Below are 105,082 nucleotides of genomic sequence, written 5' to 3' on the forward strand. Positions count from 1 at the left end.
CGACCCAACTATTATACATACATTTACTTTTTAATATTTAAGCACATGTATTGAGTTAGAAAAGAATTTGCATCACTAGTCTTTGTCTTGGGCATATAAAGATGGTTTTTGTAATTTGGCATGTCTATAGGTTTTGCTCCTTTTTTATTTTGCATTGTGAAAGCATCAGAAATATCAGAGCCTAGTTATATCTCCCAGACCTGCTCATTTTGACCTTTTAATTTTCCCCCAATGAACACATTACTGATTATTTCTCATATATCTATATATAAAAATATAGTGAGTAGAAATACCTTTAAACAAAGGACAGCTTTGATATAAAATAGCGTTTTACACGGAAAGATTGTAAGGTCATTGAAGGCAAATAGCACGCTCATCCGTGGCTATGTGTATCAAGTGTCTCTACACGCGCGCGCACACACCCACACCACCCTCTGCACACCCCCGGCATTGCGATCGCTTCTCATGCCCTAAGCAAGCAGCGAGCTGTGCGGCAGAAAAAGGCCAGGGAACAATCGTGAAGCTAAGAACGGCTCTGTCTCAGTGCGAGGTGTCGTGTGTGCTTTCTCTCTGATAAATTTAGATAATGGAAAGCTTGTTTTTTAATTAAGGAAAATCGGTACCCGGCTCCTTTAAAGATCCCCTAATAGAAAAGGGGGTGGAGAGGAGTGAAGACTGGTGTCTTTTTAACCTTGCTGAAGGACGCAGCAGTATTTATTGACGTATGCAAATAACCAGGGGGAGGAGGTGGAGGAGGAGGAGGGTGCTTGGAAAAACAGGAACCAGAATCAGTTTCTCATTGCAGGGTGAGAGCTCTGAGTTCCGGTGTAAGAGAAAAGAGACGTGGCGAAATTGCTGTATATCTCTGCCCTATAAGCACATCTCTCATTTAGACTGAAGGGAAACAAGGCATCAAAAAGGGTGAAGCATCTTAAAAAATATTTTAAAGGCAATCTAGCACGATCAAAGGTTACATATTCCTAAATGGGGGAGGGGGAAGATTACGGGTTTGCCTTGCAACTTGCTGTAGCGTAGCATTAGCAATAGGACGAGATTTTTGGCTGGCAAATGATTAAAACAGCCTGGTTTGTGGAATGAATGACAATGTTAATAATCTGTCTTTGTGGTTTTTTCCCCTACTGTTTCAGCTGCGCAAACCATGCAGGATGATTTACTGATGGACAAAAGCAAAGCCCAGCCCCAGCAGCAGCGGCAGCAGCAGCAACAGCAAGATCCAAACTCAGCAGAAGCCCCCTCTACACCCATCTCGTCGGAGACACCCAAAACAGAAGACAACAATTCAGTGACTAGTATCGGCACATCGGCTCCTTCCCAAAATAGCAAGGAGAAGATGCAGATGGAGTCTCCCATTTTGCCTGGCTTGAGCTTTCACCAGCCTCAACAAGAACCTGCAGCCGGCACCTCCTTGTCTCCCTCCTTCGGCAGCACCTGGTCTACAGGGACCACAAACACAGTGGATGATAGCTTTTTCCAAGGGATTACTCCAGTCAATGGGACAATGCTTTTCCAGAATTTTCCGCACCATGTCAACCCTGTATTTGGTGGCACTTTCTCTCCTCAAATTGGCCTAGCTCAGACTCAACATCACCAACATCAGCAGCAGCAGCAGCAAGCGCAACAGCAGCAGCAGCGGAGGTCACCTGTGAGCCCTAATCAGGCACCTTTTGCCCAGAGAAATGCTGCTTACAGCCATCAGCCCATCATGACCAGCAAACCGTCTTCCTCCTCTGCCTCCTCCTCTTCGTCCTCCAGCTGGAATAACCATCAGAACGCAGCTTGGAGTACACCTTCCAACCCTTGGGGTGGGCTGCAGGCTGGTAGAGACCCTCGAAGGGCAGTTGGAGTGGGGGTCGGCGTGGGAGTGGGGGTTGGCGTACCCTCCCCACTCAATCCCATTTCACCCCTTAAAAAACCATTCTCCAGCAATGTCATTGCTCCTCCGAAGTTCCCACGGGCTGCACCGTTAACTCCTAAATCCTGGATGGAAGACAACGCATTCAGGACGGACAATGGCAACAATCTGTTGCCTTTTCAGGTAAATGACTACACGCACCTTCTGCATGGTGACAGCTATCAGAAAATTGTGGGTTTTGCTGGGGTGTATCTCTTGTCAGTGTTCTATCTGAGATGCATCTCTGTAACTCTATATTTGCATCAAATAGTCACTTTATATGAAAGAGTGGGGTTGATCCTACACAAAGATTCCAGATTCTGGCCTAAGGTTTACAGTCTTATTTTTTCTTGTAACTTATTCTTAAATGTGACAGAGCTTTCTGAGGATTATTTGGTTCTTTTGAAGGAAGGTAGTAGCTTTCCTTCATAAAAAACAGGTTTGGCAGATTATGGTCTCTTGCTGCTGCATGTTGTTATTTTTTTCATATTCTCCCATATATGAGATACAGGAGATATTAAAATTGCTGGCTTCAGTTTTTGAACTGGCATGCTAATTTTAATTAAAGATGCTTGACCTGAAATCCGGTTAATTATTTTATAACCATCGAGATAACTAATTGTCCTTATGTTGTGATGGGATTTAACAGGGAGTCTGTTTGCATTAGGTATACCTCTGAAAAACTGTATATGTCTGATATGTGCACTGTGCTGTTATATTCACAGTGGATGTTTTGAATACATCTAGAAGCAGCGTGGGTGTGTATGGAAAGAGTGGCGTATCTGTCCTTTCCAGTAAGGAAATGCCTAATACAATTGACGTGATTTAGAAATGGTAGGGAGGTATTGTATAAAATAAACCATTTTATGCTGTTCACAATATTTGCCGAGAAAAGAGACAATAGGACACGACCTTCAGAGCCATATTGCAATGGAGTCTATTTACTAGCTACATAGCTCTGAAATATTTAAAGCTGCAGTGCCCTTTACTGTTTTTTTAATCTATGACGACAAAGCAGATCAATTGCAGCTGAAAGTGGGCCACATAGAAGATTTGCAATTTTAATGCAGAATGAAACCTGTCATGGTGTGAAATCCATTTTAAGTTGAAAAAAGCAGAGCATGTATATGCACAGGGTAAAGTGAATCTCAGATTTCTTCTAGGCTAGCTTATGTAGCCTCAGAGAAATAGAAATTTTCTGTTTTGAAATATAGTGAAACCCTTCATATATGCTTTCTCTTTAGATAATCTCAACAGCATATGAACTCTTAAACATTTTTAACTTACTGGTATGGTAAGAATAACATCTAGATTGACGCTTGGTATTAGAAACAAAGTTAAAAAATGAAATCGCCCCCTGCCACCCCGTGACTTTAAGAGATTGTTGAATATATGCATTCCTGTGCACTTTCCAGTCCCATTCAAGGAGGGCACCTTATAGTCAGCCCAGAAATTTCATTTTGCTGCTTCATTCTGTTTAAAGGGAGAGTTGCTAATTTTTTATTGGCTACCCTCAGTGAAGGCGGAGTGGCTTCTGGTGAACTGCTGGTCAATGTCTCTGTAGCACTGAAGTCTGGAGAAAGCTTATGTTTTAGAGGCATTATGCCTGGTGAAGCCACTATGTTGTATGAGTTCAGTAACACTAAAGCAAATGAATATAACTCTAAGTAATTTTTTAGATGTGGGAAATGTGTTTCAGTTTACAATTATTATTTTGTTTAAATTGTCAACATATAAGAAATTACAAATGATGGTAAATTTGAATTAGTGAAAACAATAGTAAGTAGTCTTATATCTGTGGTTTGGTCAGTGAGATACATCTTTAATGAATACAGAACTTTATTATTGTGACTGAAATTGTCACAAATTGAGCTAGCAGGTATTTAGTCATCAGTAGGGGAAAAAGTAGATAAATGTTTTTAAGGAAAAGTTCCTTTGCTTTTAAAATTAAGGTTTTGAAAAGCTAAAGTATTAGCCAATATGTAAATTTGGGATTGTTCTTCTCTGTGAATCTAACTTATTTTTCTGTTCAACTGAAAGCAAATACTTAGACTACTCTGAGCATCAGCTGGAATAGCAATCTGATTTCAAAGACTCAGAAAACTTTTTTTTTTTTTCCTGTTAGGTGTTTTTTAATACAAGCTGCTGAATTTTATGTACAAGATTGTAATCTGGGTTAATGTTGATGGCTCCTATACTTAAATTGCCAAGGAAGTCTTGAAACCATACTACAGATAGGAGGCAACTGTTTAGTTACATCGACAAAAATGAAATTCTAATTCATAGAAGTTGAATACTTGTTGTCAGGGTTCTGGTTGCCTTGTTTTTTTCCCTTCCCTCCCTTCCCCCCAGCCGAAGTTGGGCAATGTGTTGACACAGTTGACACAGTGAGTTCTACTTGTCAGCACTATCAAGTAATTCTGGCAGGTTTATCCACGTACATCTGCCACCCGTTCATAACTGAGCGTTTTTGGTCTGCTTCAGAAGTGCCTTTCAGTAAAGTTGCTATCAACACATTAATGCACATTAGCAAATCCTTTTTGGTAACCTGTTCTTTTCTCGTGTTGGGATTATAAGACTTACTTGTGGTTTATATTTAATTCCATAGTAGGATATGCAACTCAAGATGTTAGAAATAAAAAGAAAAATATTAATAAGTTCACTGGCTGAATTTACATCAGTAATATTTGTGTTTTAATTCAAGTCTTTGCAGTGATCAAAAATTTAAAGCAGAAAACTCCTCTAATAAAGGCTTGTGTTCTGAGTCTGTAATTTGAAGTCAGCTGACACACTCATCTACTGATATATCTAGTTCCAGAAAAAAAATGTCAAATCTGAAAATGCTTCTCTTAAGAACATCATATAAAACAATAGATGTCTTCATCCTTGAATTTGAGTAATACATTAGTGCACCTTGTATGTCAAAACCAAATGGCATCTGTCCCAAGGAGTTGTGCTGCAGAACATACTGGAATTTAAAATATCAATTGGTGGGAATTCTGTTGGTGTCTGCCTTGTAATTGGTGTTGAAAGGCAACTAAAAATGCTTTGGGGGAGACTGTTTTTCATATAGTTAGGAAAATTGATTGCTCTGTATTAAAAAAATAAATAAATGAAGATACAAAGTTGATGGTCAAAAGGGAGAAGGAAAGAAACAAGTTGGGCTGGAATGAAATGTAACGTAGTTTGCACAAATGTCCTTTGTTGTGATTGTCATGTGACAGGCAGTAGTGTTGTACCATTATGCTAGGCGACCTTCATGTCTGGCATTTGAGGATGGCATTAACTGATTGTCCCTGAGACCTGGGCAACAGTTCAGTTCCTTTTTAGAGCAGAGTGGTGGGGCTTGAAGACAGCTATTGTCATCTCATGCTTCTGAGCTGCTCCCAGAATTCTCTCTTCCTTCACTTTTCTTAGGTAAATGGTATATTGCTTTTGGCCATATGAAGATATTGAGACACAGCTTGTGGGATTAGTGGAATTGATAGTGCCTGAAATAGACCCTTGGAAGTATGGATAAGAAATTCTCTTTACAGTGGATAGAGAAGGAATTAAATGTTTGCAGACCAGTATGCTAATTAAGGAAGTCTATCTTGTGGATTTTTAATAATAACACTACCATAACGATTTTCCAGAAATTGTTCAGGTTATGCTGTTTGCTGAAAAACGTTCTTTAGAAGCAATTAAAAATGCACAACTGCAGGCTTTAGTTTTAAAAATACATAGTGATTTGGTGCTCTGAAAATTCTGGCATATATCAAGTCATTCTTGTCAGCTTCACTGATAAATACTTCTCTAGCAGAAATAAATAAGGCAGCATTTATTATGGATAAAGATAGTTTTAACATGCTAGCGTTTTCAGGGAGACTGAGAAAGGTGGGGTTTTTTGGGGAGGGAGTGGTGTTTTGGTGTTTGGGTTTTTTTCCTCCTTGATTTCAAATCTGGACCAGGATAAAACTATAAGCTAAATTTAGAAATTCTGTAGAAATTTAATATTTCATAATTAAACAAAATGAAAATCCAAACATGCAGCAAGTATAGATTAATAAATATATGTTTGTATGAATATATATTTATAAATTTAGTCATAAATACACTAATTAGTAATACCTTAGCAGGCAAAAATTCTTTGTCATGTGTTGTACTAAACTCACTGTAGTTGTCCTTCATTTCACTCAACAAACAAGGGAATGGCCCACTGCATGATGTTTATAATTCCAGTGTGATTTTTGGTTTAATGATTAATAGAAAGCTCCTTAAGAAACTGCATTCTTTAAATATAAATATAAAAGGTCTTCATGCCTGTGATATTAGCCCATACTTGGCTTTCTCCATGCCAGTACAGATTGATAGTCAAAACAAATGATGTGGATATGCATATATGAATGGAAATATATAGGCATATACAGCAAACTAATTCAGAGTAATTTCTGTTTTCAAGTTCTAGGGAAGAGAATATTAAATACACTAGTAATTTAAGTTTTATAATGTTTGTACAAACTTCTTTACAGACAATGAATTGGCTGTAGCATATTTGTCATAGTTACGTTTCTCAACACTGTATCCTAATAGGTATCTATTAGGATATCTCATGTATCTTCTATGTATGTGTATATGTATATGCATGTTATGATATCTTTTATGTCCTCTGTATATACACACACACATGCAAGTTTCCTTGTTTTTAAGCAACCAATTAAGTTCTCAAAGTTAGTGGAGGCAAAGCAAAGGTGTGAGTTCAGTATGCAGTTGATACTCTGAACAATTGCATATATATAGGTAGGACGTCCTTAAAAGCATTGAAGTTATTTATATAGAACAATTAATAATTTTGTCTTAGAGATTTGATAAATTAATTATCTGCCTTTACTTTGAGAGGTGCAATAGAAGGGAAGGTGAAGGGCATGGCAGTTTATTTTGCTATTTTCCTTCTTGGATCATCCTGTTTTCATTGTTTTTGCCTAGAGGTTGCTGTAGTAAATGAATATAAGAGAAACCTGGAAAAGTATTTTCCTATTCCAGGTGATTTTCAAGAAGAAAATGTGGGTTTTCTGAGTTGATGATGAGTATTTCCATTTCTTCCCCTATTAGCAGTTACCGACATATAGCTGTCCTGTCATTAAAGTCACTCATGAGTGATTCCTGGCTGAAGCATACCAAAGGGAAGCTAAAAAATAGCACTGCTTAGTTTGAAGTTATATAATCATCTTAAACTTCAGATGTATACACCTGAGTTTTGCTTGAATTGAGTAGAATAAACTTTCAAAAACTTTTCAGTTAGGGTGAAGAGTAAAGCATTATATCAAAACTATCCAGTGATGACCTTTGAGAGAGGCTCTAAAGCTGTCTGGCTTTTACTTGTTTTTCCTACCTATCACTTGAGATAGTGTTACAAGTTTGAAAATACTATTCATAAATAAAAGATGCTTGTCCTAGAAATTTAATCCCACAGGAAATAAAGCCTTTTAGAAACTTCAATGTTTTTCCCAAAATAAGTATGCTGCTTTGATTTTGCTTTTATCACAGTAACATGTAATATGTTATTTAAGGAAAAAGATATGTTCCAGACCATTAGCATAATGGCAGTTAGCAGACTTTAGATAGAAAAAATCTCTCTCTTCTTTTCCCAGTTTGCCCCTAGTCAATCAATATTGAAAGCTTTTAATGTGTAATTGTTTGTTGCAACTAACTGCTGAAACTGGAGCCCCATATTCTTTAGGCATCAAAGATGATTGTTTACTTGTATCCCATGTTTTCCAAAAAACAAGGTTTTATTGTGAGAAGATATCAAAAACTGGGTAAAGAAATCCTGTATGATCTTCAAATGGGAGAAACAATAGAAGGTGGAAGTTACCACCTTCTCTCAGGACTAATGAGACTGTTGTGCCCTTTTAGCCTATTACAAGCTGAGATAAGTGCTGAGTTTTGCAAGATGCTGCCTGAAGTAGTTCTTCCTATTTCTCATCTCAGCCTATTTGTTTGGTACAGTGGGCTAGAAAAAAAATTTCAGACAGGGCAGGAAACAGAACTTTCTAATTCCTGCTTACGCAGCATTAGGTCAGCTAAATTTCCCTTTGGACTGTTTCTAGTGTTTATGTGGACTAGTCACTTCTCTCCTAAAGGGAAGCTTCCTAAATGTCCACGTGTGTTTAGAGATAATGTTTTTTCCTCTAGCCTGCAACAAGAGCAAGGAGAACACACAACATCGGAGAGATGCAGCATGCATGCTTCATAGCTTTAGGCAAATTTTCTATTCCCAATATTAGCATTTTGTGTATAAATATATGCAAAATATAGGTGTTTGTGCATCTGTAATCTGTATTTGTGTATGTATAAGCAGTCCATTTTCTCCAGAAAACAATTGTAATTAACTTTTATTAGCACTTGCTTTATAACTGCAATGACAAAGTAGTTTTTGCTGGTATTGAGATAATTCACCTCTTTTTCATACTTAAGTCAAATGTATTTTTTCAGTGGCTATGCAAGTTAAAATAGTTTTCCATTCTCTGTTTCTAACAAGTATGTCAGAGTAGTGTTACAGTTTTTAGACTATTGTCACATTTTATACATTCTGCAGTTTAATTTAGGGTGCCGTTACCATGTTTTGTTTCATTATTTCTTCTTTATTTAGTTATTTCCTGTTTCATTTTGTAGAAATTTACAGAATTGTAAAAGCATGGCTTTTAATGGATTATTAGAATACTGAACGTACTGATAATAAGCAGGTGTCTCAAAGTAGTTAGGTGGATGCACTCTTTGTATATAGAAACACATCTTAATTTGCGTAATTTTTTATATTTACTTGTAAATTTTAAATTTTAAAAAGGCAAAATGTGAAATGCCACAGACATTTTGTGCATCTTCAAACTTGGTTAACTTTTTCTGATTCTTTCTTTTTGTGTAAGTTCCCGGTAGCATTTGTAAAACACAGCTAATTGATACCTTCCTTTTCCTCATTATTATGTGGCTTTGTCTCCTTATTGCATGCTTTTCAAACTCATCTCAGAGATAAAATTGAGAATTTTTCTAAGATCTTATAGAAGCACTGTGCTTATCAGGACAGATCTTGATCTGCTTTGCTACAACAGTGTTAGGAGGATTAGTGTGATCTTCATTCTACAGGTGTAAATAGAGTTTGGAGACATTATTTTCTTCTCAATGCTCAGTCTGAGAAGACTAAGAAGGGTTGTTTTTTTCCTGAAATACTTAGCACATACAGCTTTTTGGAAGTAGAACATCCATTGACTGTCTCAAGTTTGCTGCTTCTGTGAATCTCAAATTATGTACCACAATGTGATGAAAACAAATGGTCACATGTGAAAAATTCAAGTTACATGCCAACTATTCAGGAATAAACAACTTTCCATCAGGAAAGAGAAGAGTAAAATAACTTAGTCTCCGCAATTGAGAAACCCACTTTTCCCTCAACTATGTCATTCTCTGTGCACCTTCCAAATTCTGCGAGAAACAACATAGGACTTGTATAAACAAACAGCCTTTTGATTATTCATAAATGTCACCGATTGCCACTGGGTGATGAATGGTTTTGAAACCTAGCTATAGTTTATTAATGCAAAATGATAGAATATAAATCACACAGGCAATCTTACTGCTGCATTTCCTAACTTTTTTGTGCCTATATGATTTTGCAAAATTATTAATAATTGCAGTTTTCTCTTAAATTTCTTAGAGATTTCACCACAGATTCTGTTACATGTTAAGATGACAACTTTAACATGATTACATGCTTCATCAGTGAAGTTTGAGTCTTTTGTTCACCTCTAAAGATTGATTTAGTAAATTTAATGAGAGTAATGTGTTCAAAGAACATGCTGTCAGTAGGTTTCAGTTTTGGGTGAAGAGTGATTTTGTGGGCATAGCCCCTTTTTTTGTTTCATCTAGCCTTGAACTGTTTGTCTCCACTCCTTTTGGGCTTCCCTTCCACTTCTTTCTGTTCCTGCTTTTTGATCCTTTTTTTTACTGAGGCTTCTCATTTGAGTTGGCCTTCCCTGTTCTGCTTGCTATGTCAATGTGTCAAGTTACAAGGGAAGGCCCAATAAACCCCTGTAGTCATAAGTGAATCATGTTCACTTACTCTGTGGGAATTACTCCTGTGCAAATTCAAGAGGATGATGGGGTTTAAGTAAAGAGAATAGAGTTTTCAGAAATATTAGCTAGAAGTTCTAAATCTTAGAAATTTTGAAATCTTAACCAAGTGATAACTTATTCTGAACATGCTGAACTGATTTTCTTTCCCTGTTTCAGCTTTCATAATGTGTGACTTGGGATGGATATTCACACAGATCAACAAAAAAAACACTTAAGACATAAAAGGAGAAAAGCGTTATGTCGTTGACATGGCTTATATATCTATATCTCTTCTTTTGTGTCGTAATCCTAAATGGATCTTCCAATGAAATTAATCTTTCCTACATGGAAGAATTATTGAGTCATGCTCATCTTAAAAAGATTCGCCCTAAAAAGTTATTTTTGGCAGCACTGTAAGCAATTTAAAGCTGACCTTTTAATGAGAAATGTCAGGCAGCTTTAGAAAGTGATGCTATCTATAGTGTTTTGCTTTTCTGAATTAATCTCATTTATATTTAAGAATGGGTTTTCGGAACAAAGAAAATCACCCACTGAAGCTTTCTTTGTTTTGTTCCGGGAATGGTAAAGGCTTTTTTTGTAAGATTTATTTCCTAAAGGAAATCTTTGGAATTGTTGCTAAAAATAAAACATAACAAACATTTTATTTTAAAACACTTGAATTGTAAAATAATCTTTGGTATGGCACTTTGTAATTCCTCCTTGGAAGCTGATCTTTCATTCTACTTAAAGCAGTGGAAATTTTAGGCTCCTACTACTGCTTATTAGTTATCAATAAGGGGAAAAAACAAAAGGAAGAAGTTGCTATATTGTCTTGAATGTTTATGTAATTCTTATGTGATAAGAATTAAAAAGGCCAACCCAATGTTTTTCACTTGATTTTCAACGGTAATGTTTAAAATGTCACTATACCATAAATGCTACTGCATTATCACTACTCTCCAGTTTGTTTATGCTGTATGTGTAGATAAATTGAATTTAGGAACAGGGACTAGAACCACCAAAGAATTATTTTTCTTAATTTTTGTTATTATTTTAAAATTTACATTTCTTTATATGATCATGATGAAAAAAAGCACGTTTTATGTATTTATATTTGTGTTCTAAATCCTTACTGCTGGTATGTGTGTGTTGAAGTGTGAACTGCAGAATTCTCACCTTTTACAAAGGTGCTTTTTAACATCCTAGGTGATCTCCTGGAAGTTTCTGCTATCTTAAATTTACTATGCTTATCTCTTCAATTAAAGTTAGATTTCTTCTGTCTCTTTCATTATTAACAAGGCAAATAAATAAAAATTAAAATAACTTTTTTGTTTCCATATTTATACTTTGCTGGTAAAATCAGTAATCATGATTTACTAAAACTTTCTCGCTAACATCTGACCGCGAAGTGCTATTTAATTTTAGTTACATGTTAGACAGTGTGTATAACAAACAATTCTTACCCTGGAAGCATTTTAAACAAAAACCCACATGTAATGGGTGAATAGTTTTGGAACTTGTGTCAAATATTGTGGCTGAATGTTATCCTTTATGCATATATTTTTATTTTTACCCAGGATGGCGTTCTTTTACGGAATTTCAGAATATGATTTTTATGCCCTATTTGTACAATTGCTTTTTCTACTGATACTTAAATTAGTATTTTTAAATAGTATAGTTTGTTTTACAAAGTTGCTTTATTAAAGGATGAGGGCATTTCAAGATGCTCTGTTAAATGTTAGATCATCTCAGTTTTTTCAAGCCTGTTTTCCACTGATCATCCATGACCATGATCATCCAGTCTTTTTTCTTCTATTTGTAATGTTCAATTGTTTTCTATTTCAAGCTATCCGATTAAGTATTAAAAAGGCAGTGTTAAGTTGAAAAAATCAACTGTCAAATTTAACTGTTATCCATAAGAAAGTACTTGAGCTTTAGTTCAAGTAATGCACTTTTCTCATGTTCAGTCATTTAAAAAAAAAAAAAATCATATGCAGGTATGACAAGCTCTTGAATCTTGAATGCTTGAAGCATTTTTTCTTTCTATATTACTGGTGGTGCATTGATTGAGGTCCAGTACAGCTTGTGTCTGCTCAGTTTATCAGACAGATACATAGAATGTAAAGAACAGAAAGATAAACTTTATTTAAAAGTTTTTCCTGTGTTAAGCAGCTGGAAATAAGGTAGAGAATTAACAGCGTGTGATAAACAATCATGAAATGTTATATGACCTTACAGCAGTCAACAGTTCATACTTCAGGAACCTTAAATCTAATTTATTAAACTCCCATGTACCCTGTGGTCTCACAAGAAATTGTTTTCAAGTACGACTCAGAGCTTTTTTAGGCAGATTCTTTAATGTAGTATTTTGCTTTGTGAAAGAGATTTGTTAGAGGCATTAATGAATTAACATGTAGGCAGCTTGTGTTACTACCATTTACCTCATGACCTTTACAGTAGTTGTACATTTGTAAAGGGTTAATAAATTATTAATATATTAACTGATTGTTAGGGTCCACCACATTAACAGATGGCTTATAACCAAATTGTAATACCATCTATTGATGTGCTTAGTAACCATTAAGATGTGTGATAACTCTGTCAAATGTTTATTAGATACTTTTTGGTTTTGAAAATTTCTCTGAACTACTTAAAAAGATATGATTACCATAACAGTCTGACCTAATATTTTATGTTGTTAAATACTTTTCTTGCTCATGTATTCTTTGTAGAATCATATTGTTTCTTCTTGTGTCATTTAAAAAAAAAAAAAAAGAGAAACAGTGAAATCTCTCAGAAAGCCTTAAGTAGCACCTGACAGTGCAGTAGGAGGATTAAGGCAGAACAAGGTGGAGGAAATAAAAGTCAGGGATAAGAAAAAGTATGATTTTTATGATACAAAATGAAAATGAATTTGTGATATTTTTATACATGGTAATTCAAGATGACAATGTACCCATTCTTTTTCTATGGATGGCAATTTCTGCAAATAAAATCTTTCAAACTTTAAGCTGGATTTGATATTTCAGCTTGGTGGCTCCTGCTACATTTGGCTACTAACAAATGAAACCATACCTGTGACTTGAGTGATAAAATCAACTGTAATTGACAGAAAAGTTTACAAGTAGTGTTTGATGCAAGCTTCTGCAGGCAGTCTTGCCTTGCTTGTCTAAACAGGAACACACTCTTCTGACATGGTTTTACGAAGTGGAAATAATAGATTACATATATAATATTTTATTCTTTTTAGGCAAGAGAGAAGTAACTGATACTGTGTGTGAAATTTAAAACTACTAGAAATGTAATGTCTAGTGTCTGTTTGGAGGGCTTAACTTTCTAGAGAAACCTGAAAGTTTTCTTGTTACTTCACTTACATAGTAGCCTTGTTTGAATATAAACTTTAACTGTGTTTCAAAATCTTACTCAGTCCTTGGCTCCCTTGAGGTTGTGGAGGAAGGGGTGTAATTTAAATGAACAAATAGGACGATAACAGCTTTTTTATGAATACAGGTGTGAATAGATGCAAAAAGCAACCCTACTGAAGTATCATTTTTTAGATAGCCTGCAATTTTGTTTACTTTTTTACATTTAACATTTTATACTCACAGTTTATAATTGCCCAGAAATTAACAAATAAACTGTTGTCTTCTTTCTGTGTCCTCTTCTGGTTGGTGATCTGAGTTTATAGTGAAAACTGACTCTTGAGGTCATGACCCTGTAGTTAGTGCTATTAAATATCATCCTGGTCTGCTGCAGTTCTTCACATTAGTTCATTGCTTTCTATATGTTGAGCTGATCTCCTCTGTATTAATGATATCTTGTAAATGTTATTAGCATGTTCCTACTTTAATAACCAACATTATTGATAAAATTGGTCTCAAGATTTGTTTTTATGAAACTTTAGTGGTTACTGTGTTAGTGCATTTCTCTGTTCTGCACAATCACTTCTTTCCCTTTCTGTCATTTTCATTCTTACCTCAGTTGTATAATTTACCAATTTTTCCCATTTATGTAGTTACTTTGCTTGTAGCACTGTGTAAAATTCTATATTGTAGCCCTTGTTAGATCAGCCATATCATATTATTTCAAGAACCAGCAATCATACTTCCCTGCATACTGCATCATTAATGTATGATGCTACATTATCTCTGCTTTTAATTTCTTCAAAGAGAAGACATCCCTGAATTTCAATCACGGAAACAAGAAATGGTGTTTGTCATCTGTAGTTTCATAAACTGTTCCAGTTATTGTAGTTCTTGCATATTTATTTTGCTGGTCAGATACACACAATACTGTTCTTGCTTGGACTAGCTTTAGTTGTTCCACTAACTGTGCCTTAATGTCCTTCCACTTTGATTACAGTGTTCACATGCACCTGATACTTCATTTTGAATTGGATACATGATACTGTGTTGTCTCTTACTGGCTACCTGTCTTTACTGTTTACCCTTGTTTACTTGATTTTCTTCTCTGTTACATGAAGACAGATTGCAGAGGCTACGTTATTTCTTCTGATAGGTTTTTGTTTAATTCTTTTATCAGTCTTACTTGACTCTAAGACATTTGTTGTCCAAGCTGTTCATGCTGAACTTCTTATTGTTTCCCTGAATGTGCTTAAGTGACCGAACACACTCATTCTTCTAGCAACAGTTCTTAAGGTTCCTGACAGTCTTTATTACCTGGTACAGAAAAAGGCGGTTTTGTTCCAAATAAGGTAGGCTTTTATCTCGAGACATTTTCACTGTCTTGAGCAAACTTCACCAAATTTTCCCAGTGCTAAATCAGTGTAGCTGTTATAATGTAAAAGGGTAGTGTTTTTCTTGCTCTTATGTGTATCCTTTCCAATTTCTGTGAGGAGTTAACATAAAGAAGGTTTACTTTTGGTTAATTGCCTATTCATACATGTACCTATATATCTTATATGTGAGGTTGGAATTGTAGTTCATTAAAATGAAGCAATGTATTGTGCAGCAGTACTTTGAATGCATGCCCCCTATCTGACAACACAAAAATGCTTATGGCTGCTTCTGAGAGGAAGAAATACTCATTCTGGTTATTTTTTCAGGGCTTAGTATTTAGGGACTTTGTACATGAAACAGCTATTCTTCTCTCATATTCTGTATGCCTTTAAGCCCCTTAGGTAATAAAATATGCAAGTACGCATAGTGTGATTCGGTTACTATTTTAATATATTTCTTACATTAAATATATTATTTTTGAATCTGTTATTAAAAAAATTTATTTTTGCATATGGTGGTTCAGTACTTGCAACCAGAAAGATTCCTTCTTTTTCTACAAAATTTCCTTGGTTCCTTTTAAAAGTAAAGGGCTGCATCAGCATTGAAATGAGAAAATGACTATCCTCTCTAAGAGTACATCTCCAAACCAATATGTGAAGATCTTGTCCTGTATGAAGAGATTAAATGTTTTCCCCCTTTTTTGTTGAAATGTCCATCTGGAGTTCTGGCACCTACAATTATTTTTTTTTTTCCTCAGGAGACTCTGTTTCCTGAGCACAACAGGAATGCAATAGGAGCCTGACTTGAAATATGTCAGTTAAATATTATTTTAGTCATATTGTCCATAAAGCACAGTGAGTTTGAATGACAGTATTTTGTTTGCCATAAGACTTTAACATTTCAGTGATGCTTTTTATTTTTTTAACCTCACCAATATATCCCATGTCACTGATGATCAGTAACCGTACACAAAACCACTGTTTCTGTTTCAGGTAAATCCTTGAGTCTTTTTTACTGCAGTGACCATAACGAATGAAGCTACTGGGCAATGGTGCTCAGGCATCTGTTTGACAGTTATTAGTTGTTTTCTTTTCTATCTAAAGTTTTGTCTCATTTTAATATCATGAGACAGATTGCTCCTATTGCAAATCTTTCTGAGACAATAGCTTCCTTATACAATGTATCTACTGTCTTTTGCATTATGCTCCAGACTGTGAAGAATGGTCATTCAGATCCTTTCACATGGTAGCATCCCAAATACTCTTCTCCCCTGCAGTTTTTGCATGTTTGTAGTGCTTTTGTGTAGTGATTTGAGGTTTGCATTTAACTTGTGCTGACTTAGGTGGTAAGGTCTTCTGAGGTCAATGTTAGTATTTCCTTGCTATAGGATGCAGGCATCATTCTACTGAACAGAGTGGCAGAAGCCCAAAGGTAACTTATCAGTGTTGAACTCTTGCACCGCAGGCCAATGCACCAGTTAAATGATGTCATTTTAATAGCTCAAGGGTGTAATGAATGGCCTTGTAAATTTTACTGCTGACATTTTTTTCCACTTGCTTGTTTTTGTGAATTGATAATCATCTTGGGTGTAACTATGTTAATCCTATATTTTACAAGTGTTAGAACCATTTGTTACTGGAATCAGTAACTATAATAGAAAGTGGATACATCAGCTTTTTGAGATGCATTCAGCCACAGGACTGATGAGCAGATTTTTATCTGAAGCATCATGTTGAACAAAATATGACTAAACATAAATCCAGTCGGTGAGTGTTCAGTCAGTTGTAATGTCTGCAGATCAGTCCTTTCAGTAGTGTAATGGGTGTGAGAATAATAGCTGTTTTGTAGATTCTTTTATTTTTTTTTTCATTATTGTGGGGGATTTGTTTGTGCTTTTAAACACATTGTCTAATTGTTTTGATGGCAAGAGGAAGATGTTTGAAATACTAAGTGTGTTATATTTCTGTTTGCTAGTAATATACAGTTCCCTATTGGAGCATTCAGTTAGGAGCGTTTGACTAGAAGCATTACTGTATTTGAATCTGAGGTGGAGAAATAACACTAATGATCATGTTAAGTGCTATGTTTGACTTCCAACCCCTACTCCCCTGACCCCCCCAAAGAACACAATAAGTAGGCTATAATATAGAACAAGATACATAGCTTGTATCCAGTAAGGCCATAATATGATTTGTTCCTTGCAACTTCAAAACATGAATTGCCTAAACTAGGGAAACAGTTAACGCATTCTTTCCAGACTGCCCTGTAGCTACCACCTCTATTGAAAAGGCAGGGTAAATACAATTGCTTTCCTCTCTGCAGTTTGCAAGCAAATATTGAATATTCAGGAACTTTTCAGGATATTCTGTACAAGTGATTATGATGTCAAGTCTTCTGGCTATAAAGCCCAAACATTTTAAAATTTATTTTGAGTACATATTAAGTGTATGGGAAAGGGGATCTCATCTTAACTGCGAAGTAAAATGACCTTTAGACCAAATAATATAATTTAGATTAGTTTTTGTAATTCTATACAATGCCTGGTTTACCTCTTCCTATGTTTGTGGGTTTTATCTCAATTGGAAATAAGAATTGCAAACATTTCTCTGAAAGATTTTAGTTTTCTTGTAACATTCAGAACTCTGAATTTCTAAGGGGTAAAGTTTGAATATAACCTTTACCTTTCTTTGCAGAAAAATTGCTTGAGTATGTCAGGTTGTCAAGGCTTTTGGATTCAATCTGAGTTCTTGCATGTCAGCTATAAAAGTTTTTTAACACAAGAATATCATTAACTATACTTCTGAAATGCTATTTTCAAATTATATGGAAATGTTTCCATACTCCTTATACAATGACATATTGCTTTATATTTGTATTAAACTTCTTTACTTTTCTTGGAAGCTTTTTGAACAAGCATTAGAAAATTCACCTTTTGCCCAGTGAACTTCTGAACACCTATGAAAATAAAATGGGCTACATTTGGTAGTGAGAAAAGACAGATGTATGAAAAGTCAATGTGTTTCTTCTGTGGGCATTCCAAGAGCAATAATAACATAAGAAAACATGCGCCTTTTTCTTCCAATAAAGGAACATAGTAAATCCAGCTTATTTTAATACTATTCAAAATTAACTGAAAAGATCAAAACGAATGTGGAATGGAAATAAAATTCCATTAAGACTTAGTACTAGTAGCTCTTCTATAGTGCTTTGTATCATGAGCATAGACAAATTTACCCCGTTTTCCTCTCCTATTACATTTTATGCCTTCTTTATTTTGTTTTATTTTATATTTTTATGAAATCCAATATAAGAAAAAAAATACAGAAATTTCTGGTTAATCTTGTTCCGTGCATCTGTGTTGTCAATCATGTTGTTATTGGCAGCATTCCTGCACCAAGCTGAAAAGGAAGTAACACTTGCTGTTTACAGTTTTTAGATTTATTTTTTTTTTGCAAATTGATTTACTTTACTGTGTGACCATATTCCTCAGCTTTCCTGTCTTTTTAAATAGTTTTTTTTTAAACTTTATTAAGAATGCAAGTGGAATTGCATCACAGCACAAGTGGCTAGAAGCTAAAGGCTGCTCAGTGAGTACATAGAGCTTGCTGTATGTGATCATTCATGTGCACTATCATGGCGGATTGAGTATGTCCCAAGCCAAACTTCCCTAATAGTTTTGTTTTTTTTTTTTTACAGTTGCTGGTTTTGCTGCTCTGGGTTGGGATACTGGAGCAAGAAAAACTTGTTTTCCTTGTGTTCTCAGTAATAACCCCTGCTGCAGGTGCTAGAACCGAGTGAACCCAATTTAAAACAGTGCTGGCATTTTAATGTGTGTTTATTCAAAGCTGTGCTTCCACTGACTTCAGCTTTAGTTGGCAATGCTTAGCCAACGTAGTCCTGTGCAGCCAAATCCAGGCTTATATCAGACGCAGAAGAGTGCAACACACCAGTGACCATAGTGAAAAAGTTTACATTGATAGGAACATTGTTTTAAGCCATAAGATTTTTAGCCATTCCCCAGGATTTTGTCCCTTTCTTCTGATTGAAATACTACATGTAATAGCCCAGAGTCTAGTAAATAAAAACTGCTGAGACTGTGAGCCTAACTGGAGTTTTGGTATTCTCTGGGAAAAAGTTAGTAGTACAGTGAGTAGAGACCATCAGTTGCTTGGCAGAGTTGGACTGCAGAAAGTTTGAAAATCTGGCAGTATAAAAATGTAGAATGCTGAAATAACTTACTGAAACTTAAGATATACTTTTCAGAATGTAAGAATCTTGCAAGGTTAGTCGGAAATCAGTTAACAGATGGAGTGAAATATATACACAGGGAAATGTATCCTTGGGGTGGTCTACGTATATAGGGTTTTGGTGCTTTTATACTAAAAAACACGCACATCAGGATTATCTCTCAGCTCAAGGATTGAGCACATGCACAAGTATATGATTAAGGTTTTTAAGTATAGCGAATAGCTACGCTTGGACAACATGTCAGATTCCTGACATGCTTTGTCAAGGTAAAACTTTTCACTTTCTGACTGTAGTTTAATCAATTAATGGTCAAGTGTCTCTGCTGCCATAATCCTCTGTAGAGACAGAAGAAAAAGGCTTCTTGCTCCAGAAACTGAAGCTGTTTGTTCTCCATGTCTCTTCCATGGGATATGTTGGTCATTTCCTTTTTTAGTTCACTAGTTCCCATTCTTTTGGGCTACCTGCTCAAGCTGAGTAGTGAGGGAGCCAGGCTGTTTTAAAGTCCACTTAATGCTATATTAAGTCCCCAGCTATAGATCTGATCTTTGCTTTGACATCCATAATGTTGTCATATATTACTTTCTCATTCTTTACCTTTTCCTCTTAGCAGTAAAGACATGGTTTGTGTATCTGTAGGGAGGGAAGAGAAGTAGTGCTAGGTATGCCTTGCCCTTACACGTCCATGATCTGTGGCTGAAGGGGACAGGAGAAAACACACCATGTTGCAGGGTATGACAGAAGAAAAAGGTTCTTTTTATTTCAAATGATACACATATATGTAAATTACATAGTTCAGGTAGTGCTAATCTTTGTTTCATAATTAAGATAACCTTTAATTTTAAAAATGGTTTTTTCCCTCCTGGAATTTGCTGACACACTGATTACACCTCAGCCATCTCCTGGAAGAAGCAACACAGGCATCTGTCCTAGAGCTAAATAGACCTCTTCCAGGCGCTGTTTTGTTTCATTCCTGTAGCTCGTTCATTATGTATATTGGATGGAGACTGGAGACCTCTAAAATTATTATGTTTGTGTAATTAAAGACTAGCATAATACATATTTACAAAAGTGTAAAATGTAAATTATTGTATTTTTCTCATTTTATTTTAGTGTCTTGACTCTGCAGTTAATTTTGGCAAAGTTACTGTTCTGTTTGGGTTGTTGTTTTTTTTAAAATTGACAGATTATAGACCCTGTTTGTTGTGACATTTTTAATCAGCCTAACAAGTAAGATATTTAGAGGTAGAAAATTGAGACCCAATTTCAACTGGAGGTCCATTTCTCTTTGTAATCCTTCAAGAACCTGATCCTGCATATACATTTGTAATTTTTTTCACACTTTGAGGAAGTCTGTGTCATGAATGATCTTAAAGATAACAGCCAAGGGCTGGGAATTGAAGTTCTGTGACCCATATGTTCTTTTTCTTTCTTTCAAGATGAAAGTATTGTAAGAACTGAACTACTCTGCTGTATACACTGGAAGCTAATAAGGAAAGAGCTGCTGGCTCCTCAATCCAACATGGGCAGGCTGGACTTAATCTTTTGTTAATTTAATGATTGTTGTGTAGCCAAAGGCAGTGCCTTGTTGTTGGAGATGTGGCTCTTATCCATAATGTAGTTTACCTAAGATCCTAAGTTTTAGGATCTTTGTCTTCTCTAGAAGATCCCAGCAGATTTTCCAGACTTCTTCGATTTTCAAATTGCTTTTCCAATTTTTTTGTTCTGCTTTATTGTTCTGTAGTTTATATTTTGATTTCCATTTGTGGCCTTAGTCCCAGAACTTGCAAAATTCTCATGTGCACTTAAGGAGCTTTATGAATTGTTTCTGTTGTTGGGATTATTTGGCAATAGGTTTGTAGCCTGTGGAAACAATGCAAAAGGCAAATCTGGGAGATGGAACAGTATCAGTTCATAAAACTAAGCAAACTTATTCATGCTGAGAAATAAGGAAACATCATCCTTTGTGTGTGTGTGTGTGCAGATTCACGAAGCCTCCTGGGACAAGTTGCTGAATTTAGGAAACAGTCTGCTTAGTACAAGTGAGCTACTACTGAAGTTAGTATGAAAAATTGTAACAGCCCTTTTACTTAGGAGCTAGAATGTTAGCCCTGACCTGTTTGCTTTACCACCCACACTACAAAATCTGTAGTCTGCATGCATTTTACATGCCACAATATAAATGTAAAAATCTCGTGTCTAAATTTCCTTTACTTGGTTTAGCTCACTCAAGTACTATAGTGGGAAGGGTTAAAATTGCATAGGTTTTGATAAAATTGGCCTTCCAGTGCTCAAGGGAGGTGTAATTTCATCTTGCAAATATACTACAAGTTTGTACGCCCTGTAAAAGGTTAGAAAGATCCTACATTCTAGCAAACCTACCCTGTATAGCCTTGCCTTTGATGCTGCAATAATTTTTTCTTCCCTTTTTTCACGTGTCCATGGGCACAGTTCCTTGGGAAGTTTTAGAACAAAGTAGGACCTCCCAGGGATTTGCTGCTCTAGAAGGATACTTAAAATATAACATGTATTTGTTAACAGAGGGCAATTTCATGCAGTTTGTAGTCTCTGCCCTCTTCCGAACTTGTTCCTTCCAGCCTCTAAGACTGTAATCTCAGGAATCTTTGAAGCTGGAATAGACTATCATTGTAGCAAAAGCAGCAGTCCTGCCCTTTTGCCTTCCTGCCAGTTTTGGTTTTACCAGCTGAGCTCTTCTACAGCTGTATAGTAAACCAGATCAGGGGACTGCTCTGACTCAAAAATACTTCTCTACCCCTATTCAGTATATAGGATGTGTATTGCTTTCATCTTTTTCTCTTCAGAAATATGCTATAGTTCAGTACTGTAACCTGACCTGCTAAAATACACAGCACAGATATTTAAACAGTGTTTAAAAGGAAAAAGTAGAAAAAGGGAAGTAAAATTCTTGCTTTGAGTGAATTAAATAGAATCTATTTAGTCAAGTTACTAATATACCATGAATAGAACTTTTCTTTTTAAATCCAAATTACACTTTTTATCTAGACTTGCATTTTTTTAAGTGAATATGAAGTAAACTAAACTGCTCTCCCCTATTAAATATTACCAAGCAGTGGGTTCTTTTAATGAAAATAAAGTTTTCTGTTAGGAAAAAAAATACCTCGGGGTTCTTTTGGCAGTTTTTTGTTTGTTTTGCTGTTGTTGGGGTTTTTTGTTGGTTGTTTTTTTCCCAAGATCTAGTTAAGATTTCCTAGGCATAATTTTTTTATATATATTCCATATGTAGTGACCCACTTGGATAGGTGAGCACAAGTACTCTCTTAAATACAGTATCCAAATGTTGGCATTCTAATCACCTGTAGAAGACATAAAAATTGTCAGTAATGAAAATTGAAGATCAATGAGCTTATTTGAATGTAGTGATTATTGTAGCTTCTAAGAGAAATCTAGTATTGTTTGACTGCCAAAAAATGCTCAGTAGATGAAATAAATGTGTGGAGAAAATAATACTAATCCACTTACAGAAAATACAAATTGATATGTTGGCAAAGGGAAGTTGGATCTTCAGTGTAGAGTAGGCAGACTGTAGGAACAGGAGATTTGTTTGGCAGTAGGAAGATCTGTATTTCAGAGCTTTCTTTAACAAACTTTTAATAATATATTTATTTGAATTCCAGAAAATATTAAAACTTAATTCTACAATTGAATGCATTCTCTCCTTTAGTTTTATTTAAAGACAACCTAAAAAAAAAAAAAAGATAATTCAAGAGAAGTAAAACTTGTGTTACATTTGCTATGGATACTGCTACTTTTTGTCTGAGGGTTTTAGATTTTTTCTCAAGCAAGATTATCTTGTAATAACCAGTATGTGGAAACCATTGTTCCAGGAATTTTGGGAGTATAATGCTATGAAGGTTTCAGTTTGCACAGTCGAATATTATACCGTTCTTTATTAACTGTAGTATAGTATGGTATACCAAGAAAAACTGCTGTCTTTTGCATATTTGGCTTTGCTGCTTTTTTTTTTTAAGTGATAGTGATGCGAATAAGAAAATTAATGGTTTTTAGAAACTTTCTGACTGCAGCGGGACAGTTCTGGTGCGCTGTCCCGTTGCATCCACTACTATAGATACATGGTCATGAGATTTCCTGCACTGCCCTCCACCCCCAAGATTTTTCCTGAACTTTGAAACTGTCAATTTTAATCTACTGGGGGTTTTTTGGGGGGGTTTGTGTTGGGGAGTTTTGGGGTTGGGGTATTTTTATGGGTGGGGGCTGGTGGTGGTAGTGGTGGGGTGTGTGTGTAAGGATGTGTCTCTTAAAAAAACCTAGAAAGTGAACTACAGCAAATTAAAAATGAGAGATTCAAACAATACAAATCAACCCTTGCTGAGTGCCCTAGTCTGAAAGTATTGCATATCCTATTTTGCTTTCAGTTTTGTCTTGCATCTTGTGTTTTTCCCTCAATCCTTTAAGATTCATGTTAGACATCTAAAGAATGTCTTCATATTTTCTGGAACAAATGTGCCTGCTGGCATCTTGAGCATTGCTTGCTTCTACTCTGATGTGTCAGAAGGCAGATGATGAAGCTATAAAACAAAAATCTCTGAAGTTCACACATAATTTCAGTTCTCCAAAGTAAACAGTAATATTGCTTTATTTTAAAGTTCTTATTTAAATGATAATTAAAAAAATATTGTTTGCATATATATTTTAGAAGTATTAAAAAGCCTGTCTGCATAGCTGTACTGGTGAGAGCAGCAGTTGCAAAATGAAGGGTATCAATTTAACAGTTTAGGCTTATATTCATCATTTTTTTGGTAATATAAAATAATTCTATCACGAAAAAATGTAGAGTTGGATGCTGGAGTTTTATAAAGTAAGAAATGAGCTTGTCTTAGAAAATGTTTTTTTTTTCTATAACAGTTTGTCTTTTTTCTTTTTTTTTCTTTTTTTTTTTTCTTTTTTTTTCTAGGACCGGAATAGGCCCTATGACACTTTTAACTTGCACTCTTTGGAAAATTCCTTAATGGATATGATAAGGACTGATCATGAGCCTCTGAAAGGTAAACACTACCCTCCCAGTGGCCCACCAATGAGTTTCGCTGATATAATGTGGAGGAATCATTTTACAGGTTAGGAATATTCATATGTCCATGCTTGCTTGGTGTTTAAACAAAAATCAGCTTTTCAGTATTGATATAAACTTTTTGCTAATAAATGAGTTGTCAGTTATGTAAAACTTCTTTTCCCATCTTAAGATAATAATCTCTGCTGTAGGAAGATAAGGTGAAATGTGTATACATTTACTGTAAGTGCACAACCAGATTATTTAACTGGCATTTCTGAAACTTGGTTCTGTGTATCAACAGGTTGCACAGTTGGGTCTCCTGCTGCAGTCACTCAGAAAATGTGTAGTGCAACTGGAGTCCAATTGTTATGTTCAACATGTTATTCAAGGTTAATACTGCTCTTGCTTTTGTATCATCCGCTAGTATACAGGGTTCCAAAACAACCACTCTATCACGCTAACTCTACAGTTTTTTTCAGGTTTATTTTAAAAAAATGTATTTTAATTTGGATTTCAAATTGTTAGGAGGAGCCAAGAGCTGTTAGATGTTGTTAAGTGCTCGGAAAGTTTCATTTATGCTACTCAGCTGTGTTTGTTCTACCAGATGTAGCATTGTTGATAAAACCATTTCTAATACTTAGCTGATACTGAATGGTGAGAGGTTGTGGCAGCATTTCAATGTATTAATATTCCCACTTGACCTGGACGCTCCCTTGTCTTAATCTTTCATTGGATAAGTTTAAAAATAGGTACACATTCTTGCTCACTTGCATTCTTGCTGTCTTTGAAGACTGAAGCTAATAGGAAGCTATATACAAAGGAAGTATTGGTCTAGAAATGTTTCCCAAATCTAAGGAAGTCCGGACACAATGACTTATAGAGAAGAAGCACACTTCTTGTGCTACTGTTTATATACATACTTCTCTGATGTCACAATGGCCTGGTCTGATCCCCTCCCATTTGTATAGTACATGTGGAAAAGTAGTTTTTATGGTTTTGTCCTTTTTCACCATCTTTCTGGGTACAGAGTTTTTTTTAGCAAACTGAGTTCTATATTCTCAGCTCTTTTAACCTGTGCTTTCCACTATTATATTGAAATTTGCTGTACTGTAGCTTTCATGTGTCTTTAACCATTATTCAGCTGTCTAAAATGGCATGAAGTACTGTCTCAAATCATAGTCCTCCAAAATGTGTTACCCTGAAACTTACAAAAAATAATCTGAACAAAATTTAGATTTCTGCTGAACACACATTTCATATGGCTGATATTTAAAAAACAAAACAACAAAATCCACACTGCTACTAAGTAGATATTGTATCTTATTAGAAATATTATGATGAAGCTAAAACTCCATGATTTTTTGGTATTTAATTAAATATAGAAATCTAGACTGATTTTTTTAAAGACTGAATTTCTATATGAACCTGAGTGTGGAAAAAATGAGAAAGATTGGATAACTGTATTATGCTAGAAAAAGACTTTAATGTCATATAAGTGTAATTTTGCTTGTACTTTTTATTGTCTCTTTATAACCATTTTAAGATGTTTTTTGATCAGAACATTAGCACATTAATAATAAGGGTACAAATCTTTGTTTTGTGTTGATGGGTAATTCTATCAGGAATATTTTACAGGACTCAGCTGAGTTAGTCTGTGTAAGTGCTGCAAGTGGCATATTCCACACCTGCATCTGAGTGTTATAACACTATTTAATTTTGGTGTTTTGCATGAGGGAGCAATGAAATTGTAGTTTTCAGTAAGCATCTCCATGCTTTTCAAGATAAGTGTCCTTTCCAAAACAATATTTTTATCTCTACTAGGTTATCAATTTATGTAGGAATCTGACTAGTTTAAATAGACATTTAAAAGTATTAGGAACTGTTTCATTCTGCTCAAAAAGTAAAACCAAAGAGTTGGGTATGAATTGTAACGTTTGAGTTGATCTCACTCAGTCCTGGTCACCTCTGTTGGTCTTCCTGCCTTGTCCTTAGCTCTCTTCCCAGCTTCCAGTCCAGTAACTGTTGGGGAAGTCTTGTTTATTATCTCTTTCTGTCTTTGCCCAGCTGGTGGTTTTTTCCCATTGATATAGTTAATTCCCTGTCTTTCTTTCTTTTCCTCTTCCCTCCAACTACAGGGCTTACTTTGCTAACCTCCAGCCTTGGCTTTGACCTAGAGTGCACTTTACTCCTGTTTTCACACTATGCATCATGACTGGCAATATTCATAGGAGTAGCTGTTTCAGTACATGTTCATTCTCCCTTCCAAGAAGTGTTGTTTTCCTCTGTGTTAAAAAGATCTATGTGCTTATTTTAACAGAATCCTTTTCATAAAAACCCTTTTTTTTTCTGTAAACATTGTTTCACTTCTTAAATCACTATCCTATTGCATTTTTGTAGTTGCCTTTTCAGTAAAAACTACTTTTGAGTCTTCTACTGTACCACCAACTTTTTGCTTTTCTTCTACCAAAGTTGCAGAAGGTTTTCAATTGCTGTTGTCCTCTGCACTGTCATCTTTTTTTTCTTAACCTTTTCTTCTCTTCTAAACAATCCCACTTTATTTTTGTCCTCTGTCTCTTCCACTTTAAAATAGCAGCCCATTTTATTCTCTGATCACCTTGAGAAAATAATACCTCTGTTTGGATTTCTTGTTTATTAAGTGATTGTCATATTTTCATTTATTTCCACCTTGAGGCTTTTTGAATATACTGGTTATGGACTTCAGCTTCATTTTTCGGTTCCTCATAGAACTGTGTGAATGTCTCATGTGAAATTTCAACTACACTTTCTGGAATCTTATTAACCAAATCTCAGAGCTACTTCCTCTTCATTTTACCTCCTCTGTCTTGCATAGGAAACTGGGTGTGGGTTTTTTCCCTTTAAATCTGTCTTCCCTTCCTCTGACATCTGTGACTGTCCTTAGATTTTTGTGCAGCTTTTTCTTGTGTAGATAGAAAGTAGAACAACCACAAAAGTCCTGGGTTATAAAACAAAGAAAAATAATGAGATGACTTTCAAATTACTTTTTAAATTGTTCATCTTTGGCAAATGAGCCTTGTTTTCTCCAACAATTTTAGCTAACAGTGCTTACATATCAGTTGTTTTTATATTTACTATCCAAATTTTGAAACGGAAGGGGTGTAAAGATGAGTACCAAAAGCCTCTCATTTTGAAAGCACAAAGATTTGATTCCAGAAAAAACTGTTTTGGAGCCTCCAGTGCATGTTACAAAGCCAGTGCAGCTATTCCAGGATCATTTCAGCCTGCTGCTGGCAACAAAATCTTCATCAAATGGGTATTTTTAGAAGTACTGCCTGTATGAATTAATTAGTAAAATATTGCAGGTGGTTTATCTGATGTTTGAAACTTTGCTTGGAACAAAGCCCTTCTTGGCATATGTGACACTCACATCACAGCAGACACTTGAAACTAAAATAATTATCTTGCATTTATAACAAGGGCTGAATAGTAGAATGTGGATGAGAGGGTTAACTATAAAAATTCTGATGTGCAGACCAAATTGACACGGTTGTGGGGTAGTGGAGGAGCTCAGGAGTGAGAAAGGGTGTCGTCGTCTTGTTTGTAGTAGTTGAAGCTCTGAATCTGAGGTATGATCTGACTTTATCCCGTAAGCCATGGAAATTGAGTTCATTTCAAGGTCAGCAAAGCAGGTCACTTTTTTTAAAAGGATGATCCACTTGGCCTTTAGAGAGGACATGTGATTAGATGTCTTTTTTGGTTGGATGTCTATTTCAAGTGTGGAGCAAGAGAAAGCCTGAAGGATTGTTAGTGTAGTAGAAACTGACTGATACCCAGTCTCGCAATATTGAATTACTTATATGGAATGAGTGCTAACTCAGTCTCATTGGCAGGATGGCTTGGTTCTCTCCAGCTAGGAGACCTAGGGTCACTTAGTTGTTCTTTATGGGAGCTTCTTGCTGTAAGAGAGATTTGATACCGAGCTCTGAGGGTTCTGGATTTATCTAAGTTACCAATTCATTAATCTATATTGCATTTTATCTTGAGACTAGTCTTGGGAGGTGTTCAGTCAGCTCTTACTCTGTTTCTAAAACGAATTTATTTTTTTCAGCTTTTCCTACCAGGTAGAGAGAGGTATGCTGCAATATTTTCTAAGATGTTTTTCCTGAACAGTCTTACTTATTTTCTGAGTTGTCAATAAAATATATTGTAAGCTTCTAAAACATGGGAAAGTTTTGTTTTAACAAGGAAAAGATATATTTGCAGTATTTTATAACTTCTTGTTCTTTACATACTGCTTCTACGGTGGGGCAAAACTGAGTTATCAGAGTAGCTATGGGTAGATGCTACTTATTACTGACTAAAATATATTTCCTACATCAAAGTGCCTCCTCTCTGTGGTGTAATATGTCACTGTTGCAATATGTTTATCCATGTCAAACTACTGCATTACAACACAAACAGGAGCATTCTGATCTATAAACCATATTTTGATCAGTAGTTACCAGCAGCTACCTTTGTTCTATTTTAAAATAATTAAAATATTTTAGCTGTATTAGGTCATATGCTATGCACATGTGCTACTGACAGGTCATGAAACTGAATCAAAATATAAAATTATGTAGAGAAATCACGTCCCTTTAAAATATTTTAATTTCACTTTTATATTTGATAGCTGTAATATTTGGGGTTTATTCTAAATCAGGATGGAATGTGCAAATCCCCAGCAAAAATTCTGAGGTTTTTATAAGCTATCAGTGTGGCCAGTCTTCAAGCATGAGTATTTGGAGACAGCACATGTACAAGAAAAATTTCAAGAGTAGGCTTTATTAAAATTAATTTTAATGGATATCATACTGCAGTATACATAAAGTAAGTGCTGATTATGTCATAATATTTCAATAGCATGTATGATCCCTGACTATCTATTTATTCTTCTCAGATTGAGACTTTGGATATGGATGTACAACAGCGTTTGTGGGCAAAACTTTTTATCTTGATTTTTAGTAGTTACTGACACTCATATTTGCACAATAGAAAACTGAAGTTAATGGGGTTACTACTTTTTACTTATTGTAAAGACTGTATCAGGTCACATGAAAACTAAGTAAAATTTAAGATGTCATGTTTACATTTAACTTTACTATGTTGATTCACATAGTTTCACACCAGAGTTTGAAGATTATATGCAACTTAGACAATATTGTAATACATACAGAATGACCATTACTTTCCATCTTGGTCTTCAGTTAATTTCAATGCATGCTACCAGATTCTGTTCAGCTCTAATTGTTCATAAGCTTTTTTAAGCAAACCAGTAAGTTTACTGCATGACCTGAGAAAAGTGAAGGTGAAGGGATCATACTTGTGTTTGCAGTTAGCAGCTGAACACAAAGGTTATGCAAATAGAACAGATGTTGTCATCTCAGTCCTAGAAATGGTGCCACCCAGATAGAGATATTTTTCATTACAAAAAAGTGCACTATAACAGCATATATCAAAATCTTGACACTCATCAGATACCTTTCTGTAAATGCGCGTTAAAACCGGAGTGAACAGTCAGAGGTGTCTGTGTAAAATTAGGCCACTCAAGCTAATCCTTTTAAAGGAAAGGTAGTCTCTTTCCTTTCCATTTGAAACTGCATATTTAAGAAAACTCTCTTTAATGACTATTACGTAGTCATATTTCTTAAAGTAAGTTCTTTCTTCATTGATCCTGTAGTATGATCCTATTTCCTAATTTTCTGCTGGCATCCAGCATGTCCTTGTCTTTGACCTGCTGAATCTGTTTTGGGCAGGATCGGTGGGGGTTTTTTGTTGGCTTTGCTTAATTTAAGGAGACAGACATAACATTTTCCTTCTATTTCTTTTGGGTTTGTTTTTGGAGTTTTTTCTTTTTTGTTGCACTATTGAAAGCTGGCCTCAGCGAGACCTAAAGTGTTTTTTTTTTTCCCCCTTGTTTTCTTCTTCACTTCTCTGGGTTTTTTTGGGTTTTTGTACATTTTAGCATAGATTGCTAATGGAGAAGTCAGTTTTCAAGTTGGTTTATTTTATTCCCCGCAAATTCAAGAATACCAATATTGCTTTCTCAAGTACGGTTTTAGAACTACACATAATATTTGGGTATATGTGTATGTATACTTATCTACCCCTTATAAGTAAAGCCAAATTTCTTTTTATGTTCATCAGGTCTTGCTTTTAAATACTAATATTTTGAAAATATAACTGTTTTCAACCTAAAAAGTTCTGTACTAAAATATATGCAAGACTTCTGTGTTTTATTGAAGCAATATAGTTTTCTTATGAAGAGTGCATTTTGTTGTATATGCTGTTATATTTTATAGGCTGCTATCTCTACTCATGGCATGAGTTTGTTTAGTCAGGGATAGGAAGAAGTTAGTTTTATTACTGATACTCAAAGCTGGTAATTATACACTTCTGTTCACATCGCCACAATATGTATTTGCACAGTGTATGTGTAAATACTGTAATATTTCTTCATGTTTCCCTTCTGGCAGACAATAGTACTTTTGTTCTGCTAAGTATGTCAATGCATAAAAGATACACAAGTCCCAGGCAAGTGTTTAAATTATGGGTGTGAACAAATGGCAGATAGCCTTAAAAAAAAGAAGGGGAAAGAACAAAACCCCTAACCCAAAAAGCTTCTTCAGGGGGGTTACCTTTTACTTTTATAATTTGTTATGTACAGTTAATTATTTGCAGTTCTTGCTTTTGAAATTCCTTTGGGCATCTATGTTCAATTAGTGTAGCATCAGTTTCAGGTCTGTATTTTTTGGGGAAAAGAGAATGGTCAGAGGTCTACTTAGGTAAAAATGGTTAAAATTCTTATAAAAAGCATCATGCTTTTGGCCATTTGTGAATCATGGAGCCAAGACTCAGAGTTTAGCTGAGCTATGGTGAGGGGGAAGTGTGGGGGGTGTTAGTTGGTGCTGTAAAGTAGACCCCAAAGTACATATGGGTCAAAATACTCTTATGCCTTCAGATATTTGAGGGAATACTGGTCATGCTTTAATTTTTGCACTTTTCCCTGTGTTAGCTTTGCTGTACACCACTTGCTACCTATATATCCAAATAGCTATTGCTGTTTTGTAATGCCTTTTGTTGGAACCAACTTTGAAATAATTTAATGGAAGAGATAAGATTGCTAAGGAAGTATTTCAGACCTAGTCCTATTGCCAGTTTCATTTGACCTTGCCACTTGAGTGTCTAGTCATAAAATATAATTGATATCAACGATGATCTTAAGAACTATGTGAGAGGAAGTTCTCTTTCCCAGTAAGTTCAGGACAGGTCAAAAGCAGGCCAGCTTTGGTATTGTCCAAGATATCCTATGCCAGATACCAATTGCTGAATTGGTATAAGGATTTAACAACTTAAAAAAACACCCCATGGAGTACTTAAGAAGAGAAAACGAATGCAGGAATCTCTTAAATCAAAACCAGTAGCTATAGATCTGGAACTGTTTAATCACTGGTGCTTGTTTCAGATATGGAAAAATAATGGTAATATCAGCACATACATGAAAAGATGAAATGAAAGATCAGATTTACACTTGGTTCTAAACAGATTGTGCTCATAAACTTGAATATCTGCTAAAAATCGAGGATTTTAAAGTTGATACTAAGGGTACAATTTTAGGCAAGCCTGGCACCTAGATACTATCAAAAAACTGCGATAGTGGTAAAACTGTGCCTGATGTCAAGGTTTGTTATTTCTGGAACATCATTCTTTCTCAATACTCTTTATGTAACTTGAAATTATTTATGCAATTAAAATCAGATCATCTGTGACAGATTTAATGAAGAGATTGATATGCGGGGAGGGTATGCTTAAGTCTAACATCTTCAGATTTCCAATATAATGCAGAAGAGAAACAGCACATGCTTGAGATGTACTTAAGGAACTGGGTCCTCTACCATGACAAGCATGATATGGGACATACAGCAGAGCACTTAGGCATTATCTTCAAATGCTGTTACGAGAGAAAATTTATGATTTTAATGACATAAGATTTACAAAAGAGCAGCCTGGGCTATACAAGAATCATTGAACCCTTGTTTATAGTCAGAAATGTTTAAAGAGTAAAAAGTATACAACTGGATTAATTTTTTTTAAGATTAAGAATTGAAAAGATTTATGTAAAAGAATTATTATTGTTGCATCATAACTGCAGTAATGTGTCATAAATGCACATAATTGAAAATACACTTGGTAGACAGTTATGAAACCGAGACAGGCAAACTGAAAATGGCAGATGTGCACTGAATACAAATACTGGGGATGTTGTTACTGGAAGGGTTCTTATTTATGACTTCAGTGAACTTCTGGGTGCCATAACCTTTGTGCTTTAACTTCTCTGTATTTCTGCTTATTGTGGTTAAGATTCTTGAAAAGTAGAAATTTTATTCAGAAATTTTGTTTTAAAACTAGAATTAGAAATATGTGCTTATATAGACTTCATAAAAGTCCATGAAGCATACCTGTGCTTTTCTTAAAATTGATTAGTGATAGGACAAGGGGTAATGGCTTTAAGCTGAAAGAGGGTAGAGTTAGATTGGCTATTAGGACAAAATTCTTCACTATGAAGGTAATGAAGCTGTGGCTGCCCCCTCCCTGGCAGTGTTCAAGGTTGGATGAGGCTTTGGTCAGCCTGGGCTACTGGAGGCTTTTCCTGCCCATGGCAGGTGGGATGGAACAAGATGATCTTTAAGGTTCGTTCCAACCCAAACCATTCTCTGATTCTATTATTGTTTTCCAATAGTAATTTCCATGTTTAACCTAAATATGTCCTTGAAAGTACATATTCCTGATTACATGTCATAGTTTTACATTGCATGTTTAAATGAATACATTTATAATTTCCTTCTTGTGCTTTCTTCTTGTTCCTGAAATAATTATGGCCTCTTTTTTCAATTGAATAATTTGCTTCAAATAGCACGATATTAAAATTTTGTAGCTAGTATGAAAGGCTATATAATTTTTGGTAATTAATTGTCTTATGATTGATGCATTACTGGTCTGTTTTGAATGCATTTAATACAGGTGTGTTTTGAAACTATTGCACCTCTGAAGATGCACAGAATTATCCCACACTGTTGCTTAGCTCAGTGTGAGAACATGTCCTTCTGCTTCTGCTGCTCTGTATTTTCTGCTCCTCATAAAAGATAGCTGACAAGAACTGTTTAAAAATAGCAGGCCAAGGGCAGGTGATAAAATGTCACACAAGCAGCACCTGGTCCAGTGACAGCCTGGAAGGAGGAAAAAACCCAAACCCAGATGTCACAGTTAGAATTCTATTTCTGAAGTTGGTCAAACAACAGAATTTCAGCTTCAGCAAAGGAAAAGAGTAGGGTCTATCCAAGCACTCTGCGTTCAAATGTTACTCCAGCTTTCTTTTAGCAGTTCCTGAGTATTCATTTGCAAGTACAGGTTATTATATAGACCATTCCTCTTTACAATTAATACCTGTAACCTCATGCTGTTAAAGGCAAGAAAAATAATCTGGCAAGCTTTCTGAAATATTTTGGCACAAATTTACACTAACTGCTCTAATGGTTTCTTCGTAAAAAACAAGCTCTAATGTTTCTGCAGTGCCAGATTAATGTGAAAATGTGAGTAGCAGAATTATATCTCAGATTAGGAAATCTGAAGTAGTTAATGAAGAAGCTTTGCTTAAGGAGTTGGAAAGTAAAAATGGAAATTTTGTTTACATTCCTTCTACTCCATTTCTTTCTGGAAGCATTATTGTTTGCTTCATAGTCTTACTGTGGTGGCACAATTATAATGCGAAGAAAATATCTATTTGCTTTTCTTAAACTGTTTGTGACTCAGTTTCAGAAGTGTACTGAAACTTCATGTTGCATCTGTTCAAAAAGAATATTAATTGCAGCACAGCAATCTCTGCAACTGGAAGTAGAAAGCTTTAACTTACTTACAGGAACTAAAAATGTTGAAGTTTTGCTTTAGTTCTGCTTTGTCAAAGATTATTTGTTACAACTTGGTTTTGCAGAAGTACAGGAACTTAACAATTTTATTGGTTCTTCAGTATATTAAGTGGCTCTTGAGGTCCCATATTTCAGTGCCAGTGTAGTGGAAAAAAAAAAGTAAACTGCCCGCTTCCATAGCTTTCAGATTAACCATGAATCTAGAGGGACAGAGAGCAAATTAAATTAATTACAACACTTGTAAGTAACTTAAATTACTTAATTGAAATAAATTTTTATGTGGCTATCATGATTCATTTATATGTTTTTCAAAAAAAGGACTAATAGCAATTACAGCTTTCAGTTCTTTCGGGGGGGGGTTAATTAAAAATGTTCTGTTACAAAGTTTCTTCAGGGTAGATTTTTTTTTAATACTCCAGGTCAATTAAATTATATGTAAAACTACTATGATCTGTAGTAGAGGTAGCTCATATCTTGCTTTGACTGTACAAGTAGTTTTCTGTGGACCATCTCCTTTGAAACACAGAAACCATGTGTGAATTTGTTCCCATTTCTGGTTCCTGAAGTCATCAGAGACCTTAAGTCAACCTTTCAATTGTTAAATCTCACCTGAGAAAGTTGCGTTTGTGGTAGTTTTCTGGAAACTGGCACCAGCAGAATTACTTTGAATTTCATGGTGACCCTTCTGTATAAAATGGGCCTATATTATGGGTCAAGAATAAATATTTTTCAGAGTACCTACGAATGTACTCATGAGAACAACACTCCCTCCAACACAGTATCTTATCTCAAATGGTAAGCAGTAGCAGATTCTTAGGCAAGTATACAAAACAGGGGGTAAGCACTGTAGTTTCCAGCAGTCTGTTAACTCGAGAACTTCTGGTAGTGTGAAAAATAGTGACTTATTTTTTGCCTAAGTGGATTTTTTGTAATGCTGTGCTAGTTATTTGATGCCTATTATAAATGACATAACTGCAGCAAGGTTGTGAACTTTGAGGCCTTATTTCAAAAGGATAAATGTAGTACTTTCCTAGTACAAAGCAAAGGGATGTAATAAAAATCATTATTTCACTGTTCATTTTGTGAGTTCAGAATGTTAAGGACATAATACTAAAGGTATTGTAGTCTTAAATATCATAAATATGTCTTAATAGGAAGTTGTCTTCAGTAGATGGGAGATTTGGCTAGCATGTTCGTTCATGCCCTTTAGTAATTTTTCTTTTAGTGAATTGAATTCAGTTTTGAAATAAAATCATTAAATATAGCTTTTATTTACATTGCAGGGCGTATGGGAATAAACTTCCATCATCCAGGAACAGACAATATTATGGCTCTTAATAGTAAGTAATTAATATCTGGTGACTAATACTATGTTGACTATTATTTCTTACATTTATTTTGTGCATAGTTGTAGAGTCAGACACAAATATGTGTAATAATATTTACATAGAAGTTTATGTGCACTGCCTTAAAACAACTTTCATAAATCAATCATCTCTGATTTTATTGGTTGAATTAGTGATTCTTTATATGAGTTTTAGAATAGTTTCATGTGTTCCACAGGAAGCTTCATAATTCCACTGTAGATAATACTACAAAACAATTTCTATTGTTTCCTCTTTTCTGTGTGTGTGTGTGTTTTAAATATGTAACTTTAATTTGTGATACCTCTCCAGAGATAGTTCTTGTTGGGATGAGTTGTGACAGGTTTTGCATACAATTGCATTGACTAATGGAGTTTACTTTGTTGGTTTCCTAAAATATTACAGACAGGACTGGACAGAATGCTTAGACATCTGAAACATGAGGAGAAAGTTGGGGGCTGAACTTCACTGAATGATTATTGCTTTTGTTTGTGTTGAAAAAGAGCCTTGCGTCATGGGGTGGGGAGTGGAGGGGATGGGGTGCTAGGCACCACCAGCATAATATAGAACTGAACTATTCAAATCAAAGTAGAGGTGGTGTTCATCTAATCCTAAGGAATGCTAACTATTTTGAAATGTCTGGTTTTGTTTACAATGTTGTATTTGAGGTGTTAGGATCAATTTACTAACTTCTCTAAAAGTTTTTGCCTTTGCATTATGTAAGTTATACTGTGGATAGCTGAAAACTGCAGGGTTTAGTGTAGTACCAAACGGAATTAAAAAAAAGTTATAAATGTGAAGAACTGAAATTTTTTAATAGAAAAGATGCAAGGGTTTTAGCATTGGGCTTTAAATGCCAGCTGTGAAATCTATGACTTGACTTGTGTTCTTTTTCTTAGTTTTTTTCTTGGTGTTAATGATGGAGTGATATTTTGCTATTTCAGTTGTCATAGTTGGCATGTGTGCCCCACTTTCTTATGGGCCAATGCAATTATGTGGTATCAGGAAATTAAGTGGGAGAAAGACTTCCTTTAATTAAAGGCTTTATTAAAAGAAGCCGTTAATTTGTGTTTATGTGTGTGTAAATAAGTTCTACACACTACAGTTTGACATGAATTCTGGTGTCAGTGCATTTGTTGCTCTAAGGCATGCATTGCTAATTGCAAAAGTAATAACAATAATTGTGAAGATGGGAGATTATGATTGAATATGAGTTTATGATGATTTTGGGTTATTTTTTTAAAATTGACAGTTACTATGGGATATTTAACAGTATTTTTTAGGAAGTCTTACAGAGATTTTTGAAAGGAAAGAAAAACTAGTACAAAAAACTGTACTATATAATGTATTATATCAAATCAGGGTTGTTTAATTTTGGGACAACTCACTGTTATCCTAAATGGGAGAATATATTCTACTCTGACTTCTGTCATTACTATATAAACTAAAAAACCCCAGAAGTTACCTTTTTAATGGAAATTATATTTATGAAAATATTTCTTCCTAATACATTTGAAATTTTTACAGCAGGAATTGTTCATAATAATTGCTGATAAAAAACCTTGATCCCTTGCTGCTGCACTCCTGGTGTATAGCTAAAATATTACTATAGCTAAAATATTATTATAGCTAATTGAGGGACCTAAACAAAATCTGCTTATGCATTTCCAGTGTTCAAAATATCACGGGCTTATTGAAATATTAACTGCTTACAGACTTACAAAACCCTGGAATCTTACATATGCAATTTCTGCAAAATCACAGTAATTATTCTTTTGAATGAAATTCAGTGCAAATCAAATGTCTGTATGAGTTTCCACATATTTTCCCTCTTCTGCATCTCTTCTCCCTCCCACTCTTTACTAGGTGAGGCCACACCATTTTTGGCCATTACTAAGCGCTCAGAAGCTACAATTATTGTACTGTGAAGCCCGTTGGTTTTTTGCTTTTAAATCTTTGAAGAGTTGAGAATTAAAGCAAGTACTCAAGTAGATAAGCTTAAAAATTACTTTCTGTGATTTAAATCCTCTTTTCTTTTATGCAGCTAAAACTGAGAAGTTTAGAACTATGTAATTCCCATGTGATCCATTACCTTTGTCATGGGGAAATACATTCAGGAAAGTTAGTCCAAGTTCCTGTGCTGTAATGTTTGTGGTTTGGGTTTAAAACAAAAATAAAATCAGTGAAATAAAATAAAAATTCTCAAAAGACATTTCATCCCAATAATTATGGGAACAATTTTGAGAATTTATATAACTTCTTTAAATCATAATACTTGTACTATCTATACATAATTTCTGTGAAACCAGAACCTGCTGAATCTGCAGATCTGACATTTGCATTTTATTTATAGTAATTGCTCCATAAGCACATTTCTCTTTTACTGTGAAGACACAGTAATAATCTTTGAAATTTTTAACTCAAATTTCAGTTTCTCACTAACAGTGTACACTGTCTTTTGAAGCTGGATGACAACATAGGTCATGCCAGCTGTAATGTTGTAGGGAGAGGGGAAGTTTTCTGATGAGTGTTCGTCTGTCTTTTCATCCTTTATGGCAGCACTTTCAATCATACTTCAGCAGATACTCTTTTTTACTGATCAGCTGGTGTTATTTTTTTGCTGGTTACGGCCTTTTGAAACTCTTGATTTCCTGACTGTCTTGAGCTACTGTCTGCAAATGTTGAGGGGGATTGTTTGATTTGAGGGAAGGTGTCACTTGCTGTTTGCAGGTATTGCTATAGAGCTTACTACCACCATCCATCATTATGCAAAAGCTATAAATCATCATCATCTCAAGGCACTGAATTCTGAAAGAATAAAATTAGTGAGATAGAAGAGATTACTCTTAAATACAAGATAATAATGAATCTCCTCTTGTCATTAATGGCATTATGCTTTGTACATACACAAGCTATCGCACATATATATAAGCATGTTTATTTTGTAGAGGCGCTTGAAATTCTCTATCAGAGTTAGGTTTCTGTTGAGGAATGCAAATTTCAGAGACCTAAACCTAATCCTAAGTGGCATTTAAAGAAAAGGAAGATGCACATATTTCGATGTGAAACATTGTGCAAAGGAAAAAAGCTAACTTTTGCCTATACGAGGTCTAAGGAAATTTCTTTAATTGAAATAGTGTTTTCAATCATGTAGTGATGTTAAGTTTGTTAACTTCTTAATCATGTCACTCATCTAAAGAGAGGAATTTTGATAAACTTTATAGTGCCTTATTAAATATAATTAATACTGAATATTGAACTCTATTGCTAGGATCCCAAATGAACTTCTGTAAAATGAATTTAGACTAAAGCTAGTTAAACCAACAAATTATGAAAAAACCTAGGCAATTCTGCAGTTTTGTTTTTCCTAGAGCTCCTCTGTACAGTGACTTCGCACTGCTTTCAGCTTCAAATGTTCCATCTGCTTCCAATATTCATTCTTCTCATATGAAAATGTGTCATCTGTAAGGCCTGGTACTATTTGCTCTCCATCTGACTAGCTTTCTTCTTTTTTTAGTGTCATTTAGTTTGCTTCAGTAGGAGTAAGATAATTTGAAAAATAGGTTAAGGCAAAGGTTTGGGGTGCCTTTTTAGATGTTTGTGTAGAGACTTTGTTTCATTTTATTAATATAGATAACAAGCATGTGGGGAAGCTGTCCTGCCATGACAGAAAATGCAGTGGAAGCAAAACAAATCCAGTTTTTATTTTCATGTTTCTATTGGTTTTAAAATTGCCTTGTTTCCTTGAGTGCTATCATACTTTACTCTTCCTATATTTTGATGTATTGTTTTTAAAGATATTGTGTTTAGATATTACAAAATTGCTGAAATGGCATTTTATATTTAAATCTTTTGCCAATGCTATTGGTATACCTTGAAATGAACCACTTCAAAGGTTTATTGAGTTATTTTTGTCTAGCAAAATCTTGGGTTGGCAGTTTAGTAGCTAATAAAAACTTGTCTTTTTGTAGTGATCATATTCTGGGAAAACATGCAGCTAAATTTTGAGAGGCATCAATCTCTTCTAATAGTTTTGTACTTGCCATTAGGAAATTGCTGAACACTTTAGCCCAATTGCCAGTTCAGGTTATTAATATCTTACTAGTTTATTAAAACATAAAGAATAATAGAATGGAATAAACCCCACTGAAAATGCTAATAAGGTTTGCAAAACTAGACCTAATTTAATTGTAAAGAGATCAGAGTCTATTTAACTGGAGGGGAAAAAGAATGATGTAAAGTGTGACATAGCAAAGGCAGCAGGTTCATAAGAGTCCCTGAGTGTGTGAAATGTCACTTTACATATAACCTTATTAAGTTTTTCAAAACCAACTGTACAAACAGTATTGCTGCTGCCTTGGGTGCCTAGCTGATATCTCAATGTCCCTTCTATACCTGTTTAATTTTTTAAATAAAAAGGGGGTAGGGGGAAAGAGAAGGTGTAAAGGTGGGAGAAGTAAAAACATGCTTTTGTATTTCTTCCCTTCAATATTTTATATTAGCATCTGTACTTTCTGACATCCAATTTGGCTGTTACTGAAGGTAGTATCTCTTATCAGTGACTATTAGTCTTTCTAGCTGAAGAGGATTTCTTAAATTGTCTATATTTTAATCCACCTCTTCACTACCTTCTTGTTTGGGTCTTTTTCCACCCATTTCCCTGCCTCATAACCTCACCAATATGCTTTGTTTTCATGTATGTGGTCTTCTCTATTGTGGGCGAGTGCCATCTGTTTCTGCAGAATTTTAAGAACAGGAATTGCCAGGCTATTCCACAAGCATATATGTTGCTAGAAAAGATGAGACTGCAGTCCAGAATTAGGTTTAGTAAATTGAAAACAATATGAAGGAAGTTCCTATCACCCTGGCTGTTCAAAATGTTTTATCAATAATATTTAAACTAGGAGAAATGAAAATAGAAGCCTTCCCTCCTGCTCAGTATGCCTAAGGAGGAAAGACCTAAGCTGTTTAAACAGTGGTTTTGAGTCTCGAATACAGTTCATGTTTGATCAACTGTCTGAGGTCCAATGTGTGGGCCTTGAATGCATACAGCTTGCATGAAGATTTTTGTGATGATGGGATTCAGTTATGTCTGTATGCCAGCATATGTTACCAGGGAGATTGTTGTAACACTTCCATTGCTAGCATTGGAAAAAAAGTGAACCAAAAGAGACCATTGAGGCTATATCAAATCATCACAACACACATCTGCACATCCAGCTCATGTATCAGTGGAAATTGAGAACTGTCTTTTGAACCACTCCTATGAGCAATAATTCATCCCAATCCCCAAACCCAAATTATTTTCAAAGACCTCCTTAAAAAGACTGGAGGAGAGGAGTCTTTGAGAACAGCTTTTCCAGCCATAGAAAAAGAGGAAGAAAGAGCATTTTCTTAAACAAGCTGTTCTGTTGCATTGCTCATCATGAAAAAGAACCCCTTGAATCTCAAATGCTGAAATATGCGGAAGTAAAAATAATTGCAAATGCTGTCCCTGAAAAAGTGAGACAAGTGTTCTGCAAATAACAAATTAGTATATAGAAAACTGTCTTCAGAAGCAAATGGATTTCTCTGCACATAAAGTTCAGTGCAAATATGCTATGACAAAGAACTAAAAAGTTAATGTATTGAACCAACTTTAATTCTATATGTAATTCTTCTCTTCCTCTGTATTTTTATTCATGAGACTTATGGAGTTTTACCATGTCATGTTCATTTATCAACTTGCTTCTTATCTAGATAAAATCTATAAACTGTTATTGAAGAAAATCTTTTACATGCAGTAAATTCATGCTGGTTTAATTAAGAATTCGACTCATTTTTCTTTGAAAACTGTTCATGTCAACTTTGACTCCTGGTTTTGTTCATAAAATCTACATTTATCTCTGTGTAATTTTTACATCAATTGCTACAAATTAACTTACTCAAACTGCTGCATTATCTACTGCCTTTCATGTACCTCCAACTGTATGGAAGTCTGCTTTTTAAATAGAATGGCCCTCACCTAGCTGTTATTCAGTTATTTTACTCCCCCCCCATGTTTTATTTTAACTTTTTTTTTCCCATGTTTTGACAGTTTGTTAGATAACCCTGACCATTCAGACAGAATAGCATAGACTGACAGTGATCAAAGGAAGTTCTTGATTCATCTTCCTGGAATTACAGCTACAATTTTTCCACATGCGTATTTTGAGACACAATGGTGAATGATACTTTGAAAATCATAAAGAAGTAAACAAACTTTCTTTATGTACATTATAACAAAAGAATTAAATTGAAATTAACAATGCCAAGAATGTTTACCAAAGGAACTTTTGAATATGTAGCCCAAAGTTTAAAAGAAGTCTAGTACTTTAAAAAGATTCAATATTCACGTCTCTCATCTTAGAATTTTATTATATCCAAAAGGAAATTTTCAAATCAGTTGATAGAAATTCTGACTGTGGTACATGCACTTTCTGCATTTGTGTTTCTTCTTATATATATACAAATACTTGATCTTGGTCTGTGTACTTTAATAACAAAAACAGAGTTCTTAGACTGTGTTCACTTGCTGCTTGTTACTTTAGCAGAAAGAGTTCTTAATTGAGTTCAAGGTGTGCTGCAGAGATATTATTGTAGCAAAGATGCATTGCATAATTATACTTGATTCTATCACCTTCTCTTAGTCCATTAATTTGTTTTCACTGGCTTTATAATTCACTTGTAAACTTTCAAACCTCTATGAATTTCAGAGACCCACTATTCAAAAGAAAAAGCTTGACACATTTTCTTTTCTGGACTTAAAAAATTATTGGACAAAGCAAGTATTGTTCTGAACTGCTCACTGCTTCAAGATTACAAATGAGTTTTCCAAGTTACAGATAAGAATCTGGTACCTTATAAACTAAGAAATTTCCCAGACTTGTCAAATAAACTGTCCTTTAGCCCTTCTAACTCAAAATTTTCAATTGATTTTTTTTCTTTTCCACAGAGATAATTATATTTTAAGCTTCTAAGAAATATCTTTAAGATTTCCTTGAAATGTCTATCTCTTGATATTGTGGAAATACTATTGCATGAATAAGATAAGTACCAACAGTGAAGAAAGAATGTTTTTAAAAATCTCAAAATACTTTCTACTAGGTTTTCTTTAAATTGTGATAATATAAATAAACAGTGTCACATTTCTGTATTTGAAATTACCTCATCAGATTCTCTTTTAGCCATGATACAGAAAGAGTGTAGTTCTAGTTCTTCTGAGTTAGTATTTTATGGATTCGTAAATATATTATTTCCTTGAACTGCTATTTGTTCCACATAAATGTGCAGATCAAATTCTATATTATAATAAAGCAGTGAAAAAAACCCCACAACAAACCAACAGACATTTTAGTTCATCTAAAAGGAAGAAAAATGTTTGAGATCCGCCTCACCAGTAAAGGCTACTTTCATGGTCCAATCTGATTTAATAACATTATAATAACTGCGTTTCAGTTCTTCCAGTAAGGACCATCATGCAGTCTTGAGTCTCCAGCACAAATTAATCCTGTCCATACCTCTGCTAAAATCTGTGAAGAGAATCTTTCACAACTTGTCATCTTTATGCTGACGTTAGGATCTGATTTAAAAGACAAGTCAACAAATTAATTTAGCAATATTAGCAGTGGACATACTGGAAGTACATTTGCATGTCTATAGAAATAAGTGATCAGATTTTTAATAAGATTTGATGGATTTGAAAAGGTTATCCAGAAAGTTCTCTCTCAAGTTATTAGTTAAGCCATAATGACGCTGCTGAAAGCATTTGATCTCCTTGATGTAGGTGAAAAGTACTTGAGTTTCCATACAGAATGCTTTCTTCATGGTAGTGATACAAACATGTTGAGTAATTATCAACATGTGATTGATTGGCTTAATAAAAAAATGTATTTTATAGAAGGTGATTGTGTTTCAGTCAAGCTTGTGAATTGTTCTAACAACTTCCTCCCTTGTGTCTTACCAGGACACCTTTTCCCCACAGTTTTTGATATATAAAAATTGAACCCGTAACTAGAAATGAAGCTATTAGAGTGGATACTCATTGCTTCATGTGACTTAACATTTGTTGACTCCATGAGATGAAGTAAGGTGGCTTTGATTTTCGCAAGTGCTTCATAACTTCAAAGGCTTGGTTCACAGGGATATTGAAGTATGTATTATTATTACACCTTCTTGTACTAATGCATTGTTTCACCATGTAATTGAATCCTGTCAGATGATACCCATTTCTAGAATGAGCTTTCGTATAGTCATTACTGATACCTATTTTTCCCAAGTGGCAATGACTTTTATTTTTTGTTGTTTTATAACTGAAGTTTCTTAAGATCAGTGCCTGCTACAAGCCTTATACAATTATAGCTAGTCCAGCTATAGAGTAATAAACCAGTACAAGCCCGAAGGCATCCATAGTTTTTTATGGAAAAGTGTTCTCATGACTTTTCTATGGAATTAATCCTATTCTGTAGGAATAAATTAAACCAGTGACAGCACGAACTCTGGGTTTTGCAATCTTTTTGGCTTTGTGGCATTAGGTAAAGCTAATGAGGTTGAAAATGAACATCAGATTCACTGCTTTATTACAGTTTTCCCTGTGGACTTTGGAAGCTTGTTTTCTTCTGGTTTTGTTCACTATGCTTTTATTTAGTATTATCACAATAGTTAATTATTACAATATTGTTTTCTCTAGATCTTATAACTCTTCATTAGAGTTTTTCTACTGTGACTGTACTGAGTTATCGAGAGGTTAAAGAAGCTGAAATGCTTAAATTTGGGGAGGAGAAGGCTGAAAGTGATGGCGCCTTAGAAGAGTCACAGGGGAATGCAGAACTGCTGTTCACCATGATCCACAGCTAGAACTAACGTGGCAAATGATGAAAAAGCTGGTAGCCCCATTTAAAACACAGAAAAGGAGGTGCTTCTGTGGTTTACTTTTGGAACTTGCTGCCACAGGAATTTATGGAAGCAGATAGTATCAGCATGTTCTTAAAAGCATTAGACAAATTCTTAACCAAATTCTTAACCTTTAAGCCCGTATTAGAAGTATAGGCACTGCATATGAGCTAGGTATTGTAGCTGAACTTACATGGTTGATGTCTAGGTTATAACATATGCTAAGTTTATAAGCATATACTTTAGTCAAAGCCCTTTCTTTTCTGTAGTTTGCCACTTTGTTTCATTTCTTTCAAATAAATTGCAGAACACTTGTCTTACTAATAATAATTCTCAGAAATGGTTTGTGCAATTGTGGTATTTATTTACATAGTTTGCTTTTATCACACAAATTACACAATGTCCCTTTTTATGTTGGAACCATCCAACACAAACAAAAGGGCAAAATGAAACTTAGTCCCAGACTAGATAGCGAGCTGAAGAATGAAGGTGGTTTAGTAGTTAATACAGAGTAAGAAATGTTCTGTTGGTTCCTCGTGTTCTTAATTTTTCAAGATGCATGCTAACCAAGCAAGAGTAACTTTAAGCAGCAGAATAACTTTCCTCATCCACATAACTTGCCAGCATTGTCATTGTCAACTGTGGATGTTCTGTACAAGTATTGTTAGGTCACTCCTTCCATCTGAATGCTTGGAGGCTATCTTGTGTGGATGTGTGCTTTTGTGTGTCATGCAGCTATACTCATCTCATAAACCATGTTACCTCAAAAGCTTTTTGTGGCTCTTCATAATATTTTGCAAGTGTGTTCTTGTCCAGCTGGTAGACCTCTTCTTCCTTGACTGTCAGAGAGATGCTTGCAAAATGCAAATCTTTAAAGTTCTCTTTCGTTAGTTTCGGAGAGCTTTCCTTGAGATGCAGTTAAAATCTGAGCGTTTAAGTTGAGGTTGTTTTAACTCTTTGCAACAATTGGTAATCTTTGCTGTGGGCTTTTGAGATTTCCAGGAGCATTAGTACTAAATTTATTCAACTGCGTTGCTGGATTTGGGGTTTGGGGAGTTTGGTTTGCATATTTGTTAAAAGCTTGGAGTTCTGTTCTTCAACATACAGTTTGACATTTGTAAAAATATGCTCAGCTTCTGGGATGAGATGAGTTAATAGTTTCAGAAGGATTATCAGGAGGTAAAAAAGAATATATTGTTCTTTTGTATTTGAGTACATGTAATTTGGGACATAGTGGTTATGTAATTTTCTACCTGTCAGAGTTAAAATTGCAAAGGGATGGAGAAACACTGGCACAACGGTGATCATTCTGAGAGTTGCACAACTGATCAGTGCCTGCTTGCAACAATTTCACATTTTACAGGGGGAAAATACCTCATAAATTCTTAAGACAGCTAAGTTTTCTTTAATGCTCTAATGTTTTATGAGATGCCTAGGAAAGCATTACTCCTGTATTGAATTTTGAAACCTTTCAGCCAGTATATGGGTGTAGCTTCATCAGTGGTGGGTACAATTTTGGGAGCTACCAGTCTCTTTTCTTTTGTCTTCCTTTGGAATTGCCTAAGAGAGAATGTGACTTCAGATAGGTAACACTGGTGATTTCATTGTTTGTAATAGTGCAATCATTATTGCCTCCCAAATGTCTTCATTCAAAAATAATTTCCAAACTGGTTATTTTCTAAAATGTTTACTCAATATGATGTGATGAACCATTTCTTCCCTGACAACTGTTTTGCTCTGAACTTTGACTTATGAACAAGACGGATATTTTTTATGAACTTATCTAAAATGACATGTTCTTGTTTTTTATCCTGTGTAAACAACACAATAAAGAGTGTGTTGATGTTCTGAAGTTGCCATGCTGAATAACTGTCAGCTTGGAAAAAGTAACATTTTAATTTATCTAGTGTATACAATTGACTTAATTTTCAACTTGAGTGTGTGTGTGTGTGTGTGTGTGTATATATATGAAAAACCAAAAAAATATAATCAACAATGGTGAAACATCACCTTCTTTGAGTGTTTAAATGTGATGCAATTTTTTTAAATCAGCAAAAGCTAACTAGGCTGGCTGTCTTCCTGTTGAAGTGGATTGCACCATTTTCCCCTTAGAATTTACAGGCAAATGTAAATATACCTTCAGTAAAATTTTTATGGACATTAAAATTATGTGTGTGAATGCATATATAAGATAAGTTATATTATGCAAAGTGGTATAACACAGAAGTGTTATGTGAATGGCAATAGGTTATCCCAAAATTAACAGAAATCTGTAGTAGATTTCTGTTATCATGTACAAAGCCTCAATGTTTACATTAAGTATATAAAGCTTGCTTTTCTTGAAAAGAAACACAGAAGTCATTTCCATCTCATACCAAAGTAATGCCTCTTTATTTAGTGTTTTTGATTGCAGTATTCTGTTTGAGAGACATCTTTAAAATAAATTACTCTCAAAATGTGTTGCTAGCTATACCTTAATGGATGCTCATGTTTCAATGTACAAGCATTCAGGACTTGCTACATGACATCTGACTGATTCTTAGCCATCTTTATAAGTAATGCAATACAGCTTTAGCACTAACTAGAAAAGAGGATTAATTTTATTCTTGCTGCAAAGTCTACTCACGTATTAATTCTCCCTATTGCTTGCTGTGCAAGATGCACTCTGTTTCAGGGCTTACTACCACCCTCACTGTGGCTGAATACTTGTTCACAAAAACATTTTCTACTGCCATCATCTCAAACGTAAATTGTGAAGCAATTCATCATAGCCCTTGAAATTTTTTAATCCCCTCATACATAACACTCATGTACTTGCTCTTTTTTGGCCTCATTGATGGCAGGAGAAAAAGACAGGTGTATGGTGTCTGAGACTGTGTTTCTTCAGGGCTTGAGGAAGGCGCTACTAGTGACAGCACTGAAGGAGGTTCAGCCTTGCTCTGGGTATCCCCTGGGGCCACTCAGATGTGACAGCCAAGGGACCAGTTAGCAGCTGAATGGTTCTCAGCTGGCCATAACTGATTTGTCATGTAATTGCTGGCCAAGGAAAAGTAGGGAGGGAAAGCTGAGGTGTATGGTGGGTCACCCCAGGATGTGCATTTGAAAGTGGAAATAGAAGAATGGAAGGGTTTATGGTAGAGGACACATGGGATATAGAAGGGTGTGAGAACTAGATGGTGTGGGCTAAGGGGATTGAATTACACCTAAAACGTGTGTATGCAAAGCAGGTCCAGAAGGCATTTGTTAGGTTTGGAAATGAGATAGGGTTGGGAAGGAGGAAGAACACAAACAGTATTGCAGTGAAGGGAGAAAGAAACAAAATCAGGCTCTATTGCCTAAGCTCACTTTCTTTTGAAAAGCTACCTGATCCCTAGCCTTCCACATTTGATTACCTTGGAAGACCGCAAATATCTTTTGTGATCGATTGAACTCTGTGTAGAAGACACTGATTTCTGGATTATTTTCTGGTAGTCTAAAATTTAAGATTAAAAGAATGCTGCTTTTTGCATTTCTCATTATGTCACAAAATATGCTTCTGCACTTGTACAACATTGTGGATTTTGCATTGATGCATGTCTCATTGAAATGCTATATTAATTCTGGTAGTTATAAAGATGTTTTCTCAATCTGTTTTAATTCATCTGAACATACTGGCTTATTGAATTCATATTGTTTTGGTAGGATTTTAGCTTTTACAGATGGTCAATTATTTAAATTGAAACATAATCAGAAAATATGTTATCCACAACTAACTAATAAAATGCGAAATGAATTCTTTTAATTAGGATTACTGCTGCTGATGTTTATTGTCTCTTAAAACCATAATCCTAAATTATTTTGTAGTACTGTAAGTCTGATCTGCCTGATTTTTTTTTTTTAATACCTTTGCTGTATAGAAAACATACACAGCAGGAATGTTCTTTTTTTTTTTCTTTCTCCTCCCTGGCTGTGTAATCTTCAAACTTTTTCTCTTGTCTTGGGTTGTTTGAATTTCATCTTGCACTTTTTTTATGTCTTTTCTTTATGGTGGGAGGGGAAAAAGAGAGGAGGTAGAAGCTACATTTTCTTTACTTTCGGAGCTAAAAAATGACAGCTGTACCGACAATTTTCTTCTGTGTTTACATGCAGCCAGGAGCTATGGGCGGAGAAGAGGTAAAAGTATTTACTAAATGTTTTGTTTGCTGAATAGTGGGAGAAATAAATATTTAGTTCTTATGATATTACCAATTTTAACATTATTTGGTTGGTCAATTGCTTCGTATAAATCAATCTCTATTCTTCACTTCCAAAATATCTCCCCTTAATAGCAGCTTAAAGCAATGATGATACTGAGCTAATAACTTCAAGTATGTTGCTATTTCTAGTGAACTGGAGGATGATCGAATGTAAAGACTCCTGACAAGTATTTATAACTTTAAATGTGTTGTGGTTTAAAAAAAAAAAAAAAAGAAAAAATCCGGTGTTTGGTGGGGCTTGTTTGTTTGTTTGTTTGTTTTGTTGTGGGTTTGTTTGGGTTTTTTTGGTAGAAGTGCAGTGTTTAACCAGTGCATCGAACATTTTAGAAACACTTGTTTCTTAGATGAAACACCTTTCATTGAATATTACACTTCAGTATTTCAGTGGATTGCCTTAGGTAAAACACTGTGAATACTAATAACTGTCCTCAACAGTGAATACTGATAATAATAAAAAAGATACAACATTTTAATTTTATTTCAACATAGGCAACCCGTGAGAAATACAAGCAGACTGAAAACATTTTTCAAATATACAGTGCTGCATGTAAGTTTATTCTGAGACGTTATTGAACATGGACAATAGCAAGCTTGCTGACTATCAAAACTACTAATGTAACTTACATGTATGCACTGTGCTATAGCTTACACAGACTAGCTTTTATTGAGGAAAATAACGGTAAATGTTGCATCTTGTGGCAGAGTTGGGCAGTGCCATCTGCTAGAGGTACTTTGGCATTAAATTTAATTTTGTCTTCTTTTTCCTGTATGTTCTGTGACAGCTATGAATGTTACATCACTTTCGTTTCAAAATGTAGAATTTATATCATGTTTGTGAAGAAGCTTGGCAACAAACCTAGCCATACAAGCAAGCCAATAGCATATAAGGAACTTGTAGTTTGCACATATGTATGGATAGACATAGTAGGCTGTACAGGCTGTACTAACACAGTTTATAATATAGAATTTGAGCTGATTTTGTTCAAAGCTGATTAGTTTTAGTGTTTGATAGCTGAAACAAAAAGAAAATATTTCTGTTTTTCTCATAAACTCACCTTCCAATTTTTTCCTGATTTCAGAGAACAGGCTATTGTTAACTGCACCCTAATACTTTTTGAGTCCTCCATGGTACTGAAACAAATAGGAACAGATGCAGGGTGGACAATATTGTGTACTGTCTCTGCATGTGAACACTAATTTTATTTTAATATTGTGGCAAGAGTTTCCAGGTTGATCAGATGGCACCAAAGCAGAGAAGGAAGTGGGGATTAGATGGACACTATTAACTTCTTGCCACTCGTGTTTACACATAGAAGCAAAACTTAGTAATGTGGCAGTAGTTGTAGTGAACAGGGTGTGAGCTGTTTGATACAAATTGTAGTGATGACAAAACAGGGCAAACAAGTTCTGAATGTGCTAGGACTTTCAGAATTTTATATTTTTATATTTTACTCTACCAGAAAGCATGTTTCATTCCATAACAATTGCTTCCTGTGTGAAATTCAGGCTTTTCTATAGTGACAGGTAGATTTGTGTGTGCGCACGCATGTGTCTTGTCATTAATGTTACTGATTTCGTGAGTTGCCTTATTCATGTAATACTGATGTCTGTGCTAAGCCATTTCATTAACTTGAATTTTATAATATTGTTTTGAGCTTTCTTAACCTTAAGAAACAAAAATTCTGCAATAGTATGTTGAAAATGGTGTTGTTCATGAAATATTCTTATATATCCCCTTCTATTGTTGCCTTTACTATTTGCATTGTGGTAATATGCAGAGTACCTAGAGGTCCCTCCTGTGCAGGGTATCATCTCATGTTTATTATACTTGGATATTGTAATTAGTGTTTTATTCTGTCACTGTGACTAAGTGTCTTCAGTGAGGTTTTGTCAGAATTTTCTTGGAGCTTTCCATAACCTATCAGTTCCCTACTCTATCCTCTCTTTTCTCTGAGTAGAGAGGCAAGCATTTCTTTGTAGGTGTGCTTAGAGATGTTGTTGGTTCCTTGTTTTTTACTTCTACAACCAGTTTTTCAGTTACAGATGTAAACACAGCTATGGGAGATTAGCTCCAAATCTCTTCTGCTACACTGACAACTCAGAGATGCTAGGGAAGGGGTACAGGAGTATAGAAATAAGGCATTTAGTGATGTTTTCCCACAATACTCTCCCAGAGATTTTCCTCTGGGCTTTTCTTGAGGCGATGTCTCAATATTTATTACTTCAGAATGTTTTTTTTCTCACATTCTTGCTTATTCCCTTTTCTGAGCCTATGCTTTAGGTTCCTCTTACTGGAAGAGACAGTCATTCCCTATTCTATTGTCTGTATGCTTTCCATTATTTTAAGTGTATACTTCATACATTTAACTCTATACTTAACTATAAAGTTTTAGATCAGTTTTTGCGTTTACTTAAGATGAGTGCAATGTTTGCAGACTGTCAAGCTCTGGCATGTGAAGATATATCTTTTTTTAAGCTGCTATGCATTTTTATTTGCTTCAGAACTGAGCACTTAAATACAGCTCTAAGGAGGAAGCTGATTTAATTGAACACCTTGTTCTAGTACCTGTTAATTTGGTTTGTCAACTTTCACTAATGCCACAGGTTTGTTTTGTTTTTTATGAGAAGACAGGCTGCAGGGTGGGAATGAAAAGATTTAGTTTCTTATAAATGTCAGTCTTTTATGGATATGTTGATATTTCCTTCTTTTCAGTGGGTTTTCTAATTTGATATTTTTACATAATTTTCACCTTTCTAATGATTGTTTCTTTTGGGCTTGTGTTCTCTTTTGTGCTTCAATGCATATGTTTAGATACGTGCATGACCTGTTTCTCCATTAACGGAGTATTCATCATTAGTCTTTCCTGTTTTATGCTCTAAACCCATTCCTGACCACTAGTTATATTAGACTTTGAAAAGTAGCATCTCTAAATGCTTCTATGATTGTGCTGCTTGCTGGGTTTTTTTATGTTGGTGCTTAGAGGTACAGTAGGATTTTTGCTTCAGTGGATTTTTGTATCTGTGATCTCTATCAATGTTGTGCATTCAATTCTAGTGCCCAGAAAATAAAAAAAAATCATGCTGGTGTTATGTGTCAGTCAGAATGTCTTTCCTGGCTTTCGTTAGTCTGTTTTCCATATAAAGGATTGCTTCTTCTTTTTGTAATTGGTCCTTTACTACTGGACACTCTGCTGCTACTACTTTCATTGTATAGATTTTTCTGACTAGTGTCCCTCTGCATGCCTTGATTTTTCTCCTTGCTCTATTTTTTATTCCCTGTACTTCCCTGTGCTGTAAATACAAGTATGGTATTAATTCTTAGGTCTTGCTGGTCGTCAGTTTCCTGTGATCCGTTAACTTTGAATTTAATTATGTGTCCTGTTATTTATGTTTGTAATTAATCCTCCTATAAACTGCTTGCATCAATTATTATTCCATCTCTGGGAGCAATCCTCCATGATATGAGGGGACAGTTAGCCTTTTCAGAGCTGAAATGGGGCTCCCCTTTATACATATCTCTACATTGCAGGATTTACTTGTCAACAGGGATATAGAGCCATTCAGTTCTAAAGTCGATGTGTTCCACAGTGTCGCTTGCATAGAGACTTGAAATATTTCTTTATATTCTAGGTTAATAAATCTGTTCTCAAGATAATGTGTATATACTTTAGTACTAATAGCAACAGGTTAATTGCATTGGATGATCACAATTTTTTTTTACTTTTCATTAACAGAGTAGCAGTGTTTATGTTGCTTTTTGTTAATTCAATACTGAAAGGGTGTTTTAATGCTGAGTAACAGCTTGACAAGCTGTCCTAGCTAACAACCTTTTTTTCAAGTGCAAGTTTTTTGTGGTTTATTTAGTAAGCTTTTAATGATATTTTTGTTAGCTAAGCTTCTTGCTTCACCTATGTGTTTTATATCCACAATACAAAGGTTTTCTATGTTTATTTTGCTGTTTGCCCCCCTTCTCAGACTGGGCCTCTACTCACAGCCCTTGTGGTTAGGACCCTGTAAAGCACTCTGAAGGAGACTACTGCTCTGCACTGCAATGGCTTGGGGGATCTTTTAAGATCATTCCTTCAAGATCTGTTATAGAAAATTTAAATCTCTAAGAATCGGTTTGAGATGTAAATATTTTACAAAGGTTCTTTCTATAGCTATGACACACAATTTCATCAGATAACTTGTTGGATTTCATTGGTAGCAATTTGCAAGGGTTTGTTTTAAAGCTAAATTAGGTTTATTGTCTTGTAAGGATAATATAGTCTTGGAAAAATAGAAGCAATACTAATGATCATTTGGATAACTGGAGCAGTTAGCTGGGCCCTTTTAATGCAAATTCTGTTAAAGAAATAAAAGGAAAATATAACGGTTTTAACTGAAATATTTAATTCTCCAGGAAATAGCGTTAACTATAGATACTACAAAATCTGTTGCAGGTCGGTCTTCACTCTTTCCCTTTGAAGATGGCTTCCTAGACGACAGTCATGGTGATCAGTCTTTATCGTCGGGTCTCAGCTCTCCAACACGCTGTCAGAATGGTGAAAGAGTGGAACGCTATTCTAGAAAAGTGTTTGTTGGAGGTCTTCCTCCTGACATTGATGAAGGTACTGTGAATCAGTTACATTGGTGAGATGTGGGAATTGGCTTTCACATAATTACTTTTAAAAGGTCAGATTTTCATAAAAACAAATGTATTTTCCCAGGTATGGTGCTTGTAGTGCTTGTGGCATTACTTAAAGTAAACACCACTACCCCCTGCAACACCTAAGAATTTACTTGACATTCTTTTGTACTGTAGATCAGACGAGATGGAGACAGAAATGCCTGCATAGCAGGTCTTTGAATCTGTGATTGCAGCACGTGTTCCCACGAATGGAAAGTGGGATAGCTGGAAAAGGGAACTTAGTGGTTATTGTCACTCCTCCATAGTGTTTCCCTATTCTTTTTAAAAGATTTGCTTGACTTTAAGGATTTTGTTAATACAGTCTTAAACAAAATAAATGAGGCTTTAATTAATCAGCACTTATATTCAGCCTATACACAGTATTCAGTTGACAAATGTAGAACACTTAACATGGTTATCCTCTATCTGCCCTACTTGTGTGTAAACCCCCCCCCCCAACCCCCACCCCCCACCCCCACCCCCACCCCCCCCCCCCCCGACTTTAAAACTACAATCATGACAATTTTTGGTGTATTTCTTATATTATAGCTGGAATCCACCACTATCTAGCTTCAGTTGGCATACAGAGGGAATCTGAGGGTGGCTTATAATGAAAAGAGAGGAATCCTCAAATCTGATCAACTAAACTGAAGCCTAACCCACATGCAATTTTAATAAAGAAATTGTATGAATTGCCAATCTGTGGTTTACAAACAGCTCAAATACGATTTCCATGTGGGATTTTTAATACAGGGACTGCTGTGTAATCTGAGTCTCCAGCTGTAGGACGATGTAGGCTGACAGGAACAACTGATGTGAATGTTGCTGGATCACTCAGAATCAAAATACATGCCCAGCCCATCCTGCAAGGCAGTAACATGGCCGTTTGAGAACTGTTACCCTCTTCTAGGAGAAAGCTACTCCAGTAACCCCGTTTCTCTTCAGCTCCTGAGTTATGCAATATGTGTTTTGTGGCTCTAGTCACTTGAAAAAATTTGATGTGCAACATATGGGGTTAGATAAACTGGACACATCAAACAGCAGCCAAAAAATTGGAAACACTGCCTTTGTCTTCAAACTTTCCTCCTGATGGATTGTTGCTCTGATCTATCTAGCATCACATTAGACATTATTTTAAACTGAGTCTTTCTTTAAAGTACACATATATAAATATATTGAGAAAGAAGTTTGTTGGTTTTTTTTAAATAAAACAATTTTTACTGAAACATCGGCATGTAAACTAAAAATGTCCAGTAGGATAGTTTGACATGTCTATTCCATTATGTTTTGAAATTGATGCTCAAAACCCAAAGAAATATCTTGGTAGATTTCCAGAGGGGACTGAGGAAGGTGAAATCCCCACAGACACATGACCCGATGCAGCCTGCTTTCTAGGGCATGCTCCAAGGAGTGGCCATGCTGACATGTACCTCCTCCGTCAGTCCCATGTGGCTGCATCTGACCCTGCTTTGTGGCTATAATTAGAAGTAGACCGCAGTTGAAACATACTCACTTCTGCTAGATCATATTTGCATTTAATTAATCCTGGTGCAAACTTGCATTAATGGAATATAAAATTACTTTTTAAAGCAACCATGTGTAACATACAGGTGAGACAATATTTAGGCATCCTCTATGTACATTATTGCAGTTTTCACTGTTTTTTTTAGTCTTTTTAAAGAATTTTTGATTTGCCATTGTAAGTCTTTAGATTCTAAGGTGCCTCATTTGTTTTTTGTAGATGAGATCACTGCCAGCTTTCGTAGGTTTGGACCTCTTGTGGTGGACTGGCCTCACAAAGCTGAAAGCAAGTCATATTTTCCACCTAAAGGTAATTAGTTTAAGATATACTTATGCAGGCTGTTATGGTAAAGGCAAGCTATGTCTGCAATGTGTGAATCCATTACAAAGAAAAGATTTGACTATTTATGATGATTTTTTTATATTCCAACAAGGGTGTTTTCAGCAGTTGTCATGATTGAAAAAACACAGTTCAGTGACTGAAATGTGGTCCTGTGCATGTACTTCTTCAGCAAGCCTGGAGTCCTTGAATCATGCCTTAATTTAGCCTAGGCTTACTTTAGAAGGCAAGTAGAAGGAATTTCCTTATGCCGGTTTGGTTGCAGTTTGCACACTGTAGGAATAATAGCGGGAAGTTACTGATGGATTGGGTACATGGAATTTTGTAGAGAAGCATGAGTCTACTTTCTCTGTGTTCTGACCCAAGAAGCCATGATCCTGCTCAGAACCACAAGGTCAGCATCAGGGTTCACTGAGTGCTAAATAGCAGCAATGAGCTAAGAGGGGCAAGCTGACATGGTCACAGGGTTCCCAGGTTCAGAGTGTTGAGAGTGTGTGTTGGTGGGGCAATTTCGTATCTGTCAGCAAAACACCATACAGACCTTTTTTGGCTGAAAAAGAACAAGGAAACCTGTTTGGGAGAGTTATTTGACTAAATCACATTGTTCTTATCATGTTCTAGTCTCTCCTGTGATTGTGAGTTATACCTAATTTGTTCTATTTTCAGTAGTGCATGCCTTTTGCTTATAGTTTGGGACTTCATACATGACCTGAAGCAGCATCATGAAGCTACATAGAATTTCTGACCTGTATTTTAAAAGTTTCTGTTCTCACTGATGCTGAAAGCTCTTAATTGCTCATTAAGGCCACTGGTTATTTTGGTAGGACAATGGGCTGTTCAGTCAGTGAACTAGCTAGCTAATCCTACAATGTTTTGATAGATATAATTTAACTGTAAAAATACATGCAAATAAAAGCTACCTTTTATTATCTGTAAGTTTAAGTGCTAGAGGTGAGAACTCTTGTGACAAATGCTTGCCCTCTAAACAGTATTTGAGGCACTTAAAAACATAACAAAAACCCGGACATGCTCTCTCTTTCCTGTTCCGTTCTTACAACTCAGCTGTGCTGTCAGTAGTTATTATGCAACATCTGTTCTTGATTTTAAAAACAAAACAATCAAAAAACCTCAAAACCAGCAACAAAACACCCCAAACCTAACATCTCACCCCCCATATATTCCTAAGGACAACTGGTAAAATATATGGTTTTTCCCTTTTTATTTTAAAGTTCTTTAGAATCTTTCTGGCTAATGAATTCTGAGTGTACCTTCACTTACAAGTGGACTAGTTTCTTCTTGTCCCTATCTCCTAGTACTCTACACTTTTTTTCTTTTTCTTTTTTTTTGTCATCTTAATTCAGTAAGTACCTAGTCATGGTAGATCAACATGGGACTTCCAATTACGATTTTGTTCTGTCTGACAGTGGACTAGTTAGGCCTTGCCAAACTTGTAAAAATGTTTTTGAGTAAGATCTATTTTAGCAGAAGACAAGGGAATGCAGCCTCACTTCTATTTTTGTCATGATTCTAATATAGGAAACAGCTTTCAAAGCCCCTGCCAGTTGCCCTGAATGTCTGTCTGAAAGTGCTAAACAACAGTCAGTCCCAACTGTTCCAGATTTATTTATAACTGACGACTTAGTTATCAATCAGGGCTGCAGCATCGTACGTCCTTTGAGGTTCACTTACAGTCATGTTAAGCTTGGTAGATCAAATGTACTTGATTTACTGTGATCCAATATTGGCAGCATCTGCATTAAAGACAGAATGTTATTACCAGGAGTTGAATGGTAAAGTCCAAACGTGTATTATTATTTTTTCACAGCTTTTTATTTTAATTTATATTTATAAAGCGTACTAATTTTTCCCAAGTTATTATGGAATCATTGACAGAACTTCCACAATAAAATGTCTCCACTGCTATTTTTCATTAGAAGTTCCTTTACAGCCAAAATAATATATTTCGTTTTTACTTTTATATTTTAAGCTGGTTTGATGTGTTACCAGACATTTCTTTAAAAAATACATTGAAATGAGAAGAGATATTTGAAATTGTGCTTGGTGCAAAATTCAGTGATGTGACTTATTCAGCTGTCAAATACTCATGAATTCAAATATTTTCTCCCTTTTTTCTAGATATCGTCTTTTCAGTGTTGCATTGCTAGTCAGCAAATTCTCTGACATTTTGAATAATATTCCTTCAAATGCAAAATATATCCCCCCAAAAAAGAAAACGACAAATTAAATTATAGAAGTGAGAATGATTTGGTTTTTTGTATGCTAGCAATCTCAAAGGAAAACAAGATAAAAGCATTGTTGGAATGTGGGATGATGTGGAGGCTAATCTTTGTTCACACATTAATAAAATCTGACCTCCAAGGCTTCTCCCACCTACCTGAATGTGCCCCACTGGCAGTAAAATTGAACCCTGCTCTTTCTGAAAATATGCTGTCGCTTCCTGATATGCTTCAGTGTCCTTTTGCTAGATAGCCTTTTTCATTACTCCTTCATATCTTTCAGGTCAGTCCAGTGGGCAGTATCTGGACTTAAAACAAAGTTCAATATTTTTTTTGTTTGGTTGGTTTGATAAGCATTCAGCTAGAGGTTTGGACCAGAGCTAGGATGCCATAGCTCAGCATACTCATACTGGAGCTGTTTTCTGTCTTCATAGTTATATCCAGGTGATGACATCCTTCACAGTCCTGAATGTATTAATACAGACTTCCAGTATCTACTTATTGGTATAATTTGTTGAATTTGTGGAATGTTTACTATGTTGGTGCAATATATGAACTCCCTATAGTCGCACTGTATGAAGAGCACTTTGTTGATATTCTTATGGCTAGGAACAAAAGGCTGCAGGAGCTATTAACTGTGGCTAATCTGATCAAGCATGAAATCTGAAAGGTTAAAATAAAATGTTGCTTACAGTCTACTGACTTCCCCCATCGCTGAGGATTTACCTGGCTAGTGAGCAAGTAAGGCCATAGATATGTAGTCAGCTCTAGAAAGCCTGATTAGCTATTTTATTGGATGGTATGGTTGATTAGCTTAAGTGCATGTAAGCTGTTTTTAGGACTAGCTGGAGTCCAGAAACATTCCTGCAGAGTTGAACAAAGTCTTTTCTGGATTTGGCAATCTGAGCACGATGGTGTCACCACAGGTCTGCTTAGGCATTGAACCTCAGATTTAGTGCTGGTTGTGTGTGAAATATGTGCAATTGCAGTCTTACAGCATGGTGAGTTACACAAAGTTTATGTCAGTGTAGTGCCATCATGATTTTGGACCTTGTAGTATTGCAGATGAACATGGATGCGTCTGCATGTTATTTCTCAAGCACATCAACACTATTTATATTATCCAGGTTTTCCCAGATATTCTAGGGTTTTGTTACCCTTATTGAATTTCACCTGATATCACCACTACCCTGTGAACATGTGTTTGGGAAAGTGATTTGGCTTGATCAATGGTTGAGTTTTGGTTATTACAGTAACAAACCCCAAATTATCTGATAGATCAAACAGCCTTTACAGGATGCAGTAGTTGCCTGCAGTAGGTTCAGTAATTAGGTTGCTGAGATAAGAGGGACCAGTGGCACCCAGCTGTTTTGTGACTGAAAGTGTATATTATACACTTGGGCAAGAGCAGCTGGTAACAGCTGACAATATGTATGAGAGGTTCATTCCTATTTCTAGTTCTGAGCATCTGTATTATTGCCTTAACATTTCTTTTCACTCCTCCTATGCATAGTAAAGTTTAGCACTGTGTTTTTATGTCAGTGTCATCCATAAAGAAATTTTAATGCTTTGCTTCTCAATAAGGCCAATTCATTCTCATTGCCTGAAAAGTCTTTGGATGACTCCCTTTGGCATCTGTTTGGATATGTTAGTAATGGAACTGGCAAAACTGTAAATGCCGTGTGTTGGTCTTGGGTAAGCAGATGCCCAGTTCATAATATGTTTACTTGGCTTTCATCACAGAGTTTTGAGAATTAAATGTGGTTTGTGCCTAAGTATTTTTGAGTACCTATGAGATGTTGAGAAATAATTAAATATGCACTGAAGAATGTTATCAAACGTACTTACACATTACTATGACACAGTCTATTTCTCTGGCAAAATCCAGCTAATTAGTTTTATTGAAATAAAAATTGATGTGTTTTTTTACTTACTTGCTGGTCTGCTGACTTGAGCAATGCTTATGCTAACTACAGAGGGGTTTCATTTTTCCTTTTTTTATTAAACAGATGGTGCCAACTGTTTCAAAACATTGTTTTTAAGTTTTCTTTACCAGATTGCTACCTTTAAAACAACTTTTTAAAAGTCTTTATCGATTTTCCTATGTGATAACTAGTTTTTCTAGCAATCACTGAAGTCTGCACAACATACTTTCATAAAAAATTATGCAAAAGTGTTTCGCTGTTCCTTCCTGTTTAGGAGGACTGATGTTTGGAGAAAGATGAGATTTAGAGTGAGAAAATGAAGCATGGCAGAGCTTGGACATAGAATGGGTTTGGAACAGGAGGAACGCTTTGGCTTAACAGTTGATGTAGATGTATGGTGCAGCAGTTTGATCCTCCTGTTTTCTCTGTTCTTCAGTTAGTTATTATGCTGTTTGATTAAAAAAAAAGCACACTTGTCCCTACTGTCCCACAGGGGACACTAAGGGTGAACAAGATTTTGTGAAAATGAAAACGCTGTCTGCAGAGTTTCACAAAATAACATTGTAAAGTGAATCTTATGCTTTAATTTAAAACAACTGGTAGGATAGACTGTGTGACCCTTCCTGTTGACCTCTAAAGTAACATTAGATGGGCACACCATTGTTGGTAGTTTTCCGAATGATCTTGGTTTCAGGGATGAGGATGGTTTGCATGATCAACTCCTTTGCTGCTGCAGTGGTAACAGTAGCTTTTTCCAGAGGAACAAGAATGAACAGTTGCAAGGAGGAACTATGGAGTCATAATCCTAATTTCATCAGCCGTATTCACAAGAATATATCTGGTGTGGCCAAATACAGCAATTTATTGTATTGAAACTAATTGCTTTGGCTTAAATGATCTAATACCATACTACAAAGTCCAGCATAAAATGCCTAGCCAATTTTTATATTTTAAAAACTGATGTCAGAGATGATAATATTTGCTAGAATGCAAAATTAGGTTCCTTACCCGGAAATCTACTGTATGATATATAGTGAGGTAAGATCTTTTTTAAACTTTGTTTACGTGTGTTCCAGCACGTAACACCTGTGTGCAATATTAGTCTTCTGTGCCATGGTGTCTGAGGCCGTGTATAGCAGTTGTAGTCCCTGTGTCTTTCTGCAGTAGGGTGGCATTGTCCCAAATCAGTGCCATTCACAAAATGTGTGCTATCAAAAAGCAGTATTTGCTAATCTGCTCTTCTGTAGCTGTGTCACTTAAGGTTGGTTTTGTATAGAGTTTTCTTTTAGGTTTTTAGTGCCTCCCTTTGTAAAGCTCTTCATTTCCTGTCATGTCCTAAATATTTGAGAATTCTTGGTGGTGTACTGATAATGATGATTGTAAAATGTCAGTCTTTAACTGGCACAGCAGTCTCATTCAAGGACCTTGCTTCATACAAGAAAATCTCTGTCCCCAAAGCTGTGCCATTTACAGTTTTGTTTTCAAGGGGAAAACAAGAATCTGATGAGGCAAACCTATAACAATATTTTGAGCAATCAGGCCTCAGCAGGACAAATCTGACTCTGAAGTAGGTTTGCAGGATTAATCTCTCCCAGCTTTCACGTTGCTTTCAACAAATGCTATTTTATTTCAGAATTTCTGGGTTTTAAAATAATATTTTTTTAACCCCAAAGAAACCACAGTTTTTTAGCAAGCATCTGTTGACCCTTCTTTGGCAACAATTTCTGATGCCTACAGAATTAACAGGTCTCTTCAGAAGGTGCTCAGCATCCATAGTGTGTGGTATTTGGTCATAAACATGTTTCTGCCACTCTTCCTAGTTGCTTATAAGTACAGTAACCAAATAAGTAAAGATTATGAGAAGAATACAACGATTGTAGCAAAATATTCCTAGTGTAATTTAGGTTATTACTGAAAACCTTACTTTGAGACTCAGACAGGATGTTGCAAATTTAGAAAGTATGGGTAGTGTAGGATTCAAGAATGAAATTTGGGCTTCTGGGTTCTAGTACAAAGTCATAAAGCAGAGTAAATCCAACCCCAGCAGCTTCTGTCTTCCTCATTAGTGCAAACCAAATGTTCCCACTAGAGAAAAATCTTTTTCAAAACCCAATTTTTTCCAATTTTTCTGCCTACTGCCCTCTCTTATTCTTGCTATTTGTTGTCAGAAAGCTCTTTCTAATCAAGACCTGACGAATTGATGTAATGCCCACAATTACAGGATTGGATCCTTTTCAGAACTGTTTTTGAGGTGGGGGGGTGGGTTTGAGAGGATCAGACATTGGGCTGCAGTTACTGATAGTTGCTCTCAATTATTGTAAGAATAGATCCTGCAACACCACATGTTTGATAATAGTCTGTAAGACATTCTCCTGAGTAGGCACTCATGAGATTTTACCTAATGGGACCAAATCAAATTATTTGTCCACATTTAGATTTCCGCCCTATCAATAAATATATCCCTCCTTTATGTTTGGGGGAAGGGATTTGTCATGTTCTCAAGAAATTGGGGTTGACTATTAGTCTACCAGGCACTTGTCTATGTGTAGACTCTTGTTTCTTCTTTCCTTCAAAGACCTAGAAGTTCTTAAGAATTCTCTGATAGGCTGGAGTACGTCCTCAAACAGATTCTTTGGTACTCAGTATTGTTGCATTTTTGTTAGTTCTTTTGTTCAGATAAATAACACTTTTAGGTTCAACAGTCAGATCACATTGGATAATATGTCTGTGCTATGTATGTATACAACAAACTATAAATAAAGGACTAACTTTTCTGTGTTTTGAAGAAGTAATATGCATTTGGGGCTAATGTGTCATATGGGAAACAAATTCAGTAGCTCTCTATCATCTTTATTGCTTAAACAGATCATTAAGCCAGGAAAGTTCTGTTGCCTTGAAAGTGAGAGTTCAAGGTCTGTGATAGTCCTAGAGTAGCTTTTCCTGTGCATGCTGCTAATGTGATAAATTTTACTCTCAACTTACTTGTTATCCACATGAAAATGAAGATTATAGTATTTGGTTTCTGAAGATGAACACAGTCTGTGTTTTTTCATGGCTGCACTTACAATTTGCTAAACAACTTGTTTTTATACTCTTCCTGGCTAATGTGCTAGTCGGCAGAGTTTCCAGAAGAAAATTTGTAAAGACGATGTTTTCAATTTCAGCCTGGATGTGTGTCTGTCAACCAGGTGCTTTTGTATCTGAATCTATTGGGAAATGTTTTATATAGTTGGGGTTGACTGTCATTAACTGTATAACTTCATTTTACAGCATTCCTAATACATTGCTAGAAGAGATTTTTGTAGTGGTAACTGTTCAGAGGCTGTTCAGAAGGTTTTGGTAGAAGTGAAGCACCTTTTTTAAATACAGAAGTTAATCTGAAAGGTTGTGTTTGCTGTATTCAAAACCGCATTAAATTCTAGATGACTTCTAGTCATCTCGTCTAGTTCTGGTTTGACTGATGGGCCAGGTAGTAAGTTACACAAGGAGACATACTTAGGGTACATCCATTGCTTCCTGTAAAGGCAAAGCCAGTTTTGTAGGTGCAGAGGCAATGGGTATGAACTATTGATAAGGTTTATTCATAAGCCTCTTGACTCTTTAGGGAAAACTAAAGGTCACGTGTTGGAGTTGTGTATTTTTCTCTTTTCAGAACAACATCTTCCCATAAGTCATCTAGATGATTTTCTGTTGGTCATATGCCAAAGAGGCAGGCTGGTTTCTGTCACTCACTGTCAGGAAGGGTTCAGATTGCAACGGTATTTCTTCTACTTTATACGAACTGTTTATTTTATCAGAGTACATCAAGTTAAGTCACAGTTGATATTTAAAGCTTGTCTCAAGGGGATTGCTGCTCCCAAAATCTAAAGAGCAGCTGCTGGAGTCCGGTTCATGCATTTACTAATCACCACTCAGCATCACAAGCTTTCAATCAAATGCCCAGATCAGTAGGTTCTGTTTAAATAGCAATTCCAAGCATCCACTAACTGTTGCAGTAAATTTGTTTGGGCAGACTAGGACTTTCCAGTAAGACTTAACTGTGTATAGTACCTATGGAGTTTTTCCTCGTTGTGCAGCTGTTACCTGCAGTAAAACTTGAAATTTGGACTTATTTAGCCTAAATATACCTCTGACTTAAATGAAAAATAAACAAGCATTTGATGCAGTAATGATGCAGTAATCTGAATAAGTCATGTTGGCTAAAACAAAAGCAAACCAAACCCAAATTTCAGACAAGCCTACGGATGTCTCTTTTGGAAAGAAACAGGAAATCTTAAAGATTATCCTTATTGAAGAATGCATTCTTTCATGACTGTTTTCAGGAGAATGTCTTGGGTATTCAGTATACTGTAGAATATACAGAATATATACAGTTGGTAACTGACCCCAAGTTACATGTCAGTTGAGTATTTTTTAATTTACTGGATAATTAATTTTAATAAATCTGGACTTGGTTGTGATCACAGGTTTTAAATCTTAATGTTCTTCAACATTCTCAAAGAGAAGGGATGAGCCCTATGAATTTATCTTCTAGTAATCAAAGATGAATCTTACAAATCGTCAGCTATCCAAATTAGGGAGAGGGTTAAGTTCAAAATATTAACTGTTTTTAGCTTTTACTTTGGAAGATGCAGATCATCTTTTAAAGAAATCTTTTTATTTAGTGAAATAGAAGTACATAGAGCTTCATGACTGACTTCATGTTTCTTAAATAAGAATCATGCCTTTTTAGGGCTGTGCATCTCTTTCTCATGTTTGAGAATGATAAATATATTAGACTGTGATCTGTGGTATACTAATTGAGCATGCAGGCACGTTATACTGCTTATATCAAACTGAGTCACTCAGTAGCTTACGTATCACATGGCCTACTCAGGAGGTAAAAATGATGTCTAGCATAGATTTCCACTGGATTTGCAACTACTATGAAACGTCTGTGTGGGGAAGAAAATAAGAATACTGATTGAGAAGTCTCGTATTGATGATATATTTAAGTAGTGAATGGGTAGTTAGCAGAAATTAAGTATACTAAATAACTCTAGCTACTGTCTATGTGGAAAGTTTGCATAGGTTAGTAGCTAAAAGACTCATAAGCAGACTGAAAATATGTTCTTCCTTCACTACTGTCACTTTGTAGTACACATATGAAAGAAAATCCTGCTAATTCTGGTTTGAATGGCTGCCAGTTCACAATATCTAGCTAAATTCTCTTTAAAAACCCACTAACGACAAAGACACTAAAAAAAGGTTTAAGACAGCAAAAACAGAGTTGAGAAGTGAAAGCATTACCTGGAATTTGAACACCCCTAACTACAGAACAGAAGCAGCCAGACCATTTCTGTCAAATGGAAGCAGTTAGATGTCTGATTCTCACTAACTGCTTCTAGAGCCAAGTAGATGTTTGAGTGGTTTGTGTGTCATACCCCCACCCCCTCATTGAAAATACTGCTACCTTTTATTTTGTAAATGGAAATATATGAATTTATTTATAAATATTATGAGCTCCAGGATAAAAGCAGTCCTTTAAATAGTGATATTCAGGTCTTGATAATATTTAGTGCTTTTCTAGTACCTTGTGCTGTGTCTTGTTTTGCTAATAATTTATGAAGCACCAAAGTCTTCTTTCACATAATTGAAATAAGTTCAAGGGGATGATTGGGGGGGTGGTGGTGGAGAGAGATTTGTACTAGTACTGCAGTGTTTCTGAGGGTCAGCTAAAAATAAGTTGTTCACCTCAGTTGCCCCCCTGAACAGTTGTAATCATTTCATGTGCTACAAGCTTGTGATCTCTTTATAAATACCTATAAGCATTATATTTATAACATTCTGTATTCCATTCCTAAAATCACTGCAATGATGCACACAATTTTAGCCCATGATAACGATACAGTAATGCAAAATTAAAGCATTATCATCTGGATATACAAATCAGCAAATTATCAAAGGTAATATCCCGAATTGTATACGCTCAAATCAGAGGTTAGGACTGGCAGTGGGAATGCCTCGGGTGCTGGAATGAAAGATGCTGTGGATGACTCTGCCCAAGGCAGTGCATATGCCTCCCTCTGAGTTGAAAAGCTGGGAGCAGTTGAGGGCTGGTGTCTCTTTCAGATGTCTCAGTGCTGTGGCTGGCAGTTTTTATCTATTTCATACCACACAAATTCTACCTAGTTTTTGGACCTATGACGTATGTGTACTACTTCAGTATGATCAGTGCTCTGTTGGGTACCAATGGAGGCTGTTTTCATTTAATAAGGTGAAAGCTGCAAAGTTTTGGAGAATTTGATGAAGTCCAGTGTTTTGGTAAAATGTACCATTCTGATCTCCCAGGAAAACGCATGTTCTCATTAACTTCTTTTTTTTCTGTTGTTAAGAAAGAAATTTATTCTGCAATGGTGAGTAGTCAAGTTTTGGAAAAGCCTTTCGTTATTAAGGAAGGTTTTTCCAAGCTGCATCTTTTCTATATAATCAGTGCAGACAAGAACTAGAACCTGAAAACATTCCACATTTGAGCGAAAAGTCAAACCAGTTATTAACTGGCAGTGTACCACAGCAGCAATTGACAAGTTGACTACTTGATTAAAATAAAAGTCAAAGCCTAGTTCCAAAGCTTTGCATCCTGTCTTAAGAAATGTCTTACAACCTCAGTTCCTCTCTAGGTGCAGTTCAGTCACTGTGAAGCATGGCTGATGTGTCTGCTCACAGGAGAGTGAGTCATATGAAATCAGGAAATAGGCTGCTGGGTTGGACTATGTAAATGACATTGGGTATCTTAGTGACTGAAGATCTTTATTTTGAATTGGGGGTTGGACTCGATAATATCTTGAGTTCCCTTCTGACCCCTACAGTTCTCTGAATTCAACTCTTGACAACAGTCCCAAGTGTACATCACAGCACTAGCAAGTGCTGTTTCCTTTCTTCTTTAAAAATAAATTTTAAGAGAAATGTATCATCTAGCATGAAATGTAATCCCCAATATAACATTTTATTAATGAAAAGTAACTGATTTAGCTAAAAGTAGCCTGGATTTTTGGACCTTTGCTTTCTTCCCCTCAAAATTTTTGTGTTGAGTTTATTTTACCTCATGCAGACACTATGCACGGAATAGAAGCTGAAATCAAGCAGGCAGTTTTTATTTATCTAGAATTTTCCTACCTTAATGTTAGTTGCAATAGAATTGGAAATTGGCTTATTTGCAGAGAAGAGTAACAGGTTTTGTTCTAACTTGGACACTGATCTCTTTTCAGCCATCTGTTCAGAGTAAAAGCAGAAGCAACAGACCTGACCCCCTCCAGATGAGGGCAATGAGCTGCTCTGCCCAGAGCAGTCACCATTTCATATTGCCCTTGAAAACATAAATCAAAAATTTTATTTCTGAATTTCATCTCTTTTTTTATATTTATGAATGAAAATGCATGGGTTTTGTCATGCTGTTGCCCCAGTAAACTTCAAAAAGGTAGCTCTGGCCTCATTAAAAATTTAGTCTTCATCATATGATTAATTAATGTGACTATTCTTGTAACTCCAATAAACAAAATTGGATGTTATAGCCTTTCTTTTATGTTTTTATACCCTTTAATTCTGATTTATAGCTACTATAGATCATGTTGCAGTCTGAAGTCTGAAGTTTTAAAATGGCTGTGACCTTTGAAAGAGGAGACAACCCTATAAATTTGCTGTTGCAGTGTTTTAAACTAGTGTAGAAGTAGAATGCCAGACAAAAAGAGAGGCTTTAGTATGCTTGCAGAATGTTCTTTTAAGTTAAAAGAAAAATAATCAAAAAACCCAAACAAACAAAAATATGCTTTTCAGCATTTTATTTTTCAACAGATTGGAGTATTTTTACTACAGGACAAACTGAGGTATATGTACGCTGGGGTTTTTTCCCCCATAAGTGGTGAAAGTCTTGAAGTAGTGATGACTAGCAAATCCTTTCTGCTTCTTGACATGTTTTGGAATTCGCTGTATAGATCTTTAGGTGTATGTGTTTGTTATAGCACTCTTGGAATGTTCTCCTTTCTGTTCAGCAGGTGTGTGCAGAGGAGACATGAGGGCACCTCTCCCACATCCCAGAAATAATGTATGTCTCCTCATGGAGCAAGCAGACATTCTGTGGGTGGTTTGGTTGGTTAGGGTTTTTTCCATTTCAATTAAAGATATAGGGAAAATTCACCCTAATATTTATGACAATATGGGAGGGTTCTAATTTATCTTGTTACTTGTGATATGGCAAGATCATAAGTAGTAAGGGTTAAATGTTAGTTTCCATTCATTTTGTAATCTCAGTGATGTGGACTATTTAATGAAACAATTGGAATTACGAAGACGTGATTTACTTCACAGAAACTACTGATACAGATCCTCAGTTTTCATTCAGCTCTTCTGTATGATCTGCTTGTTTGCTGAGTTTTCTTGACACGCATCCTATCTTCCATTCAACTATATATACCTCATTTAATTGCTGTTTAGATTCAGGATCCAATTATTTTTCAGTGGAACGGAGGATGTGGAGTACATACCTTTAAATAAAAACAAACAACCCACTGCAAAACCTGTCTTTAAGTTGGCACATGGGGAATTTCTTATTTTTCAGGCTACTCAGACCCAGTCTGAGTAAAAAACACATAAAAATAGGACTCTGATTGTAAGATGCTAAACTGTTCCCATTTCCTATGCACCTTTCATGTTTTAGGGAAAGGAGTCAGCTGGCAGGGTCATACGCTGCCATTTAAAATTAGACTGGCTAGAAGAAATTCATCTTTGCAGCCTGACTAATACATAATTTCTCTCTTCGGCAGTAGTGAAGTGAGATTACAGCCCTTTCTATTTTGAGGTTTCTTAAGTATTTAAAGCCTTTGATGTTTTTTGAAAATCCAGTCATGTCACTGCAGTGTTTGAAAGAAAGTCTGCATTTTTTAACGTACCAGATTTTTTTTTTTTAAAAAATGAGTTTCATTTTTAATAGTCGTTTCATCTTTGGATTTGGATTTGCGTTTTATTCATGTTCAGAACATCTTCTAATAAGATGACTAAGGGTGACTTTGAGCAACGACCCTTAGTCATCACACTAACTGATTTAGAAATTTGGTTCACACTGTTTCTAAATGTTACTTTGCTGTGGGCTTTTAAAACAAATATATTTTATGAATTCTAGTAAATACAACCTTAATTCAATCCAAAGCTGTTTTTTAAAATCCAGGGGAAAAAAAGCAGTGGTATTTATATTTCATGGAAAAAGAAGTCTATTTAAATCTACTTTTTTGGGGGTATCCACTTCAGCCATCTAAAAATAAACCCAAAGATGTGAGACTAGAGTATTGATTTTCTTTGCCGGTTTAACTCCATCTTATTGTTTGTATAATAACGAGGTAGATATGTATATTGAAATACTTTTATAAGAGATGGTAGGTGGATGGCAGATTTTTTTAGTAATCTTGGAGCCTATAAAAACTTAGAAAAGACACTGTCTTTTAAACCAAAAAGTTTAAAAAGATAGGATGAGAGAAAGTGTGCTCCAAAGGTAGCGTAACTTTTTTCAAGTGTAAGTAGTCTTTCCATTTTGCATGTGAAATGAATACATGGGACTACCCAGAGACTGCACTGACTTGCTATGTGGTAGAGAAAGTCCTTCTCTTCATTGTCTTAGTTCTGTGGCCCAACATCAGTGTTAGAAAACTGAAAACACATGACCCTTACTGTATGGTTTCTGTGTCTAGTTTTATAAATGGGATGAATTTGGGGAATTATGGAGGTCAGTTATGTAGGAAATCAAGAGATGATATGCAGACCTCTGACATGGATATCCAAGTACTCTTTGACCTTATATTTAATTCTTCATTACCGATTTTCTCTATTTGAAAAGTAGCCCCAATTCTAATGCTTATATAACGTTTGAATATCAAAATGCTGGCTTTGTACCAGAAGACACAGCTCATGTCTGATGTATTTGAACTCCAGTTTATATACTGCTGAAATTTATCTGCAGCATGCTGCTGAGGTTCTGCTGTAGAGGATTAAAAATCTGAAGTTCATTGAATTTCTTACTGTTTGGAAAAAACCCATATGCTTTAAGCCATATGATACCCATGATGCAGAGAGAAGACTGTGCTTAAGCACATGATGCTGAGGAATTTGAAGCAACTTCCAGTATGTGTTAAGTAATTCAAATTTTTTGGATTAATACATATGTGTTTTAGAAACTGATCATTTTATTCTACCTTGCCTACTGTCTTTAAACATCATTTAAGTTTCTTTTAAAACTAGAAGTCCCTATAATTCACCATTCTGAATCATAGAAGTCAACTGGTCATGCAGTAAAGCTTTTAGCGGATTAGGCTCGTCTCTCATGGTGACCAGTAGAAATAGGAATAGAAATATGTAGTAGAACAGGGTCTAATCCCTGAAGTAGATGGTTTTATGAATCTCTTCAGGGCTTTATAAGGTTTATAGCCAAACTTAGCATTTAAACATAGCTGAAAGGAAAAGAAAATCAGTTTACACATTGGCATGCTGTTTTCCTTTAAACTGTGGATGAAGTTATTAAAAATGGACTTCCTATGCAAAAAACAACAAAAATAAATTATTGAATTGTCTCTAGTGTGAGATAATTCTGCAGTATCAGTTTGGGCATGCATTTAATTTTTCTTACTGGAATCTGAGTTGAGTGCATCTCCTACTATTGAGTTCTAATCAAATGCGGCGCTTCCATGGGAGCACATACCTGCTTGTATGAACAAGCAAATGCAGCTCCAAATAATGGTACGGTGAGCAAGAGGGTAGGTCTTCAGCAATAGCAATGCCTGGCACATCCCACTGCTCGCAGCCCCTTTCTGAAGTGAAGGTTGCTGCTTCCCTATACCACCTTTAACTTTCGCAGGTATCTCTTATCTGTATTAGCTGCTACATAATACTCACATTACTTGAACTGCTGTTAATTATTTTTCATTTCAGTGTAACCTTTGTTAATCTTGACTATCAAAAGTCCTTGAATAATTGCAATAGATGTGCAATCACCAAGTTTTTGAAGTAGTGTTGGACATCATGTCCTGCTAATTCAGCCTGTTTGCTTTTCTAGATTGACAGCAGACTGCTACTGTGAACTGTTTACCTGCCTGTCTTCAGAGGGCCTGCGCAGACTCTGTAGCAGGCAGGTGAATGTGCTGCAGTCACAGAGGTCTAGAGAAATAAGGAGGTGTAAACTTACTAATCATCGTAAGACAGAAAATTAGCAAGTATCTCTGGTTAATTTTAACTTCCTTGGGAAATTATGATCATGCTGTTTACTGTGCCACCAAATGGCTGCCAACTCCAGCTACCACAAATGATGTAAACTTCTACTACAACCCAAAAGGGCATGAAAAAAGTTCATAGGAGAAAGCAGCTTCCCAAGCTGTTTCTCAGAGCTTTTGCTGAGTAAGCCACAGTAAACATTTCCCAGTTCTCGTTTTGACTTCGGGCTAAAGAAATTGTCAATATTTTGCTCATTTAAGATTATAAAACTCTAAAAAGACAAACTTGTATTTTTTAGAGCTCAAAACTAACAGTCTAGTCAGAAGATAAATCCAGAATGTTTAAATCTGTTTAAATATATCGTAAACCATTCTTTTAAGAGCATACATAAATATATGTGTATTCTTATTTTGATTTCATAGTACTGGAATGATCTGCACTGCATCTTCTGGGGATTCATCTTGCAAAAGGCACTTAGCCCAATCCTTATCTTTTTTGTGAGCCATAAAGTGTGATCAGTTGGCTTTGGAGGTGTAGTTGCCGTGGCAGTCTTTTCCAAGTATCCCATTTTCTGACAGGGGCATCTTATAAGGCTGAAAAACTGCTAAAGATACTTTTATTTGTATAAAATTTTTAACTTTGATTATTGAATATAATCAGAAGGGACAGTGTGGAGTGAGGACAGTATCACAAGTGCATGGATGGAAAATAAAATTAAGGTAAAAATTATAGTGATTGCAAGCTAATTATTTTTGTACTCAGTAATGTAATTAGTTATTTTAAGTCTAAATAACGATTGAAGTGCATTTAGGTGACTATTTTAAGAGAATCACATCTGCTAGAAAGGAAAACTATCATTCAAGAAATATTTCACTTTTTAATGGGATTGGTGTCTTTAATCTACTCCAACTCTAAGTATGCAAGTCCCTTGTTTGCTACCAAGAGTGATGATTGAGCTGTTTGTTCTCTTGGAGAGGTCAGTGTGTCTAGATGTCTTCTGGGCTATAACGATGTTGTTACCACAGACTTTTTTGGGCTTCTGAAAACAGCTGCAAAGAACTTAATGTTATTTGAGAAGTCACACATGACTTGAGATAGAGTAAGACAATAACTCTACAGAGGAAAACAATTTTTGAATTTATACCTTAATTTTTTTTAATAAATCAGAGTTGTGAAGGACATGCCAGACAACATTCACTCAATACTCAGTGCAAAATTAGGGTAACTCCCTACTATATTAATAGCAAATAGACTGTGTAAATCTGTATCAAAAGTTGTCCTACTTTAAATATGTTGTATCACTGTGGTGGTGCTTAGTTTGTGTCAAGGGTCCTAGGCAGAGAAGGTCTAGGAGTCCCTGCTTAAGCTCCAGCTGCCTGTGCTGCATATTTTCTGAAAGGATGTACCTAGCCTGTAAGAGACACGTGCGCCACATTCTAAAGGTCAAAGCCAACAGCACTCACACTCAGTGAGAAAACGGAGTTGTGCTGGTTATGAAGCAAAGAGCAATGCATGCTGGATAGAAAGCCCTCTTAACAGGGCAGCTGTGTTCAAGTCTACCAGCCAGCCTTCTGATAGATGACTTTGCTCAGTGTGGAGTGTGCTGTGTTAGCTTCACTTCTGAGGCAGCAAATGTACAGACTGCTTGGGTTGAGTCTTCATTCAAGCTTGACATTGTATAGGAATGCTGAAGAAAGGCTTCTTGCCAGCTGCATTCAGAAGAGGACTGAATGCCACGTGCTTAGTTTTACTGGCTAATTTAAGTCCTAAAATTGTGCATTGCTTGGAGCAATTCTTAGTGGACTTTCCTTCTTTTGAACCACTTAATTTAAATATAACATCAGCCGGCCTTTGACTCCTAATGAAACGCAATGAATGCCTTCACTCATACTTGTTGGTTTTAGGTGAGCATTTTTTATAGTTAAGTGTCTGAGCATGGGACTCTATTTATCTGTTTAGCTGTCTAGCTTTTTGACCCTTTCTTCTAGAATTTATTCATTGTAGATAGTAAACAGAAACCTGGTGCCTCTACTGTAAGATAATAATCGCTGATAGCAGGAGATACACTCATAAATAGCTCAGATACAGTTATTGGATAGTAAGAACCCCTTATTCTCATTGCTCAAAATCATTAATTATCAAATAAATGTATGAAGCAAACACTCTGATCTCCATTCTGAAACCAATACTGTATGATCTATTCAGTGAATTTAATTTATAAAAACAACATAACAGCCTTAAAAGCATTTTGTAATTTGTCGATCTTATGCACTTCCAGGGTTTGTTTTCTTTCTTAAGTAAAAAGTTTTACAAATTCATCTGTTCTTTTTCTTTCTTGTGCCTTTGTCCTTTCCAAGGTTATGCTTTTCTGCTGTTCCAAGAAGAAAGCTCTGTACAAGCTCTGATAGATGCCTGTCTGGAAGAAGATGGGAAACTTTACCTGTGTGTGTCGAGTCCCACAATCAAGGATAAACCAGTAAGTAGCTTATTCTGTGACACTCACGCTGGTTGCTAACCTGGTTGCCGTTACTCTTTTCAGTTAATAAATAAAGAAATCCTTACCGTTAATTAACTCGTTCATTTCCTCTTGCTGGCCTTGCTGTTACATTGCATTGACTTTCTGTGTCAGCATAACATGGCTTTAACATTTGTTTCTTTCTGGTAAATGCCCTGTTCAATTAACTGTGATATTGGGTACTTCTGGTACCTCACAGGAGCATGCATCTCATTACAATGTTAGCTGTAAAACAGGTTATAATTTTTCCCTCTGTAATATTTGAAAGAAAACTTTATGTAATTAAATGAAGAAACTTAATGCCCCTCAAATTAAACTTCAGATATGCCCTGTGCTTCATCAGGTTTCTTACTTATTTTTTCTGTATACAATAGGTAATCAACTTATAATGTAGGTTTCATTTACCTTATATAATCTGCAGGATAAACACAAGTAATGCAGACAGCTATAGCAGAATAGAAGGCATAAAGGAATCTGTTTCTATTGTTCACATCTCTAACATTGTTTAATGCTAGTCTTTTTTGTGGCTGTGGATACATGCAGGTTAGATGAAAACTAAGATAAAAATGATTAGATTAAAGGGCAGTATGGTTGTTTTTTTAAAAACACTGTTAAAAGTCTTGCACAGATAAATGAACATCCCAGTACTACAGCCGAGTGACTGTGCTTACGTGATTTCTAGGATCAATAAATGGATGGATGAACAGTTTTATCAAAATAAATTTTGAGCAGGGTTTTTTCTGTGTTATCTAAAGAATTTATCAACTGTGTTGCTTGATGCTTAACATAAGTGAGCATTCACACATTATAAAACTCCTTTTGTATCCAAGCACTGAAACGAAGCTTTTATCTCCACTCCTATCAGTGAATCACTGTATGTGATTTCAGGAAAGCCAGAAGCCCAAACTGCAACTGTAGTTGTAGGTACATGGTAAAATGTTCTGAAAGTCCTTTCACAGATTTCTTAATATAATGGCGATTAGGGGCAGAGAATTAATGAGGCAGGAGTTTGCTGTGACGAAATTTAACTCAAGCCTGGCCTCTAGGGGCGATAAATGAATTGTCCACCTTCTTAACATTTTAGTTAAGATAAATCCTCAAACTGTTTTATTGCTTATACCAGTGATTTACTGCTTTTTCTAAGTTAAAATAGTATTTTTAATTATAGACATATGTGGCAATTATTTCTTAATTTTAATCAAGTTTTCAAGTTGTTCTACTAAAAACAATTCTTAATACAGGTGCAAATTCGACCTTGGAACCTAAGTGACAGTGACTTTGTGATGGATGGGTCTCAACCTTTGGATCCAAGAAAAACTATCTTTGTTGGAGGAGTTCCACGGCCCCTCCGAGCTGGTGAGTAAAGGAAAAATGTAGGGCATATAGTAAGGAGTTCCAGATAAAGAAGAAAAGATAGATATATATATATATATATATAGTTATGTAAAAAGAAATAGAGCAGAAAATATACTGTCTTGTCCAAAGCTTGTAGCTCACTTTCTAAGTCATTGAGTGGCTTCCTGTATATGAAATACAACCTGTGAACATTTTCAATCTTTTCATTAGCTTTTCGTGCACCAATGGCAAGGTCACAAAGCCATTGGCAGGTTGAAGCATTTCCCCTAGCTAGGTCTTTTGGCACCCCTTGCTACTGTGGTGTGCCTCTCCATACTCACTCAAGGTCACCTGCATTGGTTACTCTTTCATCTTCTCAACCCTGAACCTAATTTCCCAGGGCTATACTAGACAAGCCCACTCAGTCACTGTCTGGAAGAAAGACTTCTGGGTCAGGATTCCTGGTAGCCCACACTTTCCTTTGGCAGCCACTCTCCAGCCCGCTAGAAGTGCAGCTTCTTGCTTTCTCCTGATCCTAATTCTTTTGGAAGCTGTTCATGAGGTCCCCCAGCCATTCATTGCTGACAGTGAGATTTCTCCAAGACCAGGTTTCATGCCAGCTTTCACATTCTTCACCATCTTAAAATAAGGCATAATTGTACAATGGTAATTATGTGAATAGAAACAATTAAACATTACCTAATTTCTAATTATAGCATTTATAAAAGTATATGTAATTTGGCTTGTCTTAGATTATATCTGAAATGTGTTACATTTGAAAACTGTAGCCTTTAAATAGTTAACTTCTCACATCACACAAATAATTCCCAGTTTTCCTTGTTTGCAACTTTAAATATTTGATACAAAAGTTTTTCCCAAGATGTCTGGAAAATGCATGGTTTCCTTTCCCTGGAATCCTGTATATTCTTTGCCTGATGGTAAGAGTAACTTACTGGAACTACTACTGGAAACGTTTTCAAGTGATCCTGATGTTTATTGCATACTGTAATTTTATGAGATCGTTACCCAAATGATGATTCCAAATCATTAGAAAGTAGAAGAGTCCACTAATCACTACATCATGCTGATAGATTTCCCCTACTGTTTGGAGCAAGAATATTGTCAGCTTTGGTAAAGTAAGTCAGATGTTTGTTTGCTCGTTGCAAATGGACAGATTAGTATATGGTCTTCCCTTCATGTGACACACGTTTATGCAGACACGTATACATACTCAATTTTAAAATTGTCCCTAGTTTATATATAATTAACTAGTGAGAATTTTGGGAGAACTACAAGGATTTAAGTACCCTTTTTTTGTTTTATCTCGAATAGCTAAATTTTAACTTGCTACTGAAAGTGTTTTAACATGTTGGCATAAAAAAAGGCCAAATTGGCAGGGACTGTAGAGGTCCCAGTATCTTGCTTTATAAGAATTAGTCCTTCATCCATTTGACAAATTTGTTTTCTTATCAACTTTAGTGAGAACTTGGCTCTGTGGCCATACATCTTTGCACGGTGTGCGTCCGTCAGCTTTTCTTCCTTCAGCCTCTTTTCCACTTCCTTCAGTTCTTTTCCTTTAATGGCCTCCCACGTATTTCTCAGACATATGCTCAGCTTGTCTTATATTGTGACTTCTTTGGGGTCATTCTTAGTGTGAGGAAAAGAAACAAGCCATTTAAAAAGATCCACAATTGGGTTAATGTTCTACAAAATACTGGATGAAATTGCTCCCAAAATGTAGGCTTGCTTGAAGTGTGATAACTTCCAATGCTTCATAAAATTTTGTTTCAAATGTTCCCCTAATGTCTTTTCAACCGTAGTACTTAAGGCAAAAATCAGATTCTAAATACAGGAATATCTTTAAGTCATCTTGTATGTAAACTAGCATTAGCAAGCCTGGCTGGAGCAGAACCTGAATACCTAGTCCAAATTACCACAGTTTTAATTTACAGTATGAGAAGTTCTATCCCAGTTGGCTGGATAGCTACTTTAACAATGTAACTACATTTGTTTCACACTTCAGTCACAACAAGTTTCTTTTTACAGATCCACTTTTTCACCTTTATATTTTACTATAATTCATGTAGAGTTGATTCAATCTCTTAAAACCAATGTTTGGTTTTGCTGTTTCAGGCTTTGGAGGACAAGTATGCTAAGACAAATAGTATTATTTTTTTGTTTTAAATTTAAAAAGATGTGATTTATGTAATCTATAATATATAACAATTGACTTCTTGTAGTTGAATTGGCAATGATTATGGACCGTTTGTATGGAGGTGTCTGCTACGCTGGCATTGATACAGACCCGGAATTGAAGTATCCAAAAGGTGCTGGCAGAGTGGCTTTCTCCAATCAGCAGAGCTATATTGCTGCTATCAGTGCTCGCTTTGTCCAGCTTCAACACAATGACATTGATAAACGGGTAAGTGAAATAGCAGGGAACGGAATGGTTGTAACTCACAAAACTGCACAGAAATTAAAAACATCCTTGTATTAACCTTGTGTTGCAGAACACTGTTATCTCTGTTCTTCAGATGACATGTGTTTAATTATTTAAATGCTAAAGTGAAGTGAGAAAAAATACTGTAAGCGTCTTAAAAACTGTTTAGCACTATAACAAGGAAATGGTTGTAAGCTTGTTTGTTCTTGGGTTTGTTTTGAATTCTGAAGGACAAAACTAGGCTTTCCCAACTTCTTTCTCCTCCTGTAGATGTTTGCTCATTGTGCATCAACAGCTTTATCTACTTCTACAGCCTCTGGCATTTCTGCTGTTATTAAGCAACATTTTCTCTCACAGTGTATGTCTAGAGTTTAGATTCCTAAAACACAGGTGTATTGTAAGTATAATCGGTAATGCTGACCTCAAAAGTCATGACAATTACTTCACCAAAACCAAATGCCAGTAGATATTTGATAGGCAAAATGAGGGGAAAATAAGATGATTTTGTTCAGTCCATATGGAATCCCAGTTTCTAAAGGACTTTTCAAGTATAGGCTGAAGTTAAGGTATTCACTGAAATCTGAGTTTAAAACATTAAAACAGTACTTGATTTCCAACATGTTTTTTCCTTTACCCCTTCTGCCTTCACCTCTTGATTATAGGTACAAACACCACCTATGTTTTGGAGAACTTGGCATTTATAATCAGCAGCATGCACTGCTGACGTGTATTTTTACAGTAAGGATGGCTTGTTTTCTACTTAACCTAATATAAATTGTTTCTTAAGAAGTTGGCTTGAGGAGTATTAGGTGTGTGCGTGTTATGTGCAGTATACATGTATACACACCGCTCCAAAGTCCCAGCTATTTTTATTTTCTCTTTAAAAATCTGAACTGAGCTTTTTGTCAGATTAGATGAGGTCACGGAGTTACAGATCCTCCAACTATTTTTCCATGGTGCTTTAGACCTCAGGATTTTTGCTAAGACAAGGGTGTTCCTAAATATCCACTGAATTTTGAAAAGTTTTACAGAGACATTAAGATTAATTTTGGGGTCTTAATCAGTGTTGAACCCTTTGAGACTTATAGATCAGCCATGCTTAAAAACTTGGGGGGGTTCTAAGCTTTAGGATAAAGCCACAAGCTAGTCATTTTTTCCATCAATCGGTACTTTTCCCAGTTGGCTGACTGGCAATTTAAGTTCACTTAATTATCTTTTATCTATGTTTAAAATAGGGTTATCTGTGATTTGGAAGAAGTATCAAATCTCATAATCCTTCCTTAGATAGTAGTTTTTAAATCTAATAGATTGAAATCCCTGAATTGTAGAGCATGCATTCTTAAAATTATTTCACTGGTAACCAAACCACAAAAAAGGAGTGAGAGAGAAAATCTATTTCAGGCCTTGACAATCCATGCTTTGGAAATGTGAGTAGGTAGGGATCTAGAGATGTGCTAGACATTGGACTTGCTTTCTGCCAATTTCATTTGAGACACTGCTGTTTTATTTTACCTGGTGCTTCTAATTTTAGTGGTAGGGCATCTGATATACAAAATGGCAGTTATTTGGACTTATTATTCCCTGCAATGCTAGTAGTACAGTGTAATTTAAAAAAATAAATAAATTAAAAATTGGCAGTTCTAGCTGGTCCATAGGTAAGAAATAGAGTTCACTGTATAAGCTTTATTTCAAATGAGCAACATTTGCTGAAATGGGATCCGGATAAGCTGAAGTAAAATTCAGCATAAAGTGTTTTTGTATTATATGTTTCTTGTTTTTCACCTTAGTATCTTGTTCTGTGCTTCTTCAGAGCTGTACGTATGTAAGTTTCCTTGCAATGTACAAATTTTGCCAGACAAGCACTTGTGCAGTTACAGCAAAATTGTCTATAATGAAAATACATCGATTTTTTCTCTCTCTTTTAATGTGGTTCACCGTGCTTAAACCACTTTATAAATAGCATCATAGAGTCTTAAGAATTACACATGCACGAAGTAATGATTTCCGCAGAATGAATACACAGTTTCAGTGTCAGGCTTGATTCCTAGGAACAGACATACAGGAGACAACTTGCACTTTGTTGACGTCTGTAATAGTATTATTGCAAGTGCCTAGTCATGCATCAAAACACCGCTGTGTTTGGAACAAGTGCTTTAAAAACAAAAAGAATGCCAGCCCTAAGATGTTTACAACTGAGTGTAGGAGAAAAGTCAGCAGCTATATATCTTTAGATAGTGATTTTTGCCAGCATAAGGCAGAGTATTTAATGCAAGTGCATTTGATCTTGTTTAATTTGAATCTTATTCTCATTTATTAGTCTGGTCCTGCATTTTGCAGTTCACAAAAGCAAACAAACAAATCTCTGAAGGAAACCCTCTGAAACTCACCAGACCTCTGAAGTTTATTCTTTATCACTTTTCTTCCTCAGTGCTGCTTTCTGGTGCCCAGCCTCCGCAACAACTGTATCCACATTCCTAGAGGTTTCTTAGATAGCAGGAAAATCCTTGGAGGCGCTATTTTTACTCCATCTTAGTACTTTGACATACCTATTTTTCCAAGAAACACTGAATAATTACCAAAACAGATCCTTCTTTTGCGAGGTTTTTCTGACAAGTAAAGTGGTTGGTATGAAAATCTGACTGCCAACCTCACTGGGTTAATCCAGCATCAGTTGAAACCCTTCTGTAGAATCAAGAGAATTATAATACTGATTCTTCTGTTTGTACTTCAGAAAACTGCGTCATCGTCTTACAGTTATTTTTCTTCTTCCTGGTGCAGGTGGAAGTGAAGCCATATGTGCTGGATGATCAGATGTGTGATGAATGCCAGGGCACTCGCTGTGGTGGAAAATTTGCTCCGTTCTTTTGTGCCAATGTTACCTGTTTGCAGTATTACTGTGAATACTGCTGGGCAAGCATACACTCTCGTGCTGGGCGAGAGTTCCACAAACCACTGGTAAAGGAGGGCGGTGACCGGCCCCGCCACGTCCCGTTCCGCTGGAGCTGAATCCCAGGCCTCACCCAGAACAAGTACTGGAGTAGTAAAATTGAGTGAAATGAGAGTGCTGCCTCAGGGCTTAGTGTTCTGGAAATCTGTGCATTCGTCCTCGACTTTAATGAAGATATGGGTCTTTTTATTACTATTATTATTATTTACAGTCACATTAATGAACTCAGTGTCCAGTATAACACAACCCGGCAGAGTGTAACTGTACTGATTTTGCACTTTGATTCACACAAACATCTGCTTGGTACCTTAATTTCCTACACAAGACTTGTCACTAGTGACATTACGTAGACTGCCATTCTCATCAGCCTTCACTGGGTTGATGTGTATGTGATGAAGATTTTTTTATTATAATTAGAATTATTTTTATTTTTAAACTGGAGCATGCACTTATTTTCAGAAATTTAGACTTGCCCCTAGCAGATGACTTACCAAAGGTAATATTCACAAGTAGGTGGCAGATGTAGCAAAAACTTAAACGGATATTCAGCAATCATTAGTTTGGGTCACTTAGAGTAGTAATAACCCTTAAAGAAAATAAGCCTTTAGTTGCTCTCCATTTTGACTTGTAAGGATTATACCTCATAAGCTGGATCAGACTTTTTTCTTTTGTTTTGCTGAGGGGTTTTTTTTGTTTGTTTTGTTTTGGTTTTTGTTAGGTCTTTTTAGTGTTATGTAAATGTATGCTGCAATAGCTTTTGCTGCTATTAAAATGGTATTACTAATACCATAATACTCTATTCAGGCTAGGGTATCAATTAAAAAATGAATATGTGATTAAAATAGTGATGGCTGCTGAAAGGAGATCAGTATAGCATACGGAAAAAGCTTCCAAGGAAGGTCAATATTTTTTGACTGCATGTTTACTTAATCAGGTTGCTGCATGCAATAAATTTTATATACGTCTATATAAAACCTGCCCACGATGCACAAATTATGGATCTACGTAGGCTACAAAGTACTCAGTAACAAAAAGAAATCGATTACTGACTGGAGGAAGGCATGCCTCAGTAAATGTAATGCTTCTGAAATTAGGATCAGCCCATTACAGAATGACCTATATTACAACAAGTATAAAAACTAGCTGTAGGATATTCTTAAAACAAATTTGTGGATGGTAGATGAAGTACTTTGCGGTGCTCTGTTATATATCGTGCAATTTATTTTATATAGTAAAGTGATTATGTCTAGTACTGTGATCAAACGTAACTGTTAAAGCCTCTGTATCCAACATTAACACATTCTTGACAGTTCATAACAGGTACATAAACAGAAATGAGCTCTTAGTTACAATCTCTCTCCTAATGCTTGCATCATTTATGTAGCTGCAGACCTTGTCCAGAAAACCAAAGAGCTCATGTTAGCGTACATACACTACCGATTAGATAGTCTGTCAAACTAATAAACTAGGCACATTGAAGAAAGTCAGGAAAAAAGTGGTGCTAAAGAAATGTCTGCATATGAAAGCAAGATGAGACGTCTGCTCTGTGGATGTGGCGTTATCTCTCTAATCCCTGGATGTATCCTGTGAAGCTTGAATACAGTTAAGACCTGCTAACACAGTGGACATTTTTTTAGCATGAACTATGGGGCTGCAGATAGCATATAAATACAAACACACTTGGTATACTAACGATTGTGTGAATGTGTACACTATTTTTTTTTCTTTTTCCTCCTTTGTTTTTGCAGTTCTGGGGACAATCTGACTGGATATGACACCGCATAGTAGATTTACATGTTCTGAGTTTTGTTTGTTGTGATGTCCTTGTTTGTGTCTACTTTAGTAAGTTGTTTTTCCCGGTGTTTAGTTGCGAGTATTGGCTTTGAAAGGATATTTTCTGTTTTTGGAAAAAAAAAAAAAAGAAAAAATAGTTTTTTACTGGTTTCAAATGCTTATTATAATTATCCCTTTTGAAGTTACTTCTGGGCATTTTTGTGATATTGCTTTTCCCAGCCCAGGTGTCTCTTTTCTGTTGTTTTTTTTTCATCTGTACAAGACATTTTGTTATGCACTACTTTTTGTATCTAGACAGTTTTCAACAGTCGGCTGATGATTTTTTTTAAAGAAAAAGGCATGCTTTCTGACTGACATGATCTTTTGCAATACCTCAATTTTGAAATATAGGAAAGAAAATGATATTTTCTAAGTAAGTTTATTCAGAAAAATATATATTAATTTAATTCTGCAAGAAAAATGATTTAACAGATGGGTAACTTTATTTTTTTCATGCTTATTTGAGTTTTTTTGAAAATGAAGAAGTTAGAGCTTTATAACTGTAATATTAAAGATCATAGCTAACCTACAGAAATCTACCTAATTATGTGAAAGAAGTAAACCTTTTTGAAGAAATACCCCTCTTTCATGTAGAAAAATACCCCCAGAGAGAAAGAGAGAGAGAAAGAGAGAAGCTGGAAAATGTACAACATAGCATAATGTCGGATTAAATCTAAAACAAAATCATCCTAGAGAACAGGTGTAAACACAAACTCCATTTGGTGCTGAAAGTTGTGAATAGAAGGTGAAAAAATATTTTCCCTTAATTTGTATATTTATAATCAAGTGTGATTATGCACGACTGACCAGAATTGTGAGAGTTCTTCTGTTTGTATTTTTTTAAAGAGAACTTTTTTTAGTTTATTAAATTATGACATGCTCCCTTTTGTTTTGTAAATGAATGTGCCCCTGAGTTGTTACTATGTTATATTAAAAGAGGGTCCTTCAAAAAAAGTTATTTTTTAAAATACGGAGTTCTGAACTGCAACTTGACTAAGAAGCCCCTGGGTACAACAGGTCCTGTCGTGGCCTTTTCTGATGTGAGACTTGAACTAGTCGATTTTTTTGAAGGCTAACCTAACCTCGACTATTTGTTGTTATGTGCAATACTGTTTGTACTGTTTGTATAAAAAAAAGAAAAATGAAAAGAAAAAAGGCATAAATCTTTATTGCAGATTTATTTTCATTGCAGACTTTAGACATTGTGATTCACTAAAATCATTTTTCTACTGTCAAATATGTACCTTTTCTTCATGCTGGTATTTTTTCAATAGTAATGTAGCCTTTGTACTGAGACAAATTTTCATTGTTATTTTTAGAAAGATTTTTTGCTAAGAAAAAAATTAAACATATTTACATATTTTTCATTTTTATTTCGTATTTTCTTTAAGGAGTGCTTTCTCAACCATTAATATAGTTGTTTCTGGGAGAGACTTTCATATCTGGTCAATGTCATTAATATTATTTTGTATTTTTACTTGGAATAAATTAATTTTATGATGCTAATTCTTTAAAAGTTTATTTTTTTCATTTTCAGTTATTTTTGAAGCTAAAATCTTTGTAATATTGTTACTAAAGTGTCTAGTTTTTTGAAATGCAAAGCTTTATGTATTAACTTGCTGATGTGGTTTACAATAGTGTGGCAATGATGAAAATGGTTGGTTATGTAAAGTGATTGGAAAATTGTAACAAAGAATTGGGCAATAAAAAGACAGAATGAAGCAGAAAAAATGTGATATTTTGAAAAGCCTTTTCCTTTATCAAAATGATTTAGGGAGATTATAGGGATGTCACAGTACCAGTTCGCTGTCTAGATTTATACACCACCAGTGTTGATGAAATACTATTGCCGTTCTAAGGAACTAAATCTATTGAAACAAGGGGGTTTTGACCCTGCCCATTCAGCATAATGCTCCATTACTTTTCTCATCATTAACTCAAACTCTCTTTTCAATAGTCTTAGACAGAACCTCCTGAAATAGTCTCCATTGTGTTTTGCCACCATGTTATTTATTTATTTAAATTGACCCTGTCCTGCACAACTGCCTTCCTGCATATGTTTCTCAGTGGCAGCATGGAGCAGACTGTAGGTACCCACATCGCTTTCTAATGAAGTTACCACCCAGCGTTGGTAGCTGCCTAGTTAATGCAAAATCATGTACGTCCATTTCCTGGTAGCAGCGCAGTAACCCACATTGCCACCCTGTCTGAGCATCTCTTCGGCTTCTTTGTCTTTCTCTGTTCTTCTCTGCCTCTCTTGTCTCTTTGTCCTTTTTTCTTTCGTATTGGCAATGCCAAGTGCCAGTACCAAAACACCTTTCGCTTTTCCTCCATGTACATCACCTTTGTTTCCCTATGCAGCCAGAAGAAACCCCTTCCCGAAGCCAGTGACTCTGTTCTGGCACCTAAAACAATCCAGACTAAAACTGGTGTTGCGTAACCAGGGCACACAATGATTTTCTCTAGACAAAACAATTACTTCAACAAGTTATTGATGACCTTTTAGACTAACTTGTGCTAGAGTGTTAGAGTGGCTCATCTGTAACTTGGGGAAAGAAATGTGTCCAGAGTTTGTCCATTGTGTATCCTCTGTGTGTTCAGTTCTGTAAGTAATGTATAGACTAGATCAAATAGTGAAGTAAAATTTAGACTCAAATTAGGTACTACTGGTTGGAATGGACGCAAATTGCAAACAAAGGAGATTAAGGAATGAGGAGGGAATAAAAAAATTCCTGCTAAGTGGTACAACGTTTATGCTTATATTTCTGCCTACATGCTTGTATTTTATAGCCTGCTAGCAAGGCATGGGCTAAAACAAATTGTATTGCAAATATGCAGTTAGCAAATAACTTTGCTGATTTCACTATCTGTTAGAGTAGTAAAAAAAAGGAAAAAAAGAAAAAAAAAAGGCGCTCAATTGGGAAAAGCTCCCATGTTAATATTTCAGTATTGTGACATCTCTACTTGCAAGGTATGAGTGAAAGATTAGTCACAGATTTGTAGAAATGTCTCTTTTGTTTAATCTGGCTTGTATGTAGTTGCTTTTATGCTAGTTTGTATGATGTCAGCTAAACCCTTTTTTCTTTTCCCTCCTTCCTTTTCATTTTTAAACCAGACAAACTTCTTAATCTCTGCTGCTATAGTGTTCTATCATACCACAGAGTATTTTATATTCATGTTAGTGACTACTCTATACCCCAAATGGGTAGCTGGTCAGAAATCACATTGGTTACATAATTCTGACACACTCAAATTTTACATGAGAGAAAGTTTAGCAGTAAGTAGAAAACCAGGGTGCTAATAAGAGATAATTTTGGCTCTTTTTTTTTCCTGGACGTAGTTCTGTTGGGGTATAAAGTATTAGATATTTGTAATTTTACTGTCAAAATAATGGACATAACTTTTAGAGCATTCACAGCTAAGATCTCTGTACTTGTTTTTCAACTAATTTTAAATGTACTGTATCTTTTATTACATGTTCTCTTAGATTGTTTTTGCTAGTAATTCTAACAAGGCTTCTTCCTTTTTGGCTTGGACTAATGCTTGTATGGAACTGCAGTACTGTGACTAAACATGGAGCTCAATGCTGCTATTGCTTACAACTGCTTAAACTTTGTAGTTTGGACTTTATTTTTTTCTGTAATAACTTATTAAATATAGTTGTATGAAGTACTGCTATTTGTCATCCTTTGCACATGCTAAGGAAATCCTGGGATGTATTTTATGGGAATGTAAACTAACTACAAAACCCTCAAATCTTGTATTGGCAAACTTTTTACACAAACCATGCACACAGACTACCTTTTCCAGTTATTCTATAATACAAGTATACAGTCCAGTTGTTTCCTCTGTAAAATTAAAAAGCTACCCTTGATAAGGGATTTATTACACTAAGCTGAAGGTAAATAGAAGAATGCATACTGTGGAAATATTTCTGGGAAAGTAGTTTTCCCCACCAAAGGCAGTCTCAAGTGCCTTGACAAAAGGGACTGTCAAATCATTTTGAATTTATCAAAAAATGCTGGTTAACTTCTATTGCACTGGATTAGCAGTTTAATGGCTGCAGGCTAGAGATTAGACTGATTAGTTAAACAAACAAAAAAAGCACTACAACACTGGTTTCTCACCATTTCTGTTTTAAGAAAAACAGCTTGGTGATGTAGCTGTTTAGAATGCCTCAGAATACTTCTTTGAAAAAATGTGAATCCTGCTGTGTCAGGGCAAGGGAAGGTGACAAGAACAGTGCGTGTTCTGTGTCACTGCTTGTGGTCAGTGTCTGCGTAAACCCGGCCCAACAACCCTGCTGGAACCACCAGCACTAAAAATTACAGGCTGACTTCCAACACACAGGAACTGCCTAGGATTGCACTAGGCATTAAATGCGCTTTGGAAACTGTGAAAAGTTCATAAACTCTGCTGAGGTTATGTGGGCCAAGGAAGTATTGTGCATGCTCCTTTAGTGTGCAGAGCCCTGTAGCTCATGTCATGCCAGTTTATCCTCACATCAACACATGCAGTAGCTCATACGTGTGAAGGGAGAAAGCTTGGATGCCAGAAAACCAGTTGAATGCTCAGGCATGGAATTGTTTTCAAAACTGGTACTGACTAAATATAACTCTCAGGAGAAAGAGTCTACTGACTGTTCTTCCAGGAGAAGTGGTTTTACTAGCTGGTCATCTCTAGTAGGAATTCTAGCAGTAAATCAGTGTGTGAGAACTTGCAGGCTTCCAGTTACTTCAGAGTTAAATTTGAGGAAGCTCTTACAAATACCTTCCAAATAGCGACTGTTAAACTGCTTATTGCAGCCTTTCTCCTTACAATGCTTGAAGTTCTTCTGGACCAAAGCAGCCTGTGTTTATCCCCACCCTCTGTTACAGGGAACAGTTGTGGGAGACCCCCAATCCTTCCATTACGTTACCAGTAATGCACTAAGCTGTGCCACTTGTAAGGTGCTACTACCCACAATTTTCCTTCTCCAGCTGATAGCAGCATTTCACTCTGCCACTGCTTGCACTGAAAAAAAGGTTGCATTATTTTAATTTAAACCAATGTACAAATGTAAGTACAAAAGGCTGCATGGCCTCCTTTGCTTCTGGCTTGGATGTGCTATTTTTTTGCTAGGCTTAAACTTTCAATAGCTACTATTGACATGTGTGTTAAACCTATTTAGGCACACTTTTAAACCAAGCAGTTCTGTACTCAAGCACCAAAGCAACACACCACCCCTCCCACAGACCTGCAGAAAAGCCAAAGCTTAGCTCCTAAAAGCCATAATCTGATTTCCTCATGTTTAGCAAAAACTAAACAGCATGATCATGTGGGGAGAATGGCTGCACGCACTCTCCTAGGGCTCAACCAGAGAATGGGTTTTAAAACAACCAACATATTTAACCTGATTTCATAAAAATGTTATTAACTACTTAAAAAAACCCCTTACACTGTGCAGTTCTGTTATAAACACAGCCCAACGTTGCATACACCACATGCACACAAACTATGCTGGGTCAAATGACTTTTTTCTCTCTCTCTCTCTCTCTCTCTGCCTGCCACCCCCTGCCCCACCCTCCCCTGCCAGTGGCAAGCAAAGTTTTGCAAAGACTGTCACTGGATGACAGGCTAGAGCAAACTGAGAAGGAAATATGTCAGAAATCCAGAAATCTCCCCCTTTTCCTGTTTCAGAAGGAGAAATAAAGCATCTGGGACCATAAAGTCATATGGCAGGCTGTTGGCCAAAGGACAGAAATGCTGCCTCACTCACTATGCAGCAGCTTTCCTATGTGGCCATACCAACCCTTTCTGACTAGCATGGGGGCACTTGGGGCTCAGTCAGTAAAAGCAGGTATCTATTTGCTACTTTTAGGTGCCTGAATGACATTTATTTGTTACCAACTTCCTAAAATCCCTTCTGGGCCGCTGCTTAGCATTGCTGCAGCTTATGCTTTTGTGAACAAGAATATACAAAACTGCTTGTCTTAATAGAATAATAGAATACAGTCACTTAGCTTGGAAGAGACCCTTAAGAGTCAACCACAGCTCTGCCTAGTCCACCTCTAGACCATGTCCCCAAGGGCAATATCTAAGTGCTTTTAAAATACTTCCAGGGACGGTGACTCCACCACTTCCCTGGGCAGCCTGTTCCAATACTCAACTACCTTTTCAGTAAAGACATTCTTGCTGCTATCTAACCTAAATCTCCCCTAGTGCAATTTGAAACCATTTCCTTTTGTCTTAGCGCTTGTTACCTGAGAGAAGAAACTGAGACACCCCCCACCCCCCCACCCCCCCCATCTCTACACCTTCCTTGCAGGCAGTTGTAGAGAGCGAAAAGGTCTCTCTTCAGCCACCTAAAAAGCCCCAGTTCCCTCAGCTGCTCCTCACAGGACTTGTGCTCCAAACCCTCCACCAGCTTCTCGCCCTTCTCTGGACATGCTCCAGCATCTCAACATCCTTCTCATAACGATGCTTCTGAATTATCAGTAACCCAAGATCTCTATTTGCCCGTGGGTTTTTTACCTGCAGGCCTAAGCACAGAAAGCACTTGCAAACATATTTATCCGACCAAGTTTCACAGAAAGGGGAACAGGGGGTGTTTATCAAATAGGCTGAGTGGTTAAAACACCTGGGGATTTTGGTTTTCTTTCCCCCAAAATTTCCTGCGCTGTGGAGCAAACACTAAACCTTTTTGTTTATGGCTGTAGCAACAACTCTATTTTTGTGGCACATACTTTGGTCTCTCTCCAGCAAAGAAAAATGTTCTCTGTAAAGTGTAAACGTCACCACTAAGGAAATAGGTAAATAAATAATTTAAAATGGTTATTCATAGAATTATATGGAATAAGACAGTGCCCTCTGATATGCCTTCAACATGTATGACAAACCACTTGAAATATAAGTTTGATGAAGAGAAAGCTGGTACAATTCATAGGCAAAATAATTCTGAAAAATACTGCCAAAAATCATGGCAAACATCCACTCATGATCTCATCTCATCTTTACTCCAAGATCTTTTCAGACTACAGAGCGTGGTCTGAGTCAAAATCAAACACATGAAATTTTAAAGATGGGAAAAGTCTCGTTCATAATGTGACATGTGTGCCTTGTGCATATTGTCGCAGCCAGAGCCTGCATCACAGAATCACAGTGTAACATACACCAGAAACATCCTGCTACACATTCTGCCTCTATTTTTCCTACTTCTAACAGGACTTGCATTCTACTGTTTGCACTTTCCTCCAATTTCAGACATTGCCACCTGTTTACAAAAGGTTTTAAAGCAATGGTAACATTTCTTTCCTCTATTTTCATCAGGTTTAACCTGTCATAAAAATTGGAATGTTAGTACATTGGTGTTGCACAATGAAGGATTCTGCCTAAAGCCATCATTTGTAAAGGGTAAAATTCAGACTATTTATACCTTACTCTAGAAGGCAGCTAGATTCTCATTTTAAAGACAGTGCTAACATGACACATATACTAGGTTGTGTGTTGCTGTTTGTTAGTTTTTTCCTGATCACAAGCTGTTGTCACAGCTCAGAACTGGGCAGATTTACTACTGAACATGTCCATTTGCATCACTTCATCTCCTGCTTGCAATGACAAAAGGAAAATACCATGAACTAACATAAACAAAAGCATTCCCCCCTCCCCTGAAGAACTTGCTACATATGTTACAAAATGTAAATACCTTTGGATAACGCACTCAAACAGGTTGCCTCTAATAGCAAGCTCCTTATATGTTGAACATATCACTGTGAAATCACTTGCTAATCAACAGGGTATGCAATATCAAAGACCAAAAGAATGCTGAAGTCTGTTTGACAGACCTCAGTGGGCTACTGCTGTACCAGAAACTGTATCAACTTTCACCCAGTTCTCACTGACTCCAGCTGTAGACAAAACATAAATGGTACTCTGATTACTTTCTAATGTTACAATCTAAACATATTCTGGCTTGCCTGACTGATGAGTTTCTTAATTGCACCTAATGACCTGCAAGTGTACACTAGCAAGGGCGAGGTGAGGATGAATGGGGAAAGGTAAAGCAGCCTGTTCTCTCTCTGTTTAGATTAATGTTTTATCTAGAAAAATTTCTAGAAAAAAAAAAGTAGCATCTGATGCCATTACAACATAAATTCAGAAACAGAGCAAAAATCAGAGCCAAAAGCTCCTCCCTCCCAAGTGGGTGTCCAAGCCTTTCAATTAGTCAGTTCTTCTCTCTTACTCTCTTAGCCCAGAGAGGTTTTATTTGGTTTATATAAAGAACAGAAAGCAAAATCCCTTCACCATCTGCAGGTGGTATAGCACAAGCTAACTAAACTGTCATGAGCACAAAATGCTCTGTGTGACAATCCACCCTGAAAAGCAACTAAATTAGCCAGGGTTAAAGCACCTTGAGTATCTCTACATCACATTTATGGTACAGATACGACACAGATTATGCTCTGGCCACCATGAATTAGACACAGTGATGCTCAAATTCACATCACCTACATAACTTTGTGGATTCAGCTTTGTGACCTTGACCATTTTTATTTCTTCTCAGTTGAGGAGATTGTTCATCTGCTGAAATGTTTACATTAGGTCCGTATGTTGTTCTATTCATAGATGCTGAATATTGATACTTGACCACAGCAGAAATATTGTACTCGAAGAGCACTGAAAAAAGACCTGCCACATAGGGGAAAACGACAGTAAAGCCCCAAAGTACTTAAGAACCTCCATCCTATGAGGGAAAATATGAAACAAGTGATAATGCAAATCATGCACATGCAACCTTGAAGAGGAAAAACGGAAGTAAATCCAGAGCTCAAATGTTCTGGGACTTTTCTGTCAATAGAGTTTAGAGGCAGAGAATTACCATTACTGTAATGTAATGAAAGTACTAGCCCCACAGCACATAGGATATAACCATGACAAACTGTAATGATCTCTCCCTCTGATTAAAACAAAATAAAAGTCCACACTTGTGATTCTGGTACACATTTTCCCAATGATCAGTGAGCAATTTGGTAATGTTTTGTTCTTGCAAACCCCCTAAGGTATCAGGAAATTTTAATGCTAAAATTCCTTAAGAAATACTGCCCAGATAAAGGTTTAATGTAAACTGTATAGCCAGAAAGCCAAAAAATATCCTGCTCATGAGGAGATATGACTTACTGAGTCTGCAAATCTTTACTCCATCATGTAACTCAGTAACTCTTGTATCTACCATAATAGCTCTTGATAGCTAATCCTCAGCAAAGCTGGGTGTTGTGTGAGGCAAAGAAAAAGAAAAACAAACACTAAGATATGTGGAATCCTCTGCATTTCTCAGACTACTTGTACATAATATATTTATTTATTTAAAAAAAAATACATTCACATTCATCCTCAGTCTGGGCTCCACTGTACAGAGGGTATAGAGTGTAGAGTAAATGTGTAAAGCAAGAGGAAAAGTGGCAAAATGTAGGAGACAGTGAATCTCTCCTGCAGTTTAGCCTTTCGTTAACAGTGTCTGAGACATAAAAGACTGTTCACAGAAAACACAGTTCAGTGTGCCTTTGACAGAACAACTGCAACCCTGAACTGAAGATGCCTCCCACCACTCTAATGTAGGACAACAATTTCTGTTTTGAACAGGATTTTAAGGAGCACCACTTCTTGTTCTTGATTCCTTGTTTCTGAATGACAAATGAAGCCAGATGTGTGACAGTGGCCTTTCCACCAAGGAGTGATGCCAGAAATAAGACAACACTACATGACATTCTCCTTCTCTTTTAAATATTATTCAAACTCATGCTACCCCAGTCTGCGTAGACTTTAGAACTGTATTTATAGCAGCTTTTCCATTCTGCAAACTGTCTTCACTTGCAGAAATTATATTCTCTAGTAATTAAGAAGTATATTATAAGCTGCAGGATCACCTCTGAGCAAACCAGTTTGGGCTAAGCCTGCCTGCTTTTGAACCCAATTTCCTAATCATTATGGATCAACCTCTTCTCTTGTGTTTCTGTCAAGTGTGAAGAATTCGTGGGGATTGGTAGTGTCAGTTCTTTTCACAGGGGAATTAAGCTGCATTCAAAATGCTGCAGGAGCCAATGCAGAGTCAGCAAGTGGCAATGCCTTACTATCAGAGTCCTCTGAAATCATGCTTTGAAGGATGGATGTAACAGAAATAGCATTAGTCAGAAGCAAGCTCTTCATATTAAACACTTGAACTGAATCTTTGCCCAATTCCTGAACCAATTCTAAGTACACTGTCAGATTTGAAACTTTTGGGGGGATTGTCCTCCATTTCGTGATCCTTGCAGTAACAGAGCTGTGAGAACAACCTCTTGGGCCCAGGAAAGGGAGTCACTGTGCTGGGGAGTCACTCAGCTGCAGTATGCAAGTTCTGAAAACTTTGCCCTCTCAGCTTCCTCTATCTGGGGCTGTACAGCTGAGCCAGGGCCCATGTGACTGTAAGTCTGCCCAGCTCCTGCTAAAATGAGTTCTCCCTGGCTATCTCCAGCACACATACTGTTCCCACAGACTGAGCCTGTCATCACCAGCTGTACCACCTGCTTTGACTCCCAGGGCCCTTCTGCAACTCCTATTACCAAGCCATTTGCTTGTTATAGCCCCATCCTGGCAGTGGGACATGGAAATCAGTGAAGATGCTACTTCTCCCTGATCTGAAGAACATGATATCTGTTCTGAGGCATCATAAGGTGGCTTCTGACACCTCTCTGTCAGTTCCACCTCTCCCTGTGAGCACAGTCCCAGCTGTGTTCCAGACCCTTACACACACCTCTCCTCAGATCATCTTCACTCTTAAGTATAAACAGAAGTCTTACTGCAGGACTGCACAGCTGAGGAGATAGCAATATCAGGCTCTGCTGTCTGATGCAATCCACAGAGCTTCATGCTCCCATTTATTCTATAGAAGCCATGAAAAGCTGTCTTAAACTCCACCCCACTGCTTGTGCTTTGCTTGGCAATATTTGGGCTGTATCTGGGAACAGCTATGGATTTTCTGACAGAGAAGACAGTAGCTACAGCTGACAGAACTCCCTAGCCACTTGTAGCTTGTTCCACTACCTGGAGAAAGATGTGAATGTTAGCTAGGATGTAGTTGGGAGGGTGGTGCCCAAGGCTAGAAGGTGCTCATATTGTCAGATCACTCCTGAAGTGAAGCTGACTTCTGCAATTACAGACAACTGAAAGGCCAGGCAGGAGTTTAAAAGCCACCTGTACTGATCAGCCAAATTACTCCTGTAATTCCATATCCCATCCCAGAGAGCTGCCAGTCTCAAATGCCTAAGCAGGAGGCAAAAGAAAATCTTATTATAGCAACTGTGAACAACTTTCCCCAAAGTAGAACTATGATGGAGTATGTCAGAAGCCCCAGGAGATGAGAAAGGGTTTGATGTGTGTATACAGAAGTGGCATGTGTGGTCCATGGTTTGGAAAACCCAGCACTGATCAATACTCTTGTAAGAAAGGGCTCATGTCCCAAAGTCTCAAAGGCATAGGCAGTCCCAGTTTTTAAAAAAGATAAGAGTTAAATACATATTTAATGAAACAGCAAGTGAGTTTACCTGATATGCTTGTCTGTCAAACAGCAAAAGCGCAGCCTCACACAAAAAGTAAGTTGCTTTTATTGCTTTTGCTATTCTCCCATTTTGACCTGGGCCAAGCTGGACAGTCTGCTTAAGAGAAGGGTGTGGAAAGCCCTGCACTGCCCCGAGGAAAGGAGAAACTCTCTCATTTGTCTAGGGCAGGGTGCAGTAAAGTGAAGGATTCGCTTTAAAAAAAAATCAGAACAAGGAATAGCACCATAGATTTAAATCCATTTCCCTTACCTACAAAGGTTCCACACAGTCCTTCCTCTCCCCAAAGAGTTAAGCTGGTGTATCTTCTCCTTTATAGCCCTGAACAATATTTATCTCCTATCATCAGCATGGAGCTGATGTAGTTTCATATTCTAGTTCAACTAGTTCAAAGGAGTTTTCTTTCCCAGTCCCCCAGTTCTTAATCTGTACTGCCTTATTTAGACTCTGTAAACTTCTAAAATTTGTGGAATAAGCACCCAACTTTATAAAAGCTTGTGTAAAATTTCTGCCACTTAACATATCAGCTTTAGCAACATGTATTGCCTAGCATCTCAAAGTTAACCGCAGGCTCTTTATTGCCATCAGGTTACCTGTCCAATGCATAAATGATAGATCCTCACTGGATGGAAGCTAAAACAGATTTTCTGTCTGTGCTGACAGAGCAAAGCAGGATACCACTTTTCTACCACAAGAGAGTAAAGCAGAAATGCTAGTAAATTTGGAGGAAGACTCCTGGGAGCCAAAATCCGGACAGCTATAGGAGCCAGAAATTCCCCAGTCAGCAATGCACTTAAACACAAGCCTGACTGGCTGGAATTACTTATGTGCTTTAAATAACATACACACTGAAGTAGTTGCCAAATTGGGGCCAATGGCTGTATCTGACACGCTGAGCCAAAACATTCCCTACCCCAGCAAGTATCAATGTTCCTGATATTGAACCTGCACAAAGAGCTGTACAATATAATACAAAACTGAAGCCCTTGACAGAAAGGCTATGAAGATCCTAGTGCTAAGCATTTGTTGACCTGGAAATAGGTAATTTAGGTGTATTTGCAGCACACCAAAGCCAGATGCAACTTGTGAAGAAAAAAAAATCTGGCCAGCAATCCTTTCAGATTTTCTGGACAGCTGTGTCCATGCTTTCAAAACATACTCTTATCACACCCAGGAAAAGCAGATTCCAAATCTCCTGAATGAGGACATGAACCTCAGGCTGAAGGGAATTCTGGTTTGTTATCTGTTGAGTCTTTCATCTGCATTTGCTCCTGGCTGATGTAGAGACACCCCACCAAAATGGTTTCTAAGAATACCGTATGCAGCACGTAGAGTGCCTGCTATATAATTCAGGTCTGAGCAACACAGCACAGGGAATTAGCCCTCCAGTTCCATTTGCAGCCCTTAGAAGAGAGAGTTGTTAGTTCACTTCAGAGGAAAAAAAATCTAATATCTGCCCCTTTGGAAATCAGGTGGGTAGGTGAAATTTCAGGTTTGGCAGATCAAGTAGACAGACTGCGGGCAGAGAGACTGCACCATAGAGTCAGTATGTTCTCTGGCAGGATCCTGTTTATGAACCACAAACACGAATTCCTCCTTCTGTCAGTGGAAGAAAAGTGAGTGAAGCACAGAGACAGTGTCTGAGGTCACAGCTCCAAATGCCTTTGAAGGTGAAATTGTTGGTACCACCTTAATCATATTTCACTCTAGGGCCAAACTGAAAAAATAAAAAAGAATATAATTAAAAACTGAAGTCTAAAACTGTTCCTGAAAACTCCTACTCAGCTATTGTATAACCTTGAAGCTGTTTGAACTCTCTGGCTGAGTAAAGTTGCCCAGAGCTGCCTCTGCATAGACACAGAATTGCCTGTTCTGGCAAAGCAGAGTAAGGCAGTATATAGTACCTGCCTGACCAGTACCAAAATCTTAACCATGTGCCCTTGTATACCTCTGCTGTCCACCTTCATTTCATACCACCAAACCAGAACCCTTCACCTTTTCTTACAATTCATCAGAAGAGTTTCAATTATATTGACAAGTTTAGGAAGAAAGAAAAAGGAAAAAAAAAAAAAAAAAAGATGACTGAGAGGACTCCTAGGTGTGAATTCCAAGTGACATTCCTACATGCCAAAGAAGGGCAAGATCTCAGATGGGATGCTGTCCACACCACTTCCTGTTCGCTAGCTCTAGCGAAGTTGCATTGCCAAGTATGAAACATCCCCTACCCTTGACACTGTGCTACCTAACGTGCATCTAACAGCCTACCCCGCTGCACCTAACTCAGTGGATCTATGAGATATGGCCTCCACCTATATACACTGTAGACAAATGAGCAATGAGTCTGCTTTGAGGATCAGGAGCTTTAACAACCTAGTGCTATTTCTCAAATGATTACAATTACTAGGGATGCATGTTAGAAGGTGAATTAAAACAGTCCATGATTAAATCAACATGCTAGCTAAACCTGGGCTACTCCCATGATATAAACGTTTTCTCTGATTGCAGAGGACACAAATCTTCTGAGTGAAAACACACCCCACGACTTTCATGTTGCATCTGTGGAATAATTAGTAATACTACCTATGTTAAAAGCTCCTGTACACCAGAAGTGTGGTGAAGCAAACTCTATGTACTCTACCTGTATTTAAATGTGCCCTTCTATGATTACATCAGTCATTCTCTTAATTAAAATAATTTTGTGAGACTTCCTTTAGCTTTTAAACCAGAGAAATCAAAGGCTAGAGTAATTGCAAGTGACTATCTTTGCAGGTGCTCGTCATCACAGCCTGGCACCAAATCAATGAGAAGGAATTTCTGACTACACTTATTTTCCACACCTGTGAGATCAGGGCTGACTTTCACAGGTACATGTTCACTTGCTGTGTCTTCTGCTCATGGCCATGGTTAAGAGGTTTCCACTCCCTGAATACTCCCTAACTCTCTGCCAGAGTTCCACCCATCCTAGATTTTCATCTAATTACTACAGAATGCCATGTGACTCTTAAAACAATAACACAAAAAGTAGATCAACTGGCAAAGCTGAGATAACTGGAATTTCTGGAGAGAAAAAGGTTACAAAACGTCATCAGACTGGGCATCTCAACTTAACTTGCTCCTCTCACTGTGCCCAGAGACCAACCTTTCTTTGGGAGAACAGCCTTTTTGTGATAGGGTTTGTACACTACCTTGATCTTCATGCTGACTAACATTATCATGTGCTATGGTAATAAAAATAATAAAACCCAAAATAAATAGATTAATAGAAGATTTATATTATTCTTCAAAGTAAAACCTATTTTGATCTGTTTGTTTTACAACCTAAATATTACCACATTGTCAAGCTCCTCTCTCTCAAGTCACTTGCTGGTTAAATAAGTAATCATGTGTGTCTGCTTTGGATAGGGAGTACTTTACTTTTTACTAAACCTGTCCTGGGCTTTGGGTGCTATTGAGGCATACAGGTACCAATAAAGCTTATTTGAATTTCAGCCATATGCAATCTAACTACTAACAATCCACCTCCTTCAGAGTCTGCCACAACTGTGCAAGTATTCTGAATATTTGCAATGCTTATGAAATCCCAGTCTCCTCCTTTTCAAGACAATATGAATCACCTGATAGGGAAAAGCAGTAAAAATTCCTGTCCCAGGCCAGGCTACAACTTCCCATTCAAAGCCAGTGTTGCTAATAGTCTTTGAATGTATTTATGTTTCATCAGTGTCTAAAGGCCTCAAAGTAAAGGAGAGCTTTGTTGGGCCTGGCATTACATAAAGCAGACAGACAGATTCTGTCCTGAAGTGTTTTCAGTCTAAGTAGACAAAAAACCCCACAGCATGGTAAAAGGTAAAAAAAAAGAAGTGACTTGTCTGAGATCATACAGCAAGTCAGGAATGCCCTGGTCTCATTTGCAATAATCAACAAACTCAGCCCTTTTTTCAATATAAAAAACTAATCAGTGTGATTATCTGTTTCTGTCTCTGCTTCCACTTTAGAAAATATTAATTGGTGCCTACTAACTTTGACACTTGACAGCCACAAGGATTTAAGAGGCTTTAATTGCTGGTTCTTTCCCACTATGTAAAGAACTGAGGTTGAAAGTACAGTCTTTGTTTGGAGGGACTGGGTTGAGTAGAGAGGTGATGCTTGTTTCACATTTAACTGGCTCCCTACTCCCAGCACTAGATTTTATTAGGTCAGTGCTTCAAAGACATGGCTATGGTGTCCAATAAAGTCTGTAGCAGCTCTCAAAAAAAAAAAAAAAGGTACTCAAAAGAGTACAATACAAGAGGCTTCTTCTCAGAAATATCCCATTACATACACACTCATTTTCAGCTGAGACTGAATTAGTCAAAACCTATTCAATGCACTTACATTAACACTACAACCCCCTTTGGATTGCAAATCAGATTGGCAAAAGCAGGAAGAAAAGGCTTGCTCAGACATTAGGAACAATCCAGGCATCCAAGCTCACAACAGTTATGACTCAATCTGGCTTGATTTCTGGTAGGCAGATTAAAATGCATTGTTTGTACCAAATAAAGCATGAATAATAGTATCCCCTTTGTCTGCCTCATGCATTGCACTGCTGCCAGAGCTGCAGGAGACAACTCCCCCTCCGGGAGACACTCACAGAGACCTTACCTTCAGCTCTTAAGAGAAGTTATGGCAGAGCAAGGCTGGCTGCAGCAATGCAGAAGACTGTCCAAAGACCTCTCAGTTCTTACCAAGTCCTAGGGTCAACACAGCAAGATTTTCTTACTCTTCAGGTTGTTCTGATCCAAGCACTCCTTTTAAGGAATTATAACAAAGTGGCGTTCTAATACACACATTTGATGAATTACAGTCTAAAGGATGCAACTCTGACCCCTGCATTAACACTTGTGTTTTGCTTTATTCTTAGAAGAGATCACAAGGCTGATTTCCTCACTGCAGGCCAAATCACTGTACAAGTGTGTTATCATTTCTTTGGCCCACTGGGCAGGATGCTGCCATCTTTTGGAAACAACGGAGATATTCTTCATTTACGCTGAAAAGAAGCTTAATAGAAATCTGTGTGATGTGATGTAATTTGGGAGAAACAAACTCCATTCTTCCAGTTTGTTTTGTTCCTACTTTCACTAGACAGTCTAGAGAAGATTTTTCAAGTAGGTGTAGGTAAGTAGCACTTACATAACCAGAACTATTTTGCATTTTAGACGAAGGAAGTTTGACTTAATACACATAAATGGAACCGTCCGTGTTGCAGAGACAAAACTGTAGTTGCTGCTACAGAGAAGCACATAAAATGCCAGACAACAGTTACACACTCTCTCACAATCTCCTCTCCTTAAGATGCTACGATTTGTTTTGCACTGTGGCAGAGTTCCAGGGTACAAAGGAATCCCACACAGATCCTCTCATACCCAAGTGGGTTGCATGTCTCTACACTAACATCGCTGAACAAGCACTCTAGTCAGTAAAAAGAAAATTAGGAGGACTGGCACTGCCATTTCCCCTGGTGCTCCAGCTGTGCTCTAAAAGAAAAGGACAGCTGAAGTTTATGAGGTATTCCTGCCCTATTATGCAACCAAGAAGAGGAGCACTTTTTTTCTGAATCCAGCTTTCATTTAGGTGGAAAAAAAACCCCACCAAATGCCCAGAAAGGAAAAGTTACAGGTATACAAGAAAGCAGAAATTAGATACCTAGAAACACCAAAGTTGGTGTAGTGAGGGATGTCTGCCAGCATTTCCTAGCTGAGGTTACCTCTCAGGTTTGGACCTTTGTCCTCATCTCTATCCAAAGGAGAAGACCCAGGCTTGTGAGTGGTCAATCTCACTGTTCCTATCTGTTCTCACTATCACACCTAACATTGTCTTGAGTTAGAACTGAGTAACCTGGTTTGCCACTTCAACTCCCAACAAACTCCCCCGTAAGTTTATCATTATTCTTTTCATTTCAATGAGCTGTTTACCACATATAACAAGGTGCTACTGCTCCAGCAGATGTGTAAAATTGCCTGTGTTATTTGTTCCTAGGACCAAATTACCTGTACTCACTGTAGAGACCTGCTTTTTACCAAGCCCACTGCCTTCCATCCCTGCTTAATACAGGATGCTGACAATTGTACCACCTATCACCACGTAAAACCACATTGCCTCACCACACCTCCTCCTGGGATTTATGTCTTATACTTTCTAGCTTCACAAGTTCTATTTTAACAGGATTCAGCTACTTACCCTTACAACTTGTGTTTCAGAAACTCAGGCGGCAAGAACACATCATTTAGGAATGCAGACTGGCTCCATCAGTAATGCAGCAGAAATGGACTACCTTGGAAAACATAATTACTGGGTTGGAATTTTTAATACATCTCTGAAAACATAATCTCTTATAATTTGAGTCCTGACTATGCTACCACCTACTAACACATAGAAAGAGTCACCAAAGTGGAACTGCTCTTTAGTCTCACCATGATTAACACCTGCCACAGGAGATGTAAATTCCCTAGCAGCCATGAGCTAGCATTAGAACAAGGTCAAGGTTTTTTCGTGGGTTTGTTTTGTTCTTTTATTTTTCTTCCAGTAATGGGAAAAAATAAAAAGCCATAAAATACATGGAAGTAATTTTTTTCCCCCACCTTTTTCCCATTTCTCAAGCACAAGAGATTTTTTTTTTTTCAGAATTTGCTTTTGAAACTTTAATGGTGATAGGGGAATATATTGCAATAATTTTGGGGGCAACTTCCCGTCCTGTACTTCATGTGCTTTATCAAACTTATACTACCTTAACTGCAAGCTCTACACCCTGCATAACTGGGTACTTCCTAAAATATAATTCACAGTTCATTAAATGTTTGCTGTAGGTCCGCAGAGTACTGGCTGATTACATGATCCCAACACCTTTCTGTAGCTAACCAGGGTAAATATATGAAAATACCTTCTGTCTTGATAGCATATTTCCAAGCAGCATAATTTTTATCAGTTATCCATGGGAGGTAATGAAGTAGGACTCAGCATTGCCAGCTCACCAATATTTAGGGGAATATTTCTTGCTTCCCTCCATCCCAGTAAAGCTCTCTGCTAGAAACCACAAGTTTACACATCATCCTTGAGTTTCCAGCTATAATTCTAGTCCTCATATGGCCAGATAAAAGTTTGCAAACACAATTTCTAACGTTATTTTATGAACTGCTTTATTTTACAACTAATATCTGATTTGGGGGGAAGTAATCGGGGAGTGTGGAAATAGAGAGATCTTAATGATGAATTTCAGCTGCTTTGATTTTCTGTAAGTGCTGATACATAAAAAGTTATGATATATAAAGCAAATATGTATCTGAAATCTTTCGGTGTGTGAGAGATCTGCTTCTGTTATTGTGTCCTCAGCTTCAAATACTCCTAATTAGCAGCTGCCTCCAATCTTTTAATGAGTCTGCAACACCATTTAGTTCTGAAGCCACATGCTGTTCAGATTACCCTTCCGATTTTAATGTGAGTTAAATTGGGGTTTAACTTTTACTCATCTCCCAAGTTTCTTAGCTGTGAATAATCCTCACAGCTCTGCGATTTGGCTGCTATTTGTTACCTGTGCCATACTGCTAAACCGCTCCTACCTGTCCTAACAAGCTCTGTGGTGGGGCCAGCTGACAAGCATCTAAAAGCTGAATGAAAGGGAAACCAGCAACCAACTCTCCTAAGCTTAACTTTGTGGTGTGAAAAACAGGTTACCTCATCAGCCTTTGTAATTTTTGGAATTAATTAAAGGATAATGTTTCTTGCAGTGGAGTTTATGAGGCAATAAATAGTTTTTGTGGTTGATTAAATGCCAAAGCAAAGCTGATAAAGGCATCTAATAATTTCAAAAGCCATTTAGTGCCTTGAGTACATCTCTGCCACCCATGCAAGTCTTACTATATGACAGCTAAGTAGCAGACTAACAAAGCAGAGAAGTGTCCTTGCCTCTAGAAACCTTGCATACATAGATAAATTTATAAATCATGCAACTCAGCTCTAAATCCAGGTTGATTCTCACCTGCCAAGAAACAGACATAGTGCAGACGAAGATGGTGATTTTTCTGCTCTAAGAGCACTTCAACAGCACACAAGCCACCTGCCTGGGCCAAGCACCAGCGGCTTAGCTGCAGGGGGCTGCAACCCCCGCAAAACACCCCCCGCAGCAGCCGAGCAGCACTGCTGCCGCTGGGGCAGAGGGCTGCAGCCCGCGTCGGGCTCACCCTCGGCTGTGGGGTGGGGCTCTTTGGGAGGGTACCCCACAGGAACCCCGGGGTGCAAAGCGGCGGGGGGGGTGGGGTGGGGTTGTGCTTCGAGGCCGGGGGTGCCACAGAGGGAGGCGGGGGCTGGTGGGGGGAGCCCGCGCCGCCCCCCGCTGTCCCTAAGACACTTTAGCAGGCGGCCGAAGGGGCCGCCGGCTTCTGGAAGGTTCGGCGGGCTCCGCGTGCTGCCACACGGGCGCTAACGGCCGCGCCTCGCGCCGGCGCCCGCCGCTCCCTCCTGTGAGTGCTCGCGCTGCGCGGGAGGAGCGGGGCGTGAGCCCGGGGCACCGACGTGAGGGAGATACTCGCGATTTTGAGGCCATTATTATATTATTAATTGTTACTATTGCTACTATTTTGAGCATGAGGGATGGTGAAGGTAGGAAGGCAGCCCGGTCAGCTGCATCCTCACAGTGTTGCCTGGGGTTTGGTGAAAAGAGGTGTGTTGCCTTTAGGTTCCCGCGCAGAGGCAAGAAAATGCCGGGTCTTTCCAGCCACCTGGCACTTAAGTTTATTTGTACACCCGTGCCGCTGGAGGTGGCACACCGGGCTTCCATCCTGACAGTTGGAGGTGCTTTTTCTGCTCAAGTGGGAAGGGGACAGAGCAGTGCACTAGGCTCCCAGGGAATTCTGATCTCTTTGACAGCTGTGCAGTGGTGGCTTCAGGAGCTCTGGCCGCCTCTGTGTTGGAAGCAAAGTACTGCACAGTGGGAACTTGAAGAAATAAACCAGACTCAGCTGGGGAAAATGGGCTTATGGCAAGTGCATCTCGTATCCTTTTCTCCTTCTTCATTTTTTCTGACCCCACCCAAGCTGATGTGAACTGTCATGGTAGGTTTTTTCCCCCACTCTTATTGCTTTGTTTGTTGCCGTGTTCTTCAGCTGATAAATAATAGGCACAGCCAAAAAATGATGTAACTTTTAACTGCGAGAACACACAGTTCTGCATTTTATAAACAATAATTAACTACTGCTGACTGTGCCAGCCGTGAGAAGCCTGAAAGACTGATCACATCTTGCAGCTCATACCAGGGCAGCGTAGAAAACAGAAGTATCAACTTTGAATTCTGCCATGTTGTCCTTTCCGGCTTGCAAATGAACTGATAATCTAACTGATATGATGCTGAAGTGGATGAGGTTTAAATAAATCATGAACAAAGTCTTAACAATGGAATTGACTGTTGGTTTGGTTAGTGTGCATGGTTTTTCTCTCTGCAGTCTCTTGAAAATACATTCTCCTGAATAGGAGTACGGGTTGTATTTGGACTTTATGCACAGGTGTGAGGTCTGCCTGTTTATATAGGTATCCCCAAAGCTTCCAAGTGAATTGGAAATAGCACCTTAGTACTTTTTGTTTGTTAGACAAGATTGTTGTATTTTGCAAGTGATGGTGCTTGCAAGATAGAGGTGCCCACCAAGGGTAAACAGTTGCAAGTGTCTCAGAAGTGTGTTATAATTTGGACTGAGTGGAGATGTGAGCAGCATGGTGAAACAGATCAAAGTACATTGCAACTTTTCTGTAAAGTTACACTTGTTTTGATATCACAGAGGCAAAAGTTTTGCTGCTAAGTGCAGTAGCCTTGATTCAGAAGAGTAATCAAGAGTATGTTGCTTTCTGGGGGTTGATGTTTTTTTAAATGTCTTCCTTCTCTGGCTATGGCAGAGATCATACACAATTCAAGTGAAGTTTTTCAAGCTCTGTTTACTAACTTGCAAAAGCAGTTATATTTGAACATTTGCATTAGTTCTTCCCTTGGCTTATTATTACAGATTTCTACTGAAGTCTTGATGGGATTGATAATTAAATCTCTGTAAGCGTAGCATGAGTCATGTGAAACAGGGTTAGAATACATAAATGTGTATCTGGAGAGAATAATATTTATTCAAAGAGAAATAACACAGAGAGTAGCAAATTGCATACCACAGCTAACCACTCAATTCACTTGCTGCCGGTATATACTGATAAGTATTCCTGTTTTCTCGATGGAGTATCTAAGCAGCCAGCCTGCATAAGCAATGAAATGTAATTACTCTGACATATGGGAAGTCTCTGGCAGGCACAGACTTGGCACGGATGGTGCAGCATCACCCTGCAAAGGCCCCTGGAACTGGAGCATATTGGAGACGTGGCCAGCATGTTCCGATAGCTCAGCTATTTCTGAACCTCTGACTGAACTGCAGATTAATTCAATTTGCCACGTTCCTGGAACAGCCCTTTGTCAGGACACAGCATGTTACTCTTCCTTTCTCCCCACTTCTGCACTTCACCCTTCTCTGATTTTCCTGCAGTTTTTGTACCTGAGTCTGAATTTATGGGTTTGAAGTTGCTGGTCTCTGAACTGACTTCCTTCTCCCACCTAAAAATGGAAATTGAGCAATAAATGTTTTTCTTTAGTACGTGGCCTCTTACAACTCAGCAATTCCTGGTCTCACTTTCACTTTAAAAGAAAATACTGCAAGTCATCATCTGTAAGAGCATGTGTTTGTTCTGAGTTAGCTATCCACATGATGTAAAACTAGGAAAATAGCATAAGTTTTGAGTGTGTGGTTTGGTTTGGGATTTTTTTAATGTTTGGGGGAGGGAAAGGAAAGATAACCTAACACAGTTCCTATATCCATGCTTGCATTCCTTAGTGACAGATAACACTAAAAAAGTACTACATTTCTTCAGCTATTCCTTTCTTGTAGTGTTTATATACTAAAATGGATTTAAATGTCAATTTTTTCATCAGTGTAATTCAGTCTTAGATGTCTTTCTGTAAGCAGCAAATCTGCTAATTTTTTCACTTTTCTGTTTATCTGCACAGAAACTTTGAATTCTGAGGACCAGAGATCAGTGGTGCATCAGTCTTGAGAATTATAGTAGTGTGTGAGGAATGATACATTCAAAGTGATGATAGTTGAGGGTGGCACTTCATTCGGCTGGTATGGCACTCGGAGAGGCAACTGGAGTCACTGAACTGAAATGAGCTCTAGCTGATAAGAAGCTATTAGGATCAATAGAAATTGGAGTCCTTGCCCTAGTGCACCACTGGTATTTGGCTTGAAAGTTCCAACTGTAGCATTTGAAAAGTATCTTTCTTGATAGCTGTCTTCTTTTTTTTTGGAAGTGAATGCAATTCTCAAACCTGAAGGTAGTGGCTGGTATACTTTTTGGTTATTTGGGATACGAGTGCTGTTCCTGACTTTATGGACTGAGTAAGTAGCCTGGCTGTGTGACGGTGGGTCTACTTACACGGGCACAGTGAAAGCACCATACCAGTATCTGTTATGACATCTGTGCCTGGAAAGCTCTAGGTAAAAGTTGAACTTAATGTGATGCTCTTGTGCAAGTACCCCATGACCACACGCAGTCTCTCCTTAATCTTTTTTAAAATGATAAATATTTCACTTTCTTATTTTGCAAAGTATGATCCTAAGCCTTTAACCACACCTTTTACTGCTCAGCCATCCAGAGGCAGATTTGAATTCTTTCTTCCCCCACTACTGACTGCTTCTGGTGCTACTCATTATAGCATCTGAGTATCTCACTGCCTCAGTTTTTACACTTGTTAAAGTGCGTTCAGTCTAAATGATATTTCAGAAGGCATGGTTATACAGACTTGGTGCAGTTTGCAGAAGATAGTTTTATTTAGTTTCAAGCAAAATTTCAGTCTTTAAATTTGGCTGAAAAGCACTATTACATATGTAGTTGCTCCAGAACAGCTGTTCCTGCCCAGAATGTGATCCCCAGTAAGTAGTGCTTAGTTTTCATAAATTGGTACACTTTCAATCTGGAATTACAT

At 36.7% G+C, this 105,082-nt stretch overlaps 1 protein-coding gene across 3 annotated transcripts; it reads left to right on the forward strand.

The window, feature by feature from the left end:
- The first annotated feature begins 485 nt into the window (after nucleotides 1–485).
- CPEB3 (cytoplasmic polyadenylation element binding protein 3) lies at nucleotides 486–83,195 on the forward strand. Of its 3 annotated transcripts, none has more exons than XM_084264771.1 (10): nucleotides 486–550; nucleotides 1,149–2,056; nucleotides 23,939–24,098; nucleotides 35,259–35,315; nucleotides 52,927–53,094; nucleotides 54,895–54,984; nucleotides 72,763–72,881; nucleotides 74,162–74,276; nucleotides 76,496–76,677; nucleotides 79,474–83,195. In XM_084264771.1, exons 2-10 carry the CDS (start codon nucleotides 1,160–1,162, stop codon nucleotides 79,699–79,701), a joined length of 2,016 nt encoding a protein of 671 aa, XP_084120897.1. In that variant the 5' UTR covers nucleotides 486–550; nucleotides 1,149–1,159; the 3' UTR covers nucleotides 79,702–83,195. The 3 variants fall into 3 exon arrangements, with proteins under 3 accessions (XP_084120897.1, XP_084120898.1, XP_084120899.1); XM_084264772.1 differs by having other exon boundaries at nucleotides 23,939–24,029; XM_084264773.1 differs by lacking the exon at nucleotides 486–550 and adding an exon at nucleotides 48,378–48,401.
- The last annotated feature ends 21,887 nt before the right edge of the window (nucleotides 83,196–105,082 follow it).

The sequence above is a fragment of the Gallinula chloropus genome, assembly GCF_964237585.1.
Source record: "Gallinula chloropus genome assembly, chromosome: 5".
In the NCBI taxonomy this organism is placed as follows: domain Eukaryota; kingdom Metazoa; phylum Chordata; class Aves; order Gruiformes; family Rallidae; genus Gallinula; species Gallinula chloropus.

Coding starts and splice junctions, on each gene's coding strand:
- CPEB3 (XM_084264773.1), top strand. CDS start 1,160: ATGCAGGATGATTTACTGATGGACAAAAGCAAAGCCCAGCCCCAGCAG. Junction 48,402..52,926: donor GAGCTATGGGCGGAGAAGAG/GTAAAAGTATTT, acceptor AATCTGTTGCAG/GTCGGTCTTCACTCTTTCCC. Junction 54,985..72,762: donor GTCATATTTTCCACCTAAAG/GTAATTAGTTTA, acceptor GTCCTTTCCAAG/GTTATGCTTTTCTGCTGTTC.